Source organism: Syngnathus leptorhynchus, chromosome 15 (assembly GCF_054491065.1).
Source record: "Syngnathus leptorhynchus isolate UIUO chromosome 15, UIUO_Slep, whole genome shotgun sequence".
Lineage (NCBI taxonomy): Eukaryota > Metazoa > Chordata > Actinopteri > Syngnathiformes > Syngnathidae > Syngnathus > Syngnathus leptorhynchus.
In genome coordinates this window covers 4,544,906-4,673,284 of record NC_141209.1, presented here as the reverse complement: position 1 = coordinate 4,673,284, position 128,379 = coordinate 4,544,906, and the positions used below count along the sequence as shown (strand labels likewise).

Genomic DNA, 128,379 nt, shown 5'->3' with positions numbered 1-128,379 from the left:
CCATTTGGCACTCTGTCTCTGTGCAAATGCTAAGAGACTAGCAATAGCTAGCCCATAATACAGGCAGTTCAATTTGCTCCGCATTGCTGGCAGTAATTCCGATTCATTTCCAGGATGAACAATCCCAGCAAATTCTTCGGAGTAGGGAACTCCTTGTTGAACTTTCGTAACGTATTGACTCTGGCAGCTCCATGATTTTAAATCCCTAGCTAAGAAGTATTGTTTGTAGCTGAACCAAACAAATGGAATCTAGCAATTTTGAATTCCTAATAACGCATCCATTCCCTTCCTTATGTACCACTTCATTTCCCCTAATCAGCATGCTGTGTTTAAGATCTGGGCGCCAACTGAGAGGCCATAGAACAATTGCAAGTCAGCTTTACAAAACACTGTCACAGAGAAAAATGATTTCCTATCGTGAGTGCAGATGGAACCGTAGAGCTTCCAAAAGTGTGTTTATTCCAGAGCAACATTGTCGAGAAGAGCTTGTGAGGTAATTGTTTGCACTGGCCCAGCGTAAAGAACCCAATTGCTAAATCTGCCGTCCATGTTGATGTTCATTTATACAGTCCACGTGATAAATTGTGTTTGAGGTGCATGAGCAAGCCACCAAAACTTCCAATTGCTCAGGGCAAAGATTTCAAAAGTCTCAGGCTTAACTTTTTTCATACCGTTGAAGTCACTACGGCATCAATAGAACTACCCACCCCCGAGAATTACAATGCCAACCCCCGCCTGCAGACGGACAAACAGATGGTCAAAAGTGACGCTATATGTCTTCTTCTTAGCTCTACTAAATTTGTCTCTCGGTTACACGGGATACGATGCGATTGGAAAATCGGATGATTCAGTTCGATTCAGTTGGTAGCAGTTGGTATCAGTTGAATGTGTTTCCGTGTATCCACCCGCGTTCTTTAAACCAGAGCTTCTCAAACTTTTCTCTCTCTCAAGTATTTCCGAAATATTTTTTAGACCGCCCAAATATAACTCAACAACCTCCAGGTGTTCCAACAACGCTTCCTAGAAACAGCCATTTCTCGATCGCACCTCTGTAAACTCAAGGGATGAATATAAATAAGTCATTTTCACCTATCTGAACCTGAAAATTGAGTGCAAGCTCTAACTGCTATTTAAAGAGCCAGTTCGTGGTGGGAACGTCAAACGATTCAAGTTCGGTATGAAATATGCAGCCCTCTTACTCACACGACTTTGGACTTAATAGTCCATTGTCTGATCCTTAAATTGGAGTTTCCAAAGGTAGTCGGGAGTTGGCGATGAAGTCATCCGCTACGGGAGAGCTGTGGAGCCACGCTCCTTCATGGCCAGGGAACATTGGCAAAATCCTGTTCCCTCAATCGAAATCCCGCCCGGACACGTTTGGCCTGTTGCAGGAGTGATAAAGCACACAATGCCCTGTGCCCAGCGTGAGCTGAGAAAAACGTGTACAGTAGAAGGCATTTGAATTTGCTTTCTATACTGTTTTCACTTCATTTTTCTCTCCCCCCCCCACGTGGGAACAATTGCTCACACTTGAAAGGAGATGAAAGTGTGCTTAAAGTGGTGCGAGTGGGTGTTATTTTAGTAAACATAGCGCCACTACGCTTTCCAATGAATACAAATGGCTTTTCAATTGCTGACATTATTGGATATGAATTATGATGTATGATAAAGTACACGAATAGCTGGGTGTTTATTTTTGTTTGCAATTTTTTTTTTTTTTTTTTTTACTACCCATAAACAATAACGTACAGTCTGCTTTTTCTCACACTATTATTTGTCATGACCACAATTTCACAATCTATATTTAGGTCAGGACAAATTTGTACAGATTTAATAGAAAGTCACCTAAAGCAAATCGTTTTAAGGAAAATATGTGTGTATTTAGGAATTTTGCTGAGTAAATGCAGTGAATGAAGGCTAATGTAATGTAAAAATGTAGCTTGTGTCATCCATTATGCCCTGAGGAGGAGGGGGTGGCACTGCCCCCGCTGAAATATGCTAGCACCCTCCCTGGGGCCAGCCCAGATAATTGACTTTTGGGAATTTTCTGATTTTCCTGGATATCTTTTCAACATTTCCACTGATTCCCGCAAATAACATATAATGAATATTTATTTGTGGTTTCTAAACAATTTTTGAACACATTTTATACATCATATATATTATTTAGCATGTCCTACATATATATTTATGTCTCAGGACAAGAATAATTTTCATAAGTGCATGTATTTTTAAATTGCTTACAATACATAATGATCAACATATTTTATAGAAATTTAAAAAAAATTGGGGGGGGGGGGGCTTTTAATAAATCTAGATTACATTCAGTTATCTCAAAACTGCAAAAAAAATACCTCGTCAGTTGTTTTCTTGATCACAGCCACTGAACCACATCACAACACGCACCCACACACAAACAAGAGAACGGGGAGGGGTGAAGTGTATGTGCGTGTGTGTGTGTGTGTGTGTGTGTGGGGAGGGTACGCATGAAAAGTGGGCGGTGTTTATTGTCACGTTCCTGCCAGCTGTGGCATATATAAGCAAGAGGGGAGACGTGACAGGGTCCACAGTGGGTGACACCATGCACTGATGCTCGTCCACATGCATGCACACGCATCACTATCGGCCACTCAAGTGTCCCTAAAGCAGCAGTACAACCACGAGAACAAAGTGACGCAAGTAACCGGCACGATGGATGGACATCACAAAGACCGCAGAATGACTCACTTGTGGATATTGACTTTTTTGATATTAGTCTAACGTCTTGTTTTGCACTGGATAACTCTCCCTCGAGCTGGAATTTCTATCGCGGGATTCTATTTATTTGCATTTTGGATCTCCCTCCCAGCGCCAGGATTTGTGGACTAGATACTTCTACGGATACTCACATCAAGCTCTAAAGGATGGCCGTTAGGTTTACATCTACCCTCGCAATAGTTTTAACATGTTTTACTCAGGTACGTTGGATGTTTTGTACAATATTGGAGGTGGTTTGTGTTGAAAGTTGCATTTTCTTTGCTTAACTTTTGTCTGGTGTCTAGGTTCTGGGATCAGGTGTGTTCGAGATCGATCTGCATCACTTTGACAATTCCAAAGCTTCGCTGGCCAGTGGAAGGAGCTGCGGCACGAGCGGCTGCAGGACTTTTTTCACGGTTTGCCTGAAGAATTTCCAAACGGTGGTGACTCCCGGAGGTTGTCTTTTTGCCAAGGCCACTACACCTGTTTTGGGCACTGACTCGTTCAACATGCAGCCGGATGCCAGGCTGCGGTTTCCTCTCAGCTTCACCTGGCCGGTAAGGAGCTTACTTTCTTGCGGATATTTTTTTTTTTTTTTTTTGGGTCAGCAGAGAATGATATTTTTGGTATGAAAAAATTCACAAAATGACAGCTAGTCCTTTGAGAAGCTATGTGTTCAATGCAAATAATAATTATTATTATGTAGCAATTTACTTCATGAAACTGTACTAACAATAATCTTAAAAATGTATGTCTTCAAAATAATTCAATAGTTGTATTACGTTATCGTTGCGTGCATCTGTCTTACCTATCTTTACTATCCCTAATTTTATGAATAGATTATACAACTTAGATCATATGCCCAACTGTACAATTGCAACGTTTTTAGTGAAATTTATTTCCCAAATTGTTCTTTCCCAGAATGCCTTCTCTCTCATTATTGAAGCTTGGCATTCGTCTGCAGAGAAGCCTGGAGGTAAGTGACTTAAAAAAAATATATATATAAAAGCACAACCGCTAGAGGGAGACATTTACAAAAAAACACCACTCATTGGCCTATTACATCATACCTATTTCCCCAGAATTCAATAAGCAGTCTTCATGCGGAAGGTCACGTGACAATAAATCCATCTGGCATTGTCCGAGTCCTGGACTTGTGTCCACTAGGATGTCTTGTGACTCACACCGCAAGCAAAGCTCTCCCAACACAATCGCAACTTCCTTTGTTTTATTTTGGCCCTGCGTGGGAAAGTGCATCGTGTTAAGTGAGCACATGAGGCCTTGCCAAAAAAGTATCCCCACCCTTTCACATGGTCTCCATAATGATCATTAACAATATATTAAATCAGGCATGAAACAAATCAGCCACCATGAGGGGGCCCCCAAGACACAGCTTGAGTAGTATTTTTTTTTATATATAATTTATTTTAGCATAAGAACTTTTTTTTTTTTACATTAAAGAAGTTAAATTTCAAAACCAAAATATTCAACAATATTTGCTTGGCCTTTTTTTTCCTATTCAAATAATAAAATGTCTGCTATTTTCATACATCCAAATGATTTTATTTGTTATGACATTTAATGCACAATGTTAAAATTTAACTCGTGCTATACTTATTAATTGAATTATTTAAGTACACCTTTTCTGTTGGTCAAACTTCATCATATTTATAAAAAAAAAAAACTCGTATAATCAACAACTCCTGTATTCCTTTCCTCCAGACACCACCAACCCTGAACTGTTGATTAGCTCTTTTGCCATCCAAAGACAGTTGGGAATAGGGAATGAGTGGTCCCAGGAAGTGCAGAGCGGGATGCAGACGGAGCTAAGGTACTCATACCGCTTCATCTGCAATGACAATTACTACGGGGACACTTGTTCCAAAATATGCGCTGCCAGAGACGACCTTTTTGGCCACTACACCTGCAAGCCTGATGGGCAAATAGCGTGTCTGCCAGGATGGAAGGGACAATACTGCCAAGAACGTAAGCACGAGTAAAGACACCATATGGGCACTTTTTCTTTGTTTGTCTGAAAAAAAAAAAAAGCACAAGTCAGTGGTTTGCTTGCTAGGCTTGTAGTCGTAGAGTGTGTGCAGTTTTCTCTGCGTTTGACTTTGTTTTTGCTTTAAATGTCCTGCAGAATTTACTCTGAAGTCAAATTTTGACCATTCACTTTTTTTTTTTCAATGACAACAGTTCAATAATCTCTGAACTCAAATTTAAAATTGAAAGTGTATAACCATTAAGGTCATTTTATTTTGTCAGTGTGAGCTATTTTTCCAAATTAACCACTTCATTTTCTGAATAAGCAGCAGGCTAATAAAAACAAACGACCGCAAATGGCACCCAAGTCAGATTTTGGCCACCCCTGAATTTGACTTATGCTGTCTGTGTAAAGCCAGTGACAGTTAAGGTGACAGTGTATAGAATTGGCGCACTTTCTCTCAGCAATTAATCCAGTGAGGTGCTCTGTTAGCCGCACACGCCGGGTTAATCGCGGCATTAGAGGCCGCCACGCACCACTAAATTGCGGCCTCTATTGTTGCGGCGGTACAGGGCGGCAGCTGCAAACGGGCTTCGAACTGCCCACCGACAACAATGGGGCAGCTGTCATGCTTTTTTTTTTTTTTTTTTTTGATGCTTTAAAAACCAGCATCTGCTGTGCACCCAAAGCAACCAGCCATTTAACAGCATGCAAAATCAATGTCACATGCAGAACACAGTGGGCAAATTATGCCTTTCCATTCAAACAGCAGGAAGCAACTTTGACTAAGAAGACCCAAAGGTTAATCTTTAACATCCTTCTATTTTTTCTTCTCCCCCCCACAGCAATCTGTCTGGATGGGTGCAATGAAAATAATGGAAACTGCACAATACCTGGAGAATGCAAGTGAGTGTTAATATTTACATTTCGGTAAAGATAGCGCTTTTTTTCTTTTTCTTTTTTAAGATCAGATCGAATGTTTTTTTTGCAAGGGAATGTTAATATTTACATTTAGGTAAAGATAGCTTTTTTATAGATCAGACTGAATGTTTTTTTTTTTTTGAATTAAGTGTAAAGTAGGGATTAGTCATGAGTTCTTACTGTGTGCGTGTGTTGACTTGTGCCAAGTCTCTATTGTGAGTGTCGCTCCAATAACAATAGTGGCGTTTTACTCGTCTTTGTTTTAGATGCAGAGAAGGCTGGCAGGGCGTCTTTTGTGATGTGTGTAAACTGCACCCGTCGTGTAAACATGGTACCTGCACAGAGCCGTGGGAGTGCGCCTGCAAGGAAGGCTGGGGGGGTATACTTTGTGACCAAGGTAGGTTGAATTTCCCTTACAGGAAGTCAACTCATTCCAGGACAAGCGGGGTAAACATGCACAATATAAAGCAGCAATCTCTCTCGCCCCCTCCCAGACCTGAACTACTGCACCCACCACAAACCGTGCGCCAACGGGGCCACGTGCATGAACACGGGCCAGGGCAGCTACACCTGCGCCTGCCTGCCGGGCTTCACGGGTGTCAACTGCGAATCGGAGGTCAGGGAGTGTGACGGACGGCCCTGTCGCAACGGAGGCAACTGCTTAGTGAGTGCGGAAGTCCCTCGCTCTCCTTTCCCACAACACAGACTTTCCTGTTTTTGTTGTTGCCTTTGCCTATCTACGAGTCCAGGAGGATGCCATTGATTGTCAAGTCCTGGATGACCCAGTTCCCAGTTTACAGTGTACTGTAAATAGGATGAAAACTAAAGGATAGAAGGAGGGGGGGGCTTGTTCAGAAGAGGGGGTGGGGTGGTATTGGCGAGCAGGATATGAAAAGAAAAACATGCGACGCTGAGCTTTTTGATATCTTTGCTTTCAGGAGACGGAGAGTGGATACAGGTGCGAATGTCCGCTCGGCTTTACCGGGCCGCGTTGTGAACAGCGGACGCTGACGTGTAAGGACACGCCCTGCTTGCTCGGCGGGAAATGTAAAGAGACGGAGGACGGCCATCGTTACGTATGCGAGTGTCCGGCGGGCTACACTGGACTCAACTGTGAGAAGAAAGTGGATAAATGCACCTCACTGCGGTGCACCAATGGTAACTATTGGCTTCTGAAATCGGACTTATTTTTGTTTGTTTGTTTGTAACGCACGGTTGTTGTTGTTTTTTCCCCGCTAGGCGGCCATTGCACGCTGAACGGCAACTTGCGTGTGTGCAGCTGCCGCGCGGGTTTCACGGGCCTCCGCTGCGAGATCAATATCAACGAGTGCGCCGCCAATCCCTGCGCTAACGGCTCCACCTGCCTGGACCGTATCAACGACTACACCTGCATGTGCCCGCCCGGCTACGTCGGCCGCCACTGCGACAGGCCGGCCGACCGTTGCGCCGCCTGGATCTGCCTCAACGGCGGAACTTGCACGGTCGGCGCCAAAGGCCGGCCTTCGTGCCTCTGCCCCGCCCATTACAGCGGCCCTCAGTGCCAGTCCACGCACGTGCCTTCATCTAACAGCCCCGAGACAGGCTGGGAGTCTAACGAGAAGCTCAACTGGGTGGCCGTCAGCTCCGGCGTCGGCCTGGTGTCGGCGCTGGTGCTCTCGTGTATGTTCATCGTGCTCATGAAACAGGTGAAGAACCAGAGAAGTAAACAGCAGGCCTCCGAGACCATGAACAACCTTTCCAAGGCCGATTTCCAGAAAGACAACCGTATATCAACACTGGAACTCAAAAACACCAACAAGAAAATGGACTTGGAGGTGGATTGCTCCAGCGAGAAGTCCAACCACAAACACATCAATCACTTCCACACGGACTATAAAACCTCCATGGGGTACAAAGATGAACAATGCCTTCTAGACAAAGATGAAAACTGTGAAAAGATGATAGAAGACAAAAAGCATTTGAGTAGAATTTACAGGTAGGTTCTCAAAGAACCTGAACCCAGTTCCGATATTTGCCAGAATAAAAATCTGATGAATCGATTATTTGATCTGATATGATCTGTCTTTGCAGTGAAAAGCCAGAATGCAGAATATCAACAATATGTTCCTCCAGAGACTCCATGTACCAGCCGGTCTTTGTGATAGCAGAAGAGAAGCAAGAATGCATCATTGCAACTGAGGTACATTTACACAATTAACGTATTAAAAATACTAAAAAAAACTGACAACATTTAAACACCTTTAAGCGCTTTCACTGACCTACATTAATTCAGCATGTAATTCAGGAAAATTTTCAAATCAATTCTGCAGCTTTATCTATTTTTCAACATTTATCCCACTTGTGCCCTTTAGCTCACGAGTGTTGTCTTTCTTTTTCTCTGTTTTTTATTAGGTGTAATAAATGTGACACTAAATGGAAGATGTGACCACCATTTCTTGTGGACTGTTTACAAGCGTGGGGAGAGACGAGGATTTATTTAAATGCAAAGTTGCTGCTTTTAAAAACTTGATAACTGGACGGAGCCCGGGCGCTCGACGAATGCAATAGAACTAAAGCTACTAAATTCCAGAAGAATGTAAAGACTTTGGGACCCAACGTTGTGCATAAGGATGTTTGAGATTTTTTTTTTTTCCCCGACATTCGCGTACATCTGAAGATATGAGGCGCCGGAGACTCATAATAAGACTGCATGTTAATGAGGACAAGAGGACTTTGTTGATGCGACTCCCCCCCCCCCTTTTTGGGGCAATCGACACATAAACTTACAAGTCTGGACGAGAAGTTGGCTTTTGACCATTTCTTTTATGGCCCCATGACACAAATACCAGCACGGCGCCTGTGTAAAAATCCTGAAAAAAAAAGCCTTATGTAATATTTAAGCAAAACAATGTGCCCCCCCAGCCTTATCTCATCTTGAGTCCTCTACACAGAAGGAAAAAATAGATGCAAAGCAATGCAATGCTAAAACTTGCAGGGAAAATCATGATAAGGCCTTGATCATTTCAAAAAAAAAAAAAAAATCTTATGCAAAAATCACATTTAAAACAAAGAGATAAGTGACTATCGTACCAAGGACGCCTTCAATGAAAATTACTGAACCAATAATGTTATTGTAGTATTTCATTAGTTATTTAAGAGTATGACGCACTGATCTTTTCTTCCTTTTTTTTTTATAAGATTATTTTGTACATAGTGTATGTATTTATATAATAAGATTAGATGTTTGTAAGGTGATGCGGCAAAAGTGTGAATTTTTATTTTGAAAGTGTTTTTTTGGTGTTTAATTATTATTCTCATATGGTTGTTATGATGTAGACATATAAGGACAGAATCCCTTCACACATATCTGGTACACTGTTTTATTTGTTGGTCTTCGATGGTGGTCAAATAGAGATTTGTGCTTTTAAGTCATCTAGAGTCTGTTTGGTAGCATTTTATGGATTCCATGTCTGTGTTCATTGACATCATTGTGAGTGTGATGTGAAATCAGTGTGCTAGCAATCATCATTCGGTGGACACCTCTGTAATTGGCAGCAGTGTAAAGATCTACTCAATCAATTATGAATTGAAATATATAGAAAGAGATATATACATTTAAAAAAAAAATCTGTATGCAGGAATAAATAATCATTGTGGTCTTTTAAGTCATTTCAATGGATGTCTCTGTGCAATTCACTTGTGTAAATGCTGAGGGATGCCTTGAGTTCACGCCGCAATTTCATCACCCACCGCTAGAGGGCAATAGATTTTACATGACTTGGGAGAAAACTTAAATCTTTTTGCATCTAAAATACTCCGCAAACGCAGGAAGAAAACATTTCAGAGGGAGCGGTGGCTCATACATTATCCGTCTGCACCTAAACTGACCACACTGCTAGCTTAAGGATCTTAAAACAGCACAGCTACCGTATAACACATCCCTGCAGGTTTATTTATGTAACGTGGTAATGTGATTATCTGCCGCATGCAGCACAGTTGCATTTACTTCTAATGCAAGATTCCACAACAATGTATTTTATTTTAATTACATTTGAAAACATTTCTCTGCTGCTCCCAAACATTCTACTGTTGGATTTTTTTTCCACACTACTTATTTGCCCTAAAGATTTTGGTCAATATCCCATTTTTTATTTTTAATAAGACCAACCTGCACCATACAATGACGATATAAAGACTTTCCTATCCAATCCTAAAATTATCAGAAAAGACACCAACTGATACTGAAACTTTGGGATTTTCCTTTCACTTTCGGTTTAATTGCAAAAGTCGTGTTTCGTTTTGAGTGGACATTGAGGAAAAAATAGCATCATCACTTTTCCTCCTGGATGCGACTGTGCCAAACCCCGCCCCCGTTGTATTCCCATTGGTCAGTGTCACCTCGGTGTGACGTCACGTGAACAACAAATACACGTGTTCTCCCAGACGAAGGAAGCAGAGGATTTTGAAGCTCTTTTAAGTGCCTCCGACTTTTAGTTATACTTGCTGGGGGTAATTTTAGAGATAAACTTTTTTTTTTCTTTTTTTTTTTTTTTTGGGAAGAAGAAAAAAAATAGACGTTTTTGTTTAGTTGTGAAAAACCAAGCAGCAAGCTGCAATGAAACCTCAAGACATCTTGAAGTGGAAGGGAAACCTGTGGGTTTTTGGTTATGGATCCTTAGTGTGGAAACCTGATTTTGTGTATCAGAAGAGCATAGTTGGCCACATCAAGGGCTACAAACGGCGTTTCTGGCACGGAGATGACTTTTATCGAGGAGACAAGAAGAATGTGAGAACTTTTTTTTCCCTCTATATTGTTTCTCTGCTGTATTATGTTTATTGATCCCAGATGTGCTTTATATCTCCACAGCCAGGAAGAGTTGCGACACTGGTGAAGGACCAGGAGGTAAATGTCTTCATTCATAGAGACATTGGATATCTAACTATAACTGTAAATATATGCAGTATTAATAGTATCCAGTATAACATGCCACATTCTCATTTTGCTTTAGACACATGCTTGTCAGCCACCCCGATGATCCGGCTCGTTTTCTGTACATGTACGCGGCGACATGAAACGTATAAGCCAATTATCATACTTTCATACTGAAGTATGATACGTCGTATGACATATTTATGACACACATATATTATGTTTTGACAGACTTGCCGAAGCTGTTATGTTGAAGTTGTGAAATGAGGTCAGATGTTGCGTGCAAACTTGCAGTATAAATCTGAACAGGAGACAGGAGTTGTGAGGTTAAGTAGAGAAAGTATGCAAAATGATACCAATATATTATTGGCATAACAAATAATTATACCAATTTAAGACTGACATTGTTGAAGACGTGTTTATTTAGTTATTCATATTTTCATTATCACATTGAGAGCTGCTCCTAATAATTTGCTGATCTCCGGTAATTAAAGAGCAATATAATAATATAATGAATGAAATTAGTTCTTTTTGGTCATATTTTATAGAAAAAAATATTTTTAAAAAGTTTAAAAATATTTATAAAAAATAAAAAGGCCTTTTGCATTTTTTATTTAGTGGCAACATTTTCAAAGATGGGACAGATGTATGGATGAATATTTTATGAGCCCTGTTAAATCATCTCATATTAGGTATGAAGCATGCACATACTGTTGGGAAAAATGTTATATATTATCATTAGATTCTATGTTCCTAATGGAAGATGTTCGATATATGACAGTTTGACCTCGTGTCCAGTGAATTTCCAACCAATATAGAATGTTAAAAGAACAATGATGATTTTCATGGTACAGGATGCATCCTGATTTGAACAATGACATCGTTGAGAGGTCCATCCTGCTCGCCTTAAATAATGACATCCTTATTTTTCTGAAATCATGAGCTGAACGTACTGCTGTGAACATAAGAAGCAATACATTTGTCTAAACTCCACCCATTGTATTTATTCAATAAAAAGAGGCCAGCCTGTGGCTGGAACGCGGTTCGGGCCACACACCCTGTGTGTCCCGGGCACCCTCCTGCAGGGGTCGTTGGCCGATGAAGACAAGTCACTGTCTTTGTGAAATTCTTGATAAATGTTGAAGACCCAACAAGTACATTATGACTAGGGAAAAACAAACTCGAGAATTTTTTACTAGCAGCTGGTCCACTGCTGTAAAACAATTATCTTGGCCCTTTGTAAGCATCTGGGACCGCTTATTTGTTTTTAATAACTGGGCTCAAAAATTACATAACCTGTGTTTTCCAGTGAATGTTTATGGCTTCTGTTTCAGGCTTGCACATGGGGCGTGGCCTATGAAGTGTCGAATGCTCAGTCAATAGAAGCCCTTCAATACCTCAACATGCGAGAAGTGGTGAGGGGAGGATACGTCATAGAAACAATGGAGTTCATCCCTCGGAAGAAGGACAAAGACATCATCCACGCCCTCGTTTACATCGCCACGTCCGACAACCCCGCTTACCTGGGCCCCGCTTCGGACCTGGAGATCGCCAACCAGGTCGCCATCTGTAAAGGCAAGACGGGCCTGAACATCGAATACGTTGTCCGGCTTGCCGATTTCATGAGACTCTGCTGCCCAGAAGTGAATGACAAGCACCTCTTCTCCATTGAGGCCGCCGTTTTGAACATTTGTCCTAATTGTGAAATAGGAAGCTGTGTCTAAAAGACACAAAGCACTTTATATTGCCCTGCAATTTAAATATCACACGACTTAAATGTTGCAATTACCCTGAAACATAAGCTCTTAATTTAGATTTTATTCTTACTTGTTTCATGCATGTGATGCACTTTCTAACTCTACTAAATGCTTTTATATTTTCTATACCGGATACCTCAATTCATTTTATTATAATAATAAACATGCCTTGATTTAATGGTGCTGTGAGTCATGTTTGGAATTCCCGATACATTTCTGTTGTAGTCACGCTCACAATTCACGTGACTCGGGAATGTACAGCTGCAGTCTTCTCGGAAATGCTGACTGTTCATTAGAGCTGCTGGGGAGTACAGTATAAGCAAACATGACTTGAAGGGAGACTGTGCATTTGGGATTTTGGACCGACGACTCCATTTGTTGAGGGGGCAAGGATGACAAAAATGCAGTTAGGGATGTCGCAAGCAAAATAAACACCCATTAGAGTGAAGGTTTGCTATATATAGATATACGCATCCTATATTCAGGCCAGACTACTAAAAGAAGAAATGAAGTCATTCACTGCCATTGATGGATATAGATGTCAAATATAATTAATTGCTAGAAGTGAATGAGTAAAAAAAAATAAAAAAAAATCTCTTTTTCTCTTTAATCTCGCTTCAATCATTAGGTCATAACTTGTGCATTTGATGGATTAATAAAAAGAAAGGAAGAAAATAAAACAAAGTTGTATCCGTAGATAAAGGTTGCAGTGTACACTAAGAACAAAACTTAGATTGCACTTGTACGTCTTCTTTTTTTATACAAGTTGGCCAAAGGCCAATTCTGCAAGGAAACCAAACCTCATGCACTGTTGCGTAGGTACGGAGAAACTTATTGTTGGTGTGTGCAGATCTTTTTAATCTAACAAAAAGAAACTTCTTGTTTTTCACAAGCAGCACTGCTACAAAGACTATTAAACCTAAATGTCAGATGACTCAGAGAATTTGGTTGTTGCTGTTATCAACAAGAAGTACTTGTACAAAAACTCTCTCATGAACTTCTCGTTACATTCAGTAACCAGATGATTCTTGTTTTGCTCAATCGCTTTTCTTTTCGCAATTCTCCGCATATATATATATACCAGGCCTGAACCTTAAACCCTGACCACGGCGCGGTCAGCGGAAGGCCAAAGGTTTGCTTGGAAGTGCACAAAAGAGTTAAAGAGGAGACGATTAGGCTGCAAATGGAGTCTATCCTCTTTAATGAATGAAGACCACTAATGGGTCATGATGCAAGGTCACTAGCAAGCCCCCCCCCCCTCCCTCCCGGTTTTCTATTTCATCAATCAGTACATCAGAACCACAAGCTTCTGTCCCCTTCATGTTAGATTAAAGACTACAGCAGGTCTGTGTACTTGCGTCATAATTCGAGATCCCATCCATCATGAGTGAACCTGCTTTGGGAAAATTTCTGCTTCTTCAGCCCCTTCATGGGATGAGGATGTGTGACTCAAAATGAAACTGATAATGTATTTATAAAACAAGAGCTGCAATTATGGTCATTTTGTTTTGATTTCTGTTTCATTTTTACACAGACTGACCCTTGCAGATCATGAGTAAGGGAAAACGGGAATGCACATGATTTGGTTGCAGAGGATGGCCAAATTAAATGGGGCTTTCTCAATTGGTTTAAAAACATGCATTTGTAGTGGCAGCTCTTTTGGGAATATCATCGCAACCATTTTTTAAATTACAGATATGTCAACTTTTTTGGGGTGATTTTGAATCTGCCCTTGTTTGTTAATATAATAATAATATAGTGTGTAATGTGTTTGTGATATTTAAGAATTAATGTGGGTTAAGCAACTGGTTGTTTTTTTTGGTGGATTACACAAATCTGTATTGCACAATTTTATAATTATCGGTCCAATTTAAAACCAAAAAAAGCAAATATTTCAAAAACCTGAGTATAAAAGTCAAAAATGTATTGAGGGACATCTTAAGCCACTGATTAATTTTTGTTTCATTTTGTTGCGCTAAAGTCTTGAGCTGAATTAAAATATATATATATATATATTTTTAACCGATTGATAGATGTTTTTTATTTCATATAACCAAAACGGGACGTCTCCATGTCTCATGTTTGCACCACTTTGTCAGCCTGAGTAAAAAGACCCTGGAGATTTCCTGCCATTTTTCTCTCAAGTGTTTTCTCTCGAACAAACGGAAAGCCACTTCGTGTTTCCCACACGTTCACAGACCTTCACTATCACGACTGCAGCTGCCGCAACTTAGTTGCGCTCTGTACTTACACCAGTAATAAATGAAGTTAATTGGGTTTCCAAAACATTACATTTACAACTTGTCTGTTCTCATACTAACAATTTTGGACTTTAAAAAGACACGTATAGACACATTTAGACAAACATGCACATTCACAGCCATGGAAAATTTAAAGTACTCAATAAACTTCACATGCATTATGTGGAATGTGGGAGGAAGCCAAAATATGGAACCAGCGTGCCAAGTCTTATGCTCTATTATTTTTCATTGCCGTGTTTGTCACGTTTGAGCCGTCTAATTTTGACACGTATTTTTTAGAAAAGCCAAAAGAACATAAAAGGATTCCTCGATGAGAGGGAAAATAGTTGACCTCGATTCAATGTTCACCCAGTTTCTTTTACTTTAATGATATGTTGGGAAACTACAAAAGAAGGGCAGCCCACGGGTTTAAATGAGTTCTAAACAATGATGACGGATACATAAGGCATGCAAAAGTCAAAGCCTTTGTAAGGCGGGGGAAGAAAACAAAAAATGGGTGTGACTTTGTCCTGACTTTTATTTTTTTATTTGTGTTAACTTGAGGAAGCCAAAACTCTACTGCAACAGCATGCTCATGACAAACTATGGCTTTAATTTCCTTAATCCTAATCCTTTGATTTTTGTCAAGTTAACAAAATTGACTTTCAGAAATATACTTCTATACATATAAAATAAAGATATAGAATAATCGAATAATTGTTCGTTGGGGTTTTCGGAGCAGGACTGCTGTGTATCCCACGAGTCAAAAAGGGACAGATCCCCCTGTGGTGCTCTCTGGAGGGTAAAGTAGGATTAGACCTGCCGCCTCTGGACTCCTGCCAGAGTTTAATGGAGCAGGAGTGCCTGAATTGACAGGGATGCTTGTTTGGTGGCCAACAAGGACCTCAAAACACTTTAGGCCTTACTTAAAAATCTAGACAGGCTGTTTTACCCTAAGCTCGTTCCCATCCAAATCATATCAATCTTTGTTATGAAAAGAAAATCTGTTTTTATTTGACAAGACCCCACGGCATTATGGGAGAAATCAATTTTAATCAGAATGGGGGAATTTTCTGACAGGTTAAAAGATCTAGATGATGTCGACGGAGGTTTATCCAAACACGGGTCAGGCAATTGTCACGCAATGCCTCCATCATTTTCTATACCCGCCTTATGCGGTTCAGGGTCATGTGGAAGCCGGACGGAGATTGAGGTGGGGTGAACTCTGGATGATCAGTGATGATCACATGTCACGCAATGTATAGAGGGCAATTAAAGCAAGCACTTAATCCATCAGAAATCAAGCGAGCGGGTTGAGCCCTTTGACCTCATGACTATTGACAATGTCAAATCAGATTAGGTTCAAACATGTGCAGAACCCCAACCAAGACCCCAAAGTCACATCTCAAGTCTAGGAAGAACCATTTCCAGAACACCTTGTCTCCGTGTGATGGAAGCGCCCAACCCTCGGTAATCCGCAGCCAGCCTTTAAGAGGCCGGCGATTTAAAACGACATTATGGGGGGGGGGGGGTGATGTTATGCAAATGGAGGTTTGATCACTTCATCTTTGTGTTTTGTGTGCTGTCTGTCATGTTGATCTCAGGCTTAGGGTGGGGCTTAATCTTTTAACACCTATCTGACAGATTTCTCCATTGTTGTCAGATTTGTTATAAGTATGTTTGCGTGTTACAATTCAAACATGGCAACCAATTTACTGGTAGATCCAGTATGTAGATACAAGTCTTATTGAATTGATACAAATTGTCAGAAAGATATTTTTTTTTTTTTTAACATAAAGTGGGTACCTACCCTCCTATATTGACCTTGACTAAGCAGATTACCTCTTGGAATCTATGTCAGGATAGACAACCCAACTAAAAGCCACACTCTGAGGAGCATGTGAGAATGTTTCCAGATAACATGTTTACATGAAGAGAGCGATTGCAGATGCATTGCTGACATCTGCTGCAAGGTTTCCAAACTTGCACAGCAAGAAAAAGAGCTGACTGGTTCAAAGCCATTTAGGCTCAAGTCACATGATGCAAGCGTGTCATGAGGGGGGGGGGGCGTCTCTTTGGGCTTTTATTGTGGTGGTAAGGGCTATTTCCTGTGTTGGACATTTACCTTGAATGGAGGAACAGTATTGTAAGCAACAGCTGGTTGTGGCCCATGGGAGCTTGTAACATGGGGACCCAGATGTTGCCCCCCAACCTCAAAAGTGTGCAACACCACAGGTGGTGGGAAAAAGTGGGAGAGAAAGGGGCAAGAGAAAGATTGAGTTTGAAACAACGGCAAACAGGAAGCCGAGACCTTACAACACAATGCACGCACAGTTTCCTGCAGGAATAGACAGATAAGGGACAACACTTTGTTTTAAAGTCATATTTTCAGCCCTAAACGTTTCCCACAGCTCTAAACCACATATTTTACAATGCGTGTTTATTCTCTTCGACTAGAACCATTTGGGCAAGTTATCCATCGAGAAGAATCAATCACAATACTACTGGTAAGACAAAGCTGTGGAACTGCAACCGTTCCAAGACATATTTTTCCCTTCCAGTTACCATCATAAAAGCTTTATGAACGGTTATGGCAAAGTTTTTTTTTTTTTTTTTAAACGTTGTAATCTACTAATGAAGGTCCTCAACTGTCAACTTTTTATTCCTTGCCACCAAGGCGCACCATGCCACAGTTCTGACAACACTGTATAGTGTATTGTACTGTCTCCAAACCAGAGCAACACTTCCCTCTTTTGGCCAAAACTGGTATTGCATTATGGAAGTAGCGCTAAATTATTTTTCTTTTTTCCTACTAAATATTTATTTGCTCGATGATTGATATCCTTTGATTTTTTTTACCAACTGGGATTGTTAGTTAAAATTAAAGCACAATTTACCGATTTATTTGCATTATTTATTTATTTATTTATTTATTTATTTATTTATTTATTTATTTATCTTATTTATTCTGAGGAAAAATTCTTTTTTATTATTTAGAAACACGTCAAACAATTAAAATGGGCGTGACTATGCAAATGACACAAATTGGATCGGACAGTGACTGTTTGGGATGACTCATCTGATTGGCTGCTTTTGTTTTTTTGAACTGGAAGTGTCCTTCTTCCCATTTGGGGAGGGTGGGGGGCACTTGAAGACCTCTTCATTACAGTAATGTGACCTTGCTGAGCGGACTGAGTGGTGTAGCACGGCGATGATGTTTGGAATATAGGAAGAAAACAAAAGATGGCACTGCACGCTCCTCAGAGGCATGAGAAGGCCGGCTGGCCAAAGGAAGAGTTGAGCTGCCTGCTGGTTGGTGATGGAGCTGTGGGGAAGACGAGCATGATCATCAGCTACATCTTCAACGGGTACAACAGCGAGTACAGGCAGACGGCATTTGACGTCTTTACTGGTAGGATAAGATCATTTAAAAAAAAAAAAAAAGGAACACAAGTGATATTTATGCAATTCACAGGTTTGGTTCATGTGAATGGAGTTCAAACACGACTTAAATTGATAGATACCGCTGGACAGGTAAATACCTCACATGGTGACAAGATAATGTTTTCCAAAATGATGTATGAATTTGTGCTTGTGATTGTCAACAGGACGAGTTTGGACATCTTCGCTCTCTATGCTACGCACACGTGGATGTCTTCATTCTATGTTTCAGCCTGGTCAATCCCGTTTCTTTTGACAACTTGGCTTGCAAGTGGATCCCGCAGATCCGTGCATGGAACTCCAGCTCTCCCATTCTCCTGGTGGGTACACAGTCTGACCTTTGCCATGATGTAAACATCCTTGTTCATCTGGCCAGGTGGCGTGCTAAACCGGTGGCACCGGACCAGGCCATGAGCCTGGCACGGAGGATCCGAGCTTACGGTTACGTGGAGTGTTCGGCTTTGACCCAGCACCGCCTCAAAGACGTGTTTGACTGCGCCATCTTTGCTGCCATGAAGCACAATGCTGCAAAAAGCAAAAAGCTCAGTTTGGTGAAATGCTTTAAGACTTTTTGGCAATCTGGATGGAGGCGAATCTTCAAATGAATGTGAGGAAATTTGGTCAATTCTGAATATTTTGGTCTTTTGATGAAGCTCCTCTTGGGTTCTTCTTAGAATTGTATGGCTGTCCTGATCACACTGCTCATGATTGGCTAATTCATGACTGGACAAATCAAAATGGACATTATGAGGCTGCATATTTCTTTCGTCTTGTTTCCTTGAATTTCTGTGTTGTTTGTCGCTCTTTTTGTCATTTATATTTTTGTAACTTTCTGTGTATTAAAGTGTAGAATAAATGCACTGTGGATGGAGCAGCATACGTTTAATTCCCATGATGCTTCTTTTTTCTTGCTAACTTCCAATTTGAAAACAAGTGGTGTGAGATTTTGTCATTGAAAAAAATTGGAGGGAAAGCAGTACCCAGCAAGTGTTATTTGGGACAAATGGTCACCTGCTGACACTTTGAAGTGCTTGTTTGCAAGACAAAGGCCATTTAAAGTCAGCCACTGTGGGAAAGATTAGGTTGGGGGCATGTCCTCCAATCCTGTTACTGTGTTACACTTGCTAAAATACTTGGAGATTTACTTTAATTAGGACAGTAACTCACAAGACTCATATGCACTTTAACAATTGCTTCTTTTTTTATTATTATTAAAAAAAAATAATAATGAATCATAAAGAATAGAATGAGAAATAAAAAATTTTTTTCAGATTTAAATCACACATACCTTTGTAAATAATTGCTTCATCAATATATGTTTTGTCTATCCATTTATTTTTACCTAATCTATGAATGAAACCTGACCAATTTGTCCGTTTTGTTATTTCCCGTCATAAAACTACACTTCCCATAATGCAACAGTGCCCCGCCCTCCTTTGCACCCTGTGAGTGAAAATAATCTGATCAGCTGATCTGACCTAGCGACAAAATAACGTAGCTAGAGAAATCTGTTTGGGAGGAGATTTAAGAACAAAAACAATGACACGGCTCGGACGGATTTCAAAAAAGGACTTCATTTTTTAGAGACTTTTAAAAGGATGTTGTGAGGACACCCCTCCCCTTTTGCTCGTGGCCGCTCTTGATATCGACTGACCGCAGTTTTGTTGATGTTTTGAACTGTGTCTTGCTAGCTGTTCTTTTTTGGCTGCTGTTCATTTTATTGTTGAGCTCGCCGATTCGAAAACGACTGCGCTGTTTCAGACAAAGCTTCAATTCGCACAGAATCGCTAGCTTTAATGAAAGTGTTTCTTGTTTTTCTTGCCGAAGAATATCTGTCGTGTAGCCGGCGAGCTAATGTTATGATTACGGGCCAGTCTGGTAGCTAGCTTGTTGTTGTTAGCATTATTTGCACATTCACAAGACTTGTTTTTCTCGGTTTGTTAACGGCTTCGTACACGTCTCTCTATATTTTTACTCGTGTGGTTGTGTCAAATGTGCAAGCTGTGTATGTAGTGATAACTTTTTGGTACAACCTAGCTAACTGCTTGTTGGAAGTCAGGTGTATTGTTTGTGTCACTACTAGGAAATTGTTCATTTATATGCTTGAAATGCACACCGACTAAAATACCTTATTTTATTGTTTACAAAAGAAACAACCAACCTGGTCAGAATGCAGCTCATTTAAATTGACTTTGTTGTTTCTTCTTTAGCCAGTATTATCACAAGTTTGATAAAAGTGCTGTTGGAAATTGCTGGTGCTAAAGTTAAAGCTTTTCCAAAAGGCAATCAGCTCTGTTTATAAAGTGTCAGAAACGATGAGTGGGAATGGCTCATCATCTTCAGAAAAGGGATTCAATACAAGTTTAACATGTCAAGAGAGTTATGCCTGTGGTGGCTTGGAGGAGGCCGCCTTTGAGTGTGAAGAGTGCAGGACCTTGCAATGCGTTCGTTGTGACCTCGAGCTCCACAGTCAGGAGCTTCTGCAGAACCACAGGCGGCTCCGGATAAGCTCAGGCTATGTCCCTTACTGTGATATTTGCAAAGGAGGGGACAATGGCAAACGTAGCAGGTCAGTGGTCCGCTGCCAGAACTGCAAAGTGAATATGTGCCAAGAATGTCAAAGGCGAACTCACAGCGGCGGGAACAAGAAGAAACACCAGCTCGTATCGTATCTAACGCGACCAAAACACACGGAGCTCAAGTCTGTGGAACCTTCTGTTCAGCCTGTCCTCCAAGTCACTGATGAGAAAAAGTCTCTGCGGGCCAAAGTCCTGGAGACTGTGTCCAGTTTCCTCCTCGTTGATGAAAATGAGGAAATGCAGGTAAGCTGTACAGAAGTTGTGTGTGGTAAAAGTGAATCAAATTCTTATTTGTTTGATTGGAATTTTCCCAGATAAAAGATGATGCTGCATTTGTGAAGAAACTAAACTGTGGCGCTGGCCAGCTCTTAAAAGTGGTCTCCATCTTTGGTAACACCGGAGAAGGCAAATCCCACACCCTCAACCACACCTTCTTCATGGGCAGGGAGGTGTTCAAGACTTCTCCCACCCAGGAGTCCTGCACGGTGGGCGTGTGGGCGGCCTTTGACCCCTTCCATAACGTGGTGGTCATCGATACAGAGGGGCTGCTGGGGAACAGCTCCAAACAGGGCCAGAGAACCCGTCTCTTGCTCAAGGTGCTTGCCATCTCTGACCTCATCATCTACCGGACCCACGCCGACCGCCTCCACGACGACCTTTTCAAATTTCTCGGGGACGCCTCCGAGGCCTACTTGAAGCATTTCACCAAGGAACTGAAGGCCGCCACGGCTCGCTGCGGTCTGGATGTTCCTCTCTCCACTTTGGGTCCTGCTGTGATTATCTTTCACGAAACCGTCCACACTAAGCTCCTCGGCACAGGTAAAAATTTTGCTTCCGCTACTCCAGGCGTACCTTTTGATCCTACCGGACCATTCCAATTTTTTATTGTGAAAAAAAAAAAAAATGTCCCAATCACAATGTGTGAAATGTGACACACATTCAACTCCAACTTTGTTTTCTGTCTTAGATAAATCACACGAATCAGTAGATCGGCTGCTGTTGGAGCGTTTTAAAAAGGTCTCCCGTTTCCCGGAGGCTTTCAGTTCTGTTCAGTACTGGGGCACGCAGACTCTCACTCCGCCCACTGATTTCTGCGGCCTGCAGAATAAACTGGAGCAGCTCTTGGACAGCAACGCCACGCGTTCTCCACGCACTCCTGTGGTCATCTTCAAAGCTCTGCTGGTAGGACTTGCATTAAAGCAATTACAGACCGGAACTTCTCCACCGGTTTACAATTCATTTCAAAAATCAGCTTTGAGTTGTTTTGTAGTAGTCTCTTATTGATTTCCTGCTAGGCCTTAAGTGAGCGCTTCAGTGGGGAAATCGGAGACGAGCTGGTAGCCCACAGTTGCTTCTTCCCTGATGAGTACTTCACTTGCTCCAGCTTGTGTCTCAGTTGTGGGTCAGTGTCTATTAAATTCAAAATGATGCCTCCTACTGTTTGGACTTACCTAACGTTCCGACCCACCGATTGCCATCGCAGATCCGGTTGCAAAAACAGCATGAACCACCTGGGCGAAGGCGTCTGCCACGAAGCAAAGCATCGTTGTCGCTATTCCATTCAGCATGATAATCGCATATACACTTGTAAGGTAAGCACAGGGAATTATATCTTAATTCTTACGGTCACTCAACCTGATGAGGTGCGTCGAGGCCGAAAAGTAAAATAACTGCTTGTTGCGTCACCTCAGGCTTGCTACGAAGGAGGGAAAGAAGTCGTCGTCATCCCGAAGACTTCAGCCTCCTCAGACTCTCCTTGGATGGGCCTCGCCAAATACGCCTGGTCAGGGTGAGTAGATGGGGAGGAACCGATCGAGCATTTATTCCCCTCTGCCCATTTTCTTGTGGCTTTATTTGCATTTATTTTCAGGTACGTTATCGAATGCCCCCACTGTGGAGTGATCTATCGGAGCCGTCAGTATTGGTACGGGAACCAGGACCCAGTGGACACCGTTGTCCGCACCGAGATCCAGCACGTTTGGCCAGGGGTAAGATGTGACTGATTTCCTGGATCTCGATCTCAATACCGAGCAATGAAATGGGAATTAGATTTTTTTTTTGTAATCGTTGAGCCCTGAATAAATTGTAGTTATTGACCCCCTTCAAATTTCGAGGGTTAGTCCCACAAGGGAACCGCAATCGTCTTTACCATATCAAGGTTCTGATTGTCGGTATGAAGGCTGGAACCGGATAGCTGTACCAGATCCATAAATAGCAAGACGCCAGCACGCCATTGCAGCAGGACAGTAATAGTTGTCAATAACTCTCTATTAAATTCAACATGACAAGCCATCAACAGACAACAGCGTGCCCAAATAACCACACATTGATTGATTCATTTTGTCGTGATGAAATAATCAAATGCCTGTGTTGTTCAGTCGGAGGGCTTTTTAAAGGACAATAGCAACGCAGCACAGCGTCTTTTGGATGGCGTGAACTTGGTGGCCCAGTCTGTGTCTGAGCTCGGCGTCAAGCCCGCCAAGGCCGTCACCTCCTGGCTGACGGACCAGATCGCCCCCACCTACTGGAAACCCAATTCCCTTATCTTGGTGAGCGACCCTCAACACGACTCCAACGATACTCTGTGTCCCAGGGGATGTTTATGTGGTGTTCCTTGCCTGTTACACAATCTTTATGTGCACTCACAAGATAAAATATGGACATGACGTCTCCTGCCCATCCCCCCCACCTATTACAAAACAAGACATAGTCAATAATAGCGGCTTGTTTATCTCTCCCACAAGCTGTGCCATAAGTGTCAAGCGGTCTTCCTGGAGAACGACACCAAGCATCACTGTCGTGCCTGCGGCGAGGGCTTCTGCGACGGCTGCTCTTCCAAAGCGGCCCCGGTCCCCGAACGGGGCTGGGGTCTCGGCCCTGTCAGGGTGTGCGACGTGTGCTTTGAGCAGAGAGCCTCACACGCAGGTAATGTCGCACGTCCCCACTCACTTCCCTCAGGAACACCTCAGTGAGAGATTTGTCTTCACGCAGCTCTCGAGGAGGACGAGGAAGAAGGCGGAACGCTTGCGAGGAAGGTCGGCGAGGCGGTGAGCAACACCATCGGGGTTGTTGTGACCGCTATTGACATCCCGCTCGGTGAGTGTTGCCCCAAAGCAAAACCTCGAAAGGATTGTTGTGTAACACGAGTAAGCCACTCTGTAAACATTGCCGTCGTCGTGCATTGCCCTCTGGTGGCAGAGGCGTATCGTCATTACACTCGAGTAGTGAGATCCTTTTTCAGTTTCCATCGTTTAAATGAGATCAGCCTGCAAATCTGCGAGAGAACTAACATGGGCGTTTTTTGTTGTGGACGATAGTGACTACATTTTGTCAGTTAAAATGCCAGTAATATAATCTCTAAAGTCATTAATTGAGACGTCCTTTAAAAACTTTATGGCGCTCAAGCTCTGTCATTTAACATTCAGCCCCGACATTAACTGCACCATCTTATTGTAATCGAGAGATTCAGCAGATGCTCGATCGCTCAGTTAATTTCATTTTAAAGGCCCTCGTTTCAAATTCACTCTTTTACATCATTTAAATATCACTCATAGTAGCTAGCGCCTGTGGAACAATTTTATGCAGAGGGTTCGGTGATTCAAATTCACGACAGGAAACATCCCGTAGCGTCAAAAGAATGTCACATTCCGTTTGGACGCTTACCCCCGTTGCTCAGAAATGTATTTTCTGGTGTGATGTGTGTTCTCCAGTTACACACCTAAAAAAAAAAATCAATCCATCTTCTTTACTTATCTCGACACTCTGTTGCACTTTGTCTGGAGCGACAGAACGACGACTTTAAATGAGACAGGAAAATAACACGGAGTCAAGTCGTATTTCAGTCTGACACGCCGCTTCTGGTCTTCTGCCATTCCCCCTCGGAGTCAGCCAGCTGTCACAGATGCGACAGTGGATGTGCAAAAAAAAAGCCCGCCGCCATATGGAGATCGTGGCACTGAGGCGCTTTCGATAAACAAACCGTCAGTAATGATAATGTACGATGAGCACCCCACGAAAAAAAAAAAGAAAAAAGCAGGAAACAAATGAGAGAAGATTCTTGTTTTTAAAGTTGTATGGCCGTCTGGATCAAATGAGCATTGGTGCCCTCAACATTTTTGCTAGCACGACCCTGAATTTAAAATCGATATTTTATGCCCCTCGAAGGACTGGTAAAAGACGCCGCCCGTCCCGCCTACTGGGTGCCCGACCAGGACATCCTCTCTTGCCACATCTGCCGACGCCAATTCAGCGCCAAGCTCTCCAAGCACCACTGCCGCGCCTGCGGCCAAGGCGTGTGCGACGACTGCTCGCCCGAGCGTCGCGCCGTGCCGTCACGCGGCTGGGATCACCCCGTGCGCGTGTGCACCGGCTGCAACCAAAAAAGCGGAGAACTTTAACCGAGACCATCTTCCTTTACTCAGAGCGCTCGGACAGAACCGCCCGTTCGCTTCATTGTCCGGCGGTTCTGGCTTTGTATCTGTGGAGAGGAAGTGCTGAGATATACTGTACATAGGACACAAACCAAATTTGGGAAGGTGAGCGAGCGTTCATGTGGCCTTTGTAGAGCAGCTGGAATCTGAGGCACTTGACTGAAAGTGTATATCCGCATTTCCACTTTTGATTATTATGTCTACATGTCCTCATTTGTACGATAGATAATGCTAATGAGGTATTTTTTTACTCCCAAGAAAATATTGATTTTAAAGATGAAAGTATCATCTACAAAAATACTAGCTAGTGTTGTTAGAGTCCAGCCATTCATATATCAAGGAGCATTGTTTCTTAAATGTGTGTGTAATGGCCAAGAGATGTTTTATATGCGTGCAGGTTACATTGCATGCCGCGTTGCAACTTTTTAGTTTTTTTTTTTTTTTTTGCACTAAGCCCCCCCCCCCCAGCTGTTAAAGGCTGCTGCTTACTATGGCCAAAATAACAGATGTCCAAATTTGGATGGATCTGCCGTGCCAAATCATTCAGGTCACTGTCCGTGCTGGTCTGATATTTATAATTTAGCAAGTCAGTTGTGGGTGTATGATGACATAGAACTGTTAGAGCTTGAAAATGTATTTATGCTTGAGAGTTGTAAAAATGAAAACAAAAAAAAAACAAAAAACAATCTGATATGCATGACAGTATGAGAACCTCATGGCCTTTTTTTGTGGTTGCTCTTTGAATGACGTAATCTCTTTTACCAAGCAGTGTAACGTCTTAGACTTCACATTCTAATTTTCAATGTTGTCATTATTGATAGCTGCGTTATTATTTGCATCTCTAATTCTGTCTTGTTTATTTCTCTTGCTCTGACTATCATCTGTGATTCTGCTTTTGTTTTTTTTCAGTTTCTATCAGCCATTGGATATGTATTTTGCCATTTTATTTTTAACAGTATTTTTTTTCCCCATTCGACATTTACTGTAAACCATTTCATTGCTATGTAGTGACTGCCGCTTGAACAATATGAAGGGACTGTCAGGGTTCATGTATCTGTTTGAAATGTGATACTGATGAATGTGTATCAAGACAAATGCTTGCCCCCCTCAAGTTATCTGGTATAGGGATAAAAAAAAAAAATATCACGTGTGACTCAAAATTTGACAAAATGTTGTATTGCACATAATATAACATTGCACATGGAAAGAATAGCAGAATCATGTCACAAAACTGGAGTTCATTCCTATTTAAAAAAAAAAGTGCAATCTGTTGCTTCACATATCTTCGGTGTTTCTAAACGTGTGTATGGCTGAAAATATTTGACAAAGATAAAAAGTATCAAAACATGAAGTGAGACTCGCTTTTGTTTCTCTGATGTGTGTTTTGTGTGTGAAACCACTAACTGCAGTCCGATGTGGGAGGAAAAGATAGTGTTTGCATTCCTTGCTGTTCTTTTCTCTCACCACTGCAGCCTCAGATAAAGTCAGGAAATGTTTTTCCCTTTGAGCTTATTGATGATGCCTATAAATAATTAATAATTAGTTGAATGAATAATTAAACAGCTTTCGTGTCTCCATTCTCTGACGTCGTTAGGTGTTCCTGGAATGCAGAAACAAATAATCCTCTTTACTTAAGTTGCCACTCTCAAGTTACATATGCTGTTAATCAGTGAGGTGTGTAAAATATATAATGAAGGGAAAACCCTTTAAAATTATTTTTGACAGTTTACCACCACCAAGCCACGCCCCATCTGCACATACCGCACGTCTATTGGTCAACGAGTCCATCCCGAGCTGTGATTGGGCCGTTTCCATAGGTTTCCCTCAGAACTGCAAGACGCCGATATTGCATTACATTGTAGCAAAATGGCGGCTGTCATTCAGAATCCACTAAAAGCGTAAGTAATTTAGACGTTTATTTATTTATTTATCTTAAGTAAACTGTAATTTATTACTTTGTTTGTAACTGACGTGGTACAGGTAGCCGTTAGTGCATGCAAGCCCCGGCTGCGAGTGTACGGCCGCTATGGCTGTCTAATTTTATGTTGGTGTACTTCTTTGCATGGCAAAGTAGCCTCGGTATAGTTGTTTTATTTTCACAAGATTTAAACGTGTCGCCTTCAAATGTGACATTAGCTTAGCACCAACGCAGCTTCTTCGGTGAATGTCGCCTTCCATGGCTGTATCTTTTTATTTTGCCAAGCAAAGTGTCGACACGGTGCCTCTCCTCTGCTTTCGGACGAATTGAGAGGCGTTTTTTCCCCCCCTTTCTTTTCCCCCCCATGTTAACTCGGTTGCTTTTTTGTCAAACGACGCGGCGGAATATCAAGTGACATTCCGAGAGTGCTTTCTACTTTTGCAATTTGTCGACATGTCAACTTTGGCTCGTCGGAGCGCAGACGTGGTCAGGAGCCGGCGAGGAGGAGGAGAAGGAGGAGGAGGAGGAGGAGGCATTTTGTGTTTGCATGCTTGCTTGCCAAATCGACCAAAGTGCCAACACAGAACCAGAGTCGGGGGGGGGGGGGGGGACTGCAAATTTCTACCACAAGATTATGCACAAGTGTATCCATCTTTATCTTTTCAGTGCTACAATGCTCCACCTTATTTCCTTTGTTCACATGCATTGCCTTACTGGTGCACATACAATCCAAAAAAGCAGATCTGTTTCTTCTTTAACTCTGATGATTTGCACACTGAGTCAGTCCATCTTCCTCCTCCTCGTCGTGCAACTAAAGCAGGCGTGCGCCACTGTGCCTTTAAGTGGAGGAGTGCGAGAGATTAGCCTGGTCTGGTCCAGGATCCTGGGCCCATCTGTCAGAGGGATGCTCCAACAGGGAGGAAGTGTTGGGCCCAGGCAGGAGAACCATCTGCTCCTCCAGAAAGAGATGTCCCTTACTCCTCCTTTCCTTCCTTAGTCCAGATCTTAGTGGAGCTCACCACACCTTGCCCCGTCACCATTATTATTTGTCCTGTTGTTCTCCGTTGTTGTTGTGATTGGATTGCTAATCGAATGTACGCGGCTCGCTCGACATATGGGATGTGTGTCGTCTTCGCCACATTCACACATACAACTATGGAGGAGTCCAGCCAACGGCCGTAATTCAACATATAATTTATGGCTGAGTGTGTTCAGCTTCAGCCCGTAGCCTGTCATGTCTCTGGCCATGTTCTCGGTATGTAGGGTGCTGTTCTGTTGACATTCTTAGCATAAAGATCTCACCTAAATCTGTTTTGTGGCTTGTGCATTTATAACTAGCTGCGCAATCAGCTCTGTTTTGCTGCTAGCCAAACGGCTCAAAGCAGCACTTAATGTTAAGATGTTAGGGGGGGGGGGAAGAAATCTTCATACATTATATAATACATTTATTCTCATAAAATTGAGGAATAAAATCAAAATAATTGAAGTATTTTCTCATGATATATTCTGTTAACATAAAGCGGTTTAATTTGCCATTATACCGTTCTGGTTCTCAACTTCATTTCTGACGTATGTATAATTAGTGCCACTAATTGGATGTCGCTCCAGAGAACCAGTGTGACCTTTTTTTTGTATTAAGAATATTCACTTTAGGGAAATGGTTTAAAATTGGCCTGGAGAGATGGTGGCCAGTGTGCGGTCTTTGTTGAATGGGGACGACAATTGCTACAATCTGATTGAAGTGACGCTTTGAATATTAATTGAATAAAGTTAAGTTTCATGGGCTCGACACCCTTTGCGGCTAGCGTGACATCACGCCGGGTAGATCCCCGCCCATATGTCACATTTCTACCAATTGACGAAACTCGGCTTAGCTTGCTATTGTATGTTTTGTAGCGGTAAATGCTCATCTGTTTTTGCCTTGGGGCTGTGTAGCATTATTGTGACATCATCATCATCGCGTGACACAGATGAAACTGTCACAAAGAAGAAAAACATAGTCACCAATAGTGGTGTGTTCTTTTCTCTTGGTTATTCCAAGAAAAGAAAAAAAAAATCAAATAATTCAACCAATGAATGTTTGAAATTGTTTTAAGATCCAAAAAAACAAAAGCCCCAAGTTACAGATTGCTTATTTGGATGGTTGATAACTTTTGACGCATTAATCAAGATGGCATTGCTGGAATTCTTTCTTTTGTGTTTTTTTGCTCATGGCTGCTTAGTTGTTTTCCAATGAGGGATCTAAAAGGCTTTTTACTTGTTTGTTTTCTTGCACTGAGATTTTTTTTTTCCATGCAGAACACAGATTGTCGTTCTATTTGTATCTGTTCTTAGAACAGCACTTGAGATCTCAACATAATCTGACGACAAGTGTGTGTGCATTCAAAAAGTCAGATCCCGCTCCCTAGCCATTCATTTCCAAACCAATTAAGCGGCTTGTGTTTGAACAGTTTTTTTTTTTTTTTTTTTAATTTGTCCTGCCAATTCACTAAACTCCACCACTCCTTTTTTTGGCACGCTGACTGACCGAATGGCACATTTGAACAACACGTTGAGTTTGGAATGAAGCAGGGAGTGCGCACGTGGAGATAATTTCCAAACGCACCCGGGGTGTGTCTGAGCTCTACTGTTCTTGAACTCGATTTTTATAAATAACAAAAAAAATAATGATAATAATAATAATAATAGAAAATAACAATGTTTGATTAAAAAAAAAAAAAGAATCATCACAATTGGGCCCTGTGAGATGTATTGTTTTTTTCCTATCTCACTGTTTTGTGGTCATATGTGGTCGAGTTGAATCCGCATCACTTTCTATTTTGTATTTCCTGTGTCTGGTTGTGTCGGTGTGGCAACTGCCACTTCCTGTCAATGAGCTGCACACCTTTGCAAACCCTTCGTGGCTTGTAGTTGCGCGCGTCTCGCTGAAGAGTCGCAAAGTGACATGCGAAATGAGCGTTGACACATTGTCACATTACGAGCGCAGCCATGTAAAGCGCTGACAGGAGTACACCGATCGCGGCACGTACGTCGGCGAGATGATTAACGCTGCCTTTCATTACATTATAGGCGGCTAGCTTAAGACACTATTTGGATATGAGTGTACCTTGCATCTAGGGACTCTTCTCAGACCAGCCTGCAACCACCAAAAGACTTTCACGACTTATTTGTTGTCTCAACACCCCCCTCGCCTACCCCGAAACACCGCCACTGAGCCTGATTAGCATCCGACGTTCAACTTGAGTGGTCTCAAGAGCTGCTTCCATGTGGCACAGCTTTTGAGTGAGTCTTCTGAACTGAGCCCACTTCAGGGACCATTTACAGCTGCTGTGCGCTTTTGTAAGCTGATATGTCATGTCGCGTTCTGTCACTGATGCGCGATGATGTCGAGGAATGGCAGTGAAGGGCGCAGCCGGGAGTTAGATGTTCATTTGGAGAAATGTGACACATTTGGGGGATGCGCATTCAAAGTTCCTACCGTCGCCTGTGTAGAAATAAAAATGGTTTTGTTTTTGGTTTGTTGCATTGTACCTCAGCCTCCTTCATATTATTCTTGATGATTTACAACATGAATTTATGAATCGGATTGGTTATTACGGCCTTATCATTTGGAACACAGCGCAAATTGTAATCGGTCATCACGGAATCTCAGCGTACCTGTGACTCGTCGCACTCGGCCTCACACACTGCGGCTTTGTCCGAGCCACGATATAGAAGGTTTTTGTGCTGGCCAGCATTCCTGACACGGCTGTTCATCTGCTCCACATTGTCTTGTCAGGAGCACGGACTGGAGGCGGAGGAAAAAGGGGGGTGAGATCAGGACAAGCGAGCTTCCACTTAACCATTCCAGACTCGACTCGCGGCCGTCGGCTCATTAGTTTGCCTTCAAAATGGCTGTCGTGCTAATGTTGTAATTGAAAACACGTGGAGGGGGCCCGTGCGGAGATGCCATCTTGCATCCGGGACGACCGGCGGACGTGATTTGCCTCGTCGGCCTATAGATAGAAATCGGACGCACGGTACCTTATTCAGCGTCTTTGACATAAATTAGAACCCGCCCTTGTGCGCTCGCCACTCGGCCGAGATTAATTAAGTAGGCTAATTAACATAGCAGGCATGTGGCAGAGAGTGAGGCTTTGACTGTGAAACATCCTTGGCTATCCCATTCTGAATATTAACACTGAAACGCTGAGGGACAGCCAAAGTCTCAGCAGTGCTCAGGAAAGTGGAACTAAGTCTGAGCATCTTAACTGCTCTCTTGTCACAGGAGACACTTAATACGAGACGGATGGGAATGGAGCCAATAACACGCATGATAAATGCTCATTTTTCTACAGCCAGGAATTTTGCAGTAGACCCACTGAAACAATTTGTCAATCTCACGCTAGTCACTAGCCATTATTTCAGCTTTTTTTTTTTTTTCTTCAGGAAACTTGACTTTATTAGACGTTAATCGACACAGTAAATGGCAAAAATCCCAAATGTGATACTTGCAGGTTGGGTGACCAGTTCTACAAGGACGCCATCGAGCAATGCCGCAGCTACAACGCCCGCCTGTGCGCCGAACGCAGCGTGCGCCTGCCGTTCCTAGACTCGCAAACCGGCGTGGCCCAGAACAACTGCTACATATGGATGGAGCGCCATCATCGAAGCCCAGGTAGACACCCCATTATGATTCTATTTGAAGTTATCTTTATTCATAATTTACGGACACAAGTAGTGAAACGGTTTTGTGCCCGACGTCTGAGCAGGCGTGGCGGCCGGGCAAATGTACACGTATCCGGCCCGCTGCTGGCGGAAGAAGAGACGGCTGCACGCCGACACCGACCCCAGCCTGAACATCTTCGGCCTCAAGCTCGGTAAGTTTGTCGCTTTGTCTTCGGCGATCGCTCTTCAATGACGATGTAGCGTCGTCTCGCTAAAGGGACCACGTTTACCCGCCTGTTGAACTTGTTTTGTGGCGAGAACAGCTAATTAGATTCGCCGCTCCTTGAGAGCGTATTTCATTTTTTATTGTTGTGCAATAAAGTTAGGTCTTCTCTTGAGATGTTTCATTGACCCTTGTCCCTGCTCCTTCACATTCTCCTGCTAGTTTTTTTTTTTTTAGCACCCGTAACTGATTTTATCTCCTCAGGCGCTTGGCAAGCAGCTGAATTGACAATATTATTGTCAGCGCCAGATTGTTTCATCGTGATTTACATTGACAGTCTGCATACATTGAGGTCAGCTACGACCGCACAGTTGATGCCGCTTGTTGATTTTTGCTCATGGCTATTTATTGATAAGCTCATTGATCCTAGGCCAACGGTCAGAAAAGTTCATGTACACATTTCAACAGAGATTCAGAACAGGAAACATGCGTATTTTTTTTTATTTTTATTATTGACTTGTGCTCACTCCCAATCCATCAAAGGTTGGCCTTAATAATATATATAGATTTATGAAATATTTCTCTGGAGCCAGTGCCAAAACATAAGCTTGTTCACTCCTCGAATTCAGCTGAGGTTTGTCCAGTCCATGTTTTGTAAGTCAAAAACAAAGTGGTGAGATAGCATCTGAACTAGGCCTTTGTTGCCCAAACACATCTCATTGTTGCCTTTTGTTTTCCGCCGAGACCCCCCCCTCCTCCTCCCCCTTCTCCCGACAACCGTGTGCTGTGTCAGGGAGAGCCCAGCAGAGGCGACACGCACGCATCGATTCATCTCGTCATCTAGGATGCCGAGCACGTTGGGCATCTGGCCAGAGGTGGTTCAGCGGCAAGGAAGCCGCCAAACTTGTGCTCATGGCCGACGAGCTTCACTGTCGTGCTGATGGCGTGGTAGTCGCTCGGGCTGCATGCACAATCAGCTCCGTGCTGCAGGCTGCTGCCGGCGCTATTTTTAGCCCACCGGCTCCCGTGGGTGATTGGCGAGGGAGGGGAGGTGGGCCCCTGTCTCGTCGCGGAGAGTTGAAAGTCAGACACAATGGTGAGGGGCTGCGGAGGACTTGTGTGTCTGGTTCTCACCTATGCAGCATCCTCAAAGCATCTCCATCAGCATGGTGAAGATACTTCTTAAATAGGATGTCGGTCTCCAAGCTTTTTTGTTCATTCTCCACCTGCCTCCTCCTACACAGTTTGTTTTGTTGGAGGCGAGCGCTGCATGATGCGCTGAGGTTCAAGTGATGTGTCCCCGGAGGTCCTCCGAGGCAGCGCAATATCCAAATAGTGCAGCGCTGTTGAAAACGCCTTTCCTGCGTAAAGATGGACATGAAAATAGCGGCTGTCACACATTTGTGTTGCAAGAGAAAAGCTATGCGATAAATAGCAAACAGATGCTCAAGCAAATTGCTACTTGCTTTTTTTTTTTTTTTTAAGTAGAGCGTGAGAAGATAAACAAACACGGGCTGATTGAAAGCTCACTTGCACGGTTCAGCGACGCTGGCCTTCTGCGGCGCGAAAACACACACACACACATTTTAAGCTTTGTGTAAAAACTGACTTTGAATCGTTCTTTAGACAACGGCCTCATGTCCAAGGACGCGTTGCCCACCCAGAGCACAACGCTAGAAGCTCTGCTGAGAGGCGAAGGTCTAGATAAGAGGAACTCCAGGAACGACGAGGAGAGTTTGCTGGAGATCCAGGTGCCTTCATTCACAGTAATCTGGCGCACTCTTGCGTCAACGTCTTCACACAGCATTCTGCCACAGTCACAAAGAAACTCAAGCAAAGGGTGTTAGGATTTCTCCACAAATATGCAAAAGTATTCAAACTGCATCCTCATGTGTATCATTTTCCTCCTCAGAGAGTTCTGGAGGCAGACGCAGCAGAAGATGCTTTCAACGACGACGACGACTACGAGGTGGACACTCCAAAGAGGAGACACCGGGGCAAAGGAAGGGTAAGTAAGTGGATCATAAGTAGTCAACACTTAAAATGAGTACCCTTCACGACGAGGTGGCCTACTGCTCATACGTTTGAGGTTAAACAGGTGGTTTGTCTTCAGGGTCGAGGTTCGGGCCGCAGGAAGGCTGACCTGGATGATGACAAGCCATACGTCTGTGACAGTAAGTGGACACGAGCGCCATTTTGACATCACGCTGGTCGAAGAGGTGGAAAAAAAGTTTGTTGTAGTGCCAAGCTTGACCTGTGTGAGGCAGCATCCAGTGTGTTCTCCTTGTCATTTTGATTGTGCTGTTTTTCTTTTCCAGACAGATACAAACAGAGGAATAATTCCAAATCATCAACTTCAGGTAACTCGAGTTACTTGATCATCGCTGCTGTGTCGATTGAAGAGGTTACAGGATTCCTCACTGTGTGTTACAGTGTATACGAAGCGCTACAGGAGCCGTACGGGACTAAGCTACCACTATACAAATTCCCACATTGCAGAGGAGGACAGACCCGGCCAGAGGAGCGCTGTGCCTTCCAGGTCTGCTTCTGCACAGCCCACTGACAGACACAAACGTAAGAACCGCTCTCACTAACTTGCTTTGCCTTTTGTGTGTTTGTTCAGTGAGTCGGTTGTCCCAAATAGGTTTGATATGATCATCCTCATTCTACAGTCGTGTTACTTGCTGCTATTTGCATGTCCTCTGGTGTTCTATTGTTGACGTTCTGCTAATGACTCGTCAGCTCATAGCTCAAGATGTTTGCAGATACTGTTTTTATGGGGGGTTTTTTTGTTACATCATCAGTGACAAATACGACAATTTAAATCATAAAAAGTAATTGCTGCTTCACAGTACTGGAGTTTAAGGTTAATGTAATTAACAAAACTTATTGACATAACTGAACCCCCCCCCCCTCAAAAAAATAAAGGTTTATTTTTAAAATGTATTTATTTTAATATTTCTGTACGGCCATGCAGAAGAACCAAATTGAAATTTCCGTTCCACGTGGTGGGGAAAATACTAATATAGTTCATAATTATTGTTAATATTTTATTAAATATTTTAATATTTATTTTAAACATTTGTCTCAGGTCCAAAAGTGCCGATCGGGACCAGGATTCCCAACAGATACTGTGAGAAATGTCACAACGCCAACAAGAAGCTTATGAAATCCGGCTCCCCCTGCACAACCTGTCAATGCACAAGTGAGTTGAAACATTTACTGCTCTGTTTATTGTCAGGCTTTTCCTCAAATGATGACATCACACCCCAAAACGTGACAGTCCGCCTTAAATCTGCTCCTCTCTCTCCCGCGAGCCAGCTGATGGCGGCGAGGAGAAGGAGGACGGCGGCACCGGCGGCAACGTGGGAGGCAGCGAGGAGCTGTTCGCCACCACGTCGGAGAGCGACGCCTCCACCTTCCACGGCTTCGAGGACGACGAGCTGGAAGAGCCCGCCGCCAATAGCAACGGATTATCCGGCCGGCACAGATAGACGCTAACATTTTCCATCTATAAAAAAAAAAAAAAACAACAAAAAAAAAAAACCCCCCATCACAAAACATCTGGATTCATCTCTGGCAAAAATCTGCTGCTTCTTCTCTCGTTTTTTCGCCCCCTCCCCCCAACCTTTTGTTTGCAGAAAGCACAATGTGATCGCTTCAGGACAAAAAAATATATATATAAGTTGTATTTTATCTACTGGACATTAATTTATGAAATTTTATTTATAAATATCTATAAATTAAGTCAACTAATGACTTGCAAAACTTTGAATTATTTCTTTCCCTTTTTTAGAGCAGAAGGAGCATACTAACGTGTGAACGAACAAACAAAAACACTGGAGCAATCAAAAACTTTCTTTTGTGTTTGGAGGCTGTCGGAATGTCTTAGGAGCCTGCAGCGGATTTGTTTTTTGTTTTTTTTGAAGGATCTTGCCATGACCTTGTTGTGGTCCGTGACTGGATTATCTTTTGACTCAAAACACGAAGGAGCCAGTAAACGGATTGCCGCAATCCAATGGCGAAGTTCGGAGATGAAGGATTTTATTTTTTTTTTGATAGACACGACCCGCTTAGTGAATCAAAAGGTAAGTTGTGGGCATTTCTTACTTTGTCTACTTCCAAAAACGTTTTCCACAAAAACAGATGTCACGTGCTATCCTAACTTGTCTTTCCTGTGTTATAGGAGCAGTCAGCACAGGAGAGTAAACACGAAGATTTAATGAGCCTTCCTGAATTTGGGCCTAAATGTCAGTCCAACTTGTGATTGTTGTGACGCTCCACTGACTATGTGAAGAGTTGATCTCTTCACTCGGAAAAACAATTGGGTCAAAAAGGAACCAAGTGTTGCTTGGGTCAGTTTGACTTGACTTTTTTGGGGTTGGTCTCTCTTTGACCGATAATTGGGTTATCCTTGACCTAAGTGTTTTTAGAATGATGGGGATGCGGGAGGACTTTGGATCAGAGCCAGCCTTGAGAACTACAGCGAGACGAACGAAGAGGCCTTTGGACTTGTCGGGCTCGGAAACCCCGCCCACTCCCCGTCGCCCCTTTACTTCTTGCCTCCGCTCTGGTGTTGTGCGAGTGTGATCCGATGTGACACTAAGACATCATTACCCTCATCACTGTGCCAGCCTGCCGCTCTGCACTGCAAACCGGCTCTGACAGCCATAGCCCTCCCCAACCTGACTGGACCAGGGACCCGACCAGCTTTCTCCCCTATTCCCCCAGCCATAGAGTCGGTGCTTAACTCCACCACTAACACAAGCTGACCTCTGAACCTTTTCGCTCATCGCTCGACTTGAATCGTCTTGCTTGCTCGCGCCGCCTGTGAATTTTTTTTTTTTTTTTTCTCCGATTTTTATGCGGGATACCTCTGGCCACCAAAACTACTCAGGCTTCCTTCATGACTTCATCACTTCGCTTTTGATTGTGCAGTCTCTGTCGTCGCAGGTCAGAATCTTGTGATTGTATTGAGGTGGCGCGGAGGCACGCTAACGCCACGCCCGGGGTCCCGTGATTATTGAGCGCACACTACCAAGGAACGCTGCTGGAACACTGCAATAATTCACTTGATGTGCTTGTATGTATGTATGTGTGTGTGTGTGTGTGTGTGCATGTGCGTTTGGAAGGAAGGCCTATTTGTGTGTTACTTAACATTAGACATTGAAGGCATCGATCGGTTAGGGATGGGCATCTGATGTCCCCCCCCCCTCTCTTGAGCTCACATCACTCCAAAACTATGTAAAATTACATTAGAATCTCTGAGTGGGGAAAAAAAAGTTTGGTTTTTTTTTTTAATTAAATATTTTTAACTTAGTTTCTACAAGTTTTTGATCTCGACACCATCCAATTGTGCCCTCCGTTTGTAATGAGATTAGATGCTCATCCCTGCTGAAATTCATCTGTGTTGTATGCTTAGGTGTCACTTGCACGTTCACTGCACCCCCCCCCCCTCAGGGACCCTCCTCAAAGTCGCCCCCCCACTCCCACCCCATGTGTGTTTATCCAGCCCTCAGCTATCATGCGCACAAGCTGCTTAACCGTCCCCCGCTGTAAACAAAAACGCTCAAGTGTGGTCAAAGTCCTCGACATCAACTCCCGAATGCAAAATCAACTCCCAAATGCAAAAGTCATCCTTACCTCGAGCAATAGCCCACCCTAAGTCCATCATCCCATGCCCCCCCCCCCCCCCCCCCCCCTGGTGCTGTGTGAAGGGCAGTGATTGAAGCGTGTGTGTTTGTATGATTATGTTGGGAATGGAGCCAAGAGAAGATGAAACACAAATCATTGAGTGCTTGCTTCATCTTCTGCTGTAAATATACCATCTGTCAAAATGGATACAATGAAGTTCTTTGTTAAACTATTTTTATTCTGGAACAATAAAAATAGAAATGGTAATATTTTGTCTTTTTGGTTCCACTCCTAAAATTGTTTCACTGAAAAAAAAAAAATTGAAATCCATTTGGATTATGAAGTTGGGGTTAGAGAGCTAGACTTTCAAAGTAGGTTTTGTATACCAAAAAAAATGGAAAATATGGTCTCAGCTGGTCTTTATTGCTGCAAATCAATAGACCCATGTTGAATATTTGGCAAATAAAAAAAAAACGAACAGCTTTTTAGGATTTATTTTCCAAACAATGTGCTTTTATGTAGACATACACAGTATACATTGATATAAAATATAAACGTTCATCCAACAAACAACCCATTGTGTAATGAAGCTTCCCCTCCTGTCAGCGAATCTGCTCTCGGAGTCCATCCCAGCAGGCTCGGTGCCGTGCAGAGTTTGAGTCCCGTGTGGTCGTTGTGGTCCGTATCGCTCAACGTGCCCACCGTAAACAGAGTGTGTCAGGATGATTGCATCAGGCCAGATAGACGCTTGCCCGTCAATGACTTGCCCTGGAAAGTCCAGTCAAGAATTAAGCATGGATGACTATTTTAAATTGTTAAATGAGAAATTTAATCAGCTAGTTAATAGCCAGCATTAATAGAGTATTTAAATGCAAGCGGGCTGTGTAAAAAGGCGGTGAGGCAGCCATTTTGTGTTAATGAACGGGCCTGCCTTCGGACTACTTACCACACTGCGGGTGAACTTCTCCAAGGAAGTGCGACGACCTTGTTCAGGGTCTGCAGGTTGTTGCTATGGAAGGGGCATGGTTGGGTTCAAGTACAGCACAGGGGTTGATGAGATGGGCGGTGATGTTATCAGTCAGGGGGGGGTGGAATGGTCAGGAAGCACAAAATTGAAGGGTCAAGGACTCAAACGTGGGGCGGGGGGGGTAAGCACAGTTGTAACAGCAAGGACTGCAGCATTTTGCGAAAAAAAAAGCCTTTTTTTTTTTTAAATTGGGCCTTACTAAACATGTCTTTTTTTTTCTTTTTCTTTTTTTAAAAGCCTTACTATACATTGTCTTTTTTTTTTATTCTTTTATTCATCGGCTTTTTTTTTAACAAAAAAAAGCTTTACTATACATGGTCATTTCTTAAGTCTTACTATACATGGCCTTTTTTTTTCTTTTTTTTTTTTATACAAAAAAAAGCCATGGTCCAAACTCTATTTTGGATAACAGGATTGTCTATAGAGCAAGAATATTGAATGGCTGTTAAAGAAGCAATGTGAATGAGACGTAAAGAACACCAAGCAAGAGCTCACCTTCTTTCTGGCAAGCAGGAGGTCTTGGTAGATGCTGGATCGCAAAAAGCGTGCATAGCTGTCACTTTTCATGAGCGTGAATATGTGCTCCTGAAACAGAAGGAGGGTGAAGATTATTATTATTTTCTATTCCTTAGATGAGAACAACAAACCGATGACGCAGTATCTCTACGGGCATCACCTGAGCATCCTCAAAGCTATAGCGCCCCGGGTCCTTCAGGTTTTGGCTGGTGCGCTCATAGCTGTGAGAGTCCAGGTTGATGGAACTTGGCGCTCCTTCGGCCAGAAACTCCTGCCAGATTTCTTGCGCCCTCGAGGGGACATCTTGCAGTGGCTGACGCTTCAAATCCTGCACCGCCAACCAGAAACTGAAACGGTAAAAAGAAAAAAATCAACTCACAAAGCTTGAGTTTCAATGTTTTTCTCACAGGCGGCTCTCACCGCAAGTTCTCTGAGCTGAACTCTGACTCTAGGAACTTGAGGAACTGTTCTCTTCCCGCTGGGTCTTTAAGCGCTTCCTCCAAGGAGAAGCCCCACTTCTTCACTCGCTGCTGGGTGGGCTCGTGACTATTTCCAAAACAAAGTAGTCAAAATGGTGGAACTCAAACTCACGAATGCGTTCAACTATACCTTGCCTCCAGGTCCCAGAAGGAGGTGTCATCACTAATCCAAGGGTTGGAGGGGTCAAGCGCCGACACGAGCGGGTCGTACTCGGCGAACTGCTCGGTGTGGCCCATCAAACTGTCGGCCACTTTGGAAACCTTCATGCAGTGTCGGCCCAGCTGGATGTTGAGGAAGGTGATCTGATGGGCCGAGCCAGACATGAGGAGTTGAAGGAGGAGGAGGCATCAAGTACCGTACCTCCTTCTCGACATCTTCTTGGGTGAGCTTTCTGGCTGGCGGAGAACTGATGTGGACTGGACTCGGCTGGCTCTGGCCGTCATCTGGCGCCCCGTATACCGACTGGAACGAGCGTGGATGTAAATGACAAAATTCCAATATAAGTTCTTCTCTACTCACCTTTTTCACCCTGTGTGGGTTCTTCTCTCGGCGACACTTGCGGATGTCCATCTCGGTGGTGTTGACGCAGCCTGGCTGTGGAAGACGGGCGGGTGGGATCGCTTCTGAGTTAGATCACCGTGTCACTATGTTTTCTTCCCTTTCTTTTTTGCAGCAGAATCATTTTTGGGAGTGACTCACCACGGGTCGGTGAACATCCCAGAAGGCCCTCTCTTGGCTATCCAGGACCTTCCTATCAGCCTTGTCCTTCTTTCTGTCAAGTCTGTTTAAAAGATATGCAACCGAATCAGGTCAGTACAAATGTTTGGTTTTTTTCTAAACTGGTTAAAAACAGAATGAATAGAATGAAATGAAACTTTCCAATGGGAGATTGGGAACATGTGTTTTCGCATGCGCGCCAACAGAGGGCAGTGTCGGAAACAAATCCGTCATGCAGGTGGATGATGAATATTGGCGGTCCAGTGTGGACTAGTAGAGGGAAATAACTTGAAGTGAGATAACACGCATGCAGCCACTGCTTGACTTAACAGCAATCACGTGACTCACTTGACTTGTGCTTCAGCTTGCATGAAGATGAACTCCCATTTCCTGGCAAAAGACCTTTGCAGCCGGGCAAGGTTCTCCTGCAGGATCCAGCATTGATTCGATTTATCATCTTGAATGGATAGTTTTGCAGGAGCCATTTTTTTTTTTCTAGACTAGCAAACTTAATTGTATTATGGCGGACTTAATAAAAGCATCTGTCATCCAATCAGCACATGACCCCATTCCAAAGAGAGAAAACACTTGGAGGTCCATCAAGCGGGTGTTAAACAGTGAGCCTAATGAGGCCTTCAGCCATAAAATGACCTGGATATGAAAGACAGGAAGTAAGCTGGACAATGCTTCCTCGAGCTCGCCATTAAATAACCACACTTCTTCCTAGGAATTTACAAAAAACGCTAGATGACGTAAAAGCTTGTCATTTAATCATGGCATTTTCTGGGAAGCGCATTAAATACTTACAGCCTCGTAGTCGGCGAGTTCCAGTCTGGCCTTGTTCTGCATGGTGCGCTTGCACAGGTAGATGGCTGCGGGGCCAGACGGTGGTGGAGCGTGTAAAGGGGACAGGAGTTAGGTTGGGGGTTACAAAAGAGGAGCGTGTTTGACAAAAGAAGGTCATGCAATCAGTTGTACAATGTCGATAAAGTTATTTCTTCTTCTTGTCTAAAACGGCTGCGGTTCAACAAATCGTTTGAAGCAAACCAAAAAACACCTTTTGTCTATATATGTAGGATTCATTAAAGGTTTCTTCTCGTTTTTTTTTATAGAGTACAATATTATGACTCACCATAGTCTGTGTTCTCAGGTTCCCAGCAGTTTGAAGGCCAGAAATACGGAGACTGCAAACAAAAGCAGACAGCTTTTTGATTTTTTTGTTTTTTTTTAGTCCACAGCATTCTCTGCTGCCGAGACAAACGATCATCTTCCACATTTCACCCCCCCCCACCCCCCCACCCGCTTGAACATTTGACCGCAACCGCAACTCGATTTTTATTTGATGTCCCCCCCCAATCGTCTATCCATGAAGATGCGGGAGCTATCCATATTTCATTCCCTCTCGCAACTAATGTTCCGAGCACAAGTTCATTCCCAAGTCTGTTAATAATACATTACTCCTATCTTGCATGCATTCTTAATCGCAGAGCAGAATTAGAACTTGAAGATATTTTCAACCGCAGTTAGTCAAAAAGGGAAATGGATGACGATTTTGCTTGTTTTAATAAATGAATAGACGAATCAATATGCTTTTAATTTGCATTTAACCTACAGCTCGTTAAATCTCTCTCTATGGAGATGACTTGATATTTGATCACCTGAAAACGGTAAAGAGTTCCGTCATCTTTGAGGGCCAGAACGTGGTCAGAGATGGGGAAGATGTAGCCGTGAGCTGCGATCAGACTTCCCAAGTGGATGGCCTCGGCTATGGAGATAAAGCAATCTTTAAAAAAAAAAAAAAAGCAGCACCAACGCGGTTAGCATTGAATGACTTCACTATACGCATACCTGGATCGTCTATTGAGAGGTTTTTCATCAGCCACTGAACAATGTCCACCCCTGTTCAGAAGGAGAACATTGCTTTAAACGGGTCACAGCACCATGTCTGAAATACTTTGGACAAAGGCTGCAATCTAAAGAGAAATTGGTTTTAGTTCCAGGTCACAACAGTCTAAAAACGGCCATCTCAGAGGACTTCAGCTTGAGAAAACCAAAGAATAAAATAAAAGATACAAAATAAAGTAATCAAATAATATAAAAAATATATATTTAAAAACAAGTGATGAAAGAAATGCAAATCTATTTGATGTAAATTAAATACAACTGAACTGTACTTAACTGGTATTCCAACAGCATCACAATATAGAGTTTTCCCTCGTCAGCCTAGAATTATTTTTTTACACTGAGCAAATAAAATGCAGGTCATAGCTGTGTAAACATGCAATAGATTTCTCTGCTCCTGGACAGCATAACATTGCTCCATGTGCCGAGCGAGATTGGCCGTCGGGTTGAGGAGTGAGTCAAACAGCCGGGAGACAAAGATGAATCATCACGTAATGAAGGATCGCTGTGCCTACACACAAAAACAGCAGCCAAGCAAGTGGTGGCAAGGTCAGCGGCCCACAATGGTCGCTCTCCTCATAGTGACTTGTGGGAAATGACATCAGCAGTCTCCAGCTGTGACAACGCTAATCTAAATGAATCCCAAAGGTCAAGTTTGCTTTGTGCATTGTGACTCGAATGTTTGCTCACATCTATCAAGCGTATTACCGAGAGCGGCGTTATTGATGTCGTGCTCACCTGATACCACACTGGGGATTTTGGAAAGGAAGCTTTTGACGGTCCGGATGGCGACGCCTCCCGTTTTCTCATCTTGTATTCTGGTGACGATGGCCTCGATCTGGAAGGGGTATAAAATAGTTTGATTTGGAAAAATAAAATGACAATTGGAATTAATTCAACTCCCGAGACGACAACACAGCCAAGCTTGAAGTTCTTTTCGTGTGATATTAAACCTTAGCACTTTGATAAGAAGTCATTACCTTGCCTTTAGGATGATGGCATGCAGGCAACAGAAAGGTCCTCTGCCTATCTCTTGAATGTATGGACTAATGGCAACTGTGGAGGAGCAACATGGCTGCGAGGGTACGATAACGGCTCTTTGTTCTTCGCTCTAACCATTATCTGAAGGACACTTGTGTATCTCACCAGGGCGTATATATAGATCCACATACACGCACCATTTGGAAATTGCTATGGAGGCACAAAGCTTTAAGGGATGTTCCATCTAATCTGGAATAGCCGCTATAGAAATGGAACAATACGATATATGTCATTGAATTTCAAAGAACTCAAAACATGACAAAAATATTTGTTTATCTTTTCAACCCTGCACATTCAAAATTGCATAGGCCAGGATGTCAGTACTTCCTCCAACATGGGCTCATGTGTGATATAGGCAGGTTGTCAGAAAAAAACGAATTAAAGCCCCGTGGCCTTTTCAGACTATGTTGGCTGGTAATGAACCTATTGAACCAGCCCAGTGTTCCGCAATGAGGCTAGAGTACACCCCCACTAGAATATAACAATCAAAGATTCCAGCTCAGATGATAATTCATGTTGTGTATTTCAAGCTCTCAGCACACAGACTTCTATAAATTTGTCATCTGCAAAATCTATACTTGGCTCTTAATCACTAAAAAAGGATCTGAGGGAATTAAACCGACAAGATATTTAATTTCACTTCAAGTTGAAACACATTCATCCAAGTTGCCATCAAGTGGTATAAAAACTTCAACGGTGCCTGGTGTATGCAGCTCAGTGGCAAATTTTCAACTTAGTCACGCCATCCCTCTTATTTTCCGATTGCCATTTTGACCTCTGAGACATGCTGGGTGAATAATGAATGTGTTCCAGCTGGTGTGTGATGCTCTGCGGGGTGAGGTGAGAATAAATCCCCTGTCTAAAACCTGACACACACACACACAAAAACAGCTTTGGGTTGCCAAGTCACCGTGAATCTGACACGTAAGGTTCATTGCAACAAATTGAAATCCTTTTGGGATGGGATCACTATCATTATATAATACATGCAAACAATTAAGTCGATTCTTGGCGTCGTGCATGGGGAGCACACCATCTACCAAGCATCTGATGCTCATCCATGTCTTTTATGAAATTGCCATCGCCACAGGAATAACCGAGGCGTCTGAGCGCTTTTTGTTGTCCGCAAACAGCTCCCGCTACTGTGGAGCCAATAGCTTTCCATTATAATCCCTGTAATCATTTGTCACGACTGATTGTAAAAGCACTAAAGTTAATTGAGTGAATGCGGCCGGGGATCGACAAATCCCTCAAAGGTGGAAGATGTTTGTTGGTGAAATGTAAAGTTGAACATATGTATTTTAGATGGACAGCCTTGAAGAGGAAGGTGGGGCATATCATTTAGCATTATTGTTATTTTCCGATGTTAGCAAAGCTAGCATGTTTTTGTAGTATAAAAGCCAAGCTAGTGCTAGATATAAATTAACGGTATGTTATTAAAATGGGTTTTGTATACTTTCCAATTGTCGAATAACTACTTTAACCATTTAAAAAAAAGAATCTTTCCACCGATTTAAGTATTTTTGTCACCTTTGCCTTTTTGCCTCTGTTGGAGAAATGGTGACTGGTAGACAATTAGTTGAGGAGTCATTAATCAAATCAGGATGGATTGGTCCACTTTGTGCACAAATAGAAAGCATAAATTCCAGCATTTTTGGGGTGGGGTTTTGCTCAAGTGGAGATAAAGCTAAAGAATAAGAGGTAGCAAAAAGAACTTAGAATGGCACAAGACAGTCACCAGAAGATGACAATTCTCCAAAGGCCACATCTCGGGTTAGGTCAGATATCATTTGCAAAATTTCAGAGCTTTTCCCCCCCTCATGTCCTTTCTTCAATGCCCTGCGGGGATCCCGATTTAATGATCCCCAAATTTGATTGCCCACCGAGTCGGAAACTCCGGGCATCTCCAACTGGGATGCTGTGCCTCACTTTGAACCAATCGTATGTAAATGTTGGGGAAGGCAACAGTAGCTTATCCTAAAAAAAAAAAAAAAAGTCCAGCTAACCCACGGCAGCGTATGAGGTCACCTTGCTGCTGATGAGACTCAAGGAGGCCAGAAAAAGATGTTGTCCCCTCTTGTAATTGTCTGGTGTTAGCGACTCCATGCGTTGCTAAGGGCTTGAGTGGAGTAAAAACAGTGATGGTCCACTCAGAAACAAAGTGCAGATAGGAGAGGACGAAAGCTACTAATAAAAGAGCAGCTGTCTGAAATGGAGTGTATCAGCAGCGTGTTGATTTCGCTCCGAGGACCACGAAGAGGGGTTGCCAAGGGCCTGTCAAAAATGAATCACCACTTGCAAAAAGGTCATTTGCTCAGGAGGAAGCGGATCACATCAGTTCACTGACGGGGTGGGGGTGGGGGGGATAGTTTACTCAAACGAGCCATGCAAAAGAAATTTCCATTCAACACGGGCTGCTATCACCTCAAACACCTTGACGTCCTCCTGCATTCACAGCACCTGAGAGGTTCGCTTTGCTTTACAGCGTGCATATGCTAAACAAATCAAAGTCATGACGTAAATGGAAAGAGGGACACGCAACGGGATGAGACACGAGAAGTGGGATGTGGGACAAAAGCAAAATTCAAATCTGCCTTCTTAAAGTCATCCTTTGTTCATTTGTGGTGTTTAAAAGCAATTAATATAAGATACTTTTAGGGAGATGTCAGTCAAGTACTAGCTAGCTATTGCTAGCTGGTGGCATGCTAAAAAATGGCCGACAGAAAAATGGAAACTTTCATGTATGGGGTGGGGTAGGGGGGGGGGGGTTATTCAGTAGGTTTATTTATTCAAACAGAACTGTTGCTCCTCTGGGCTCAGCCACAGTACGAGCGTTACGCAACCTTAACAGGCGCAAAGAAGAAAGTTGAAGAGAGTGCGACGGCGTCTGCCGACAGCGGATAACGCCGAGCTATTTTGAGGATGCTGGGAGGGAAGATGTGGGAGCTATGGGAGCTTCACACTCAACGCGAGTCGCTTTATCTCATGGCCAATTTAGAAGCATGACTGCTCGTCTGAGCAAGCAAGCGCTCGCCTTTTTGCGAGAAGCGGCCGAATTTAAGTTCCGCTCTCCTGCGCCCGATACGTCTTCATTTTGAAACTCCTGCTGTGATATCTGCAGGGGATTGGTTGGAGATGGTGAAACATCAGAACCATCTGTCTACAGTTGATGTTCATCCATCCTATCGACACTTGCTGTTAATTGGGTTAGAGAGGAGGAAAAGCAAAGTTCACTTGTCTATATTGATGCAACATCATCCATTGATCCATCAAAATGTTCTTCTACAGTTCTGATGATGGATGTCAAGATTTACACTGTTCAAGTTTCCAAATAATCAATGTAATCAATTGTTTCACTCCCTTCTGCTCTCTTGTGTTGTCGTGTGCATCTCTTATATGCTCGCATGTAATCAGCTCAGGTTCTCTTGACCTTTTAACGTGCATGGATTTCCTGTCATGGCTGCTGCTGGTGTAAGGAAAGGACATGTTATTACTCACTGTGGTCAGACAGACACACATGACAAACTTGACCTTCCTGTTACCTGTGTTTTTTTTTCTTGCCGGGAGAGAAGAGGTAGGCTTTGCAAGTCATTGGACCTCGTTTATTAAAAAAAGAAAACAAGTTCCAGATCTGATAATTAGCCTTTGGGTATTTTCTGATTTTCTAGTTATTTATTTTCTTCATTTCCATCTGTTCCCCGCCGGAAAAAACTGTAATAAAAGTAGTAAAGTTTGTAATTTTCAATGAACCTTGGAATCTTTTTGCGCGTGAGCTGCTTCATAACACCATTTACGTACCTTCCATGCAAGCTCAGTGAGTGTTCCATAGTGTAGTGGTTAGTGCACTGGACTTTCACCCCAGCGACCCGAGTTCAAACCCCGGTGGGACTGACAATCTGTTTTATCATGGAAAAATTTGCAACAGACGATTAGGAGTTGGGCTTAGGGCCATGGTTAAATTTAGGTTAGGGTTAGGGCTCGGTTTAGGGTTAGATGTTGGGTTAGGGTTAGAGCTAGGTTTAGGGTCGGGTTGGGGTTAGGGTTAGAGATAGGGTTAGTGCTGGAGTTAATTAGTTGAATCTTCAGAATCAGTTCACTCAAAACATTCGTTCAAATGAATCGTTCAACAATCAAATAATCAAAAATCATGGTCGAAGCTTCATGGAGAGTGAAAGGTGCCACACCCGCTCTCACCCCCACTTTCTGATTGGCTGTTTGATCTGTGACGTCATTCGGACACCCCATTAGGTACACCGCCATTTTCAGGTGTACCTAATAACAGGCCAATTCATTAGGGAAAAATCATGGCCAAAGTTTAAGTGAAAGTGAAAAGTGCCACACCCGCCCAGCCCCCCACTTTCTGATTGGCTGTTTGATCCGTGACGTCACAGGGACACTCCATTAGGTACACCGCCATTTTCAGGTGTACCTAATAACAGGCCACTTCATTAGGGAAAAATCATGGTCAAAAGTTAACAAAAAGTGAAAAGTGCCACACCCAAACAACCCCCCACTTTCTGATTGGCTGGTTGATCTGTGACGTCACTCGACACAGGTGTACCTAATTACAGGTCATTAGGGAAAAAGTTTAAGTGAAAGGTAAAAGTGCCACACCCGCCCTCACCCCCACTTTCTGATTGGCTGTTGATCTATGACGTCACTCGGACACTCCATTAGGTACACCGCCATTTTCAGGTGTACCTAATCACAGGCCACTTCATTAGGGAAAAATCATGGTCAAAAGTTAACAAAAAGTGAAAAGTGCCACACCCAAACAACCCCCCACTTTCTGATTGGCTGTTTGATCCGTGACGTCACACGGACACTCCATTAGGTACACCGCCATTTTCAGGTGTACCTAATCACAGGCCACTTCATTAGGGAAAAATCATGGTCAAAAGTTAACAAAAAGTGAAAAGTGCCACACCCAAACAACCCCCCACTTTCTGATTGGCTGTTTGATCCGTGACGTCACACGGACACTCCATTAGGTACACCGCCATTTTCAGGTGTACCTAATCACAGGCCACTTCATTAGGGAAAAATCATGGTCAAAAGTTAACAAAAAGTGAAAAGTGCCACACCCAAACAACCCCCCACTTTCTGATTGGCTGTTTGATCCGTGACGTCACAGGGACACTCCATTAGGTACACCGCCATTTTCAGGTGTACCTAATCACAGGCCACTTCATTAGGGAAAAATCATGGTCAAAAGTTAACAAAAAGTGAAAAGTGCCACACCCAAACAACCCCCCACTTTCTGATTGGCTGTTTGATCCGTGACGTCACACGGACACTCCATTAGGTACACCGCCATTTTCAGGTGTACCTAATCACAGGCCACTTCATTAGGGAAAAATCATGGTCAAAAGTTAACAAAAAGTGAAAAGTGCCACACCCAAACAACCCCCCACTTTCTGATTGGCTGTTTGATCCGTGACGTCACACGGACACTCCATTAGGTACACCGCCATTTTCAGGTGTACCTAATCACAGGCCACTTCATTAGGGAAAAATCATGGTCAAAAGTTAACAAAAAGTGAAAAGTGCCACACCCAAACAACCCCCCACTTTCTGATTGGCTGTTTGATCCGTGACGTCACACGGACACTCCATTAGGTACACCGCCATTTTCAGGTGTACCTAATCACAGGCCACTTCATTAGGGAAAAATCATGGTCAAAAGTTAACAAAAAGTGAAAAGTGCCACACCCAAACAACCCCCCACTTTCTGATTGGCTGTTTGATCCGTGACGTCACACGGACACTCCATTAGGTACACCGCCATTTTCAGGTGTACCTAATCACAGGCCACTTCATTAGGGAAAAATCATGGTCAAAAGTTAACAAAAAGTGAAAAGTGCCACACCCAAACAACCCCCCACTTTCTGATTGGCTGTTTGATCCGTGACGTCACAGGGACACTCCATTAGGTACACCGCCATTTTCAGGTGTACCTAATCACAGGCCACTTCATTAGGGAAAAATCATGGTCAAAAGTTAACAAAAAGTGAAAAGTGCCACACCCAAACAACCCCCCACTTTCTGATTGGCTGTTTGATCCGTGACGTCACAGGGACACTCCATTAGGTACACCGCCATTTTCAGGTGTACCTAATCACAGGCCACTTCATTAGGGAAAAATCATGGTCAAAAGTTAACAAAAAGTGAAAAGTGCCACACCCAAACAACCCCCCACTTTCTGATTGGCTGGTTGATCTGTGACGTCACACTGACACAGGTGTACCTAATCACTTCATTAGGGAAAAAGTTTAAGTGAAAGTGAAAAGTGCCACACCCGCCCTCAACCCCACTTTCTGATTGGCTGTTTGATCTGTGACGTCATTCGAACACTCTATTAAATATATTCCAATAGTATATAATCTATTAGGTACACTGCCATTTCAGGTGACTAACCCCAACCCCTAATCATCTGTTGCAAATTTTTCCATAATAAAATACATTTTTGGAACCCACTGGGATTTGAACTCAGGTCGCTGGGGTGAGAGTCCAGAGCACTAACCACTACTACTCAGGTGAATAGACTTTGACTTCGCTGAAATGAAGGTCATCAGCATTAACTCTGCTACACCGATGGCGCTTGCAGTTCAACTCTTCACCATACTGATGGAATAAAATCGAGAGGTTATTTGAATTCTACGCTGCATGTGTCCTATAGTATGGTCATCGTTATGTTTCATTATAATCTTTAATGTCTGCAGGCGCAAAGAATTAAATGTCGGTGATGACGCTGACATTGTAAATCTATACCTTTTATGCAGTTTTGACCTTTTTGTTAACATACACATTACATTTGAGATCATTATTTATTCCTGAATACTATCAATAGATTGAGATTGAAAGTGACAACCAAATTGGCTAAAATGGTCTAGAGCCACTTTTTCTTTCTTTTTATAAGCACTTATATGTGTGTCAAAAAAAACAAACTCCATGTGCACTCTTCTCTGTAAGAACTTGCTTACCTTAAAGCATCCAAACATCGCATGACAGTAATGTACATTCTAGTTGTTTTAAGTGAACTGATTCCAAAGATTCAGTTCAAACAAATCGTTCAACTAAGTCTACTAACTTTAGAAAGTGATTCGTTCACTCTTGTTCACTGAAAAGATCCGTTCTCACCTGATACGTTTTTTTTTTAGGCTTAATCCCTGTGAAATTAAAGAGGCGTGTTCCCCGCTGGGTGACAGATTTCCAATGTTGGCAATAAAGTCATGCTACCTCCACCTTGGCTGAGGTAATAGAATTCCAGTGGCAGAAAAAATCTCACCCTCAAGCGCCAAGAGGCCATACGCGCCCACACCGTAATACGCTTTGGTGCCCTCAGTCCCTGACTCATGTCTTCCCGCAGAGGCGCTGGCCTTCATCACGCTGTCACCCGGCCCGGTTTCAGCCTATTCATCTAATTACCATCCTTTTATTGCTGTTTAATGAAACTGAACCAAGCCTGAAGTGGTCTGGGCGAAACGTGCTCAATTTCACCAAACGTGGAAAACATGGAATCAATAGACGGTGAAGCGCTACACTGGTTTTATGGCATTAAAGGCCTCGCTCACTGCTAATTGATTACCTATAATGTCAGCAAAGCACCCCGAGCGCGGGCTAATGCGCGGTCGACGCAGAGCGATTGCATTTGGCTGGAAATAGAGGAAGCCCAAAATGGAGCCTAAAAGCCAGAATATGAAACAGCGCCACCACATTTTGTTCAATTATTCAATCCGCTGTCTATAGAATAGACCTGTCGTGCCAATCTCAGAATCTCTCAGAATTCAGTTACAAAAAATTAAATGAAATTAAAAAACAATCAAGTTTTTGTGGGATGATCCTCCAGTGTATTAAATTCTAATAGGCTCCAAAAACTTTGCAAAAAAAAAAAAAAAAAAGGTTATAGATTTGTCCTCAGCCATATAAGTTATTGATGAAACTTTTTCAGTGGAAGGTTTCCAAGGGCATATCTGATTCTCAAACTGAAGTGCTCAATGGTGGGAATTTTTCAATTATCTAGCACTCATTTGCATATTTTATTAGTCACTCAACCACATTCAATGAACACATTGTGAAAGTTGCTACACCAGCTATGCCGAACACACCCAAGGTCATCTCATTTCTATGTGCGGCTGCACACCTTAACTGAGCAAGACTAATCGGCAAATCAGCGGCCAGGTCAAGGATCCTGCTCAGGATGCAGGTCCATGTTCGGGAGCAGAGCCACACGTCGCCAGTCTGGCCTCGCCGGGCTTTCCAGCAAAGCAAGGTGATTAACAATTTTGACCTGATGAGTCATTCCGGTCTCAACCTCGAATAAGAGACCACAACACACGTGACGGGCAGGAGGTCCAACAGATTATGTTGCCACATATTGCAGGTCCAGTTATCTATTTTTCTTTAATTAGCAGAATGGTGAGAGAAAGAAACTGGGACAAGTGCAAACATTCCCAAAGAAGATCCCCCAAGGTTTGAACAAAGCAAGGCTGAAAATGGGAAGGAAAGCAAATTTCAGTTACGTAACACCACCGCTGCCGCTTTTGTAGCATCTGTGCTGTTAACTGTGCACATCATGCTGATCTTTTGCAATGTATTCTCAATCATTACATCATCCTCCAGAGATGCGTTTGCATCTTCATCCACACTTTCCAGGTCATCTCCGAGTATAACACGCTCGCTCGTTCTTTTGAAATGTGTTAGTATGATTTCAATCATCTTTTACAGTAATTAAAAAACAATCAGACATCACAGAAGGTGCACCTGAAGAGGTGTTGAACATTTGCCAGGAACGTTACTTTGCATAAACTATGGCAGAATATCCAGCAAAAGGCAAAAACTAAAACTAATTGCATTTATGGTAAGACACCATTTTGAATAAGTTAAGGTGGCTTTGCAGCAGTCGTGGCTTGATTACATCGTCAGTGCTAACTATGCTAGCATTGCTAGTACTGCTGTGTTGGTGAAGCTAAATGAAGTTTTCCTGTGATGAATACGCTTTCATGACCACATGCCATTATGAACGACGAGGTGCTTGGCTTCAGTCTGACACTAAACTCCAACTATAAATGACTTGAAAAAGGTTTTTCATTATACTTTTCTGAAGTTGAGTCCAGTAGGTTGTCCACTAGCATGGATTTTTCTCTGCTCTGGATGAAGCATTACGGCCCCTTTTTCCCCAGCCATGAATGTGATTTGCCCACGGCCATCGCATGCAGCAGCATTCGATAATGATACTTTTTCCCTTAAGGATTTTTTTTTTAATTGCAATCCTGCTTTGTGTGTAGAATCTGCTGAGGTGTTGAACTGGGTTCAAAGGTGACACAGGAATTGCTGAATCTTCATTATGACCACCTAGTCTGGCAATGACAAAGCGGCACAAATGATCCTATATATAAAAAAAAATAAAACTCTTAGTAGCCTCCGTGTGCTTGCAAATGTCCTTTTCAGCAAGTGTGGAAAAAGTAGGAGGCTCAGGGGGCTCATGAATGTGGGACATGGTGGTCTCACGCTACAGGATGAATGGACACTCCCTTCTTATGGACACACAAAGCTTTCCTATTAGCACCAGCCAAAGCATGCATAAAGAACTTTTACATCTCATTAAGAAGCACACAAACATTGGCGGCACATGTGAACGGACGCTTGTTACTCTCGGCCGGCCAATAGAGAAGCTGTTGGCACAGGGCGCCCTGCCCTAGCTGGAGAAAAGCCTTTTAGTTCACTCGCAAGCTCTTCTCTAGGTGAATAATCCTGTCAACAGCGTGGCGCCTGCCAAAACACTCTAAATCATCATCCAATTATGATGCCTTTCCGTTGGACTTCCAGCATTCTGCTGAACTGGAAAGCAGAGCAGTATTCATGGAAGAGACAACTTGTTTTATCAGTGTGTGGAGAGCCAACTTGGACAGCGAGCCACGCTGGCACTTAGCATGGAGGCTTCAGTGAGATAAACGCTCCCTTGGCGCAAAACAGACCAGGATAGCGCCTTTTATACATGATAAAGCACAGAATGCTTGTCCTAAGTGGAGACTGCAACTATAGTGGCGTAAGGAGGGTTGCCAGAACCAAGGGCAAGGCAAGTTTGATGTCCTCAGCCACTCAGCAAACAAAATATATATTTTACAAACTCAAACAAATCTTCAAAAACTGCTGATTAAAATCCATTATGTGTTACCTACTGAAGTTGAAAGCAAATGTGAAAGAAAATCCCAGAAAAATCAGACAATACCCATATTTTAGGGGGGGACAGTGTCCCTGCCCTCCCCCTCTATCTCCGCCACTGGATGTGTGGCATCAGCCTACATTGATTTACAATGACTACACAATTCAGAACTTTTTGGGCAGCCTTGGAACAGTTGAAAAAAAAAGGATAGCAATGTAAGAAGAGCAAAAATGCGGCGAGTATGATTATATGAACACTCCATCTTCAGCAGCATACTGTATTCTGTCTATAAACGCCCAAAGCAATAATGTGTCCCGTAGATGATGAATAGTCTTGCTTCACTTCCTCTTTTGGTGGGAAAAGATGCTGCAGCACCTCAAGCACATGCACAGACAAAACAGCAAGCACCACTGCTCAACACTCAGCCTCACTAAGAGCCCACTTCGATACGCCCACACAGCCGACTAATAATTTTTGCAACACATTCATAGCTCGCGTATATTTCACATGCAGTTGTTTGAACTCTTGACAAGAACATGACGGATTCTGCAGAGGGAGTCGGACGGATAAAATCTGACAGGTCCAAGCTTGCGTCTTCAATCTGTACACGGTGCCGTGTTGAGAAGACCACATGACCTCCATAAAATGTGAAGTGCTGCGGGGAGTTAAAAAGTACGGTGCAAAAAAATTTATTTGCCGTTTTAGCGCCGCTGTAATGACCATATCTACACTGTCTGATAATAACCTCATAAATCTACTTTATGACCATTTTGACAAATTCTCACTTTGAAGGTATAACAACAACCAATGAAAATGTTTTATAGTGCCAAGTTTTTTTTTAACAAGAATCTAAAATGGCCGGCAAAACTAAAGTCACCTTTGAAAATAAAAAAAATAAAAAAAAGGGTTAAATGAGAAATCTCGTCAGCCTTGACCGTTTCCCACTGCCTCGCACATGATTTCCGCACAACATGACAAAAACTCCCTTCAGGCTGCACGCTGACAAGCAAAAACCTGCCGCTCCGACGAGGCGCCCGCGGGCTTGAGCAACGTTACGTAATGAAGCCTCGCTCCAGTGTAATCCGCCAAGATGTGCAGTCTTGCTACTAAAACCTTTGCCAGTGACAAAAAGCAGAAAGTGTTTGTTGTCTCCAGTGACAATACCAACAGCCAATTGCTGCATCTGACTTCAACTCTTGATGACAATGGACAAAACCTTTTCACTTGACCGCCTCCTCGCATTCCACACTTGACATCTGAAAACTGTCCGACTTGTGACGGAGACACTTCTAATCCTGAGGATGCTATTTTGAACATGAGAGAGCGCAGTGTGACAACACACACTGATACGAACGAGTGAATCCGTCACATTCGAGGGTCATCGCTTGCCTTTCTGTAGACGATCATGTTTGGAGAGTCCTCATCTGGATCTGTGACGTCCACGCCAACCCGTTCTTCGGAGCCCTCTGCCATCTTCACTGTCAGACAAAAACAGATTTTAAATAAATGATAATAAATCAATCAATAAAAAAAGATGACATTTTGTTTGATTACAACCGAACTGAACTGCAATTCTTTATAAAAAAAATAAATAAAAATAAACATTACAACCGACCTCAATTGATGGGCTGCAATTCTTTAAAAATAAAATTATTTAAAAAAAAAGAATTGAAAAAAAATTCATTACAACGAAACTGAACATGGGCTGCAATTTTGCTTTAAACATATCTGCCCTTTCTTTTTCCAATAAATGACAGCTGTGAAATATTATTATTTTTCCACGTAATCTGTTATTATAACGTGTTGATCACATGATGCTCACCGCTGATCTTCCACATTAAAGCCCTTTCCCCACCCACTCGCCCACCGAGCACTTTGAAAGCGTCTGTTAAGAGATTTATTTTTTATTTACAACCCCGCCATCACTTTCTCCAGGCTTTCTCCCCTTGCGAACGCCCTCCCCTACCCTCCCCTCCTCTCTCTCTCCGACACTCCGTGTTGAATTAATTCCGCTCCACAAAGGATTTTCATAACCCTGCCTCTCACATACTTTGCCACCGAGGGCTCCTGTGAGTATTAAATGGGTTAAGGCCTTTGTTAGTCCTTTAATCGGCCTGCGTAGACAGAGGTGGGGAGGGGTTGGAACATGCTCTGTACACGCTTACTCGTGTTTGCCTCTCGCAGAAATAAAGACAAGTGCATTACATTGAGAGAAATAAATAAATATTCACACCGCTTCTGTGCTTCATTTTCTTCATTGCCATCACACACACAAAAAAAAAAGGAAAATCCTACAAAAGGCCAGAGGTCACCGATTGATTTATGACACCAGTCCTGGAACTTTTCTGACAAATCTCATATTAAATGTTAATTTTTCATATCATTTAATTCACATCAAAGTACGCTTTCAGGTAAACTCAAAGTGAATATGAAGTCATCATCGACCATTGGCTGACACGTATGTGCTTTTGCGGCAGACATCTAATCTTTGGTATCGTCTCAGACTGCTGTGATTGCAGGGTACCTAATAAAGTGAACAATAAGCATGACCCTGGGAACGACAAGCTGTAATTTTATAGAACGGTATGATAAAAAAAATAATGAAAATAAATGTGTGTTTTTATTTTATTAAGGTTAGACTTTTTTTGTATATCATGTATGATGTGACAAGTTTGCTGGGATTGGAAACTGTAATTTTAGTCAACATCTTGAGGGGAGGGGGGAGGGGGGAGGGAGCCATCCATGCACTTTCTAAAGAGTTTTTCCACATTGAAAAAAAAAAAAATGCTGATTTTGGGCAATAGGAATGGTCACAATCTGCACACCACTGCACAATTTAGAGTGAGCAGAAAAGCCAAGTTTGCACCACAAGTCTCCCTTGAACATGCAACCTGAGCCTCAGAACACCTGCTCACCACTGTGCAAAAAAAAAAAAAAAATCCTACTGTAATGCGACAATAGTCCTCCAAACCCAACTTCCCCATAAAACTACCCCAGCATGCAAATAAAACAACCAGCAAAGAAATCACATTCTGTGCACACTGCCTGCCACACTCACGATGTGTGTGCCACATGTGTGACACCTGCCAGCTGCCACAAGTGAAAGTCTCCATTACCTTAGCAAGCACAGAGCGGCCAGTCCTGTCCACTGGGCTCCCTTCCGCCGGCTTGGCTCCCTCCTTAGCAACAAGCGGCAGGCAGGTTCATGGTGTCATTGGCAAGATGAGAAGAAGAGGAGATGAAGAAGAAGTGGAAAAAAGACACAGGGAGGGAGAGAGAGTGGAGCAGGCTGCTTGCTGCAGTGTATTCCTCCTCCTCCTCCTCCTCCTCTTCACTCTGGTGGTTTAGTTGAGGAGAGCCTCACGTCGTCCTCTCCTCTTCTCTCCCTCTGTATGCTTGAGAGAGAGGGAGAGGGAGGGGGTCAGGTTGAGAAGAGGGGAGGAAAGAAGGAATTAGAGAGAATGTGATGAGCCTGAGTGTTATTTTATATGTGCAGTATAAAATAAGAAGCATTTTGATAGCAGCAGAGGCTAAGTTGTGAACGTTGCGAGCGAGTGTAAGCTTAGCGTGCTTATTCTCCTAAGTAGGCTAGGAGATATTTTTATACCTCATCTTCATAAATCGACTGCGTTATGTAATAATAAAAAACTTGTAGCTTGAGGATGCCTGTTTGCATGTCACTTCCTTCGACGTGAAGTCGGTCAAGCTTAAATGCCAGTGGATGCATTTTTTTTCCCTCCTATTATTACCTCTTCATTCCCATGCAAGGGATGTTATGTAAATGCATGGAATGGAATTTATTTCCAACAGTCTGGTTATTTTTTTTTTCATCCAATCAGAATTCAGCCTTAATGTGTTGCTATGCTAATCTAATCTGCCTAGGGCCTTTCAGTATAGTGATAGATAATTTAACTTGTATGAGCAATGAGACTGTTTTGGACTCAGGCGAGAAATGTGGAAGGATCAGAATTAATTTCAACTAAATGTACAAACAAATAATAAAAAAAGTCAATTACCTTAATATGTCCCCTTTGAAATATCTCAACGACTCATTTGCAGAAATAGGGAGCTCACATGAAATTGACTTGGTTGTGTAATTTCACACTCGCTGACTGGGCAGGCACTCCAGAAATTCATTTATTTGTGTACAAGCAGTCAAAAAAAAAACGACATTTCCATATGTACCCTTTAAAACAACAATGTGCATATGTTAGGCTGTCCCACCCATACAAAATGATGAGATGGAATATTTCAATCTGCTTTAAAGGGGGGCAAGGCAGCTCTAATCTGCATGACAGATAAATTATTAAACGTCCTGTTCAGTGACACACACATGCACACACACACACAATTACTTGCATGTTAGTTTCCAATAGCTGCAAATAGAAACACCGGGAAGTGAAATAGAAGCGATATATAGCAAGCACAAGTTGGAACTCTGCTGGTTCAACATTCTGTAATTTCACGCATCAATACATTTCACTTTTAATTATGCAGGGAAAGGATAATTGGTAAATGAATTAATATGAGGCAAACAACCAATAAAAATGATTATTATAACAAATTTAGACTAAATAGGTAATATCACTTTTTGGAAAATTGTACATTTTGGAGAAGAAAATAAGTCCTTCAATGAGTAAATGAACAATTTCCTGTAATTTTTTTAGGAACTAAAAGAAATCATTACTTGTTTGGTTCAAAAGTATATGTGGTGAATAACAGCGCCATCACCTGGTAAAATTAGATAATTTCTAGGGGCAGTGAGAAATTTCCAACTTTATACATTTCTAATTTAATAACAGGTTGATAATTGGACTTTAAATAATAAAATTGCCTCCATCATTTGTTGATCACGCTGGAATCCAAGTTTTATTCATCGATTCTAAGTGATCCCAGCAACTTTACTGAGATGGAACTCAATCTTGGCAAAGTGTCATTTCTTCAATCTAAATGCGCTCCACGTCAATAGCCGACACCTCTTAGGTTGTTCTCGTCCATCAATCTGTCCCATCGAGACTCATCTATCTGCGTTTGATTAATGATGCCTGAGTGAGAAAGCAGCAAGTAATCACAATTAGCCGTCGGCTGGCGGATTATTGACAGCTCGCCATTTACTCAGAGATAACTCTCACACTACTCGGCATCTTATAAGTTGAGGCACACAAAATAAACTAAGAGACGGATAATAACTGAACAAAATATCTTTAATAGATATAAACATTTTGTACACATCACAGGTGAATGGAACAAGAGTCACATGTCGTCACACGTGTTCGGGATGAAGGTTCAAGAAGGGGCCTCTGTCTCGATACGCTTTTCGCTGTTATTAAAGTCATTATGAAAATTAGCAATGATGGTGCAAATTGTGAGGAGACGAAAAAGAGGCTTACTGGAAGTAGATTTTTTTTTTTTTTTTTTTGGAGGGGGTGGGCTTAATATAGAAGCACACAGAAAAGCACCAAAGGCTGCAATCTTACAATATTTGTTAACATAAAATCCAGATGAAGGATCACATGGGAGGCTCTCAGCATGCATGGTAATTCCATGTTTTGTAATAATTCACATGTCAACATGTCTTCTCTACATATTTTTTAATTTATATTTATTTGAATCCCTATAGGGAGATTCTTAAAGGGGAATTTTCAGGGTTTTTTTTTTCAGTGTAAGCTATAATTAAAAAAAATTATACATATATTTATTAAAAAATAAAATTATGAAATAATTTACTCTATGTGGTGTCTGATGAAATATTACTGAAAATTCTTAGCTAACCATCCCATATAACTATCAGTTTTGGACCCCTTCTCAACCATACAGTCAATCATTTCAACCGATTTGGAGGCATTGGAAGTTAAAATAAAAATATTTTAACATATTATGACTTATATACATTTACTGATATTTTTCCAGATGAAATACACAAATTTCTCTGCATCTGATTGTGTAGCGTACACGGAGGTATCCCCCACCTGTTTATGGCTGCTTTTTTTTTTCTTCAGTAACATCAACATATTCATAAATATTCTTTAAATATCTCTTCAAAAAGGGCACGGGGCAGGTGAGAAAAAGAAATCATATATTTACAAGATGGTGGAATAAATGTGCCGTCAAAATTATTTCACTGACAACCGTAATCTGGCCTCTTTTTTGTTTTGTTTTTTTGTACAAAAGATATACTGTTTGCATCTGCAATTGTACAATTGCAAATTGTTACAATCGTTTTACACGGGACAGACACCTGACTTTACAGTGTTTACAGGATGTGCTATGCAAAGGCTGTCTGTTTACTCACAATGCTACAATAATGGGATACATATATATATATATATATATATATATATATATATATATATATATATATATATATATATATATATATATATATATATATATATATATGTTCAATAAAATATTCTGAGTTACCACTGTGAAATAAAATAAAAAAAATCAATATGTCCTACGCCAATTAGCGTCTAAACCCTCTCAGAAGAATACGAGACATTTATTAACTGCGTCTTTTGTTTTAATTGGTTCTTTTCTCTGACATGCAGGGACAAGTCTGCACCATAGGTCAGTTCTTAAGCATGCGTGCTCGGTCAGTTGTAACAATCGGATGATGTTGGCACTGGTATGACGTAAACACCAAGAGAACGCGTCTGTCGGTTTTAAAGAGCACAAGTGAGTCCTTCTAGAAGGGTAAAAAAAAAAAAAAGACGCGCGTACAGCTGAGTTTTAGTGGTCGTACTTCCTTTGTGGCTGCATTGCCGCCATCGTCAATTCATGTCGATGGTGTTGAAGACCCACTCTGTGAATTTCTTAAGCTTGGCTGAAGCGCTGTACGACTCCTCTAGGAGGCGCTGGTTGTCTTCGCGCAAGCCCTGAATCTGAATTTGCAAGGACGCTTTGGCATCCTTCTCCTGCAAGAAAGAGAGCTTAGTGAAGCCTAACCTGTGTTACTGTCTGATAAAATCCCCTGTTTGCTGTCTAATAGAAAAATAGTGCTTTGACGCCATCTGTTTGCACCTTGTACGACATAACATGAATCATAAAATGTAAAATATTGTTTGTACAATCAGTAACGATTTTAAAATGGCAATAATTGAAGTCAGCAACAAATGAATCCACCTGACATTATTTCCTCCATTCAAAGTCAATCCAACTCACCTTCTTCAGGTCTTCCTGTAGTGCCTTCACCATTGACTCCAGTTGGCTAACTTTGCCCATTAAACAGGCTGGTATCTCGCTGTGAAAAAGAAAGAAAGACAAACAAAACATTATCTCAAGACAAACTTTGGCACTTGTACAGGTGCTTTAAAATGCAGCAATTTCACAGCACAGTTGAGCCCTGGACACTAAAATCCTCCCCTGGTTCCGGTCTACCGATTCTACTCCACAGCATTAATGAGCTATTTCCTCACCTAGTGGCCTGGAGCGTTTATTTACTTAACTTCAGAGAGTAAAACGTGTCTATTAAGTGTAGGTCATTTGTTAGGTGTGAGGTCTTTTTTTTTTTTGGGAGGGAGATTCCTGTTTGATGTTTCCATGTGCCACTTACACACAGTATGATGTATGAAATGCTAATCTACAAAATAAAATGAAATAAAATGAAATTTGGTGTGCAAATGGTCCAAGGCCGGTGACTGGATGACTCTTACCCAGGTGAAGGCTGTCTTAGTGGGGCTGCCTGTGGCTCAGCCTGCTGGGGACTCACACCTGCTGGGCTCTCAGCCACGGCAGCGTTCTCCTCCTGGGCTGCCAGGTAGACCAATCTCTGTTCTGTAGAACCAAGCACACACAGATTATTATTCAGAAATGTAGAGAAAGCGGTCCAACAGTGAACCCCTTAGGTTGTGATTGGTCTTGCATTAACATCATCTGTACAGGGGGCCCTCCGGTTCAAATATTCCAACATGAGCCTACCCTCAAAGGCCTTGGCGGCATCTACCAGGTGGGCCCAGTCCAGTGGGCCATCTGTCTTGGTGTCAGGGAGGGGCATAAGGGCAGGATCCTGCACTTGCTGATTTGCCTTCTCTTGCTCCAAGTCGGTGCTCTCAGGAGCGGAAAAGTTTCCTGGAATAAAATATAGGAAGCGTAAAATGAAACCCCAAAACCCTGTGTCCATGCTATTTAGCGATATTAGCACAAGCGTACCTGAGGATTTGCGTGGCGCTCGACGGCTGGCTGCGTTGCGAGCGGTGGGCGAACGCGGCACGGTGGAGCAGCTGAACAGAAGGTCTGTGGGGGTGTCATGCTTGTCGCTGGAGATGGACCCCCTCTGCCCGCTATAGATGCTCTCATCTGACAAGGTTCTCTGGAGGGTGCGGCGGGTAGGTGTCGGAGCAGGGAACGGCTTTGGGGGGAGGAAAAAAAAATTTTTTTTTTATCAATATGCAATCAACTTAAATCAACTTTATTATCATATCATAGTCCGGCTCATTCCCGCCACCCAGAAAAAAAAGACCAAAAGAGGAAAAAAACATGACAGGTTTTTCCAGAACATTTTGTTTGAACTCCCAACGACTTTTTGAAAATTACTGTTTGAAAAGACCTCCTCATGTGAAGAGTTGGAGTGTGTTTGCGAATTGCAAATATTGACACTCCGCCGTCATCTCATCACAGGCTTCCTGTTTGAGCCCACCAGAAACTTGTAAAACTTCCACTTGATGTCAACGACAAATTGCCGTTTTACTTTATAGAGGTCACTCTAAATGGCTATATTGAATCATCTGCCTCGGTACCTTCTCTTCACTGGTGGTGGGGGGAGGGCTGTCAAGCATGATGAGCTTCTTCAGGTCTTCTTCCAGGTTGGACTTGGCAGTGTGCCGCTGGGGTGACTGCGAGCCCCGCAGGTTGGCTCTGAGCTGCGGCTGACTGACCAGTAAACCATCGCTCTGGTGCCGTCTGAACAGAAAAAATAAAATACTTCACTGCTAGCTTTTCAATTAAAGAGAAACTGAATGGATTTTTTTTTTTATTAGCTGCATCTTGGTGACGATCAAATGCTCTTAGCTGTCTACCACAAACTACCTCATGGTGTCACTGTTGCCTACATTGTATTATTTTTTTTAAAAAGAGGAGGGGGCTGATGTGGGAGCATGACAAGTGAGCCTATATATATTCACTCCCAGTCAGTCATATATCAAATAAAACAGCAGGAAGCAGAAGGATGCAGCTCTCTCCCTACCCTGAATGACAACTTGGACCAGATCAGTCTTAAAGTATTCAGAGAAAAGAGAGAACGTACTTCCGAGTGCTGCCAAAGTCAATGGAGTTGACGGTCCCTCCGGGTTTTTTCCATCCGATTAAGAACTTTGAGGTGGCCCCCTGTCTCGGATAGAAGGTCTTGGGCCCCGGGGAATTCTGGGAGGTGGGTGAGGTGTCGGTTGCCGGCTCCTCTTGGTTTCCGGAAGGGCTAGAAATCGGTGTGCTGCGAGGGATGACAGAAAGATAAAGCGCCTATTGGGATATATGCCATGTCAACATGAATTGGGGAAAAAAAAAAATAATCTGGCATCTTCTAGATGAAATCTGATACATACTAGATGTTCACTGAATAAAAATGTTTTTCCAGTTGCATGCTGATTAATTCAGCCCGATGAAAAACAGGACACAATGTCCTTGCATCGAGCTCATCATCTGCATCTGCAGAAGTTTTCGAATTGTGTGTGCGTGTGCGCACGTGGATGCACATATTATAAAACAAAGCCTCCAATGTACACGTCGAGTTATTTCTGGCTGGGTGAAGAAGCGAGGGAAGGGAGCTTTGGTTGATTCAAAGGAAGTGGGATTTAAAAGAGGAGGGGGGAAACAGTGCTGAGCTCACAGTCTGCTTTTTTAGCAACTTCAAGCATTTCCTTTCTATCATGGATACTGGGGGGGATGGAGAACGCACGCACACACACACACACACACACACGCAAGCACATCCTTTGTTCAAAACCCAAACCGCAGAGCGTCTGACTTTTTCGCCGGGGATGATGCAGGATGTACTGTGGTACCTTGACGAATTTAATTTGTTCCATGACCAAGCTGGTAACTCAATCTACTTGTATAACAAATCAATTTTCCCCATTGAAAAGAACTGAAATACCATTAATCAATTTCAGATGCCCCCAAAGAGAAAAATTAATTATGAAAGACATCGCTATATTATATGAAAACATAAAAAGATTGTAAGAGATGAACTAAATGTATATTACATTCCCTATACATACTCTTCATTGATTTAGAAATAAATTCAACAAAATTCGACAAAAATTCAACTTGAAGTATAACTTCGAAGAACAATCAGAAAATAAATTAGAAACAAATAAAGTATAAGACATTAAAATAATAGCAAAAGAATATCGAGAAAACATCGCTGTATGCTTTTTGGCCTCTTGGGGGCAGTGTGGTGCACACTTGGCAATACACTTAGAAAAAAAAGACAGAAGAGGCTAACTTTGATTAATTACGAAGAATATATGTCTGAGTATTTTTATGTTATGTTTACGTAAAATTATGCTAATTTTTGCTAGTCGATCAAGTGGATTAAGATTTTGCTAGCTTTACGATGGTAATGTAGCATCACTGAATCTGAAATACATTTGAGGACAAAATAACAAGTGAGTGCACACCTGGAGTGGGAGGCGGAGTCACTCAGGGTGTAGGAAGCTCCATCTGGGAAGGCTGACGGGCTCTTCAACGGATTCTCACCACCTTGAGGAGCGAGGGAGTCTGGAGCGGGCGGCGAGGAGTCTGCCCCACTCTGCCCGCCCGTTTCGTCCTGCCACGGGATTCCGTCGGCGGTCCTGAAGGCGGCGTTGGAGGAGGCCGTGCTGCTCTGGGTGGCGGTGAAGGACGTGGCGTCGATGCCGCTGTCTGTGGACGCGCCCTGGAGGTAGGCGCCGAGCTCCAAATCCCCGCGCACTCCTGACCGCGACCCCACCTCGTACCACTTGTCGTCGCTGTGGGCGGAGCTTGAGGCATTGCTTGACAATGTGTTGCTGCTGGACTGGCTGGAGGAATAAGGAGCATCAACCTGTGCAAAACAAAAGACAGAAAGGTTTGACATCTCAGAGCACGTCGGACATGTCCACATGTCCTGCTCACCTTAGCGCTTTTGTTGGGTGAAATATGCCCACTCAGCTCGGGTGGCTGGAGTCGAGGAATGAGCACCTTGGATGTTTCTGCCAGCGCCGACACGGCAGACAAGAAATTAGCTTTTTTTTTCTTGGACCAAGTCAGTTCTGATTCAAGTACTGTAATAAAAGACACTTGCTCTTACCTTGAGTTTTTTTTCCCCCTTGTGTACACGTAACCTCACTCTCGCCATTTCGGGACCAAGCGGCTCCTGTGCCGGAGCCCATTTTGATGGCGCTAGCACTGTCACCTGGCAACAGTCGCGCAGACGACACATGGGACTGGCAGTTGTTGTTATTAAACCTACAAGAGAGGCGCCACAGGGGTATTACTTGAACTCCATCAGAATCACTGGAAGCTCCAAACTTGTTTAAATTTTAAAACATGTTTCATCACCGGACTGCATTATTATTCTTATTATTTTTTAGTTTTACACCTGAAATGCACTTACCCCTCAGGCATAGACTTCTGCCTCCAGTGGTTGGAGCTCATGTTGTCGGTGTAGGGCAGGCCAGAGGGGGAGTTTGTGTTGTGAAGCGTGCGGCCCATCACAATTGAGCAGGCGAGGGCGTAGTTTTCATTTCCAGGTGAATACCTGTGAGAAAACAAAACGTCAGAGACAGCACCAATGTATCTTTAGGTTTGATCACTTTGGGCTTATAGGGCAAACCTTTTAGGAACTACGGGTCGACCGTCGCTGGACACACTGCGCGGCATGACAGCAGAGTTGCCAAAGTCCGCCGGAGGGGCCTTGATGAGCGTACCGCCCGAGCCCGCAGGCCGCGTCTGCGGGCTGGAGGATGTTCTGGGCCACTTGGTGTTGCTGTTGGTGGCCGGTCGGAAGGGGAATTTCAACTCATAGGGCATTCCCTCCTTGTGATTTTTGTAGTCCACTAAGGGCATGTGATAAATTTCCGAGCAGCCTCTGCGGAAAGAAAATGTTTTGTATTATATTGCGAAAAGCTAAAAAAACAAGAGGTATGCTAATAGTCCAATTACCTGCGCGGCGTGGAGTCTTCGTGCGGAGGAATAATGACCACTTTGACGGTGACGGATGTCCTGAGCAGGTCGATCATCTGTTCGTGTGACAGCGAGGCCACGGCGACCTTGCAGATCTCCACCAATCGGCTGCCTTGCCTCAGCCCGGCCTGCCAGGCGTAACCGTAGGGCTCCACCTCGGCCACGATGCCTTCAAAGTTGACGTGAAAGCCCAGTTGACCCAAGGCGTTGCGACGTAGCGTCATCTCGGCGGTCTGACTGCCCTTGGTCAGAAGCTAAGTTGGAGGATAGAAAAAAAACAACAACAAATGAAACCAGCACTTGAGTCAAATGTTTGTTGACAAGCAGAGACAGACTGACCTCTAGTCTCTTGACCACCTCTCCAAAGTCTTCCGTGTTGTTATTGATGGAACGAAGCGATACGCTTTCACCACGTTCGTAGAAGATCTTCAAGGAGGCGGGACTTCCGGTTGACCAACCGATCACGTCGCGGGTGGCGCAATTAAACACAACGGCTTTGGCTTCCTGATCCAGGAGGATTACGAAATCGTTCGAAATGGCCAACAGGCATTCCCGTTCCGCGCCTGCCACCTGGTCTTCAGCGTGAACTTGCCAAGTGATGGCGCCCAAGCTCTGGAGCTCCGCCCCACTGTACGGCCGCGTTTTCTCCCGTCGCTTGTGCGCCAGGGAAATAAAGGGAAACTTCCCAGTGGGTTCCACTGGAGTATTAGTCACATGACGCTCAGCCAAGTCCCTCAAGTACTCCTGCCGTGTGCGCGTGGCCATGGCGCCAAACTTGTCCGACTTGTGAGCGGCGTTTTCGGCGTTAATGACTTTAGCCAAGAGGAAGTCCCTGAAGACGGAGGACTTGGGAAAGGTCACGCCCTTGGGGACCGGTGGACCAAATGGGGGGACGTCCTGGGAGCGGCTAACAGCCACACTGTGGAGAAAAGAAAAGAGGTTATTAAGGTTACTGCCAATCACTCGTTTTCGGTTTTGCTCCGTGGTTGGCTTTAGTTAAAAGGACACTAGCTGACTCTTTTTCAAACATCATAAAAGTGCATACAATAAAGTCACTCATACAGAAAGTAAGTGAGGGGGGGGGGGGGGGAGTAGCCTTGAAAAAGCGGCTATGACACTTGTGACAAGTTTGCATCTACTTCATTAAACACATCTACTGGCAGTAGGAGAAATGTTGCAAAGTCCGCCTGACTAAACCCAAGATATAAATACTATACATCCCATCTTAGTTGACAGCGTAGCAGCCAACCTGCCACTCTCGGCGCTGCTCCGGTTTGGACGAAAGCCACCGTGGCTCCAGCTCGCAAACAGCCTTCATTTCCTACACAAAGAGGGAGTTACGCAAGATGTCTCCGCGGCGGGGCAGCGGTTGAAAGCGGCAGATTAGCGCCCCGCTGGCCCCGGGCCGCTCCTCTAATGCTCCGTTCTGGCCCGGTGTGACCGGGGACATTATCGAATCCCAACAGCGAGGTATTAATATCCTGATGACTCAACAAATTATAGCGATCAAACACGCTGCACGGAACGACATGTGGAATGCGTTTGTGCGTGGGTGTAATCCGTTGAAATTCTCGTCAGGGATCCAAACCCCTGCATCAACAACAACAACACAAGAAGTCGAGAACTTACCTCCCGGTCCCACGGTGACAATAGTAAAGTGGGTTTTAAATCACGCAGACCAATTAAACTCTGTCATAGGTGAGAGGTATCCATGGGAAGAACTCTTAACAATCAGGAATTAATCTGTTAAAGTGAGGCGGGGGGGGGGGGGGGGGGGTCACCTCTGGGTGGGGTAGTTCCACTATTGTCCCACACCTCTCAATTTCATCCAGAAGAAAAACAAGGAGGACCAGAATGTCAGCTTTCTTTGAATTTAAAAAACCCAAAGATCCAAACAGGAATTTAAGTGTCCGTTAGTCAGTTTGTAAAAAAAAAAAAAATTGCCAAAAAAGGCTTTTCAAATAATTTAGTCCAAGGCAATTTTGACCCGTCCGCTCCTGAGGTAGTCTCGCTGTGCTCTGGGAAACTCTGCCCTCTGCAATCCTTCCCGATCACATGCATGTCTGGTTCAAGTGAGCACTTCATGTGCATGCCGCTAACTCCTTCAGACCTCTCTGGCTCATGCTGCCCAAAGGCAAAGTAGCGGGGCTGGGAGTAAAAAGCAAAGCGGACGCTTCTATTGTCAGCATGCGTGGAGAGCGAGCCTCGCGAAGAAATTAGTGAGCGAGCGAGGCAAAAGTGTGTGCGAGCAGCCATGAGAAAACGGTACGGAGAGAGACGGGAGGAGAGGTAGCGATAATATGTACACACGGTGTGTGTATATTTGCTTGGAGATGTTCTATTCAAAAGAGGGAGCGGACACGGTGAGAGCAAGAATCAGCCAGGCCACAATATTTGAGTCATTCCAAAAATGAAGGTCATTTCAAAAAAACTTAAAATAAAGAAGCATGCCCCAGTTGCTGACACAGATTCATGTTTTTTTCCCCCCCTTTATTTACTTTCAGTGTGACCCATGCCTTCCGGTTCCGGACAACGCTTTTTGTCTTTAATGCACTCCTGAGTGGTGAGGAGCTTACGGGGTTATTGCAAAGCATGCAATAGTGCGACTTAGTTAGAATTATTACAGGTATTCTCCATCTCTGGATGTGGTCTTATTCATAGCTGGTCATCGTAACATCCATCATCTTGTCAGCCTCAAGGTGGTGTGCTCAAAATGGACTCAGAATATAAACTGCAGACCTTGGGACAGTTGACTCTAAAAATATTTCATTTTGTCTTGGCAGCTACGGTATGTGTCTAGAATTGTGATTTATTTATGTATTTATTTGTTTATTTCTTTGTTTATTTATTTATGTATTTATTTGTTTCTTTATTTATTTATTTATAGCTCTTCTACTGGAACAAACTCTGTGAAATGAGGAAAATTAGGCAGAGAAGGTCTCCTACCTGTAGCAGGTGTTATCCGAGCAGGGATCGTGCACCCTCACAACAATGAAAACATGTTGAAAGTGAGAGCGAATGGCCTTTGGGGTGAAGGGGTGTGCACCGGGCTCCTGGAACACAATGGTCACGATGTCGTTCCCAATGTGGCGCTTTCTCAGTAACTGATCCAAAGACACACAAGCGCAGTCATTCGTTAGAAAGAAGCGATAAGGTCAGAAAAACATCCGACAGCCAAAAAAAAAACGGTATTTTGTTCAACATACTATTTATTTACCTGTTGCTTATTATTCGGTGTGTAAGGCAGCAGAGTGGACACGTGGAACATGAGCTCGTAGTCCTTGTAGGATGTGTACAGCGAGTGTGTGCCTGTGGAGTCCGCTGGAGAGATTGGGGAAAATAAATTGTTAGCAAATGTCCTAGGGGCCGGATGTAGCTGCATTTGGAGCCAAATGCGGCCCACGGGCCGGAGGTTTCATAAACGTGCTTCAGCGAGTGTTTACTTTTAGTGTCCAGCTGGGCTCTGTATTTGGTGAAGCCCTTGAGGCGAACCTTCTCCCCTAGCAGCTGCAGGAACTCCTCCAGGGCGGGGCCCGCCATCTCGTTGTTGTACATCTCCTCCTCCGTGCTCTGGCCGGCTCGGCAGTACATCACGCCCACCTTTACCTGGAAACTCAGCTGGGAATGACAAAAACAAACACAGTAATTCCTTCAATCCGGTAATCACGGGGACTTCCTGTGGAGCTTTTGAAGAAATCTTACTCCTTGCTCGTCCAGTTTCATCAGCTGCTCTGTGACTTTGGGGGTGTTTAAGGCCAGTCGGAGGCAAGATAGATCCAGTTCTGGGAGAATATATTCCAGGACCTCTTTAATGGGCAGCCCTCGGGCAGTGCCATGCTTGGAGGTGGAGAGCATGGCATCCTCCAAGATAGAACCTCTGAGTGTTGTGAGCTGACGGGACAAAAACGACAAGGTTGATAAGACTGACATAAAATGCACTCCCCAACATTTTTCTTTTTTTTCTTAGTGAATGAGAAAACCGTAATAACAAAATTCCTTCCCCAAACATTAAAAAAAAACCACATCATTGACTTAAAACAACAGAAGAGAATTCAAGAGCAAATAAGGAAGATGTGGGAGTCGGAATCCTCGCAGTACACAGAGTCCACATTGTGCTCTGAGTCTGAACTCAATCACTTTGCTATCATACGCAGCCCGAATATTTTCTCTATTACAGGCCTTGAGACTGTCGTCTTCACAATGAACCTGTGTTTGCCATATTTGGGAGGTAGGCCGCAAGTGGTTACTCCAGTTTTTACGCATGTCTGTGTGTGTATGTATCTCACTTTGGGAAGAACTACTGACCTCACTTGTTCTGAAGATGAGGCGATAGTTATACTGCTGACCGTGCTCCTTGTCTTCTTCCAACTTTTCTCTGCGCAAGCTAACCGCCACCGGACCTAAAGCGTCATCGATCCCAAAGTAGTTCCAATGTTCTGAAGGCAAAAAGAAGATAGTGAAGGAATATCGACGCAATATATGTCAGAAACAAAGAAATTCTTACCCCTTAAGTAGAAGAACTTTCGGTAGTAGTAAGCACCAAGGTCCACGTGCTCCACGATGTACTGTTTGGCCTTTTCGCTGAGCGTACTCGGGCCCTCCTTGGGTCCCTCCAGCACGGCTACGCCGGCGTTGGTGCAGTGTGTGCTTAAAGAGCTTTCATATATGTTTCCTTCTCCGTTTAAATTTCCGGAGCTACCCGCGACACCACCAACAAGTCCATAATAGTTTGCTCCCAACCTGTGCCTACCGTTGCCGTCGGTGCCGATTTCGTTTCGGAAACAGGGGCAACCGAGTAGCATCTCGTTGCTTTGTTCGTCCCCTGAATCCAGTCCGGGGCTTTCTCGGGAGTCGAGGTCCTCCTGGCTGCCACTAGGGGAGCTGTACGGGAGGCTGTGGGTGGATGAGAGCGTGGAAGTCGCCGAAGCGACGGCGGCGGCAGAAGCCCCGGTGGTGGTGTTGTTCTTCCTCCTGCTGGCGTTCTGCCGCAACTGAATGACTTCGTTGAGGTCGAAGAGCGTGCTCTGGACGTCGTAGTGAGCGAAGCCTTTCTGACAGACCCACGGTTTTAACGACGGACACGTCTCATCCAGTCGACTGTCCTCGACATCCGATCCGGTTCTCGGAGAGTCCGACTCTCCTCGTACGTTACGAAGCTTACGGAATATAGACTCGCCCCCGGTTTCGGATTTCGTGCGTCTCTTTGGAGGTTTCTCCCTGTCTTTGGGTTTCGGAGGCTGGCCGTCCACGGCGGTCTCAGAGAGGTCACGGGTGGCCTGCTTGGCCCGAACATTCAGCATGTCCTCCAGTTGTTCTGGAGCTGGGCTACGCTGGTCTACCTCCCCTTGGTAGCCTTTAAGCATTTCAAAGAAGCTTTCGCCAGCAGCCCCGTGTTGGTCTATCGAAGATGTGCTGCCGTACTCGCGGTGAAGAGGCGACCATTTGGGGGTTGTCGGTGAACCCCATTCCTCGCCGCTGTCTCCGCCGGCTTCCATCTCACTGATGGTCATGTCACTGTTGCTGCGCTGACGAATTCGCTTCTGTTGTGGGTTCCGGCGACCTCCGTAGTCTCCGGGTGCTAGATACCGAGCGTCCGTGCAGTAGTTGTTCGCTTGGGCCTGCGTTCGATTCTTTAAAGTATTGTGGATATTTCGCAGCATTGACGAGTCCTGAGGGCTGATGATCGATCCTAATTTAACGTGATTTTTTAGAGGAACGCTCATGATTTCAGGCGGCGTGGCCGTGTACCACAAAGCCCGTGAAACGTCCTTCCTTGGCGGCCAATCGGCCACACGTGCCCTTACGCCCATCTTGGGTACTCCCGCGCTCACGGTACCGTGGACGTTGTCCGTGCGGGTGGGCGCAGCGCCGCCGCCATTGACCACGCGCAGGTGGCGAGGGTAAAACTCATCGGTGGCAGGGACGGAGCCCCCGACGGTGCAATCCATTGGTGGGCGCTTAAGGCTGGTCATGACACGAGCGCCGAAGGCTAAAGGCACTCAGAAAGTAGACATGGCTGTCTCTGGAATGGATTGCTGCTCCCTGACGTCATGAGCAGGTTGATTGTCAGCAGGAGAAAAAAAAAAGGGGGGGGGAGGGGCAAGCCCGACTGTTCCTCACTCAAGCTTGCATAGCAGTTGCCCCTGCGAGAAAGCCCCCCATTAGCATGTTTGTACTCCAAACATTGACCTGAAAAGACAAAAAATAATCATTAGGCACATTCTCGTACTTGTTTTTGTTTTCATGTGAATATTACAGTAGCCCCACAAAAATAAAACTGGTGCATTTTTAATATTTTCAGTGCACATCTGTGTACTTCTTCAAAAAAAATTATACATATGACCTCATTTTTTTCCCAGATTTTTTTTCCCCCCATTATTTAAACCCTAAAACGTACGCACACGGTATGCCTGGTATATCAAGCCAATTTGGCACTTGGATAGTGGAGGAAATGAGAGTCCCACTGACTGACTGACTGAGCCTGTGATCCTATTAGCCACAAGAACTCAATGTTCACTGTGACGGGGCTGCAGCAGCGAGGCATTCACATCAACAGCATCACAATGAACTTTATTTATTGAAAGTAAAAACAAATATCATAAGCATCTCTAAATTAATCTCATCACAAGTATTTGTGTACGCTGCATGTCAAACTCCATCATACATACTATTGTCCTTTCTGCTAATACAGAATAGCCGCTAATGCTAACATGTCATACATACAAATGGATGCGTCTAGAATGCTGGTGGTGGAAAAGCACAACACAAACGCATATCCCTGAAAAAGAAATTGCTTATCTCCTCGCTCGCAGACAAAAACGGACAATGGCGGCTGTCGGAATAAAAGGTATAAATTGCCTAGCGGAGCGTGTGTGTGTGTACACGTTATTTGTCAGACAAGCAATTAAAAAAAAAAAAAACCAAGCAATCTTATTTTTTTTTCCTATCCTGTCATCCTTACTCTAGCCATTCTCCGCCACCCTTTGACTGGTCTGAAGGTTATTTCCAGAGATCTAAATGTGCTGACTAGGTGAGTTTAATTAGCTCTGACCTCCTCTTTGGTTAGTGACTGCAGAGAGATGAGTAAAGAACCAAGGCGAGATAATCAAAGAACTGCTTATAGACACAAACGTACAAAGAGGACAGAGAGAATAATAACAGACGACCTGTGAGTGACTCACACACACAAGAAAAAGGAACTTTCAGTGGTAGGAGGCAAATGAGGAGAAAAGATGAGTAGTGTGATGATTAAGGAACAGACTTGTTACTCAATCCAAAGAACAAGTCCCGACTGGTCTTCAATACACTTATTCACAAACAACATGTTTTCAAAGTTGTGACAAAGGACGGGAAAGATTGTCGTACAAGCCGGTAATTGCTGCACGGATGAATAGAGCTGAAGGGGTTGTTTGGCCGACACGAACGCTTTTTAGAAAAGCTCCCCTTCCACACAGCCCATGGGTTCGACATGTTCCCTAATCGCACCCGGCTCGAAGGACCCGACGGGCCTGATGGGCAGCAGGCACAAAGATCTCTCTGTCCTGGCTTGGCCGGGGAGTGAGGCCTCATTCCAAAACAGTGAAGTCTTTGAAAAATTATCTGGCAACGGATACTTTGCTCGTCGCTACGGTTGTTTACATGAGCGCTGCCAGGAAAAACAGATGAATTAGATGCGAAAAGGAGTTGCGGAGATAAGGATTAGGCTGAGAAACAAGTATCGAGGAGGGATTTGGTTTTGGAAGAAGCATAAAGGGATGAAACAACTCTTTGACAAGAGTGTGGCAACTATTAGGGAGGGGAATAAACTCTCACGCAATCGGGAATGAGTGTCATATGACGGTCATTAAATAACGCAATCACACACTCACTGTTGATTCAACATTTGGGGAAATGACACAAAATAATGGAAAAAGCAGATTATGGCATCATAGAATCGATACAGTTGTATCAGGTGGACGGATTGATTCAGAAAAGAAAGCTGCCGCAACATCGGTTTGCTAAATCATAACATCTGGAAGAACAGAACTAAGCTCAAACTTGCCAGTCTGGCAACTTGAGAGAAAAAGCAGACAGAAGGCCTTGCTGGCAGACAAACAGCGTCCAGTCACATTCTGGAATGCCACCAATTGGAGAGAGGAACTGATGACTGTTTGCGTGAACTGCAGGAAGAAAAGTAGCAGGGCATGCTGGGACAAATTCTCAGCAACTTTTAAGCTTCTGATGACATCATGACTTCAGGCCCTATCAGCCGAATTGCTCAGGGAGCTCTGACGGACGAGAGGCCCCCCCCCCCCGCTTCTGACAAAGCGAGAGCGTCTCGAAGAGATGAGCATCGTGCTGACGAATTGTTCAACTGACCATAAATGGGTGTAAACATCACATGGCGTCAAAGCGCTTGAAAAACCGGTGACAGCGCGTCACCATTCATCATGGCTATTATTGTGTGAGCGCCGCACTGGCAAAGTGGATTTTATTCACAAGTTAGGATGGAACACTTGGAATGTATACAGACATTGTCTTATCTCGAACACAGCCGTCCGCAATCTTTTCTCTTGTCTCATCTATAAAATACATTCACATGCTTTAACGTTTTTTTTTTATATGGCCAGACGTCGACACTGGATAATGCCAAATGGGGTTTCTTTATTGTAAACAATGTCATTACCTGGGTGGTCCAGGAGGTTTTGCAAGAAATGTCCAATGTTGAAGAGGCACAAAAAAAGTGGATTACACCGCTTAGGTGGTCTGCTTTGTCATTAAATTGACACTAATGCCACTTTTGCACTGCACAGGACAGTCATGGCTCCCTCTTAGCTAAGATTGGAGTTTGTTTTCCCACTTCGAAAAAGAATTGCGGGATTGCAAATACCAATGTCGCACTCAAAGCCTTTGTCTGATGCTAATAAACATTTGAAAGGAGGCTCAAGGTAGCAAAATAACAGCTCAGAGAAGAACAGCGTTAAATTAGCATGCGTGTTTAGTTGTGTCAATGAAGATTCTACCAGAAAATGTCAAAAACTGAACCTCTTGCGATGGTTGTCGTGATAATACTGGAATATTCAAAAATTAAGACACAGCAACAGGTTAAGCTAATGCTAGCATGTATTCCGTTTCTAGCCATGTCGCATCAACCTGCTACCTGGTACCTGGTACCTGCTCAGGATTTAGGAACCCTTGCTGATGAGATACTAAAAACAGCACCAGGTCGTAGCTTCTCTTTCCGACAAAACTGCATTGAAGAATGAGTCGAAGTGCATCGAGTTGAATATTGTGTTGTGGTAAAGAATAATATACGCTGACATCACCTCAAAGCATTTCCCAAAGCATCCAATAAGATTGCTGCTCTGAGACCCTTAGGGGGTAATTTGCATGTTACCTGGAGATGTTGTTGATATGGGAACATTTTCAAGCAATTTCGGAGGGATTTTTAATTTATAGTTATAACCTATAAATGTATTATTAAATGTACGATTATTGCAAACATAAGCGTGGGAATAGTAAAGAACGACGTTTATGTTTCCAGTGGGGCAATTGGAGCGGTTTTTTTTTTTTTTGGTTAACATTTCTCCTGCTGATGGTTTTGTTCAGGAGCTGCTTGCATGGTTTTTTTTTTAAAGTGCAACAGGGGCTTGTCGTCTCACTAATGCGGTCGGCGGTGTGCAGGCTGACGGCGGGTGCGGGGAGAGGGGAAGTGCAGCCTGAAGCAGACCCCCCCCCCCCCCCCCCCCCACGCGCTACCTCAGCTCTCAACTGCTGCAGTTCAGTAGCCGGGTCACCTCATTAGAATTTTTTGCATTCTTCTCCAGGCAGCACTGCACCGAGCGCTCTTCATTATGCGCGACCTCTAATCTCTGCCAAGATATCATCTGATCAATAAAAACAAGTCAGGTAAAACTCCAAATTAAATATACTGTAAAAGGTACAAGCACTTCAATTTGGGCTTGTTTCCAAAAGATTAGTGGATTAATTGGCCATTACATTCGGAACTACTGTACATAATGTTGTACATGCACACACTTTAAATCAATTAAGTATAATCCGATTATAGCCTTTTGATTCACGTTTTTGTTTTAGCACACCCTCAAATGATGTCCTCTTTTCTCCTGAATTGTAGCTCCAATAGGTACTACTGGGTACTATTCCTAGTACCAGATTTGACAATGAATACTTTCTCTCTGAAGGTTTTTTTTCGACATTTTCCAACTTTTAAACAAATACAAAGCAGAGAATGTGGCACAGCTCTGCATAAAAAGAGGATATCAGCAGGGGGTCACATTTTTTAGTCATAGACAGCTCAGGTTTTTTTTTAATGAGTTTTCTCTCACTCTTTGAAATATTACTTGGCAAGTAAATGCCCAATTCAATTTAAGATTGAAAGAAAAGAAGGAAAAAAACCAACAACAATAAAAGCTGTGATGTGTATTATCCGTCTGCTCGGCCACTTGTGACTTAAAGCAGGTTAATTTGTCGGCAAGACAAAAGATTTACGTGTGCGGATGACAGCTAATAGATCGTCATTAAGTTAAAAGCGGCGGAACCACAAGTGGTGCCACTTGAAACTGATGACAAAGACCCGAGTTCAACCTGTCAGCCAGCGCACTGTAACAACACTCCAACTTGTGAAGGGACTTGATTTCACACACAGATTAAATTGCTATTTCTACAACCGTTGCTCCAAATGATTTATTATTTCAGTTGCTACCGCGGTAAAAAGAAATCGCTCGGCTAGAACAATGCGTCATATGGAGCCCAACTAAGATAGTCGGAGTAATGAGTATCCTTGGTAACAAACAAGCCCCCTGAGGCCTTCTAATGAGGGCGACCCATTTGAGGTGACATTCAAAATCTACATTTAATACAACAATCCCTCCTCTGTGATGCCCTTTAGCAGCTCTAACAAGCATTTATATATTTTTTTTGAGTCATAACCTGCTGCACAGGTTACATCAGGTGAGCATTAGCGTTAGTATTTTAATGGCAATGTTGTGGCACTAGAAATAATCTGCCAATAAAAAAAGAAAATTGCAGTCTTGGTTTGGGGCGTTTTTCACGAGCGTTTCTCTTCTCGTCGGGTAAATATCTCTTCATTTGTGACCAATCAAATATGCCGTGCTCAGCAAGAGGCTTGGCTCCCGACTCTGTTTACTCGAGTGTGTTTTGGGATGCAAACGTTGCAGCAAAGTTGGGATTAAAGGGGCAAAACTGAAGCGGGATAATTAACACCGTTGATGCACGGTGGAGGGTTGTTGTGCCAATTTCGGTCAAATCTTTGCAAGACTGGTTCTGGACCACAAAAGTACCGCTAAGAACACCGAGGATATAAAAAAAAGGCAAGCTTGAGCAGAGAGACAGTACACAATGAGGTCATACAGCAAACAATCAAAATGTCAATCACGATTGCGCAAAGACCGCTAGCAAACATTTTTATTTCATGGTATGCCATGCAGCGTGTAAATATGCGGCGGTCACACACCACGCACGTGTGGTGAGCCCACCGGTGGGTTTGGGTCACTGGCGCCGACTCCCTTTCCCCTCGGAAATATAAGTGTGTTATGTGTTCAATAATTATTTTTGAGTGGCCTTTGTAGGAAAAGAAAACTTTAATGATTCATTTGCTTTCAGATTGAAAAGACATAAAAGGAAATAAATGTTTATGAAATGAGGATAAGGTCAGAGGTCAGCAACTGTTTAGGGGGGGCGGAGTCAACAGTGACTTGACAAATTCTCACGGCACAGGTGTCAATATGACAGAAACCTGCGATGTTTAGAAGCCATCTATTACTTCACATCCTCGGCCGGATTACGCATGGAAGAAACAAAACAAGGACCTTTTCATAAAAGACAAATTAAATTCATCCGCCTGAGCAATTTGATAAAACAACTGATGCTTGTTGAATACAATAAAGGCCTGCCAAAACAGGATTGGAAGATATTTGTGCTTGCAAGTTGTGGCTTGCAATGGTTTGATGAGCGGCGGCACACGCAAACTCGCTCGCTGCGGTTTAGCGCGGTCACGAGCTGGCTCCGACACAAGCCGCATGACATTTCGAGCTGAAATGTAGCGATGCAGCTTTTGCACTATTTCTGCTTTCATTAAACACAAAACCTACAAATGCCAGATTACGCAAGAGGAGCAAAATCTGAGATATCCCTGGATCTGATGTTTTGCTTTTGATCGCTTCTCTCACTCAAGCCGAAAGATTGTAAACAGAGACCAAGCCGCAATGTGATATTATCAGATTTTGCAACCGATGCTAACAGTATAGCCGTTATTTTTTCCCCGCAACCGGTTTCTAGTAATTGTCTGTTTATTTGTAAGGATTTTGAAATTGGCAGTTATGAACAAACGTTTTTGCAGTGGACTTGACTTGTCTTTGAATTCTGATGGTGCAAAAAGGGCAAAAAAATCAATTGTCACAACCACACAAACGACAAAAAAAAAAAAAAGAGATGCTGGCTGTCACTTTCTAGTAGCCGAGGGCAACTTACACCTTATTAGTATTCGGGTCAAGTATCGTATCAACAGAGACGTGGCAAGAGCTCACCTCCTCCCCGGCCGGCGATGACAGCAACGTGCCACTTACACCGATTCCGAGGGTCGAAACCCCGGAGGAGGTGAACGACCGAGGCTCGTGTCTCACACATAGCGCCCAACTTTGTGTTGTGCTAGCCCGTATCCAGGAACACATCAATGAAACGTACAGGAAACAGGCAGCCGCAGAGGAAAGACTGTGGGAAAGCAGCCATGTTTGTTATGAACGGACCCTATCTGACCTGCGCACCTGGAACAACACCGCTAAAGACTTCATTTCCAGAGGTGTTTTGGATTTGTCAGATAATACTGACAGGTGATGGATGGGAAGCGGGCCTGAAGAATATTTAGGAATTTTCTTTTAATAACTTGTGCACCTTAATGATGATGAAGCAATAAGTTATTTAATAAATGAGTAAAAAAAATTGTCACAGAGGATAAATACTATATGCACGTATGTATTTTATTGTATACATGTGTTGCTGCGCCATTTGTGGTCAAATGTAAATGCTTTTAAATCCACCTAGTTGTAAATTTTCCGAGCTAGTCAATGCGGTAAAATAAGTTTCATAATAGAGGGATCTTTTTCTGAGTCCACCTGAGATAGTTTGAAAGGTAATCAAACTTGAGGAAAGGAAGTCTTTGAATTACTCTGCTTTCATTCTTTGCTTTCACTATTAAGAGCAGAGCAGGAAGTCAAAGGGTGGAAATGGATGCAAGGCGGAGGATATGCAATTGAGAACACAACCTGCGGCGTGCTTGGACTCAGCAGCAATGTAAGTGTTTGAACAGGCAGCCATGTGTCGGCATTCCGGCGATACTACACAACAACATCACATGTCGCACCTGAACGCGACTAGCGAGTAGGAATGAAGATGAGCTGAACCGACCTGTCTATACGTCGGGATCTGCTTCAAGTTCAGTCATGAACAAGCTTTCAGCATTCCTGCCTCTGTCTCAGATTTCGTCCCACCGCAGGGACAACAGAAAAACCTCTGTGGTTTCTTGCTTTCTATTTTTTTCTGAATTATTTTCCACGCCGCTCGGCATGAGAGGCAGGCCTGCAACTCTGCTTCTGAGTGTTTGGATTTCCCTCAGAAGTGTGTGTAATGTGTTCCAGAGAGGGAAGCAAACCAAACTTGAGAGACAGAGTAGCAACTGGCAGACATGTCCGGACAATAACGAGCAAGTCAAGAGATCGCCGGCGGTAGATTATCATCGGCATCCCAAACGTCAGATTTCACTCTGGAAAGTTGTTTTCTTGTGTTTGTCTCACTTTCGATTCTTTCAAGTGGTTCCTCGCTATCATCTCTTTCCAGCATCGATGTGGTGGTGGTGGTGGGATTTCTGCATAATTGTGGCAGTTGGTTTAAAAGTCGGGAACGGGATGATAGGAATGAGTCAATGCAAGATTTTCCTCTTTGCAAAAAGTTAAAAGACCACCAAGAGAAGCTGAGGAAACTGAACAACAACTCGCCGCACCTGCGAAGGGCCTGAATTATTGTGAATTTCTGCTGGATCGAACTTCCAGAATGTTTCGCAGGGATGGAGGGGATGAGTTGTTCGCTCGGATTTATCCCCGATGAAAGGGATGACATCATCGCCATTGTAGCCCCTACGGCGGCGCACTTTCAGCTCGCGGCCGCTGCGCTGAGGTCGGTTCCGACGAGGACAAAAGCGGAGCATTCCGACCGTGAGGCAAGCAGGAAAGCCATAGTCACACCTCATTACGGTCAAAGCCATCAAGCCATTCGGTCACCAGCTCCAAGCTAGCTGAGGTCATCATGGAGTCATTGGACTATTTCACTATTGGCCAGACGCTCACTGATGTCAGAATTTTAATTAGCTTTTTTCATTAAGCAAGAGAACATCAACCATTGTGCAGTATCGGGTGCCTGATATCCAAGAAGACTGACTTCTCTCCAGAAACCAGTTAAAGAGTCTCGTGCTCTACCGACTGAAGCTAGCTAGGCGTAATTGTCGAGGTAACTGAAGACTCCAGCGCTTAATAACAACGGCAGCAATCACATCGTTCATTATATAATGTAAACAGTTCATTCAAGCATTTGGGGACAACCACTTAGGATAATTGCGTCCCACACATTCCGGAGTGGCCACTTGTGACGGGCCACAAAGCTTCTCTTGTTGTTTGTTGCCTTGTAACTTTGCTTGAGCTATTGCCCCTCAGGAGTCAAAATGGAAACATCAGCTTAGCAACAGGAACCTTCTTCTCTGCATCGTGATCAAGGCGCATATGAAAAAAAAAGAAGTTAAGTAAGAATGCAAGACGTCAAAACAAAAAGTCTGGAGCTGGATTGTTTGTTTTGATTTATGCCCTTTTTCTGCCAAAAAACTGACAGTAACTTTTTTGTCAACTGTTAATTATGGGTCTGCACATTGCATCATTCTATTATGTTGGAATCATAAGAATGTAAAAGGTTCTAACGAGTGGAAATAATCTTCTGAGGGGGGAATTTAAGAATAGAAAAATCAGACTATTTTGCCGTATTTGGTAAAGCTGCAAGTATAAACCCGACAGCGGCACATTAGTACAATGACCAGCATTTGCCGAGCAATTCCATAGCGTTTATGCTAAGCCGTGATTGGCTGTGACCTGAGACGTGATGTCATTTTCACTCGACAGCAATTTGCAAAATGGGCGCCTCCTGATATGGCTAAAAACAACTGAATTTTGCTGCTTAAATCATATTCCATAAATGCAATATTAATGAAAAGTCCATGTTTAGACTAGTGGAGGCACATACAACATATTATTGTAAAGAACATTTTTGGGTTGATTTGTCCTTTAAGTTCTTCCATGAGGTTGGTGGGTCCACTAAACAGCAAATGTGACACACTGGTCAGCAACCACGACCTCCATTGACCAAAAATATCTTATCAGGAGTGTGACTTAGCAGCTATCATACTTAACTCGTGAATGATTTATCCAATTCCAATAAGACTTGCAGGACGGGAGCTAGCATGCCTTCAAAAGGCGCTACAAATATTAGGCTACAGGTTAGCAACAGGTATTTGAAATCTCTGCTGGAAATTTCCTGATACAATGTCTTTGGAGTTCGACTGATGTAGCCGCAGACGAGTCACAACATGATCTTAACGTCCGGAACAATGCTGTATTTTCCTAACCTTGACTGTCAAGCAGAGCGTTGTGGTATATCAAAATAGAGCGTGCATACTTTCCTCTGCGGTGATACACAGCAGCTGCTTACCATTCCCAGAGAAAGCCCAAATAGCAAGAAAGAAAATACTGTGTGATGAACAGTTACAATTCAAGAAGACAAAGCACAGATTAACCACACAAGTGAAGATGGCAGTGGAAGAAACCGTGCCACTGTGGCTCAAGCTAAGCCTTCAAAGAATGCCAAAAATGCTTGATCCTTGTCCAGGGCTGGACTTTAAAGTTGCCCTTCCTTGCTTGACTGTCACAGACGCTGTGATTCAAATAGATGAAGGGGAAATTGGTTTTAATTAAATGGCTTTTTAAAAGGTGTTTTTAAGTACTGGGGGTTGGACAGGTTGTCACAGTGGCATGGTTGTGACTAACTAAACAAAAGCTTTGTTTGCTATGTGGCGCTGCATTGCCACATCGATGCAGCACTATTGAGCCACCGCTGTGTCCTGATTATTTTTACAAATTCAGTTCAACGGACGTCAATTATACGCAAATGTCATGGGCCAGGTTGCGAATAGTGTCGATGGACTGTAGATTAAGTTCATTTCTTGGACATGAAGTTGTACATAAGTTGTTGAAATAGGTCCATCTCATATCTTTTTAAACTTGCTGATCAGAAATTGGCTCCAAAATACTGATTGTGCAAAGCCTACTTTGAATAGTTATTGAGCATTTCTACCCAAATCACAGCCTAATAGAAAATGAACTATACAGTGGTTGTATATTAAATGTTTACTTGTCAACTGGATATCTTTCACAACCCTTGAGTTTGACATAAACACATTGTATGGAAATATTATGGGGTGACTAGACAGATTTTATGATTTTTAAAATCAGAATGGCCCCTCTGAGGGAAACCCAAACTGAGATGAATTTTACATCATTATGGAAAATACAGATGTTAATGAAGTAGCATAGAAACTAACATGCAGTCAATCAACAGCTATGTAACGTTCACGGTACCACCTGTGAATGGGCTCTGGGAGCACCACTGTGGACAATGCGGATTTTTGACAGCAGCAACCACGGCCGAAAGGATTTGAAGGGGTTTTGGTTCCCGACCGACCCCCTCGAGCCTGTTTAGTTGTAATTTTAGGGGAACACGGGTAGGGTCTCCAACACTGACTCATCGCTGCACCTTATTCGCTTCGTCCCCAGGGGTGGCGGCGGCGGCAGAGGTGTACGTGAGTGCGACCACCAAAATGCACCAGTTTCCCCCCCTCCAACACTCACCTTCTGTGCTTTCCGGGATGATTTTCTCTCTCCTTTTTCTTAAGGCTGCAGACACAATTCGAAGCCTTTCCCTTTGTTCGATTCAGCTCCTACAAGTCCTTGACATGAAACTGCAAGACGCGACCTCCTTCATCCACTTCTTCTCGCTGTCTTCTTTTTAACCTTCAAACGTGGCGCGTCAACTCGGCTTTTTTTTAAAATTATTATTATGATTATTATTTTGATCCTAGCCGAGACGCAACTTGGAAGTTTGCTCGGGAAAAAAAAGTTGTGACTTTGCCTCGCTGCGCTATGCAGCTGCTGCTGAAAGGATGAGATCATTCGCTGTGCCTCTCTACTGCCTATCGTCTGCCACCCACCCAGGTCTCGCGAGAAGAGGCGCAAAGCGAAACGTTCCCGTGGCAACAGGGGCTCACCTGTGGTGTCCGCGTGTACGTGCGCTTGTGCTTGTGCCGTGCGTCTGTGTGTAGGAGAAAGTAAGAGCGCTTACTCAAACCGAAAGTTGTGATGTCTCCTGTTATCTCTGTCATTATTGCATCCTAACCTTTATTGAACCAAGACAGCAGGGTTATGATACGTTTGGATTTGTCATTACAGTTATATGATTTGCAAGGAAACCCACTAGCCCGAGGAAAAAGAAAAATCACAGATATAACTTTCTGGGGCAAGAGGTTAACTCGGGTCAATGTGTGCACGCACCTTAGTGACGAATCATAAATCATATTTTCACAGGTCATTTTACTCAAGGGCTGCCAGTATCTATCATAATTTCAGTTATGTTTGTTTATGATGATTGTCAGTGTAGGCTACCTATTTTTCTGACCAGTGAATATTCCATGTCAGCGTGTATGAAAAAATAAAACGATTTACACCGCTGTGAAATATGCTTTATAGACGTTTTTTCTTCTGCGGGCAATCATTTTGTAAGGTATATGTGCGGCGAATATTAATTTGTAGAAGCCCATTCTCTAATTTAAGTATATAGCACCACCTGCTGGCATAAAGAGGAACAGTTATGCGAGATTATCGACATGCGGAATGTCATCAAAAAAAATTACGACGGAACGGGTTGTCGAAATTTTTATTATTTATTATAATATATGTTTGGAGGGAGGCAACAAATATATAAACATTCTATAACCACTCAATTTAAGCACTTACAAAGCTTCAGATGATATATCAGTTGAGTTTCATAATATCACCTTCATTAAATAAGACTTAAACGTGGTGTTGAAAGTCTACATTTTTAAGTTTTGGTTAATTTTAATAATCGTTGAATGTCAGGCTCAATGGCAATAGTGGGGAACTTCCTGCTGTATCTTTTAAACGGCTCTCCCTCGGGTGCTATGAGGAATTTCTCAAAGTTCCAAGATATGTCGGTCCTGGTGATGGGACTCCAAACCAGAAATTTGGGGTCCTGCATGAGGGAGTTTGGGTCATCGTCGGGATAGGGGAGTTTCTCTTTTAGATAAGCAAATACAGGATGTGCATTTTCTCCATTGACGTCGCATTTCTCAAAGATGGTGAAGTTGGGCTGAAATCCTCCGCCTGGGCGTACATGTTGAAGGGAATTTAGGATCTCACCATTGCTACAGTTTTCCTGGAACCACACCAGAATTTATTTTAGTTACTGATGGTTTTGTCACAACACAAATGGCACTGTTTTCCAACCCCTCACTTGTTTTTTTTGTGGTCGATAAACAAGCTCAGCTGCTCAACTAACCTGATACCCAAACTGGTTACAGGGGAAAGCCAGGACAACCAGTCGATGGGGGTACTTTCCTTGGAGCTGCTTGAGCTGGTTGAAGTCCTGGCCGGTGGTGCCTCAGAGCGACGCCACGTTCTCTATCAGCACCACCCGGCCACGGTACACGTTGAAGTCCACAGTGTCACCCTCCAACGTAGTGGCCTTCAGGTCATAGAAGGTCTTGGCGATGTACGCCATTCTCAGCAGTACATGAGAACCTTTGCACTGGAGGGAGGTCAGAGCTTCGGATAAGATGGGTCGGTGGTCACATGACTCGCTGCCGAAGCTAGGCTCAGATGACACTGCGGGAAAACTGATCTACGCCGGACATCCAATACGATCTTATCAAACTCATATTTTTCCTAGACCATATTAAGCTATTCGAATGACGCCATGTGTCTTCTTCAACATTTATTTCATTCTTGGATGTCTTTCATGGCACTTTAAAAAATACATTCAAGTAAAATGGCATCTGAAGCTTAATAGAATTTCAAGAGTCTTAAGTGCTGTGCCGAACATTATAGTACTGTACAGTGAATTGGATATTTTTTTTTTTTTTTGTAGAACCCATTCTCTATTATTTGTTGTAAAACTCACCTAATTGCTTTTTTCCCATATTTGTGCTTAATATAAAAATTTCACCTTTGGCACATTCTTGAGGTATGTTGGTGACAATGTTGAAGTGAAGGGGAAGCACTTCATTTAATCAAGCCAAGAAAAAAAAAAATATTTGTGCCATCAGCGTCTGTAAACAATGGCAAACATTTTGGGTTGGGCATCAATTACTCACGAACATTAACGATTTATGGCACGTCTCGGCCGTAGCAGGAGTTCAATGTACTGGATTCAGAAACAGAATAAACATACAAAGAGCATCACGTGGAAATGAAGCGTCAAGTTTCAAGGTTTAAATAATTAATAGCCTTCCTCTCACTTTACACCCCAACAATGCATTATAAATTAACAAACTATAAATAAGATTAGAAAGCAACAGGATGAAAAGTAGGGAAAGTAGATATGGTATATTACTGCCTTCTGTTGGCAGGTCTTCAAAAAAAAAAAAAAGGTCAATTAAATTAAGAGCGTAAACAAAATGCTGATTTAAAAGATTCTGGCACAGGCACAAACTCTCCGAATGCTTCCGATATTATCTTGACCGTTTTCGTCCAGCCCGGCCTTGTTTAAATAATCATCCAGAGATCCCAGCAGGTTGTCCACGTCTCTCTTGTGAGCATGCAGCACCAGTTCGGTCACTCGATTGAATGACTGAAAGATACCAATGCAGAGATGTTATCGACAGATCGCGTGCACGCTTTATTTTCCGTGTTGGTGATGGACCTTTTCGATGTTGTGGCTCGTGGACGCGCTGGTCTCAAAGAAATCCATTCCGTACCTTTCCGCCAGCTGAAACATTGAATTTGATATTTGAGGGACCATAGAAGATAAATTTAGTCATGAAGAACAAGTTGAGTCAAACCTTGCTTCCTTCCTCTCTCGTCACTCGCCTCCTGGGCTCTTCGTCTGATTTGTTTCCTACCAAAATCCTCTGCACCTTTTCCGGTGCGTACTGTGAGACAACAACAGAGAGGAGGAAGCAAAAGATTGTTTTCGTTCGATTTACATCGTATGATTTTTTTCGGCTTACCTCGTCAACGTCGGTGGCCCACTTGACGATGTGCTGAAAGGAGGACTCGCTGGTGATGTCATAAACAAAGACGATACCCTTAAGCGGAAAGAACAAATAGAAAATAGTGCACCTTTGATAAACAGCATCCTTCCATGCGCTGATGAAGCCAAAACTTAGTCAGAGGTAAAAATAGTTTACGTCGGTTTGGCAAAGTCACCTGTGCACGCCTGTAGTACTGTTTGGTAATAGTCTGATAGCGTTCCTGACCGGCGGTGTCCCTGTTTATAAAAAAAAAAAAAAAAAAAAAAAAAAAAAAAGGATCACACAGATGGACAAACAAAACAAATGAGTCAAATCTGAAAGGAAATAAAACTCACCATATTTGTACCCGCACCTTGATTCCATCTATTTCTAGAGTTTTCATTTTAAAGTCCACACCTAAAAATGAAAATTGAATATTAATCGCACAAAGCAAAAGGAAACTAATGAACAAAAGAGTGAGTTTTGTTGTATACTTTATTTCTATGTGCTGCTGCTCCTTGTGTGTACAGTATGAAGTAGCCATTGTTTGAACTAAAACATTATAATCACAGGAAAAACCGATGCTAATTTCCCTCATCCTGCCTAAAGGTACTTTACGTTATATTTTCGAGCTGGTTGACATTTATTGGGCAAAATTTTATGATTTGTTTGAACATTTTTCTGTTTCAATATATAATGTTTACATAATTCTCTATTGCTTTTTGGGTGGGAGTGACTAAAGGACTATCAAGATTATTTAGAGAACTGTGCAAAGGAGAGAGAGTGAATTAATAATTGTTTACCACGGTTCCAGTGGGCACGCTATGGTTTTTAATATTTTAACTTGTTAAAGGACTTATAATAAATACAGACTTAAGTTTTTACATTTTCGTGCTGCTTGGATTTATTTAGGGGGTGCTTTAGCGCCCTCCAAAATGGGATAGACACGCCTCTGCTTGGTGGTAAAAAAATATATAAGGAAAAATATTTTAATATAGTCACTTATGTTACCTACTTCACGTAGGATTTCCAAATATATTTCTCCCACGCGCACGCGCCTGTCAGACCAAACCTGCCGGGCCAACAAGTAGAGCTACTTTTCCCCACTTCACAAAGTAAAAGTAAACATGGCTTAACACCAAAAGTTAAATGGTAGCTGACATTCCGATTGAATTCACAAATGAGTCAATTTAATAAGTTTTGGGTCTGTTGGTGGTTCGAATACGTCAGTTGTCTGTTTAAACGAGACGGATGACTTCAATTTTAATTTCTTACCGATGGTGGAGATATGTCCCGTATCAAACTCTTTGTCCGTGAAACGACGCAGCATACACGTTTTGCCGACACCTGAATCCCCGAGTAGGAGAATCCGGAACAAAATATCGTACTGCTTAGCCATGATCGAGTGTTTCGAAAAATAACTTTTAATTGTCAGGGAATGACTTCTCCATGTTTTGCATTCACCTGACGTACTCGCCAATTACGCTACAAACACGCGTTAGATTCATGTCAGCTCGGAAATTCTAGTTTTTCAGCAAGTCCAGGTGACAGCGTTGTAGAGCAAATATTTGAGTGATGCTTTTTGGCTGGTAATAAAATTCTACACGTACACGTTCGTTCAAAGTTGAATTTAATTACCATTTCACTCCGTCCGAATACCTGGACACTTCATTTCAGTCATAAATTGAAAGTACTGTACTGTCAATCTGTTTGATAGAAACTACTATGGTCCATGAACATAGCAAAGCAAACAAGCTTCATTCTTCAGAGGAACTGCTTTTAGCAAGTTTGAATTATACTTAAGTCAGGGAAGCAACTTATATTTTTGCACCTTAAGTCAAGGACACCTTGTATTTTTGCACCTTAAAAACAAGCACAACGTGCTATTCCACATACATTTGACATGCAAATTTCCCACATTTAATTTAGTCTTTAAAGTTACCACCTAAAAAAACTCACTCCTCAATTGTTTTGGTCAATTAAGGTCAAAAAGAAAGTTTTATATTTGAAACACTACTAAAACCAAGAAGTCTATCCAACGATTCTTTTTATCAGTCAAGGCACATATTAATAATGGATTTTCTGAATGTTTTAAAAACATATCTTCGAAGTAGTAAGCACATAAATTGTAAGCCACATGAACAGAAACACATAAAGTCAGAAATACATCCGATAAGGATAAAAGTTTTATTCAAGGTATGTCTTAACTTGCAAGACACCCTTTGGCAGTATGTACAACATACCTGTAATTTCCATGGAATGGAACAAACAAATATTGATTACATACACACTCATTTATCTCTGAGAAAATGGGGGGGAAAATAAAGAAACATTCCCAGCACAAGCAAAAATATTCTCAAGGGAAGTTTTTTTTTCTTTTGCGGTTGACACCATTTTGGATTTGGGTTATATACGACACACAACCAAGAGTTCATTCCTAAAAAATGAAGTTGAACTGTATTGTGTAACATTCAGTATCGATCAGGTGCTTATGTTTTGTCTGACAGTGATTAAAAAAAAAATAATAATAGCGGAAAGAAACTAGCTGAACCCATTGTGGGGGCAACTAAAACACAATGTTTGCCCTTTTCAAGTCCAAAAACATGACATCAATTAAGGAGGTTCACTATAAATAAGGGGGATTTCATTTAAGTCCACAAAACACTTTGTCAAAACACAACATTTCAGGCATCTACACCGAATAAGCTGATTTTGCATAACATCACATTTTTCTGAAGAAAAAAAAAGAAAAGATTTAAAAAGGGAATGTGTTGCCAATCAACATATTTTGTCAACTCCTCTCAATTGCAAGTTTTGTGACCTGACATCTCGTACTTTGTAATCTCCACATTCCTTTAACTTAAGGTCGGTGTGAGGTTTGAAAAATGTAAAGTCCTTCAAAATTACAGAGCTGCCTCACTTTTGGGGGGGGGGGGGGGGGGGGGTCACGCTGGGCTGCGAAGAAAGGAGAAGTGACAGGATGCTTAGGGAGGTCGAAGCATTTTATACACAATATATAGCACCTCTCTCCTCCTGACTGACTCAAGCAAGAAGAAGGCAGGACTGAATGCACACAGCTAAGAGGAGTTTCAGAAAAACAAACAAAAACAAAAAAAACCCAACAAGGTCAAACAAAAACAAAAAGTCAGTCGTCGAGTCTAGCTGGGCTCCACGCGCAGCCTCTTCCTGGTCGGAGGCTCCTCGGGCTCCGATTCCGAGCTGGAGTCGGAGCCGCCGTCAAAGGCCGACACGGCGCTCCCTTTGCGGTTGGTGTACAGGCTGCTGTCGGAGGAATAGTTGCTCTGCAGCTGATTGTTACCCTTGGCCTTTTCCAGAGCACGCACTGCAATCACAAAGCTCGCTAAATGACCGCACGAGGCATTTACGAGCCCCACGGTAGGAACCTTCCGAGCCGTCTTGAAAATACCGGTTACATTTGCGGAGGTTCCGCTGTCGCGTACGTACATACCCTGCTGTTCCAGCAGCGCATTCTGCTTCTTTAAGTCGTCAATGTCTTGCTGGTGGGTGTGATTTTTTCGTCTCATGTATTGAATGTACTCAGTGGCTTTGTCGAGAATCTGGGCTCGCGAAGCCTGTTTAACAGAGCTCTGTCAGCAGACAATTTCAGAGAGACATGAAGTAACGATGTAGTGGAAACAGTTTCAAGACACAATTGTTTCATTCAGGGGGGGTCCTCGGTTTACCACGGCGTATCGCTCCTATGCTAGAGACGTACGGGTAGTAAAATTTGTATCAGAGCATTTTCGCTAACTACTGCTAACACAACAGTGAGGACAGATTTCAAGTCAATTTATGGAAAACAATTTTTAGCACGAAACGCCGTGGGTGCCGTTTATACCGTGGAAAACCGAGGAGCCCCTGGTATAACAGAGACAAGTATTCAAGTCAAAACATTTTCATTGTCAACAGTTGTAAAAGGCTGGGTTCAGAATTTAACAAGCAAAGCTAAAAAGCCTCATATTTTTGTGCTAATACTGTCTGCTAGGGGAAAAAAATCATTACAGATACATTCTACATCAGTTATGTGTTCATTAAGGCTATTCTGCCCGGCGACAATGACAATCAGGGTCTTTAAGATGATCCGTGATGCAGTGAATCATAAACTTTGGGCATAGTTATGACATAACTTCAGAAAGAAGTTAAGGTACAACTCAAAAGTCAAGGTCTGTTGACGGCACAGTGTGTTACTTGCACTTATCTGTGCAGATATTAAGAATCCGATTTACATGTCATAACAGACTCATCTATTGACTTTGGTGTACGCTTCAAGCTTTTTCCATTTTTCGGAGGTTTGTGTCGGGATACGTTTGTCCCTCCTCACCTTCTCTCCTTGCAATGCAGGCACCGAGTCTCGTAAACCGTGAAAGCTGTCTTTGATGTGGTCCCTGCGTTTACGCTCCAGCGCGTTGTGATGTGCTCGCTTGTCTGCCTGCAACAAAGACGAGATTTTTTTTTAATATATTGCTCCACTGACGTCGTTTCCTACATCTTTGTGTAAACCAAATTTGCGCGACATCACCTGGCAACAACAACAAAAAAAACCTGCTGTGCAAGTTGAATAAAAATTTGCTATGTTGGAAGTGGTTTCAGGGAACGTTGACAGTGCAACCTTACAGACTACTTACTTCTACTGCTGATTATCAAATAATAGAAAAAGCTACAAACTATTTTCCTCATGCTTTTTCTTCCAGATTTGCTGGTACTTGGTGGGACTGAAATCAAGCTCAACAATTGCGGTTGGGGACCCATTTAGAAGACACGGGCGACATGAAGACTACCGTGATGACGATCAAGGAGGAATCCACCAAGAATTTGTTAGACTTCAAAGAGCAAAGCTTGTAGTCTGAATTTGAAAAATCTCTTTCATGACACCAGTACTGAAGCTTTTATGATCCGACTCATCTATGCTTTTTGTAACATTTCTGTCTGGTGCTGTGACATTTTAAACTCACTAATAAATGGGGAAATGCTGCTGCAAAAGATGTGTACATCATTTCAAGGGTTGAAGGCTTTGCAGGCCTGCAAGCAGTGTGTGGCTTTATGAGCAGCAGCTTAAACAAGTGAGGGGGAGGGGGAATCCATGAAATCCACAGATATGAACCAGATCGTGGATGTTGAATCATTTCACATGAATACAATAACTACGACTCGATTAAAACATAATGGCATTAGATTAGAATTGGAGATATTTCGACAGGCTTGCACGACATTGTACTGTTGCATTTAACATGTTGAAGAGGGTGCACGCAAATACACAACAACCATGAAAAGATCACGACAATGCAGTCCAATTAAAGTCACGTTACCGGACACTTAGCTAACCGATAATATATTAAATGACAATTATCAGAAAGGGTTAGCAATATACGACAGCAGTTCGACGGAAGACGCAGTGTTTTTAAGCCCCCCCGCAGCACTAGGTTTGCAATGTGGGTCACTGCATCAAAATATTATTCCTCCGATTGTGTATTAAACAACGCTAAGATCGTTATTTTATTTTCAATTTCCAAAAACCTGTTCAATCGGTATGAAGTAATAACAAATGACGTCATGTACTAGAACCAAGTAAAGTTAACCTTCTCAAATAGACCGACCTTGCTCTTGGGGAGATTAGTTTTGCATTAGCCCAGTGCCCAATATGTACGTTGTTTTGTTTTTTGTTTTAAATTGAAGCCTACTTTTTAAATGAAATTAATAAGGCAAAAAAAGCAGCTTTTCAACAGTTGCTTGGTACTGTACTACGAATGAAGGGAAGGAGCAAACACAATTTAAAGCGTCTAGTCGACGCCACCACTCCGCCTATTGCTCGGTATACGAATAACACACCATACAAGTTATTATTCCAAATAAGTCCCTTCAAACATTTATCAAAATTCGGTATCTTAGCCTACTAGCTAACCTTGCTAACTCAGATAGCTCCGAGCAAGATACCGCGACAAAGTTGCTGTCTAGCTAGCTGCCTTTTAAGTGGGGGAAACTGAGGCACATACATCGCTGTCGACTTCGATGTCATCGTTTTCGCTCATTCTTCGGTAAAGGGGGTATGCGAAAAGAAAACAAGCAGCTGTCAAAACAAAAGCAGCAGCGAGCGGAGGCAAAATAAAAAAAAAATCTTGCGTGAAGCTCTGCTTACAGCAGAGACATGACGATGAACGGTTACTTTACACGTGATTCGCCTACACATGGATCAGAAAACACACAAGGCGCATGCGCAAAAAAAAAACCAGGGCTTTCTGGGTAATGTAGTTTAGCTGTACACGCATCACCGATATGACGCGTTTTTAAACTACATTGCCCACAAGCGCTGCAAAAGACAGTTTGCAGGCCGTAAATATTGTAACCTCGGGACATTTAATTATGATTCATGCATCCTAAAATTGCCCACTATCAACATTTAATCATCAGCACACACAACTTTAATTTGGTAGTCTCGAATCAAGGAAGTAGTCATAGCTGTTACTCGCTGATAAACAATCCTGTGGTGTGACAAGACCACTGGGACAAATTGTGGCTTGTTTGACACAATAACACGGCTCGTCTCTATGATTATGAGACCAGATGGTGGCCTAGCTCACTTTGAGTCGCCCTCCCCCTCTCACAAATCTATGGATACAATGGACATGCATGCTTGCATGCATGTTGAGTATCACAAAAGGGTGCATTTGGCGCCATCCATCCATCCATCCATCCATCCATCCATCCATCCATCCATCCATCCATCCATCCATCCATCCATCCATCCATCCATCCATCCATCCATCCACTAGTAGAGATTAGAGAACCACACTGGAGCTCTTTTGTCCCACATGTGAGTTGTTTGTTTTCGAAAGCGTACCGCTCAATTGACAAAGAGGATATCGCCTGCCAAGTGCCATAGTTTCATAACATGAAATGGGCCTCTCTTTGCACATGCACCTCTTGAGGCCCAATATGATGTTCTGATTAAGGCAGGAAGGAGCCTCATGCAGAATATCTGAAAAAGCCAGGTCACTACTAAACAGAATTTCACGGAATTCCTGGTAGAAGGGACAAAAAGAAACCAGCTGCGTGTGGTGTAGCATTTCAAAATGAGGTTTGTGTTTTGCTACAGTCTGCAGCAGCGCCACCATGTTGCCATGGAGCCACATGACACAGGAGGGAGGGTTTCAGTCTGGCCACAAAAGAAGAGGAGCAAAGAATGCGTGCAGGGATGCAAACAAAGTTTGAAGATTGGATTTGCTGCAAGGTAAGAAATCTCTCCAAGATTTATCCGAGCATTGAGTATAATTTAGATTTACAATTTAGTGAGGGGTGGTAGATTGTGTAATTTTTCACAGCCTATTTATCATCCCGTTTAAAAACCGACAAATAATCAATAGTGTTGTGCTTTGAAATAAATCTGTTTCTTAGAGGGAATTTATTTTATTAAATTATTTTTAAAGCAAAGTTCACAAAACTGGAACATGATTCTAATTGTGGAACATCATTCAATGAGCATGTACAAATGATTTACAGCAATGCACGTATCTTGTCATGCACGTGTTGTTTTGGATTATGGAAATTAACAAAATATTCTAAAACTAATTTTAGACTATATAATCACATTTATTGCACATTTTGTTTCTCAAGAAATAAAAATTTGATGAATTGGCTGCTATTGCATTTTATAAAAGTCAGATAAACTTTTTTATGAGTGCTGTATTTGGCACACACAAGCTGCACCATGATAAAAAAAAACATGGGCAAATTTAGAAAAAGTGAAATGGAATTTTCCATCCGTGTTTGTGCCCTGTGATTGGGACAACCCTAATGAGTACAAACTCAATAAAAAAAAGGATGATTGGGATTAAAATTAGTAAAACAAAAACCAAAACAGAAGGGGCCCTCAAACAGAACCTTGGGGAACACCAGAGGTGAATGATGGTTTTACAAGGAATCTTGAAAGATTGATTGATTGGTTAAAAAGTGTGTTTGCATCTTCAAAATGCAAACATCAACGTAAATAACTTTTACTTTATATTGTCAGTCAGGTGAAGCCCACACAGTATATGAAGCATTCAGAAGAGCTCTACAATGAATGTGACGGACATCAACCATGAAGGCAACATGTCTGTCAATAGCAACATGAGCATCCTGAACATACCCCCACGTCTCAACAATGCCCTCAACACCTTCTCCATCATCATCCTCTTCATCACCATGATATCCCTCGGGTGCACCATGGAGATTTCCAAAATCAAGAGTCATCTCCTCAAGCCAAAGGGAGTGGCCATCGCCATGGCAACCCAATTCGGCATCATGCCCTTGACTGCGTTCACACTGGCCAAATTGCTGAAGATGAATTCTGTGAAAGCGGTGACCGTGCTCATATGTGGTTGCTGCCCTGGAGGGAGCCTATCCAACATCTTCTCTTTAGCCCTAAAGGGTGATATGAATCTCAGGTGGGCGTGGTGGACATCATCTAGCCACACCTTCTATATGTCCTTTTGAAAGTCTTTTTTTGTTTTTCTCTTGTAGTATTGTGATGACCACATGCTCCTGCATTGGAGCTCTGGGTCTGATGCCCTTGCTGCTTTTAATTTACTGCCAAGGCTTCAGCGGCTTGGAGAACGCAGTGCCCTTTGTGGGCATCCTGAGCGCTCTGACTTTCACCCTGCTGCCTTGCGGTATGGGCATCATGCTCAATCACTACAAACCCAAATATACACCAGTTGTCCTGAAAGTAAGATTTTTTTTTTTTTCATTTTGTTGTCCAACACAATTTCCTTCTTGTTGACTGAATGCCTTTTAGCAATGTGCTGTTATCAATGACTTTTATCTATTCCAATGGAAATTTGAGCTAGAGGAAGTTCGCAAAGAACAAAATGTTCTGGGATAATTAAAGCCATGTTTGCAAACAGGAATATTTTCTTTCGAGTCAACTTTTTCCATCCAGTGACCTCTTACACCGTCTTTCTTTTTGTCAACAGTGTGGCCTGGGCATTTTGATTATCTCTAGTATCATTGTGTTCACTTTATCTGGTGTGGCGGTCAAAGACATGCTGTGGATGATCCTGACTGCCGACATTATTTCCGTGGCGGCTCTGATGCCCCTCATAGGTTTCATTTTGGGATATGTCATATCCGCCATATGCAGATTAAGCTCAAAGTAAGTTTGACTGTTACGCGAATAATACTAAATTGGGTTCGGGTTGTCATCGTACTAAGCAGTAAGCGCTATTATTTGTTTGTGTGCGGAATCCAGATGCTGTAGGACTGTCTCCGTGGAAACAGGCTGTCAGAACATCCAGCTGTGTTTGGCTATTTTGAAGGTGGGCTTTCCTCCGGAGGTCATCGGGCCCATGTTCCTCTTCCCTTTGCTTTACTACATATTCCAGTGCGGAGAGGCTCTTCTCCTGACTGTGTGCTTCAGATGTTACCAGATGGTTAAGTCACCAACTGAGGGTAAATGTCACAGCTGTGTGTGTTTTTGTGGGGGTTGAAAGGAAGATTGGGTTTTTTAATATTGTTGCCAATTTTTTTTTTTGGACAGAAACAAGAATCTTGACAAATGTTAACGTGAAACAAGAGGAGGTGAAACCGCCTGAGTGACTTCACTTTGGATCACATCGAAGACCATTGAATATGGAAAATATTTACCTCACTTTATTTTTCTCCACATTGTGATGTTGGAACAGTATTCCAAACTCCCTAGTTTTACACGCTTGCAAAGGCAGAATTTTTATATTTTTATTAGCTTGCTCGGGCTTGTACTGTATACATTTGTATACATTTATTCAATAAAAAAAAAAATAAAAATAAAATTACCGCTTCTTTTGATATGAACTGAGATGAGCGCATTTGGCACAAATGAAATCGTATTTAATCAACAAACACACTTGTGATAAAATGCTACATAATAAAGTTACTTTAAACTTTACATAGATAAAAATATCATGAAAGTTCAATGAACAGGCAATATTGATATTGCACCATATTTACTAGTCATTTTTTTCAGTGTGCATCTTCTAAACCTTTTACAGGTCAACTTAGGCAGTGAAAGTGAAAACTACTGATATTATTTAAATAGTTCCAAGATGTGTCTAAAAAGCTATGGCTGATCAACAGCACTATAATGTAAAATCTTTAAGCAGTAATAAATTAAGGGTGTGACATTTTCACAAATGCAGTGTCACAAAGCTCATTTTGGAAAGACCTTATTGTACATGATGAGATATGTGCATAGAAGTGAGGAAGATAAGGCCATTGGGAACAAAGTGAAAGACGGTAAAAGTGAGGTCATGTGATGTATGTCAACAAATAGGTGATTTACGATTTAACGTGATTTTCTGTGTTGCGGCGTCGCGTGCTTCAAGCAACAGTGGAGACAACAGAAAGGTAAAAGGATCAGAAGGACATTAAGTAGTATGGACATGTACAGAAGTTCTCCTTTGGGACGGTCAGCATGACTCACGGATCGGCTCGGCGCCACTTTCAAGTGAGTTGACATCCATTGTGTGTTCAGGCCTCCTTCAGCAAAGGCATATCTGCAAAAAGTGCAAGCACAGCATTATAAATCAAGTTGTCGATTCCCCCCCCCCCCCAGAGTTCTGAACCCGTACCTTTGACTAAAAGGACAAAAAATAATGTGTAATGGAATTAAATGGCCTCACCATCGGAACAATCCACCTCCGAATCGAGTAGAGGGAGGCCGCACTGGTCGTCGGGCGGCGGCGCCGCGGCGCCAGCGTGCTCCAGAATCCAGCTGGAGGATGAGGAGGACGATGAAGGCGGCGAAGGGTGCACCACGGCCATTTGCGACCGATCGAGGGAAGAGGGGCCGGCCTCGGGTGCCGTGTCCTGCAGTTGCTCCTCGGACAACACGATTTGCACGCGAGACTCGTTGCTGGGGGTCGAGGACGAAGCAGCGTGATTTCTGACTGCCTCCTCGTACGAGGGCAGAGTCACCTGGATTCCCTCCACCATGATGGACACGGGATGGCCTGTCACACCCTCCTCCCGTCTGGGCGGAGATAAGATAGAAGACACAATTGGTAAAAAGAAGATGTATTTGTCATTTATATTTTTGGTTTTTGCCTTACCGATGAAAGGACTTCAATTTTGGCTGCAGAAGCACAAAGAGAACCATCAGGAGCAGGATGAGGGCCACTGAGCCGGCTGTAGTTGACACGATCGACCAAGTCGGCATCCCCAACGGTAAGGTTGTGTCGTGGTCTGGGAAATTCAATCGCAGGTTCAAATTAATTTCACCACAGGAATTGTTTTTACAGATACTTTCTTGTAAGTATTATTTTTGTCCACTAGAGAGCGCCATTCTCATCCTCTACAATGTGTCTGATGCTGAATTAAAGCAATTTACCTTGTTTCATGACGCAGCGGATCTGCACGAGGCCGTCCCACGTGCCGTATTGACAAGTGAGGTATTTATAATCTCCCCTCATAATGTAGCCTTCGTCGCAGTAATACTCGATCACAGTTCCGTGGGAGAGTCTTCTGCACGGGGTGGGGTGGCAGGTGTAGCCTCCGTTCTCCGGCTGATACGGAGGCCGGCATACTACAAAAACCCCCCAGAAAAAACCCCATTATTAACTCATTCACTGCCAATCCAGTTAATATGTTTGACGTCTATAACCGTCAATGGCACTGAATGAGTTAAAGAACAAACAATGCTGCTGTATCTTTACCATTAGTACGTATACAGCGAGGAGGTTCCGAGGACCAATGTCCCAAAGCAGAACAGCTGATGATAGTGGGTCCATCCGGCCAGTAACCCGAGTCACAGTGGTATTGCAGCACAGCGCCCACGGGGAAGGTGGCCATGTTGGTGTCGGTCAGATTAGAAGAAAGGTGCTGCTCCATGAAAGGTCTCAAACATCCTTCAGTGACAGTCAAGATACTTAGCAACATCACTTTTAGGTTTGCGTAAAGTAGTGGTCCGTACCGCCACTCCGAGTGCAGTTTGGAGGTTTTGAGGACCAGCGTCCCGCAGAGTTGCAGGTGAGAATGTCAGGGCCGTCTGGCAGGTAACCGGGGTCACAGCTGTAATGCAGAACGGTACCCACAGGGAACAAGCCCCTGTTGGTTCCCGTGCGGTTGACCCAGCTGTTTTCAACCATGTACGGCTTCACGCATCCTGGGAGGAAGAGCGAAATACCAACAAATTCTGGGAAAATATTGTTTGTATTTGAATTAGACTTACAAATATTTTCAGGCTGGGACACTGCTGTTTTCACTTGTATTACCGCAACAAATATTTTCAGCCTGGTTTACGGTAATTTACACAGGGAGTTTAAGAAGAACAATCTGGTCGCTTGAAGTTTTTGACAATTGTTCTGGAGAAGTTTTCCTCACGCATTGACACGCAAATGAGCTTAGCAATTTTAATAAGACAATGAAAAATAACCAATGTCAAATACCTTGCTCTTTGACGCAGCTAATCTGAAACGGGCTGTCCCATTTTCCATATTGACAGGTAAGATATTTATAGTCTCCCTTCAGGATGTAGCCTTCATCACAGTAGAATTCAATCACAGTACCGTGAGAAAGTTTGTGACATGGAGAGGGGTGGCAGGTGTAGCCTCCATTTTTTGGCAAGTGTAGAGGCTGGCATACTGTTAAAACATGGGAAAATGAAAACTCTGAAGAAATAATTCGATTATTTTAAGAGTGACGATTAGTACGTTACCATCACTGTGTATGCACTGTGGTGGTTCCGATGACCAGTGACCCAGTGCGGTGCAAGTCAGGACGCTCGGACCATCTATCAGGTAACCAGAGTCACAATGGTACTCCAGAACCGTCCCCACGGGAAAAAAACCCATGTTGGTTTTCGGCACATTAGTCGAGCCATGCTCCACCATGACAGGTCTGACACAACCTGGAATATTATAATAATAATAATAATAATAGAATGTGCGGATAATATTGTAAATGCATGCAAAATCTGCTTACCTGAACTTTGCCCTGTGGTTCTCATCGCCAGTGCCAGCAAGACAAAACAAGCTTGGGTCCGACGGCTATATGACGTTGCCTCTGTCTTTGCATTGCACATCTTCTCCTGCAGCCAACTCAACAGTATGATTGACTGCTCAAGCAAGCTGCAGAGGTTGGACAGATGCCAGTGAAAAGACGCTATGATGATGACAAGGACTGACAGGTCTTAGCATTTTAAGCTCCATGCAATACGTCTAAAAAAATTAATGTGATTTTTTTTCCCCAATGCAGTCGTTATTATAAACAAAAACAGCATTTCGCCTACGCAGCATAATATACAATTGTTGTTAATGCTTCGACGCCAACAAGCACAAAACGGATTTGTAACACTACATAAAACCGAGTTCTAATATAATTGTTAAACCATAGTGATAACTATAGATCGATCCCAAGCGTGCGATTACCTAATAAATACGTCATAATGAGCAAAACGCGTTTACGTAATGCACAGACGATCAAATCGCTAGTTGACACCCACCTTTGACTCAACACAGCCTGCGACACTTCACCCTCCACAACAGCGACATTTAATAATAATGATAATCCAAATAGCTATTAAATAAACAGTACGAGGCCATCTACCTAATGGCGAGCCTGTCATTTGCTACAGCTCTGCACGGGCATTGTTCCTTAGTTACAACATCCGGGTGATTTGGCGTCCGTAGTTACCAAGCGACCGCTTCAAAACATTTGCCTGTATTCTTTTAAATTCTCTCTGTTATCTTTTTGAAAAAGAAAAACACACTTGAGCGAGTAGGAGAGGTATTCGCAAATGAATTTGTGTCACTTCAAAAGGTAATGATGGATATGTTTTATGTTTTTTATATTTTTATTTTTGCTACATACGTAACAAAATGCGTCGTTTTAACGTCACGAACGTGAAATAGGAAAGAATAGAAAGCCTTTGTGGTCGGATAAATGAGACAACAATCGTGGTGGCATCCGTGGGAGAAGACGAAGTTGGTTCGCTAAATGAATTGCAAAACCTCAAGATTAATTGCGCTCACTATTTCTAAATTACACTGGTAATAGTTATAATAAATTGATGATAGAGGGGGGAAAAAATCATTCTTGCTCAACAATCCAATAAATTCATCATGGAAATGGAAATTGGCGTACAAGATGGTTCAGAAAGCATTTCAAGACCAGCATCAAGAGAATCTTCTGAGACCACACGGAGAAGTGAGTGGCATGCACAAAAATATTTATGAATTGAACTGCTTGTAACTCTTTTTGAATGACATTATACATTTGAGGTGGATTATAATACCATATATACACACATCCCTTTTAGGTCAATATGATATTAATGCAACCGATGAAGAAAAGCAAGATCCAAAGCTGCAGAGAGCAATTGAGGAGATGAAGAGGCTTGATGAACTTCTGTCTGTATGCATGTGCAGAGAAAAAGAGGCCAAGCGTCAAAGAAGGCAATGCCAAGCTAAACTCTGGCAAGAGCTAAAGGTAAATAGGGAGGGGGAAAAAAACATGATGTTATTCCAATTATAATAGACAAATATCATAAGTGTGTATTTTTCAAAGGACATCTTACCTGAAGGCCAATCCGAAAACAGCCATGAGGCCATGAATGCGAGGCTATTTTGGGCTTTGGAGGCACCGATTGGTAAGCAATAGGAGGTTTCAATCATGGTAAATGTCACATTGCAAATGTCTTTTGTTTCTTGTAGGCTCTCCAGAGAAAGAAATTGAGTCACTGTTTCAAACACAGATAGGTGAGTGGTGTTGCTCTTGATAGAAGACTATAATTATGTTACAGAGTAAAGCAATGCATATTAAATAAAGTGTATTATTATCTATGCCGTTTGATGCTGGAAGCTGTAATGTAAAGAGACAAATGTACGCTAGATGGCAGTATAAGCTTATTAAATTGAATTTTTCCACTATTGCGCCAACTGAGCATTGCAGTCACTTGGGACATATTAGTTGAAGAGGTCAACCATAAACCATAAAGATCATTTATTTAATAATTATAATAATAATAGTAATAATAATAATTTCTTTTTGCCAATGCTCAGTAGGAACATAATAGTAGCAGCTAAAGTACATTTTCGTCCGACAGGTGAAGAGAGAGCAGACGACTTCAGCGAAGGATCTGAATCTGTGTGCGAGGACTCGGACGACGGGAGCCACGGTGATGCCGACAAGGGCAAAAAGAGACAGAAGAACTTTGTCAAGAGAAATATTGAGGTATTACCAAGTTCACGTGAGGCCAAGGGCAGTTCTAGGAATCTTGACTTGCACCAAGTCTCATTGGTTTTTTTTCTTTTTCTCAGCCTGCCTTGACTGACAAGGCTGAGGAGAAAAAAACATTTTGACTTTTTGGAACAAACACTGATAGCATTTTATCTTAAGTTCTCTACGATGGTGAAGGGAAAATGTGAAAAAAGATTCCCTGAAAAATCTGAAAATAACCAAACCTTGGCCTTCCACCTGACTACACTATATTTTAGGGTGGGGGAGTGCCCCTGCAGGCCCCCCTCTAGCTCCACCAGTGCCTATCTGTCCAACTTTCGCATCTGTCCATCAAAATTTGCAAAAGAAGGCCAAGGTCATAACTTTAATCAGATCATTGTCATTTGTCTGACAAGCAGACTCTGTTGGTTTTAATTAACATATCCAGTCAAAATATCTGAAGTATACTTTTGCCCTGCAAACTTGGGCAATCATGTTTTTGATTTTAGATAACATCTGGTGAAAGAATGGAATTTATTATAATTTTTTTGCAATATTACTTTTTTGTCTATTTGCAAATACACAGTCGTGTTGTGTGCTGCACTAGCTTGTCAGGGGCAAAGGAGGCCAACTGCTGTTGACACAGGCAGAGGAAGAACGTCTGACCGAGCTCCTGCGAGACATTGACGAAGAGGAAGAAAAGAGTGCCAGAGGCTCAGACAACAAGGTAAGCTGCCATGGGAGCACAGAACAGGCAACATGTGACTTTTGCAACTTCTTTCATACTTCTCACAGTCCTTTCTGAGATCTTTGGAGTTGTATTTTAGCAGGTGGCGATTCCATTTCGCTGTGTCTGCTATCGACATTCTGCACGATATTTTTATATTTTATGGGAAGCAAAAGTTGTTTCCACGATCAAATAGTTGAACGGGGGCCTTTATCGTGGTCACGATCACGTCTGCGTTTTACAGCTAAGCACATGGACTAATGGTAACGGCTACGCATGTTTTGATGTCTGCTTGGCCACTGAGAAGGCACTTTGGGCAGATCTTCCTCACGACCTGAAGATGCACATATGATGATCCAGATGTAGTTCATGAGAGGCTACGTGGTATGGTTCCTTTTTATGACAATTGTTTTTTTTTTTTATATTTAAAAGTCAGATCAGACCATACAGCATCTTTTGCCTCATTTTTCTGTTTTTTCCAAATAACTGTTTAACTTTCAGGAAGAATTATCGTTCACATACGTTTCCTTTCAGCCCAACGGCATTGCGGTAGCCTGCCAGAAATTTCCTAAAGCCCTGATGCTTTATTTATGATGTTTAACATTTTGAACAAACACCCCCAGCGATTGTGCTCGCAAATTCATGGGAGTACATTGACTCCGATTTCTATATTTCACTGGCTAGAGGAAGACTTCCTGTTTTTGCAAAGCTTGCTATTGCGAACGATCGTGACAAGGCAAGACGATTATTTATGTGACCGGGACTTTGGCAGGGAATCGTCATCATGACTGAGTTCCAGTTCTGCGTCGAATCCAATGGGGACGCATCAACTTTACATTCCTGCTCTGTTTGCTTTTTATGTACACTGTTTTGATGTTATCACAATATTATTTATATCTGCTAGGTTAAAGGCAATACATTTAACAGTCTCTAATCTTTGGAACCGTGCGAGATACGGCAAGGTCAAGGAGAGGGGTAGAAGAAGGGGAGATAGATTCCAATAGCGATGATGCCAAAAAAATGTATTCAAATATTTTCAAGAACTTTCTCTGTAAACGCTAACATACAATAAATATCAGCTTTACAGATGCCAAATAAAAAAAAGGAGGTGGTGACTCAGCAATTACCAGTCCTGGAAAATTCGACATTTGCGGATCAAACTCTCCTCACTGATCAGAAACTACAGTTGCATTATTCAATCGCAATCCAGATCTTGTCTCATCACTCAACGCCAGTGACCTCACCACTCTTCCACCCCTTTCCATCTCTAGGGGGGCAGTAGCTTCTGCTTTAGACCGTCCCGTTGGCAAAGCTAAGGAAAGGCGTGAGCCACTATCTCATCCTTGTTACCAAGTTACGGATATGCAATATTGAGACGCTCCTATTTAGGTTGCCACAAAATAAAGGAGGCCCATCTTGATGGCCGATGACAAATTCAACCGATGCATGTCTTCTAGGAGGAGGACATGTGGGCCGTGCCGGTGTCGGCGAGCCAGGGTTACGCCCCAGAGGTGTCCGACATGGAGCGGCTGCTTACCATTGACTCCAAACTTTGTTATTTCAACCCTGCCGTGACGCCACCCTCAATGCAAATCTGCGATACGCTCTCAGATGAGGTTTGTTTTCAACAGAACTATTTCTTGCCACTCAAACGATACACATTTTCCACTGAACATTTTTCAGCAGGCTTAGCATTACTTCGTTATGATTAGCGATGGTTGATTTTTTACAAACAAGTGTCTCCGTCACTTTTTTGGAACTCCAGCCAATTTCAGGGGGCCTCAAAAGTCAGCGAACAAAATGACGTAATTCTAAATGTAATCACTATTTTGAGTACCTGGAGGAAAATGCTTTGCCTAATGTTAGTAGCACATGGAAATGAGCAAAATCCAAGTTTCCTCCCTAGAGATGTTTTGATTTTCACTCCATCTACCTTCAGTTTCTGTCTTCAAAACATTTTTCTTTTAGGGTGAGATCAGGACACTTGACTTGGATATTTGAGGGAGTCATTTTGCCTCCGTTGACAGTATGGCACTGTTGCGACTATTCCACCATGTCTTGAGTGCAAGCGAGCCTCAAACCAGTCAATCTTGATTATCAGAAATAATTCTATCGTGAGCATCTGTTGTACATTTTACAAAAGCAAGGCACAGGAAAGACGATAAGTAGTCCGTAATAGGAATATAAGTGGATCGTAGAATGTCATGGCCTGTCATAACTTCTTTTCTGCATGTTTTACTATTTAACAGGCCTCAACCAAATTAGTCCTGACCTTCCAAAATAATCTCATTATGACCAATTGTAATACATTTTGAAAACGTAAATCCCAGGAAAGACAATAAGTAGGACAGCGCTGGATTTTCATTTGCCAGTACTGTGCGGTCTGCGGGAAGTATAAAAGAAGTAAGCTAATGCTACGTTTAGTCGTGATTCCAAACGTGATCTTACTATGGGAATTTTCTCACTGTATTTTCACAACGTGGCAAACTCATCCTCAACAAAAACAAAACCAGAAGAGTTAGCATAGCATACAGGAAAGATTATAATAATTGATGTCAAGTGCTGGAATCTATTTCCTTATCCAAGAAAGTAATCGTTTACATTTCTGGCCTAATTTTGTCAGTGTAAAATCCTTCGAGGTGGAAATGATGAATAAATTGTTCACGATGTGGTTGATCATGCCAAACACTCTGCATGCGATCATATAGATGAGTTCAGTAAACATGACAAGAAGTATTCCACTAATATCAAATAGTTTCAGTGTCAAGGTAAAAAAGCCAACTCGCTGATTCAGCGAAATAAGTTCTCTCCTCCATCCAGCAAACTAAGATCATGATTGAAATTGTCATGAGTGTTTTAAGAGAAGACAAATCAACAATTGTTCGAGTCTCGAGCTATGATAAAACTTTTGGCTACTTTTTTAAAAAATGTGTTATTAATGGCCAGCTGCTTGTGTTACTTTGAATGACCTACTTTTCTCTCCTTGCCTTTAATCTCGCATGATTCAAAGATTTCGGGAAAGTCAAATTCTCTATCTGTCATCTGCTCCGTATTAGCGCCGACAAGGCCGTTGCAGGTATTTTTTTAATAAGCTCCACAATGACACACTAAATACGAACTCGTACATCACAATAAATTTAGGATAGTTTGAGGTGAAATTTCAGGTGGAGCCTTAAATGCGATATAATCTTTACAAGTGTGCTTAATTTGACATTCTTTCATCTTTTGAATGCATCAACAATGATATTCATATTCTACGTCAATAAATGTCTCGCCTTAAGCTTTTCGCATTTGGCAGAGGTAATTGGTTGCGTTTAGTCGCCATTGTAGTCGTAGCGTGTCTGGCAAAGCATAAAACATTGTTTTGCCTGGGTGAGGCCCCAGCTTGTTAGGTCTTGTATCAGTCAAGACGTTGGCACGGCATTTTGTCAAATCAGAATATAATTACAGGGTTGCTTGAGGTTGACGAGGAGGACCAGCTCCAGAAAGGGAACGAGGTTTTCTCTTTCACTGGCAAATATTAAGACACGTGGAAAGGCTACAAAGTCATATGTACACTAGCATTGAAATTATCATCAAAATTAGCATTTTCTGCCAAACATTTTGATTAGTATTTTTTGTTTTCATTACTTTTGTGTTAGCCCGGAATTCATCATAGTAATAACATGTTTATGGTGTCCACTCTTTTGAAGTTCAACATCCGATGAAAGGCAATGAGGTCACATCATGTGGTCGGTCATGAGCACTTATGTTTTTAACCGCAGCCAATTTGAAACACGTTTTCGTCATGACCGGTACTTTCGGCCAACGTAACGTGGTCAACTATTTTGGGCTTCTCATGTCATTAAATAATACCGCAACCAAAACTTTGTGTTAGTTAGAGCTTCATTTCAACTTTTTTATTTTACATTAAAAAAAATATGATTGTATCTTTTTGTAAAACTCTCCAGTCTTTGTAATTGTCTCATTTAAATTACATTTAGTGGTTTTATATTTCTCTCATCAAATCAAGAATTGAAACCTGCATCCAGTTGCTCACTGGCCCACATTTTATTCCTTTGTGATACGTGCCAAACTATTTGTGACTAAAATGTGGGCCATATTGTTCTGGACTGTTCACAGCACGTGTGAGTGGAAGTCCATTGGAAGACACTTGGACATAGATTCTCTCCAGATGCGTTTGATATCCAACATTAGCTGTCCTGAAGATCTGTTCAAATGTTCTCGTGACTTTCTCGTGAATTTGTTGGGAAACTTATCGATATTGATTAAATTAGCTCGTAGGCTCACAATTGTCACCAATTGATTTTCATTGATATGCTCAAATGAAATCTTGAAATGTAAACATAAGTTCATAAGGTCTATTCCCAATCGAAATACAATTTTTGCCCACTGATACTGTTTTTAGGTTATCGTAGATTTCATTGCTGGCTTCGACATAACCAGACGTCCATTTCCTGTTACTGGCAGGATATTATCTGAACACAGTCTTGGTGGAAAACCAACAACTCCTTCATGTGCAATCATCTACATCCACTGCAGACATAAATCCTCAAAAAATTCTGCAAAGGTATTTAGCAGCTCAGTGAAGATTTCTTGCAATCCAACAACAATAGGGGCCTTGAGGGGATCACCACTGAGAGTTTGTCCACCTGAAAAGTTCAAATTAAAACTAAGTCAAGGATCATAGCTCTCAAGATCCTTTTGCATTGTTTAGCAAATACTGAAAACAGCCAATGTGGTATTAGTGCAGTATCACATTTGTGGATGTAGGATGCATCACAAGGTTTTAATCTTTTCCAAAGAGATTTCTCGGGACCACCCTTACTTGTGAAGAAAAAAAAAAAAAGTCCAGATGACCCATACATGAATTGTTCCTTTAGGAATGCTGAGCTTTGAGCAATCATCTACAAGGAAAAAAAAAATCTTGATACGATCATCTTTGTGCCAATATGTTTTTGGATGGATGCGTTTTAAATTATTGCGGGAGAAAAGTCAAACGTTTCCCAAGACACTATACAGCATTGAGGAGATTTCATTCTTGCAAATATATTCACATTATATAGCACACAGCTGCGGCCCAGCACCTCACAACTTGGCAGTTACAGTCCAAACCTGCAAAGAGAAAAAAGAACGCAGTCAAACGTCTCAACCGTCGCTTCCGAACAGCTCTCACAGGGTGTGCGTGTGGCAAGCCAAAGCATGTGGACGAACTTTGGCGAGTGGCTTCAGTCCACGTGGCATATGCGGAGTCTTGACTGCACCATCTGCAGGCAACCAGAAAAAAATAAAATAAAAATCACGGCGCATAGATAGGAGCATACTGTTCTGAAAAACACCAGCCATGGTCGGGTGACTCAGCCAAACTGGAACAGAAAATTGCAGCGCTTAGCCAAAATCAACATGCGCCACTCTAGAGAATTTGTGGTCCTAATATTTTGAGACTAAGCTCGTACATTAAAATTATAACATAACGAAGATAGTGTGGAATTGTATTTATGGGTTACAAACAATGTTAAATGTAGATTTTATACAGGAAAACTACATTAACCTGCTTTCTTTCACTGTGTGGTGTTTTTATTTATTTTTTTAGATTTCCAATTCCTCTTTCCAAAAGCAGTGCTATGAATCTCACAAATAACACAAATCATTTGTGGTTGTCTCGTAAGCACGGCAAAGTAAATCAGCAAGATCGCTCTTGTTTTGTTTTCTGGTTGAGTCGCTTGAGAAGCCATTTGTTGAAAGATAAGAGATCATTTAATCCTGCCAAATTTCAACTTAGGTGTTCTAACCGTGAGCTTTTCCAAACCTTGGAGTTCAAGACATCAAAGTTACGCTAACTGTTAACAGTTTTCCAGTCTTAATGCTGAGTTTTGTCCTCAAAGCTAACCTAATTGTTAGCACCTTGGCTGATCAAGCCTGGAAATGAATCTTAATAGTTTTTAGTCATGAAAGGAAACCAGCGAGAGCACCTGGAGAAAAGCCATGCAGGCTTGGGGAGAGCATGCGAACGCCACGTAGAAAGGCAGACGTAGGCAGGCGTCGAAAGGATGACCGCCCAAATCACCACGCTGCTGAAAAAGATCACAAAGCTGCCCCAGAGACCAATGAAAAATATCTTTTAATGAAAAACAGCAGCTGAAAGCTCATACACACAAAGAAGTATGTAAAAAAAAAACAGATTACAAAACTAAATTATTTACATAGAGGTGTATTGTAACTAAAAAATAAAGTCAGAAAGAGAAACACTGCCAACAGGTGGGGCACTGCCCCTGTCCCAAATATGCTAGAGACAAATATTCCGGTCATACAGTATCGTCCAAAATCACAAACATGTTCGCAAGTCTCAACATTTATTTTGTATGTAAACATTGTCACCTCGCAGGAACGCTCTCAAATACCCAAATAACACACCTGACCTAAATGGTGGGTGGTCCCAAGCATCTCCTTCACTCTTGCTTTCAATGCAACAGTTGTTTTTGGCCAGTGTGTACCACAGAAGAGGCCCACAGTGTCACTTTCAAATACAGCGAATGATTGACGCCATATAAAAATAGGTCAAATGGAAATGGTGCATTCAAGAACTGCTGACTGCACGTGTATTTGTGTCTTACCCAGGATTTAGACTCTATACGTGGTTTTTTTTTACGATATAAATCAATAAATTTGGACGGGATAGTGGTTCACGTGTTTGCTTCGTTGAGATCAAAGCTGCTCAAAGACTGGATTTCAATTCCGAGTGGAGTTAGCTAGGGTTGCTTCACTCCTCTGCCATGAGCTAAGCTGAATTAAAAATTGAATTTTGACTGTGACACCACACTGACCACAATTTGGGGCGTTGGTCTTGTCAGAAGTCTTGTTTTCATAAAAAAAGAAACAAAAGAACATCTTTGGCATAATACATCATCGCCATTAAATGGTCTTGTTTTTTTTTTAAATGTCATTTTGCCTCTGTATCTGTTGATCATGTTGTCACAGTAACAACTCCCGTGCGGAACATGTTGCATCGCTAAAATCGGTCACGAGTGTGGAATATACTTGCTTAATCTTCTGAAACACATTCAAGTAGCACACTGACCGTGTTTATTCGCTCGTGCTTCATAATGTTTGGCAAGCCAACTTTGTTCCCTCATGCTGTGGTCAAGTAAAATGAGCTTCGTGGTAACGTGACTACATATTCTCAAGAGGTGTCACATCCAGCGTGATTGAGCCCGTCTATTTTTTTTTACTGACATCCATTTTGCAGCTGAACTACTTGGAGCCTGTAAAATTTGATTCTTCCAATAGGCCAATTTAAATCAATTTAAGGGGGCTCAGCAACCCAAACCCCAAATCTTTCGTCTGATGTTTCTTCAACAGTTTGACACAATTTTATTGAAAGATATAATTGCGTTTGACGTGTTTTTCATACTTCCCAAAAGTCTCATGACCCAGATAGTATTGCGGGTGGGAATATCGAAGAAGTATGTCAAGAAGCTGCTTAACTCATTCACTGCCATTGACTGATATAGACGTCAAGAAATTATTTTTACTTTAAGTGACTCATTACTACATTTAGCAAACAGAGTGAGACATTTGAAATAAATTCTGGTGTCAGTGTACTAACCGGTGACAAATGTAAGGAAAACAACATGTGTCAGTAAGTTGTGGACCACCATGTTCTGCCAGAGCAGCCTCAGTGCATCCTAAAAATTCAGTGGAACGTGACTGCTGGGATGAAAGACATTCTTTCAAAAGATATTCCATCATTTTGGTGTTTTCAGAGGGTCTGCCCTAATGCCTTTTCCAAAAAGTCCCACAAGTATGTAACTAGGTCACAATCTGGAGATTGTTCTTCATCATGTCCAAGCACGCAAGCACCATCCTGTGACCCTTGTGTTCTGCTTGACGGCATCTGCGTGTCATATTGTCCTCTTCTTTTTTTGGGTAGTGTTCCAATTACCCCTGTAATAAAATACAAATGTGCATTTTCTTTTTGTGTTACTTTTTGATATTACTGCTACTATTTGGTCAAATATTTCGGGTAATATTCATCTGCTCTTAATGAGAGGAACTGGCGTTAAAAAAAAATTGGATGGCAATTGTGACTGCTTGAGAAAATATAATACACGACACGAATACAAACCAAATTTAAAATATAATGTAGCAGTATACATTGATATCTAAATAATTATCATAATACCATGTGGCACATATGATGGAGTCATTTTGGTTTTCGGTGTTGCAGCCAAAGTTCACGACTTCCACTTTTAAAACAAATAAACTGACTTTGTTTTCTCATTTTTATTTTAGAAACAAGCTCTTAGTGGTGTGAGAATGGTGGTAAAAACACATTTGGATTTTTTTTTCTCCCTGCTTGGAACACTATATTATCATGACAGGGGTCTGACCTGCACGTAGTGCTGGATTTTGTAGTCTTGATAAACAAGAGCGCTTGGGTAAAGACCATTTTAAGTGAGCCTTAGATAGAAGCTGTCATTAGTTCCACCAACAGAGATGAGGAGATGAGAGCTCAGCATCATATAGTTTCCGATTTGACTTTTACAGGATGTGCCTCCCACCTTTCCCATATTGTCTGCTCAAGATATATTTAACTCTCAACAAAATATAATAGAGGCAATTAAGCCAGTGTTAACATTCACAATGACTCAATTTGGTCATCTTTAATGAATGGTTATTTAACTATGTGCAACTACCGATTGAAATGTTGACATTTTATGCACAATCCATACATTTTAATTTCATGTGTGTGCCGGATTAAAAAACAAAAACAAATTAGATGATTCAAGAAATCGGACTGGACTGACAACCCTGCAGTTGACAACTTCCTCTTTGCCTGACCCTATCATTTATGACCTGGTCATTGCTTTTATAGCCTTTGTATTTATAGCGGTCCAAAAAAAGTCATTTGCTGACTAGTCTTCATTTCCAAATTGAGCCATGACCAGTTCAGCAATGACCAGAGGTCACACTGACACTTTTGCATTGTTATGTGTCAAAAATATCATGTTTCTAAACCATACCTATGAACGTAATATTATACAGTGACAATAAAAAATTTGCAAATAATGAATTCTATTTGTAATGTGGTAGAACGATAGATCTTGTGGACACTTCATTGTGTTTGTCCCACATGGAATAAATCTACAAGCTTTCGTTCCAATTCTTGCTAACATTCTCCTCCAGTGAGGACTGCTCTCTTCTTGTCAGTATACATCAGATTATTCTTTATTCTTTCAGTCCTAATTCTTTTTCAGCCAATATTGAAATGTTTTACATCTTGAATTCTTTTCACTGCACACAGCTGTAAGTTTGCTAAAACCTCAGCAACCATCATGTCGATCGTTTTGAGCGGTCAAAATTGCGCTACAACTTGTAATTGAAAAAGTAGCATGGTCTGCCAAATTCCCAAACATGGTAAACTCGACTTGCCCTGGCACAAAAAAGAGACGCCAGACTGCGAAAATTGGGCCCTAAGTGCCTTCTTAGCCATTTCCGCAGTTTGCTTTGCACTTAGTCAACCAGGAGCACATCTGTGATTTATGTGAGGTTGTAGCCAAGGTATGCTTCTTTGTACCTGATGTGATTCTTTGCTAAGCAGCAGCAAGTCACATCATCTCGCATCTCGCAAATCTTGAAGCAATTTGCATCTTTCAACTCAAATTAACGATGATGAACTGGTCCATGGATGGACTCGCAAATGTGGGAGCCATCAGCCGAGTGTGATTCTAGGCCAGTGCCCAAATACGTCCGCAGGCTCCTCAACTCTGCGTGACAATCACTCGCACGTCTGTTGTCTATCAGGAACGAGTCTCGAACAGCGGCCTGAGACAAGATGGGGACATTCAGCCGGGAGAGAAGGTCCTGCAGGACATCAAGGAAAGGAGGATGCAGGAGAAGCAGCTTCTGGAGATCCAACGGCAGCTGGACCTTCTGGGCCAGGACCAGGAGATGACGGTGGGTTGGCAGCAGCCATGTTTTCACAATGCAAAAATGCACTTCATCAACACACCACCTGTGTTTCTCATTAGCACACCCTTCTTTGTTTATCTCATGCACATACATGACAAATTATAACAAGCACAAAGTTCATAACCTGTGAAGATGATGATAAACAGTGCAGCATTTGTGGCACTACAAGCTCGCTCCTTCCTTAGGAGTCATTACATTAAAGTTTGCTTTAGTCGGTGGAAGTCATCCAAAGACGAGGACCCATTGAGACATGATGTCCGAGCTTCACCATGTTCCTTAGGAACCGCTTGGAGCTCAGCCAGCTTTCAGCTAAATTACAACTACCAAAGAAGTGGCACTCCCTCTCTCCAAACACTGTAGTTACACACAGCACCACTGGAACGCTTTAAAACAAAAAGTCAAAGGACAAAAAAAAACTTTCCTTTGTTGGTATTCAGCAACAAATCACATTTTCTTCCAATCCTGATTTATGACATTTGACCTTTACAAACCATCCCTGAGTAGCCTTAAAATGTTGCCTAAACAACAAAACAATATTGCATAATCAGACACATGGTTTGATGATAATTAATCCTGGCTCGCTGCATGAATGACTAATATGAGCATAAAAGTTGTAAGGGGTCATAAAAACACTGATGTGGCACAGCTTGACTTCAAACAAGGCATCATGACATGCAAGGAAAGTCTGACCCTGGCTTCATCGAGGTTTTTTTTTAGTTTTTACCCAGCAGTCTGTTAACGGCTGCTGTCTTTAGATTTTTTGCATTTCAACTCTGTGTCAATTGATCGGAAATACCGATTTGTTTGTCTCGTTTAGCGCATCAAGGCTCATCAGTTTGTGAAGATTTATTAGTGAATTTACGAGACAGGCTGATTTTCCACCCAAATCTATAAAGTTGATTTCGTAATGTAGGCATAACTCAAATTTGCTTGTTAAGTTTGAAAAGTATTATGCAAGTTCTCTGCATAGCTCTGGTGGGGTCCAAATTTCTCAGAAAGTATGATGTACTATGTCACTATAATTACATAACTATCCTGGGAACATTTTCACATTTTGTCTAACAAAAATAGTTTAACGAGCGTAATTAGATAATAATGCTACGGTGACGCTAAGATACCGCCCCTACCAAGACTAGCACAATTAGATAATTCTACGGCGAGGCTAAGATGATAACGCCCCTACCAAGATGGCCGCCATATCTGTTAGCCTTCTTTAGTGTACCTGGAATGTATATCTGTGACAGAAAGAACATGGAAATATTCTGGAACTGGTCAGGACGCACTCTAAACACGCCTCATGATTGGTTACTTGCTACTCTGAAGACTACTCATGCTAGTCTGTTTTGGCTTGACTGTTCAAGCAGGTGCATCAATCATATTTGACAGTGAGGAAACAAGTTGGTAACAATCACCAGATTATCCAAATGTGGTGTATTATTAAAGGATAAAAGGACAAACAATTCCAAACACTCATCTGAGTCACTCAAAGGGGACGCCGTATGGAAAAAATTGGTTCAAGTTAAATTAGGCAGTGGTGGCTTTGCGCAAGTGCCATTCATCTGTTGTCTGGACCCGGAGGGCTGAACATCTCCTGCCTGGGTAGGGGAGAATCTGAGTCTTTAGATGTTTTCAATAACACTATAAAAAGTCACTAGATTTGTTGCCGGTTGACTTTCTGAAAAATAGAACGAGGGGGGGGTCGGAAAATTCACGGAGTTGCCCTCACTTTGTCACGATACCCAAGTGCTGTCCCCGGTTGTCATGGTAACAAAAGTTGTACCTTAGCATTTAAATGAGACAGAACCACGCCCACCAAACCGACTATTTTCAACCAGTGTTTAAAAAGTGGTTGATAGGTGTGCTGTAATACTTCAACCTTGATCTTTTTCAAGCTTTTATAACACGAACTTTAAAATCATCTAGTCTTATCCAAAAATTATTTTGCAGTTGAGTATATTAAAATCCACGACTACTCTTTTGATTGTTCTGATGATTTTGTGGCGTTACTGGAATAAGCTGTAGACAATTTATAGGACAATTTATAGATGTTATTTGAAAGCAATTCTTTTGCAATGAGCCCCAGTATAATGAAAAAACAGCAATAAAGTCACTTGTGAGTTTTATTAGTCTCCAACATCCGTTTTAAATAATCTTGACCGTTCAAGTTTCATGTTTCATTTATTTATTATATACACACACACACACACATCTGTACGGCGCCACACTGACTCTTTAAGCAGAAATTTGCTATATGACAGTATTAATTTAAGGCACGGCTGCCCTGTGATGAAAAACAAGTGAACTAAGCATTGGGATGAAAACGATTGTGGAGTCCACATTTGATGAATTATTTTCATCGTCATTGCTTTATGATTGATGTGGATGTAAAAAATGTTTGACCTACATTGACTTAGATTAAATCCCGTTCACAATATGCACCAACGCTCGACTCTATGACGAAGAGATTGTTGACTGTTGTCACTGATAACATATTCCGCTTAAAATAAAGTTACCCCCTTCCCAAAAAGCAAACAGTTCCAGACAAAGGAGATTTCCAAGGAGTTTCCAAGGACTGACCTTACGAGGCTAGTTTCCCTGAAACTTCATTTGGCTGTGCTCCTACATCAACTGGAAAAACGAAAGAACAATCCCACCATTTACTGTAAGGCGGGAGCGTTTCCAAAGAGGGTCTTGCTCATAATTAGCCCAACATCATCAATCATTCTGTCATTGTTTGCACTGATTCTGTGTCGTCAGCCAAAATCATGCTGCTTTGCTTTCATAATTCAGACAGTACAAATATAAATAATACGGCTGTCACCAAGTCACAATATTAGGTAAACCCGCACGGTCGAATGAGATTCACTTATAATATTGTGCTGACCTCTGACCTAGAAATGGATGCATGATGTAGAAAAGTATGCCTGCATCATGGCCGCTCGGTGAATGAAAATTCGTAGTTGAGCTTTTGGAGTTTTGTTTATTCAAATAGCACAATTCCTAGGGAGTACTAAGTGCAATAGTTATTTTGCTGACACAGCAAAGATCTTGAGCGGGAGGAGGAGGAGGGGGGGGCGGGGGGTCGCCCAGTGGATTGTGGTGGTTGTAAGCTATTCTATCATTCTCTGTTTGGAACGAAAGCTGAGCCAGTAACACAACTATGTGGCTCTAGTGAAAAGCCCGTTTTCATGAAAGGATTGTGCGGTGAAATATTGCTCAATATTACTGAGGTGAAGTGAGGACAAGGTGTCTGGGCCTCTTGACAAAAACTAGATTTCTTCAAAACAATACGGTTCTCTACACATTCATCTTGACAATTGACATCTTTCCATCTTGGATGATCTCATGGCTTTTGCTAATGAAGAAAGCATTGTTGGCCTTCATTGTAAGAAATTCCACATGTGTAAAGCAGAGCACATGGATCGAATATTGCCCTATGCGCCGAGTGCAAGTGGCCCCAGGGGTGTGTCGGACCATTAAGTCCACTTATTTGATTCGAGTCAGTGACCATGAAAGCCGAGCTGCTCGTAATTTGTATAAAGCCAACTTGCGCCCTTCTATGTGTGTACAGGAGCTAAACAGTGAGCGGTTCTTTAGCGGAGTCGCCCCGAAACTACCGTGCCTTTAACTTAACCTCCGCCCAAAGTGTGACTGGATAGTTTCATCCCGTAAGGTCACCAGCTATTTCTTTGTCAACAGAAAACAAAAGTTTCTCATCGTCAGAGGAGGTGGAAAGACAAATGACTTCATGCATGAGAGCCAAATTTACAGACAGTCTCTGGTCATATGGTTTGTGTCTAAGGGGCTGGACACAAAACAACTAGTTCTGGTTCTGGATGGCAGGTGGTAGAGAAAACGCTGAAAGGCAACATTACTGGGATGCTTGGAGAATTGGGACTATGAGACCACTAAAATGTTATCTTCTGCTTCTCTAATCTTCTGTCTCCTTGTGAAGCTTTTTTTAGACTCAACATAGTTGTTCCTGTCTTAGCGATAAGTTCAGTGGAAGACGAGTTCTGTCCGGAAGAATGTACATGGAGATTGTGTTTTCTTTGGAAACTTCAACTCCCGCCACAGCCTTTTCTCTCCTGTGGTCTGCTCTGAATTGAATACGCAGACTTTAAAGTCTTGGATTGAAAGCTGTTGAAAAGACTTTTCTAAAATTATCTGGCTCTGTAGACAAGAGACAGACATTACAAACAGCCTTGGCCTTCCTCGTAATATGTAGGGAAAGGAAGAAGAGGTCAAGTTCTTTTACAGTCACAGCATTGGAAACAAAAATACGTCTCGAGTCCTTTTTATATCTTTGTAGGAAATTTAGGGTCATCTACTAAAAATGGGACTGAATAAAAATATATTCAAATTATTCAAAAACAGGTTAAATATAAATACTGCTCATCTCGTCAGATGTGTTTACTCCCACAACGGCGCAGACGCCCGTTTTATTGTAGATGAATTACGAGCATAGAAAGAAATAAACTCATATGTCAAGGCAGTAACACGACCTCATCCATCCAAGCATTTTCTTTGGTTGCATGCAACCCCTCTGAACTTTCAGTTCTTCTCCATCGTCAGGACGACCAGCGTTGTTTAAAAGAATTTCATGGCTATTCAGTGGGACACTTTTATTGCTCTATTCACAGAGCGCAAAAATACCGACATATCTAATTGACCACTTTATGTCTCACTGTGCCGATTAATGTCAAAGTTGCCACTCCTAAGTTCTAAATAGGTCGATTTAAAACGTCAATTTTATTTTTATATGCATTTGCAAATATACGTTTGGAGTTTTGAAGGTCAAGTCCACAAGTGCACCTTGCGTGACAAAGACAAAAACGTGGCAGCGCCTCGAGGGCGGTGGGGGGTCATCGGGATTGGAATGTGTCTGCCGGTGCCTGTGGACTAGTGCATGTGGAGAAAATGATATACAGTGTCTGGGTAATTGAGGGGGTCACAAATGACTAACACAGGCCAAACCTCAATGATCCAAAGACTGTCATTACATTGTGGAGTACTTAGAGCGAGGGGTAGGATCCTCTGGTGGAGAAGTCTATCAAAAAGTGAAAGTCCTCCTACCTTTCATAAGGTGGTCCGCTCAGGGACAGCGTGCACATGATGGATGAGGAGTATTAGCTGCAGCTTGTTGGGATAGATGAGACAGAGGAATGTGATATTTTACTTTGATGGGGTCGCGGTGAAAACATCTGCACGGGTGTCACGCTAGATGAGTTACAACAATTTGAAAAGCTCCTCAGAATATAATTAGAACTCCAACAAACTGCGGAGTGTTCTGCAACTAGTCATGAGTGTTCAACTGTCTCTAAGTTTGCTAAGATTTGAAATTCAAACAAAAATTGGTCTAATCAAAATGGTGTCGGCTTCCACAAGAAATTTGAATTCTCCAGGTATGGAGATCCAGCCAGCCACTGTCAAGTGTGCTAAAACAGTATGTGCCATTTAGGCAGGAAACAAAACTTGATTGTGACACTGTAGAACAAATAAACAGAAACAAATGAAAGCAGTGGACTAAATACAAACCAACTGACAAGACAATGAACAACACCTGGACAAGACGCAAAGGGTTGGAAGGACCTGATTGGCTAACACGAGGGATCGGGAAAAACGACCATAGGTGTACACAATCACTTGACGTGACAAAAAGCCAACAAATCATTACGTGTTTCATAATCCAGCAATACTTAACTACAATTTTAATTTAGTACATTTGGCCCTGTGGTTGAAAAGCGAAGTGTGGAGAGTCTCTGTTGCCAAATTGCCTGGAAAAAAAAAACTATTTTTGTTGCATGCAACAATCAATCACCAGGTATGAGGTGTTGACTGAAATGTTTTCCCGATTGTCCAGTTCAGTCACGTTTGGCCGCATTGCTTGGTTTGCGGTGGTCCTGAAGCAAACTCACGTGCATAGCCAGAGGTCTGCTTATGCAGTCAAATTTTTCACTTCAAATAAATCCAAGCACTAACAAGGAGTGTATTTTCCTTGGATTATGAAAAAGGAACATCCACTTTGCTGCCATACATTATTATGATAAATAAACCTGTGGTTAGTCCGGGTCATCCAACAACAAGGAACAGTTTGTGGTGATTATTCAAAAGCTGAGCATCTGCCTGCTAAAAAATGTCTGAACACATTTTGGGAGGATGCTGAAATAATATCTACTCTTGTTAAAAGCAAGAACACGCATGTAACGATGTATTATTTGACTGCTGTTGGTTCACCGTATGTGTCGGAGTGCTTGTAAAAGTCAAACACATAACGCTCCATATCAACGTACTTTCTATATTTGTGTCTGTGCACAGAGCAAGCCAGAGCGCCTCAGTGAGGAGCAGTTACTTTGCATGCTGGATAGATGTGAGCTGACAGAAACGGAGCCAGAACCTTGACACGAATACGGAACCCCCCCCCTCCCCCTCCACGCGAGGCCTCGCCGTCAAGATGTCCGTCAAAGCCCGCGCCATCTTTGATATCACGTTTTCCTGACCTCTAGATTAGGAAGCGAGAACAATTGTCAGGTGTATTGATTTTATGATATATCTCAGCTCTTTTTTGGGGGAAATTTGAATTGACAAACAGCACATTCTTTATTTTTAGGGGCAAACCCCAAGATGAATGAAGGTGGATCGCTTTCAGAGATATTCTTGGTTGTGTTGACAGTTTCTGTTTGTGGCTGCACCTGGCTGACACCTATGGCCCCCGTTCATGTCACTCCTCACCTCACATCGTGACCCTGTAGGAATAATCTCACATTCCTGTCAACTGAAAACATGTCAGACAGGTGGAGCCTATGGGGTCGGACCTTGACGAAAGCCGCGTAATAAGCTGTCATCACGCAACGTTATCTCTCAAGGAACCTAAACATGCTCAAAGAAAATACAAATCAGAAGATAAGATTTTCATAAATTATTAGGAGGGGGTGACGCATATTTGTTGTGGCTAAAGAGTGGTAAGCTAAACATGGCAGGAATGAGTCAGTGTTAAAGTCTCCATGTAAAGAGACATGCTGCATTCTTAGACTGTCTGCGTTCTTTGGCTAGAACTACTGTATACAACTGGACCTCTTAGGTCTTGGACCATTGACAAAAATTTGTCCATCCTTACGTCCGTCCGTCCTATTGACGGTCTCCTTCATTGCCGTTTTGTTTTGTTCCGACTGATGCATTCAATGCAGTGCGGTTTTATGCAATTTCTAGCCATATATTTTTATAGCCGATCATCAAATGGAGTGGTGGAAAAGCACTATTCGATTGTGGCTTACTGTTTTTAAGAATTAGGTCACAATTATTAGACAGTAAGCAGCACTGGCCCCTGTTTCTTGGCTGAATAGATAAAAATAATAAATATGGGCATTTTCTTAGTCATTTTAATGCACATGTAGCAACAATGCTCAGCAGAAAGTTAAATTAATGCCACTTAGGCGTGCTAAATTCGTCAACGTCTGCTGATCACACGCTGCGCTTAAAGTTTTAAAGAGATGCTTGTGTGATGTGTAATCATATCTGTATAAATGTGCTGTTTAAGTGGATTATATTTCATGGTGAGTTTTCCTGCTGTTGACTCCCAAGGATACTCCCTTTCTCTGAACCATCAGCAGACCCAACTAATGGATTCCAGTTGCTTGACACAGCATGGCTCGACTCCCTTTTTGCTTTTGTAAGAGCGAGATCTCAATCAAAGTAAATACAACATCCAGGGTCTTGAACTATCCATCCTACTTTTCAACTTTTTGTTTGACAGCCCCCCCTCGAGAAAAAATAAAAAAGGACCACAAGTGACAAAAGATGTTTTTTTTCTGGAAGCGTTTATTTTTCTTTTGACATAACAAAATAAGTACAAGTATAAACAGCATTTTTTTTGGGGTAAAAAATATGGTACAAATGTTTATGGAAAAGCAAAATAAAACGACATCCTCATATCAGTGTGCAAATGAGTTTATACAGACAGAAGCGTTTCCACCAGGCTACGCTTCGAGATAAATTATTTAAATAGCATATATCTACACAAAATGACATAACATCAACATAATAATTTATCAAAACAAAGGCACTGGAAAATACACATAGCACAACATAGTCTTGTTTTTTCCTGTTTGGGCTTCTTTTTTTTTCTTCCCCTAGAAAAATATCTTATATACAGCACATGACTGATAGTACAGTCTTGCAAAAAAACAAAAAGCTAATTGAAGCCATTCAATTCGTCCTAAGAAAATTGTTTTGTTTACCGCTGGCCTCAATACAAAAAAAAAAAACATCCATGAGGTAATGATTGTACTTAAAGGATATCCTTTTGTTTTTCCTTTGTCAGAAATACACACTCAAGCTCAGGCACAGCACTCATGCATATGGACTAGTAATATAAATATTTTAAAAGGGAAAATTCTAAACTTGTATTACGTTACAAAGCAGAATATTGCTAGCTGGAGGAGCTGTCATAGCAACAAAGTAGCTCAGCTTCCCATAGCTGACATCATATTCCACTCCTTCAGACAGTTGGAACCGAACAGCACCTCTGCTGGTTGTATCAGTGCACTGCATTCTTACCAACCAATCAATAATTAGGCCCTTCCCTTCTTTTTAGTATCGTACTAAAAAAACAACAATTGGCAAAAAAAAATCTTTGTGCCCTGTACTCTCCTTTTTGTGCTCTTAACCTGAGAAATTCTACTGTTTGGCCATCCCTACGTAGAAGACCTTGAATAGTATGTTTGGAAGAGTGACCGACTTGAATGGTAAAATAAAAAATAAAAAGAAAAAACACTTTTTTGGGAGCTAATACACATTCACTCAAACCACACAATCATTACAGTCATTCCAAACCGTCCATGGCTCCTTCGAGAAGGAATATTCCCTTAGCTAAAGAAAGTTCTCCTACTGCTTTCTTCGAAATGAGTCCACAGCAGATGTCAATTAATGCTCGAGGATGAAACGAATATGAAAAGAAGGAATTTTCCTTTGATCCTTCTTCCGCAGAGGGATACCAGCAAAGTTCAGGTGTGCAAAGCAATAAATGTGGCTCCCTTTTTCGAATGCAAAGGCAGGGGCCAAATTCTTCGGAGCAGAGCTGTGCTCACAATATGAATATGGTGCAGATATATCATTGAACTTTCATTTAGTTTTCAAGTCCTGAGGTCACGTTACCTCACGCTACCACATGCTCATCATTCCTCCAACGTGCATTGCCCGGATTGTATCGTCAAATTGGAAGACGTCCTTCAGTCAGGGTTGTGTCTTCATTGCATTATGAATCTGGAAAAAAAGAAAACAGACAGATGAGTCTCCCTCCTGTTTTCACTTAAAGTCATGTATCTACATTTTTTTAGGACTCCCCTTACCTCGACATTCATATTTAAGATCAGAGAAGTACACCATCTCCTGAGAGAAGACGTACAACCCTAGTCGCCCTCCAGCATAGGTTTTGTCAAAGATGTTTCCAGAGTCTGCCATGATTCTCTTGCCCTCGTACATCACAACTCTAAAAATCAAACAGCAATCATTTAGATCATTTCAAACAATAAAAATGGCAGGATTTCTTTCTTGGTGTTTACAATTTACCTAATAAGCCCACTCTTTGGTCTATGGATAAGGTGCCATCTGTAGGCGGTGAAGTCTTTCCAGCCGATGTTCTTTGGGTCGTGCCACAGAGTACGAACCTGTAGATTAATAAAAGATAGATGTTAAAACGTCTTCTAATCTTTAATCAAGAAAACGCTATTGAGTTATATCAAATTGAGGGCTCACCTGTCCGGGTGTGTCTCCGGTGTGCCACAGTGCGTTCCTCAGGTGCTCACCAGGACCGGTGGTAGAGTTGACCACTTTGATGGAAAGGCCAGAGTAGCCTTGAGCCCGAGTGGGAGTGTGAGACCAATAGGTCTGTGTGATCTGCTTCCACATGACTGTGTAGAATCGAGAACTTGACTGGTAGCCAAACACAAAACCGGCGTAGTCGTCGTCTCGGTCTGTGTTGACAAAGAAGGTCCCGCTGAAGTCGACAGCGCTGAACTCATCAAAACCTTGTTGGGAGAGGAGATAGTTTAGGTTTTGTCAACTCCGACATGGTTGCTAAGTGAATAGGTGGCTTCATACCAACGGCGATGCCTGGGTCACAGTTGACAGTCTGCACCAACTCCTTGCCCTGATGTCTGACCACCCAGTTGGGATCAATCTGAGAAGTGCCTTTAGGATCAAGGGGAACCATCTGGAAACGACGGAAGTCGGTTTCACTGATGGCAAAGTTCTCTGGACAAACGTCATAAATATCCAGGACGTTGTCTTGGTCGAAATCGTCTTTGCACACATCGCCTCGGCCATCACCTAAAACGAAATGTACATCGTGAGGCAGGGATGTTATAAATCCATGCTCAAGAGGATTGACTGAAGGAGTGACTCACCGTCAGAGTCCAACTGATCGGGGTTGAAGGCCAGCCTGCAATTGTCTTTGTCATCGGGAATGCCGTCATTATCGTCATCGTGGTCACAGGCATCACCCTTGCCGTCCTTGTCGTGGTCAGCCTGGTTGGCGTTCGGTATGTAAGGGCAGTTGTCCAAATTGTTCTGATGGCCATCCTCATCAATGTCCTGGTTGTTGTCACACTTGTCTCCCACGAGATCCGAATCTGAGTCAGTCTGTTGGAGAGAGGAATTCTTAGTTTTATGACTTGGACACTGGGAGATTGTTATTCTTTAGTATGAGAAACAATTCTTTGGATGGAATTTAAAAACAGAGCCTTGGGTTCAGGCATGCAAGCGAGATCTATGTTCCTCAAATCACATTTCATTCAAAGCTGGATGCAGCCGACACATTCCTTTCCTTCTTTAAAATCAATTTATAGCCTCTTTGGCTTCCAGACGTATCTTTGACATTTTTTCTCCGCACGCCATCGGGCCATGCTGAGAGACGAATAATGTAAAAACGCAAGCCGAGATCTGACCTTACCTGATCGGGGTTATGCTCGAGGGGGCAGTTATCGCAGTGGTCTCCCACACCGTCCCGATCCGTATCCCTCTGATCCACATTATAAACATATGGGCAGTTGTCGTTCTCATTCAGAACGCCTGTTGAGTTGAAGCACATAGTTGTGTTAGCCTACGGCACCGAGCTAATGTTTCTTTAAGATCCTGGAAAGCTTTGAAACATAATATTACTGTAAATTGTCACTTACCATCACCGTCAATATCCACAGCGCAGGCATCCCCCTCTCCGTTATTGTCCGTGTCGGTCTGGTCAGTGTTTGACTCAAAGATACAGTTGTCACATGTGTCACCAACATCATCCCTGTCGGCGTCATACTGAGCAGGGTTGTACACTCTCGGGCAGTTGTCCTAAGGAAATATCAAGGAAATGTAATTTTAGGGGTTTTTTTGTACTCAAATGCAAAAGTGGCATTGCTATTGGTGTGCGTAAAGCTGATTTGTAGCTATGTCTGTGGGGAAGGCATGGTGTTGAAGCAATAAAATACACTGTTGGGATTACTCACCCTATCATCAGGGATACCATCATTGTCATCATCGTGGTCACATTCATCACCACGGCCATCCTTGTCATAATCTTCCTGACCAGAATTGGGAAGGTTGGGGCAGTTATCCTGTATAGAAGAAAAACACACAAACAGTTAGAGTTTGTCGTTTTACGATGGATTTGTGGCCTTTTGAATTTTTGTCGTCGTTTGAGGTTACCTTCTTGCAGTGGTAGGTGGCATTCGCCACACATAACAAGTCAGAGTTGGGCCACCCATCCAGGTCAGTATCCTCTCCACAAATATAACCATTGCCAGCATAGCCTGGCTTGCACTCACAGCGGAACATGGACTCGGAGAAGACGCCCAAATAAATACAGTTGGCGTTTTTGTTGCAGTTGTGGCTACCATCCTGGCACGGGTTACGTGGTTTGCAAACCTGAAAACAAAACATCTCAGAAATTTAATAAAACAGAAACAGCTAGTTTCTGGTTAAGAACAAGCACAAAGTCATCATTCAAACCTGTTTTTTCGCCGTCGCTTGCTCCACTCCTCTTCCGAAGGGCTGAGAACCAGAGTAACGAGCTGGGCACGGCTGGCAGTTGTAACCTGGATCTGTATTCTCACAACGATGGACTCCATTGTATGTATAGCAAGCATCGGGGACCTCCTTGCACTCATCGATGTCTTTGCAGGCGATGCCGTCGCCTTTGTAGCCGATTGGACACCTGCCGCACTTGAACGAGCCATCGGGGAAGCTGATACACTTGGAGCCAGGGAAGCACGGGTTGGAGAGGCAACCATCTGCAGAAGATAATTGCACGATGTTATGGATTGCAAAATGTGAGCTTGAAATAATTCAGAGATAATTCAATGTGCTTACCAATGGGACAGTCCTGTTTGTTGCACACTTGAGACATGGTGGCGTCACCAACGCAGTCCTTGCCACCGTATTTGGGAACGGGATCAGAACAGAGACGTTTGCGGTTCTGGATACCTCCGTTGCATGTCACAGTGCACGTGTCCCATGGTGACCAAGGTCCCCAACCGCCATTGACTGAAAGTTTGTCAAATGACTTGAATCAATTTGTTGTTCTTGCGTTGAGAATGTAGTGATTATAAAATTGAGCTTACTAGGACAGGGTGACTTGTGGCAGATTTCAGTTTGGCGTCCTTCTCCCTGGCAGTCCATGCCGCCCATCTGAGGTGTTGGAGAGTTGCAAAGACGTATGCGTGTGATGACCCCTTCTCCACAGGTCACAGAGCATGAAGACCAAGGAGACCAATGGCTCCACCCTCCATCTTGTTTGACTGCCAGTGCAAGATACAACATTTTATTCTTCATCCTTAATCGCTGGGATGATCAAATTTAAATTAAAGTCTTTCTTACATCGTTTGTCACATTCTTGAGGAAAGCAGTCTCGGGTTTGGACTGAGGTGCCCTCACAGTTGCTGTTGATGCGATCGCAAGAGCGCCCACGCTGCTGGATTCCTCGACCACAAGTCACGGAACAGCGGGTCCACTGAGACCAAGGGGACCAGTCGTCCTCAGCGGAGTCGCTTGCTATATGCCAGGCAGAGGCGGGTTAAAAACATGACATTTTGGCAGAAAGTAGACGAGAATGGTCGCCTTGACTTACGATTTCCACATCTTGGGCAGCACTCTCCTTCTGGAACGGTGCCATTGGTGCAGGGAATCAGAGGACAGGAGATTTTTCGGCACACAGTGGCAGAGTTCTAATAGGAGGAACGTTCAGATTAGTACAAGAATGAGCTGCATAATAGGCTAGAACCTAACCCGCAGTCGGAGTTTCTTCACTTACCTGGCAGGTACACTCGGTGCAGTCATCCACAGTCCACTCGTCTCGGTCATTGTGCACAATCCCGTTGTGGATGCAAACACTATTGTGGTTCTTGATTTGATTTTGAATCTTCTCGCTGTCCTTAGACTGCAGGAAAAAACAGGAATAAAGTAAGTGAAGGGAGGGGTGCAAGCCGGGGACCAAGGATGGAAAACTTTCACTTTGCCAAAGTTCCAGCAGAAATGAATCACCATCCGACATAATCATTACGACAAAGCCTGACTCTAGTAAAGCAATGCGAGTATAAGCAACATAGTTGTGTATTCACATGGCTCTCATTAGGAACTTGGCTACGGGCTGCCACGACAACGACAAGTGGCAGTGGGAACGTGCTAACAAAAAGACGAGGAACGTTTCTGCAGCGCTTACCACTTTAATCAGCTCATTGGTCACGTGCTTCACCACCAGACCGAGTCCTCGGAGTTCCTTGAACAGGCCTGCGATTTCCTCGCAAGAGTAGCCGCAGTGCGATTGTAGATCTGGAGTAGAGAGAGCCCAGTTGATAATGCGGCGACAGGAAGTGAAAAAAATGATAGCTACTCTACGGAGTACTGGAGATCTCACCTTTGGTTTTGTGGCCAGTGTAGTCGGTCCTGAGGGCGGGGCTGGAGCCGTTGATTGGGTTGTCCAGAGTCAGGACGTCAGTCAAGGCAGCTACAGGTAGGAGTACAATCCCGTTAATCAATAAAATTGTTTTGCATATGTATCCTGTTTCAGTAATGAATCCGCAAAACCAGCCTAATATACTCTGAAACCTTACCTCCATTTTCGCATCCCTTATTTCTCAGAATGGTCTCCAGGGATGTCCCAAAGACGAATCTCACATTCTGAAGCACTCCCTGTAATGAAGATAAAATATTTAACCGACATGTTCCCACCAAATATGCAGTCATGAAAAGAAGACTCCTTACCATAAATTTGTCCCTAGTTGTTCCTTTCGCAATCCTGAGCCTGGCGATGTCCGCCAGCTCTGCGGACAACACTTTCTGGATGGGCTCGTCCATCTCGGACACGTTGATTTCATCGCAGCCCACCAAGAGCTTCACACGGTCATCCTGGAAGAAGAGCGTGATGTTCTTCCAGTGTCCCGTAGCCAACTGAGCCTCCTCGATGGACACCAGCTGCTGGTGGTTGCCGGTGGAGTAGAAGACGTCCAAAGTATTGGCCTTGCCGTTGGAGATGATCTCCAACACGGGACCTGAGCCGTCTTTCTTCTCAATGGTCAAGAGGCTTCCTCTGTTCCTCTTGGACTGTTTCAGGTTGACTAAGAGGATGAAACCCCTCTCCAACTGGATAGAGTCGATGAGGTCCCCGAAGGAGTTATCAGGGACCGGCGGGATCAATTCTGCATTCAGAATCTTATATGCCGGGCTGTACGGGTCAGCCCCTTTGACCAAAGTCACTCCGTTGTGCCTCTTGTCTACCCGCACCAGATCGAATAAGTCATAAACACTGTTGTCATCACGGGTCTCTATGGAGGACACATACAAGTGTATTTTTTTTAGGCACATTATAAAAACGCACTATGAATGTATTTTAATTCATTTTTCTGCATTCTCACCTGCTAATATTGCACCCTCACAACTCCAAAGCAGCAACAACAGAAAGATGCCACGCAGCATCATGGCTCTCAAGTCAAAAGCTAAACACAAATAAATCATAAATTACATTCAATTTATACCCACAGTTATCATTTCAAAGATTTAAAAAGTTTACCAACCTTAAAAACAGAAGATTTCTTCAAAAGAAGCGGATTTCAAAATAAAATCTCCTCCTGTTATAATTTATCCCGTCTCTTCTTGAGCTTCAATTCAAAAATAGTTCTTATATCTTTTTTAATTCCAATTGATGCTCTCAAGTTGGATTGCAATGTGTGACTGCCGGTTAGGGCGCAAGTGGAGACTATTTGAAGGCTTGAGAGACATTCCTGAGGCGCAGGCTGCACCAATGGGAGGCCAGATGCACATGATGGGGCGGACCCGGGCCTTTTACCTCACACGGCTCGTCGCAGTCACATCCGAGACGCGCACAAAAATGCATTCCACAAGCTCAGCGGACAAATATTCCATATACTCACCCGGGTCGGGGGGTGTTTCCGGTTAAATAAATACTTAATGGCCCGGTTATATATGTATGTACTATTAATAACTTTTATATTGTAGGACAATGTGTGTGGGCCTGAATGACCTGAACACTTTGAAGCTGGGCCATGTGTATTTGTATAAATAAAAACATAACATTCCACAACTTTATTTATTCTTAGGTATACTCAGTCTATTTATCATTACTGTTTATTCTACAAAGCAGCTCCCAGTTTTCAAATAGTTGAACGTTGAGTTAGTTTTGAATGTGGCCACTAGGTGACTCAGTGAGCAAGCTACTGAGACTTGTCTGGACCGCTCAGAAACAATATTATACCGTATCATGGCATATTATTTGGATGATGTTGATTATAAGCCAAACCTTTATTTTTTTGGCGTGCATATATATATATATATGCATAGGCATATGATTAATATGTATATACTGTAAATGAATACATATATATTTGTATGTGTATATATTTATGTTAAAATTCAATTTCACATCAAATCACAAGATCATCAGATTTGATATAAATTGTGTTCAGGATCTAAGTCTGAACCTCATCTACCTTATTTAAAAGTAGGCTAGACATGCAGCGTGTGATAAAAGACACCTGCAAACATTTCGTAAAGGCCAAAAGAGGCGTTAAGGCGGTAACAATGCTCACTGGTCCAAAACAGTGATTCAAATGGAAAACATTGTGGTGGTGGGGGCAGAGTTTCTAGCCCGGTGGGAAGGATGTTTGCTGATATCAGCCAGGTGGGAGTGTGACCTCACGGCGTGGGAGGAACAACTGACAAGCGCCAATGGACTGGACAGCTTTGGCGGAAACAGCCCATAGATAACAAACGTTTAGACTGCGCGTGTTACATAGCACCTCCCACGATCAGGATGAGTCCGCTATACTAATTGTATAGGATGAAAATCTGTCTTTGCAAAGATAATAATCCTCTGTTTTGATATTCTACAAATGATTTTGAATGCGGCCGTGAGGCATGTTATGCAACAAATTGTGAGGATGACAAGAAAGTTCAACTACATTGGTAATATAATTTGTTTAAGTGGAAAGACACCTGAGTATTTGTTTTGTTTTATCATGACGGTGCGTGTTTTTATAATCAAAACACAACCTTAGAAACAATTTCAAGCATTGTTTATGATGTCGCCTGCAGCAGTAAGTTGTTTGAACTTCACTTCTTTTAGGGAGTAGGCTGGCCACTCCCGTGGTATCTCGTTTACAGTGGCCCGAGGGAGGCCGCATGTACGTACAGTATCAGCGGCGGTTCAGGTAAAACAAACGGCTGTGTTTCAACAG

At 42.6% G+C, this 128,379-nt stretch overlaps 14 protein-coding genes across 19 annotated transcripts; 7 read left to right on the top strand and 7 right to left on the bottom strand.

Annotated features, from left to right (window-relative positions):
• The first annotated feature begins 2,586 nt into the window (after positions 1-2,586).
• LOC147045246 (delta-like protein 4) lies at positions 2,587-9,288 on the top strand. The gene is made up of 11 exons (XM_085932659.1): positions 2,587-2,957; positions 3,042-3,293; positions 3,658-3,712; positions 4,459-4,722; positions 5,569-5,629; positions 5,911-6,041; positions 6,139-6,308; positions 6,583-6,802; positions 6,884-7,619; positions 7,715-7,823; positions 8,036-9,288. The coding sequence occupies exons 1-11, from the start codon at positions 2,904-2,906 to the stop codon at positions 8,039-8,041; spliced, it is 2,058 nt and encodes a 685-aa protein (XP_085788785.1). The 5' UTR covers positions 2,587-2,903; the 3' UTR covers positions 8,042-9,288.
• An 808-nt stretch (positions 9,289-10,096) lies between these two features.
• LOC147045245 (glutathione-specific gamma-glutamylcyclotransferase 1-like) lies at positions 10,097-12,471 on the top strand. The gene is made up of 3 exons (XM_085932028.1): positions 10,097-10,409; positions 10,491-10,526; positions 11,888-12,471. Exons 1-3 carry the CDS (start codon positions 10,239-10,241, stop codon positions 12,275-12,277), a joined length of 597 nt encoding a protein of 198 aa, XP_085788154.1. The 5' UTR covers positions 10,097-10,238; the 3' UTR covers positions 12,278-12,471.
• A 5,226-nt stretch (positions 12,472-17,697) lies between these two features.
• On the top strand, positions 17,698-18,929 carry LOC147045244 (rho-related GTP-binding protein RhoU-like). Of its 2 annotated transcripts, XM_085931679.1 has the most exons (4): positions 17,698-17,962; positions 18,026-18,084; positions 18,159-18,311; positions 18,368-18,515. In XM_085931679.1, the coding sequence occupies exons 1-4, from the start codon at positions 17,794-17,796 to the stop codon at positions 18,377-18,379; spliced, it is 393 nt and encodes a 130-aa protein (XP_085787805.1). In that variant the 5' UTR covers positions 17,698-17,793; the 3' UTR covers positions 18,380-18,515. The 2 variants fall into 2 exon arrangements, with proteins under 2 accessions (XP_085787805.1, XP_085787803.1); XM_085931677.1 differs by having other exon boundaries at positions 18,159-18,929.
• A 511-nt stretch (positions 18,930-19,440) lies between these two features.
• On the top strand, positions 19,441-26,351 carry LOC147045243 (zinc finger FYVE domain-containing protein 1-like). Its single transcript, XM_085932408.1, has 11 exons — positions 19,441-20,813; positions 20,885-21,389; positions 21,538-21,752; positions 21,866-21,972; positions 22,054-22,162; positions 22,262-22,359; positions 22,441-22,558; positions 22,949-23,119; positions 23,315-23,495; positions 23,562-23,666; positions 24,735-26,351. Exons 1-11 carry the CDS (start codon positions 20,307-20,309, stop codon positions 24,965-24,967), a joined length of 2,349 nt encoding a protein of 782 aa, XP_085788534.1. The 5' UTR covers positions 19,441-20,306; the 3' UTR covers positions 24,968-26,351.
• Positions 26,352-26,754: 403 nt separating this feature from the next.
• On the top strand, positions 26,755-38,044 carry LOC147045242 (zinc finger protein DPF3-like). Of its 2 annotated transcripts, none has more exons than XM_085932222.1 (11): positions 26,755-26,898; positions 31,415-31,575; positions 31,670-31,777; positions 33,415-33,539; positions 33,701-33,796; positions 33,902-33,962; positions 34,107-34,148; positions 34,222-34,362; positions 34,880-34,921; positions 35,030-35,876; positions 35,975-38,044. In XM_085932222.1, the coding sequence occupies exons 1-10, from the start codon at positions 26,867-26,869 to the stop codon at positions 35,287-35,289; spliced, it is 1,068 nt and encodes a 355-aa protein (XP_085788348.1). In that variant the 5' UTR covers positions 26,755-26,866; the 3' UTR covers positions 35,290-35,876; positions 35,975-38,044. The 2 variants fall into 2 exon arrangements, with proteins under 2 accessions (XP_085788348.1, XP_085788349.1); XM_085932223.1 differs by having other exon boundaries at positions 34,880-34,993; positions 35,110-35,876; positions 35,975-38,037.
• On the bottom strand, positions 38,023-54,743 carry LOC147045241 (regulator of G protein signaling 6-like). 2 transcript variants are annotated; one of them, XM_085932221.1, is made up of 16 exons: positions 54,660-54,743; positions 42,803-42,902; positions 42,011-42,061; positions 41,821-41,927; positions 41,295-41,346; positions 40,970-41,034; positions 40,511-40,587; positions 40,145-40,226; positions 39,965-40,039; positions 39,806-39,907; positions 39,575-39,747; positions 39,386-39,511; positions 39,126-39,312; positions 38,941-39,034; positions 38,369-38,418; positions 38,023-38,190 (listed from the first exon to the last, which is right to left on the bottom strand). In XM_085932221.1, exons 1-16 carry the CDS (start codon positions 54,741-54,743, stop codon positions 38,140-38,142), a joined length of 1,476 nt encoding a protein of 491 aa, XP_085788347.1. In that variant the 3' UTR covers positions 38,023-38,139. The 2 variants fall into 2 exon arrangements, with proteins under 2 accessions (XP_085788347.1, XP_085788346.1); XM_085932220.1 differs by having other exon boundaries at positions 38,369-38,431; positions 38,945-39,034.
• A 3,712-nt stretch (positions 54,744-58,455) lies between these two features.
• On the bottom strand, positions 58,456-82,739 carry LOC147045240 (signal-induced proliferation-associated 1-like protein 1). Its single transcript, XM_085932005.1, has 21 exons — positions 82,370-82,739; positions 69,916-71,600; positions 69,717-69,847; positions 69,114-69,302; positions 68,855-69,029; positions 68,629-68,732; positions 68,358-68,515; positions 65,751-66,330; positions 65,391-65,665; positions 65,062-65,316; positions 64,843-64,986; positions 64,537-64,694; positions 64,362-64,438; positions 63,887-64,290; positions 62,515-62,697; positions 62,009-62,171; positions 61,422-61,620; positions 61,191-61,340; positions 60,926-61,046; positions 60,435-60,513; positions 58,456-60,187 (listed from the first exon to the last, which is right to left on the bottom strand). The coding sequence occupies exons 2-21, from the start codon at positions 71,381-71,383 to the stop codon at positions 60,044-60,046; spliced, it is 5,157 nt and encodes a 1,718-aa protein (XP_085788131.1). The 5' UTR covers positions 71,384-71,600; positions 82,370-82,739; the 3' UTR covers positions 58,456-60,043.
• An 876-nt stretch (positions 82,740-83,615) lies between these two features.
• Positions 83,616-84,334, bottom strand: gpx2 (glutathione peroxidase 2). The gene is made up of 2 exons (XM_085932034.1): positions 84,093-84,334; positions 83,616-83,969 (listed from the first exon to the last, which is right to left on the bottom strand). The coding sequence occupies exons 1-2, from the start codon at positions 84,312-84,314 to the stop codon at positions 83,616-83,618; spliced, it is 576 nt and encodes a 191-aa protein (XP_085788160.1). The 5' UTR covers positions 84,315-84,334.
• A 180-nt stretch (positions 84,335-84,514) lies between these two features.
• LOC147045238 (ras-related protein Rab-15-like) lies at positions 84,515-87,307 on the bottom strand. Its single transcript, XM_085932035.1, has 7 exons — positions 87,040-87,307; positions 86,121-86,181; positions 85,961-86,021; positions 85,762-85,839; positions 85,594-85,683; positions 85,455-85,520; positions 84,515-85,382 (listed from the first exon to the last, which is right to left on the bottom strand). Exons 1-7 carry the CDS (start codon positions 87,161-87,163, stop codon positions 85,218-85,220), a joined length of 645 nt encoding a protein of 214 aa, XP_085788161.1. The 5' UTR covers positions 87,164-87,307; the 3' UTR covers positions 84,515-85,217.
• A 621-nt stretch (positions 87,308-87,928) lies between these two features.
• On the bottom strand, positions 87,929-91,977 carry LOC147045237 (protein max-like). Of its 3 annotated transcripts, none has more exons than XM_085932639.1 (4): positions 91,776-91,835; positions 90,107-90,214; positions 89,234-89,372; positions 87,929-89,107 (listed from the first exon to the last, which is right to left on the bottom strand). In XM_085932639.1, exons 1-4 carry the CDS (start codon positions 91,809-91,811, stop codon positions 88,923-88,925), a joined length of 468 nt encoding a protein of 155 aa, XP_085788765.1. In that variant the 5' UTR covers positions 91,812-91,835; the 3' UTR covers positions 87,929-88,922. The 3 variants fall into 3 exon arrangements, with proteins under 3 accessions (XP_085788765.1, XP_085788767.1, XP_085788768.1); XM_085932641.1 differs by having other exon boundaries at positions 89,234-89,357; positions 91,776-91,828; XM_085932642.1 differs by having other exon boundaries at positions 87,929-89,372; positions 91,776-91,977.
• A 1,860-nt stretch (positions 91,978-93,837) lies between these two features.
• On the top strand, positions 93,838-95,355 carry LOC147045236 (hepatic sodium/bile acid cotransporter-like). The gene is made up of 5 exons (XM_085932487.1): positions 93,838-94,205; positions 94,282-94,486; positions 94,734-94,912; positions 95,009-95,208; positions 95,297-95,355. The coding sequence occupies exons 1-5, from the start codon at positions 93,838-93,840 to the stop codon at positions 95,353-95,355; spliced, it is 1,011 nt and encodes a 336-aa protein (XP_085788613.1).
• An 81-nt stretch (positions 95,356-95,436) lies between these two features.
• On the bottom strand, positions 95,437-117,226 carry LOC147045235 (sushi domain-containing protein 4-like). Its single transcript, XM_085931564.1, is given in 12 exon segments — positions 95,437-96,290; positions 96,417-96,766; positions 96,846-96,978; positions 97,124-97,318; positions 97,449-97,679; positions 97,682-97,897; positions 98,181-98,375; positions 98,450-98,641; positions 98,716-98,861; positions 106,735-106,792; positions 106,892-106,944; positions 116,726-117,226. Coding segments are annotated over 12 exon segments (1,833 nt in total). The 5' UTR covers positions 116,764-117,226; the 3' UTR covers positions 95,437-96,264.
• On the top strand, positions 99,536-119,195 carry fsip1 (fibrous sheath interacting protein 1). The gene is made up of 9 exons (XM_085931565.1): positions 99,536-99,939; positions 100,052-100,221; positions 100,300-100,381; positions 100,446-100,490; positions 100,838-100,965; positions 101,558-101,677; positions 103,135-103,293; positions 111,482-111,634; positions 117,968-119,195. Exons 1-9 carry the CDS (start codon positions 99,855-99,857, stop codon positions 118,049-118,051), a joined length of 1,026 nt encoding a protein of 341 aa, XP_085787691.1. The 5' UTR covers positions 99,536-99,854; the 3' UTR covers positions 118,052-119,195.
• Positions 119,196-119,455: 260 nt separating this feature from the next.
• LOC147045233 (thrombospondin-1-like) lies at positions 119,456-126,844 on the bottom strand. Its single transcript, XM_085931562.1, has 22 exons — positions 126,700-126,844; positions 126,541-126,621; positions 125,891-126,450; positions 125,740-125,818; positions 125,544-125,633; positions 125,349-125,458; positions 124,941-125,066; positions 124,758-124,854; positions 124,508-124,681; positions 124,252-124,428; positions 124,001-124,174; positions 123,641-123,921; positions 123,338-123,556; positions 123,139-123,246; positions 122,824-122,983; positions 122,598-122,716; positions 122,053-122,287; positions 121,748-121,975; positions 121,403-121,674; positions 121,217-121,314; positions 120,997-121,136; positions 119,456-120,910 (listed from the first exon to the last, which is right to left on the bottom strand). Exons 2-22 carry the CDS (start codon positions 126,602-126,604, stop codon positions 120,903-120,905), a joined length of 3,519 nt encoding a protein of 1,172 aa, XP_085787688.1. The 5' UTR covers positions 126,605-126,621; positions 126,700-126,844; the 3' UTR covers positions 119,456-120,902.
• Between the last annotated feature and the right edge of the window lie 1,535 nt (positions 126,845-128,379).

Coding starts and splice junctions, on each gene's coding strand:
- LOC147045246 (XM_085932659.1), top strand. CDS start 2,904: ATGGCCGTTAGGTTTACATCTACCCTCGCAATAGTTTTAACATGTTTT. Junction 3,713..4,458: donor GTCTGCAGAGAAGCCTGGAG/GTAAGTGACTTA, acceptor CCTTTCCTCCAG/ACACCACCAACCCTGAACTG. Junction 6,803..6,883: donor CTCACTGCGGTGCACCAATG/GTAACTATTGGC, acceptor TTTCCCCGCTAG/GCGGCCATTGCACGCTGAAC.
- LOC147045245 (XM_085932028.1), top strand. CDS start 10,239: ATGAAACCTCAAGACATCTTGAAGTGGAAGGGAAACCTGTGGGTTTTT. Junction 10,410..10,490: donor ATCGAGGAGACAAGAAGAAT/GTGAGAACTTTT, acceptor ATATCTCCACAG/CCAGGAAGAGTTGCGACACT. Junction 10,527..11,887: donor CACTGGTGAAGGACCAGGAG/GTAAATGTCTTC, acceptor CTTCTGTTTCAG/GCTTGCACATGGGGCGTGGC.
- LOC147045244 (XM_085931677.1), top strand. CDS start 17,794: ATGGCACTGCACGCTCCTCAGAGGCATGAGAAGGCCGGCTGGCCAAAG. Junction 17,963..18,025: donor GGCATTTGACGTCTTTACTG/GTAGGATAAGAT, acceptor TGCAATTCACAG/GTTTGGTTCATGTGAATGGA. Junction 18,085..18,158: donor TGATAGATACCGCTGGACAG/GTAAATACCTCA, acceptor GATTGTCAACAG/GACGAGTTTGGACATCTTCG.
- LOC147045243 (XM_085932408.1), top strand. CDS start 20,307: ATGAGTGGGAATGGCTCATCATCTTCAGAAAAGGGATTCAATACAAGT. Junction 22,559..22,948: donor TCCAGCACGTTTGGCCAGGG/GTAAGATGTGAC, acceptor TGTGTTGTTCAG/TCGGAGGGCTTTTTAAAGGA. Junction 23,667..24,734: donor CGCTATTGACATCCCGCTCG/GTGAGTGTTGCC, acceptor TGCCCCTCGAAG/GACTGGTAAAAGACGCCGCC.
- LOC147045242 (XM_085932222.1), top strand. CDS start 26,867: ATGGCGGCTGTCATTCAGAATCCACTAAAAGC. Junction 31,576..31,669: donor GCGCCATCATCGAAGCCCAG/GTAGACACCCCA, acceptor ACGTCTGAGCAG/GCGTGGCGGCCGGGCAAATG. Junction 34,149..34,221: donor TTCCAAATCATCAACTTCAG/GTAACTCGAGTT, acceptor TGTGTGTTACAG/TGTATACGAAGCGCTACAGG.
- LOC147045241 (XM_085932220.1), bottom strand. CDS start 54,743: ATGGCAGAGGGCTCCGAAGAACGGGTTGGCGTGGACGTCACAGATCCA. Junction 40,588..40,969: donor AACTCGCCGACTACGAGGCT/GTAAGTATTTAA, acceptor TGGATCCTGCAG/GAGAACCTTGCCCGGCTGCA. Junction 39,908..39,964: donor ACCCACACAGGGTGAAAAAG/GTGAGTAGAGAA, acceptor CGCTCGTTCCAG/TCGGTATACGGGGCGCCAGA.
- LOC147045240 (XM_085932005.1), bottom strand. CDS start 71,383: ATGACCAGCCTTAAGCGCCCACCAATGGATTGCACCGTCGGGGGCTCC. Junction 69,848..69,915: donor AAAGTTCTTCTACTTAAGGG/GTAAGAATTTCT, acceptor TTTTGCCTTCAG/AACATTGGAACTACTTTGGG. Junction 61,621..62,008: donor CCACCACCAGTGAAGAGAAG/GTACCGAGGCAG, acceptor CTCCCCCCAAAG/CCGTTCCCTGCTCCGACACC.
- LOC147045238 (XM_085932035.1), bottom strand. CDS start 87,163: ATGGCTAAGCAGTACGATATTTTGTTCCGGATTCTCCTACTCGGGGAT. Junction 86,182..87,039: donor GGGACATATCTCCACCATCG/GTAAGAAATTAA, acceptor TTTCATTTTTAG/GTGTGGACTTTAAAATGAAA. Junction 85,521..85,593: donor CGAGAGAGGAAGGAAGCAAG/GTTTGACTCAAC, acceptor TCAATGTTTCAG/CTGGCGGAAAGGTACGGAAT.
- LOC147045237 (XM_085932642.1), bottom strand. CDS start 91,811: ATGAGCGAAAACGATGACATCGAAGTCGACAGCGAT. Junction 90,215..91,775: donor ACATCGAAGTCGACAGCGAT/GTATGTGCCTCA, acceptor TCTTTGTTGCAG/GCAGACAAGCGAGCACATCA. Junction 89,373..90,106: donor CTGCATTGCAAGGAGAGAAG/GTGAGGAGGGAC, acceptor GTCTGCTGACAG/AGCTCTGTTAAACAGGCTTC.
- LOC147045236 (XM_085932487.1), top strand. CDS start 93,838: ATGAATGTGACGGACATCAACCATGAAGGCAACATGTCTGTCAATAGC. Junction 94,206..94,281: donor AAGGGTGATATGAATCTCAG/GTGGGCGTGGTG, acceptor TTTCTCTTGTAG/TATTGTGATGACCACATGCT. Junction 95,209..95,296: donor GGTTAAGTCACCAACTGAGG/GTAAATGTCACA, acceptor TTTTTTGGACAG/AAACAAGAATCTTGACAAAT.
- fsip1 (XM_085931565.1), top strand. CDS start 99,855: ATGGAAATGGAAATTGGCGTACAAGATGGTTCAGAAAGCATTTCAAGA. Junction 100,222..100,299: donor AACTCTGGCAAGAGCTAAAG/GTAAATAGGGAG, acceptor TATTTTTCAAAG/GACATCTTACCTGAAGGCCA. Junction 111,635..117,967: donor GCCAGGACCAGGAGATGACG/GTGGGTTGGCAG, acceptor GTCTGTGCACAG/AGCAAGCCAGAGCGCCTCAG.
- LOC147045233 (XM_085931562.1), bottom strand. CDS start 126,604: ATGATGCTGCGTGGCATCTTTCTGTTGTTGCTGCTTTGGAGTTGTGAG. Junction 125,634..125,739: donor TAAGGGATGCGAAAATGGAG/GTAAGGTTTCAG, acceptor TCCTACCTGTAG/CTGCCTTGACTGACGTCCTG. Junction 123,247..123,337: donor CCACCTACCACTGCAAGAAG/GTAACCTCAAAC, acceptor TCTTCTATACAG/GATAACTGCCCCAACCTTCC.